Source organism: Xenopus tropicalis, chromosome 5 (assembly GCF_000004195.4).
Source record: "Xenopus tropicalis strain Nigerian chromosome 5, UCB_Xtro_10.0, whole genome shotgun sequence".
Taxonomy (NCBI): domain Eukaryota; kingdom Metazoa; phylum Chordata; class Amphibia; order Anura; family Pipidae; genus Xenopus; species Xenopus tropicalis.
This window is the reverse complement of record NC_030681.2, coordinates 42,082,110-42,226,288: the sequence shown is the minus strand read 5'-3', so window position 1 is coordinate 42,226,288 and position 144,179 is coordinate 42,082,110. Positions and strand designations below refer to the sequence as shown.

The following is a 144,179-nucleotide window of genomic DNA, read 5'->3' as shown; positions in this document are numbered from 1 at the left end:
GTTCTTACCCAGCGTGTAACATTTAAATGAGAAATATTACAACATGTCATTTTCCTGTATTATTATATTAATACTATGCCTTGAAGAGAGAATGAGGTTTCATCCTGTGTGGAGTGAAGCTGGTTTGTGCACACAAAGGGAGCTCACCTGTAGTTATCCGCCCACAGTGCTACTACTTTGGGAGTGCCCAACAACATAAGCATACACCCATTTTTATTATTTTATGTCTTCATATTCTCTATAGATGTTACTCTGTCAAAATAGATTTAATTAAAGCTTAGCAATCACTCCATGCGCTAATATAAACAAATGCCTTTTTTCACTTTGTTGTTGCAAGGAGTGGCCTAATTGTGAAATTCTGTCACGGGAGTGAGGTAAGTCACCTGATGATCTCATGAAAAGCTTTTTTTTAATACAGGCTGAGATGCAGTGTTGTCTTGGATTGAATCTAAAATGTCTGGAACATATATGTTTCCTACATCTGTTGTAGATTTAACTGGGGAGAAAAAAAATGAACTGCAGCGCTAGGAAATCTTTCCAAATCCTGTTGTTGTAAGGGGTTGCTTTATCAAATGCAGGGGGGTTTCAGTTGAAGAATTGGGGGTAGAACCAGCAAAATGTTGGTTTTATCAACTGCCTCTACCCTAAATATTTGTTGCATTTATGTTTCATCTGAAAAGTGTTATTAAAAGCAGTAAAATACAATTTCAATATAAAATGTATTGTTTTATTTTATTATGTGGGTCTGTTATACATTGTTTGCTTCATTATGGACACTCTGGACTTTTGCATGCATTTTTGCATTTAGTGAAAGTAAATCATGTTAACTGCCAAAATAAACACCAATATAGTATCCCTCCCACTAACATTGTTTAAAAAATTGTTAATGCAGCAATTGCCTGCCCAAACCCCTAAAATTGATATCTGCAGATATCATATACCTTATGATTGAGAATGTAACAGTAACCCCATAGCTGAGACTTCCATTACTTAATGTGCCTCAGTAATTACCTGCACTGCCTCTACTGTGGGGGCAATGGGTGCGACCACCAGGATGGCTGACAATGCAGTTGATGTGTTACCTGGAGGAGATGTATAAAGAAAGCAGAATTGGGGTGGTGCATAGGGGGGACCTGGTGCAAATTTTACACTCGGGGCAATACAGGCCTAGGTACATTACTTATCACCTTCCCTCTTTAAGTCACTGGGATCTATTCCTCTAGCCATGGATACTAAAATATTGTGGTTCTGGGCCTATAAAAGCATTGGACACAATGCTACTGTGGTGCTTAAGGATTACATAAGTAGGCTACATAGGGGTTCTTGCCTGTTTCAGCCTGCCTTTTCAAATATGTGCAAAATGGCCACCTATGGCGATTTAACAAACCATCATGAAGTCTCAGTAAATCAAAATTTGTTCCCAGTTTCAGTCTTAGCGCTACTTACCCCATTATAGTTTTTATAAAACGGCATATGCCAAATAGCATAAAAGATCAATTATTTAAAGTTCCAAGTAAATGAAAACAAATATATGGCTGTAGATTTTTACCATTTGCTGCAACATAAAACCAAAATACATGATTGGGTGACTTCTTGACTTGAGGGGGTCTTTAGATGTTTCAACAGTAAGTACAAAGCTGAAACTCACTCATTTTGCATGATGTTTAATAAGCAATCGCTCACATATGAGTTGCCGAGTTTGGCCATTGTCTGTATGCTGTATTTAGCAAATGAATGCCAAAAGACATTTTAAAAAACACTCCATGAGTAATAATTGGAATGGGCATGTGGTCGGCAATAAATGAAAGAAATGATGATTTAAAGACGGCTTCTGTTCAGCGTCTGTCCTTGTAGTACAATCAGTGAATTTTTAGTAAGGGGAAGCAAGGAGAATCTTTTCATGTGTGCTAGCAAATGGTCTCCACGGGAAGTGACTATGTGTCCATGAGCAGCATATTGCATGCAGATGAACAGATGAGTCAGTTCATTTGGATCCCAGAAGCTTAGCCAAAGGAAGAAAACTCCCAGCCATTATCCAAGACCGAGCTCGGTGACTTTATTTATAGAGACGAATTGTGACTCTTCCAAACTGCATCTATCCTGTACATGTGTTGGCTCAACTGTGAAACCCTGTATTTCCCTATCCATGGTGCATAGATATAAATTATGTTCTTCGTTAAACCATTTTCTGAATTATGAACAGTAAGCTGGATCACTTCCCTATTAAATTCATTGTCTCTGATTTATTTTTATTATAGGCTAGATATATTTCATCTGAGTACACTGTAGCCAGCTTTTATAAACCTTTATAGTTTTGAAGATTAAAATCTGTGCTTTTTCTTATGGTATTTTTTATTTTTATTAACTCGTATGTATAATGTGCCAACATATTCCACAGCATTATACAATAAATGGGTTTATACATTAAATAACCAATACAAGATGTAAAGGGGGCCTTGCCCAAAAGATCTTATACGCTTATACTATATGCTTATACTATACACACTATAGACATGGGGTGTTTTAACAACCAATGGCTGCCATAATGTAAAGACCAGGGTACCCAACCTGAACCCAATTAACCACATTCTTTTCCCTATTCTGGTCTACTCATATACCCGATACACTCGCCAATGTATGCGTCATGTAACCTAGTAGTGACATCACATGATGGTCCATATTTAGCAGGATAAAGTCAAATTTCCATTTCCCTTTACAAAAATTGCCACCTTCATCTACACACCTGCAGCTAAAGGGTGCCCATGGACCCCTTGTATGGTCACGACATGAAGGATATTCTGACCCACTGCAGGACTTAATGCCCTGTCTGACTGTCCCCACTGATGTAAGTAAAAAGCACTCTAACTGAAGCCCATGGTGCACACTGATGTTTTCTCCTGGGTGACAATGGTGGGCAAAATTCCCTCAGTGCCACTGGCCCTAAAAGATATGCGTGAGTGGGACATTGTGGGAACTGTACCCTGAAAGGTTTCTTGACACCCAAAGTGTCTTTCTTAAATAGCCTGGCCATCAGATAGTAATGATATATTCTTAGTTCTGTGCTATTGACATGGGAGGAAGATAATATAACAGTAAGGCGTATAATTAACTAATGAGTGATTGAGATGGATGACTTTTCAGCAAGTCAGAAATTCAGGGCTACAGATATTATAACTCTTAGTACAATTCCGACTAAGTGTCTGATGGCTCTTTTAGAGTCAGAAAAGAACTTTGTACAGCTTCAATTGGAGATAACTTCAGATGGACTTTTTCTTGTTCATCTGGGTCAGCTAGAAGTAAGGTAGGATTTATATAAGCAGGGTTTCATTTTGTGGAAGATTTTTTCCAGTCTTAATTATGTGACCATGAATGTGACTTGATTGCACAGGGAACAAGGGAATGAATTTATATATTCTGTATATATTATCACTCAGCAAAAGCTATTAGTGATTTATCAGTACGTCTCTAATAAGGCTGGAATTTATTTTTATACAAGGTTAGTAGCCTTGGTCATACATGGTGATTAGTGACTGCTACTTGTAGCTTGGTAGAAATTAGTGTCAATGTTTTCCCTGGGGCATAAAGAGCTGCAATGAACACATACAGAGAAGTATTATGAGTTGTTGAGCTTGTGCAAGGTTTTGTAGCAATTATACTAAAGGATAAACTAAAGGACAGGGTATAGAGCATATAAATCAGTTAGGGCTAAGGCTTCTCCAGAACACAGCTGCAGTCAAAAAGCCCAAAACAGTTTGTATTTACTTCCAATAGTTAAATATAAGACTGTTGAACTAGCCCACCAGGATACCAGGAAAACTCCTGGTGGGCCCATTTATCAGTGGGTCTTCCTGCTCCTGACCATTTGGCCTGCTTCATGGTCATTCCCTATTTTTGAATGGGAACAAAGAGGAGAAATAGATGGAAGGATAGATTTAAGTATGTAAAGAAAAAAAGACTGGGAGAATCAGGTTGAGTGAGGAAGGAAGAAAATTAGTTTGGAGAGTTGGCCTATGGTCTAAGGTTTTCTGGCGGGCCCCTGGCATTCCAGACCAACACTGGCATGAGAGATGCTCTGTTTAGGTGTTTCGCCTGCTGCTGCAGTTCTTTGCTCAGAAGACTATTGCTGCCAAAATGTCCAGTTTGCCATGGGCTGCACAGCTAAAGCCCAACCTCTGAATCAGGTATCGAAAAAGTGAGATACAACAACTCCACAAGCAAAGGCAAGACACATTAATATGCTTTTGTATTTATTTGCAAACAACATAGCTTTCACGAAATATTGATTATTTTAATAATATACCATATGTTCTTCTATTTGTTGGACAAGATAGTGAAAACATATTTTTGCGCCCTTTTTGGCGTGTCCCTTAATTGCAGTGTTTAACACAAGAACGCTGATTAACTTACAGTGGGAAATACAACTTGCGCTGTGTCACAAGGAGAGATGGAAAGGCAGTCGCCCACTTCAAAGGCAACCACTAACTTACTCTGGTTTCTGTCCCTGAGAAACGTTTAGTTCTCCTATTTTTAATTAAAGATGAATGAGGTTTTATAGAAGAAAGATCACGCTTTAATGTGTCAGAAGTGAGCTTATAAAAAATGGATTTGTTTTCAAATGTGGCTAAAACGTTTTTAAAAGTCAAATAAAATATAAGCCGAGAAACCTCTGTAAAACATAATATATAACCTCTCATATGCGCATGGGGCCATAGTTTTTATAATAATACCACACAAAAATAACAGGCAATAAGAATCCGTCAGAATTCAACTTTACTGAATTATTAATGGTCAGCTTCCATTCCTTAGCCAAATGGCAGCAATAGTATTGAGGGAAGAGGCAAACCGTTGTGGTGCTGTACAGTAAAGGGGTTGTTCACCTTTAAGTTAACTTTTAGTATGTAGAGAGTTATATTCTGAGACAATTTGCAATTGGTCTTAATTTTTTTTATTATTTGTAGTGTTTTAGTTATTTCATTTTCAGCTCAGGAGCTCTTCAGTTTGGAATTTCAGCAGCTATTTGGTTGCTATGGCCCAAGTTATCTTAGCAGCCAGGGAGTGGTTTGGATGAGAGACTGGTATATGAATAGGAGAGGGATTGAATAGAAAAGAAAGTTACAAAAAGTAACAATAACAAATAACAGCCTCACAGAGCAACAGTTTTTTTGCTGCTTGGGTCAGTGACCCCCATTTAAGAACTGCAAAGAGTTTGAAGAAGAAGGCAAAAACTATAACAAACTAATCTCCCCAAAATGCCATACCACTGGCAATAAAGTGAATCGCTGGTGGGAAGGCATACGTGCCACTTTGTTTTCTAAAGTCGCACAAAGTTTGCTGAAAAATTTCTCCCGACTTTGGGAAATAAAGCAAAGCGTATGCCTTCCCACCGAGCACTCCATTAACAACAGACATGCCAGTAAGATCCCTGGAAAATGGCCAATAAGTACTTCCTTATCTCCATATGGCAATAATATTGAAAATCATTACCTACACTTACACAAGCAGATTACCAATACAAGGTTTTCTTCTATCGTTCTGCTCATTCTGGTCCCACTGCTTGGTGTGCTCTCTCTCTCTCTCTCTACCTGTGAAAAAATCTAAAATGGCCATCTTGGATTTTCTTTCCAAAAAGCGGGGAGCAGCGACAAACAGAAGAGTCAAAGCAGGAAGAGGAGGGCAGCAAGACGGCATCGGGGTAGGGCTAAGGTTGTTACCCATGTTACATGGATCAGTATGGCTGCTGTACCTGGGTGATTTTTGATTATATTGTACAACATGCAAAGATCAAAACTGAATACTGGAAACCTAGGAGTTAAGTAAACTAAGCAAGACATGTCCCAGGAAACTCAAAGTGAATCATCAGTCCGTTTGTGCTAAACTCCAATGAGGGGAACTCAATCAGAGCTGAATTCTAAGGAACAGAACTCAATTTGAGCTGAATTCTAATGAAGGGAATGAGATAAATGCTGTAAGTAGCAGTTATCATAATACTCTCCACTTGACACGACAATGTTCAAGACTGGTCTCTTCATTATTAATCGCAGGCAGCAGACTCCAGGAAAGGACAGGCTACAAGAGGAAGCAATGAGCTATATTGTGCTGCTTTCATGTTTATGTTTGTGCTGACAAGATAGTGCGTCACTCAAGAAATTTCCTTCCACTGGACATTTATAACATCATCTACGTGCAGTAGAGAAAGGTGGCCAAGCCGATCTCCTGCCATGGAATTGTTATTTTATCTGATTAATTGTATATATATATATAATCTATCCTATTCAAATGTCCTGCAAAGACATTTAGATTGTAAGTTCTATGAGGCAGGTACCTCATACTTGTCTGTCTTTTAACACAACATGTTGGTAATTATTTATGGCCCTGTTGACACTGATGTGTGCAGCTTTAGGGCTCTGGCACACGGGGAGATTAGTCGCCCGCAACAAAACTCCCTTGTCACGGGCGACTAATCTCCCCAAACTACCATCCCACCGGCAAAAATGTAAGTCGCCGGTGGGGTGGCACATACTGCGCAGGCGATTTCGGCAAATCGCCGAAAGTGCCTCGCGAGTGAATTTTTCACTAATCTTTTGGTGAAGCAAACAGGACTGACTCCCTTATCACTACTCTCCAGCTGTTTGCCTCTGTGCAAGTTTCTCTGGACCACGACTTTTATGACGTGGAAGTGGCTTATTTTGACCTGATCACAACTCTTTTCTCGCTCAGCAAATTTTTGCCTCTGCAAAATATGGAATTTCGCAGCAAATCTATGCCGATATTTGCTCATCACTATTTAATCTATTAAGAAAACACAGTTGTGGTTTTTCTCTTGAAAAAATTTGCAATTGAATATGTTTTTCTCCTCTAATTGAATCTAGAAATTAAAGTATTCATTTGTGCTGTGTTATATTAAATCTAAACAGTGTTTCCATTCTAGTTCTTGTTCCCTGGTGGGAAAGTAGAGTTGAAGTGCATCACTTTATGAAATCTCAAAGGAATATGCAATGAGAAGGGAAAAGGTATAGGAAACCAAGGGCTGTTTATATTGTAGACCTTGGTCATTCATTTCCTTCCATCAGCTACTCCCAATGAACCTTCCTGTTTTTTAGATCAGTGATAGTAACACAAACCTGTAACCTCATGCAGTACACAGCTGCATCCTTAATTGAGTGACATCAGGAGTGTGATGAATGTATGTATGTGTATATATATATATGTATATATACACACTTGTAAATAAGGGCACATGCTGATAAAAAAGTGCACTTTCTGGGCCTGTGAATATACGTCTAAGCAATCTCTCTTTCCATATAAAATAGAAATGTTGATGGCAATATATATTATCTGCAGGTGTTGGAAACCAGTATTACCCTTCAAATATACAGTAAATAAAATAGTTTCATTTCATTGCATTACTGGCCCTGAAACACATTCAGCTCAGAGGAAGGAGGTATTTATTATCTTGCCTTGTGTTAGGAGGGAAAGTGGTACTAAACAGGAACACATTTATGAACAATTTAACATAAGACTCAGTCAGTATTAACATCTGAAGCAGAATGAACCTTTCTAGCAAACTATAGGCTAAAACTGTACACACTCTTTCAGAGAGAAGTGCATCATACACTTCAATACACTTCATAACCACAATTATGAGCCCTAGTGTACCACAATATTCAGTGATGCCTTTCCAAGGGAATGTATTCTACCTTGAGTCCCTACCATGGCAAGTGTCGCCTGTGGAACCCCACATTGTCTCGGTGGAGCAGAGGACTGCTCATTCTTGCTGTCTAGCTTTTGCTTCTAGAGCTTACTATAGCAGTTCCTATCCTATCACTCACTACAAGCCCTCATTCACAAGTAGCTTTCACTGACTTCGACTGAGGTGTCCTCCATAACTTAGGGAAGGGTATTTTTCCCACCTACTAAGACATCCATAGAGTGGATTCCAAAAAAGAAGAATATATACTGCTCCCTTTTTATGCCAAGATCAAAAACACCACCGGGCCAATAGGAACACACCACATAACAGTAACCCATTCACAGAGCAAAGGTTACACTACCCAGGGGATTATGCATAGCAATAAAGGTTAACTATTTACATCTTCTATATTTTCTATTTTACATGGTGCAACAGGGCACTAGGCTGCCTTTTAAAAAAATGTTGAATTCTATGTGAAATTCTCATGGGACTATCCACAATTATTGTTAATGTTGATAAATGGAAGGTTATGCACTTTGGTAGAAATAAAATAAATGCTAGTTATATACTAAATGGTAGCATCTTTGGGTCCTCTTTAATAAAAAAAATTAAACTACACTAGTAGAAGGAATGGAAAAATGAAAGTATGAGGAAAGATTACTTTACAAACACATTAGAGGACATTATAGACAGGGATCTTTATTCTTATAGAATTCAACAAATGGTCCTTTACAGTGAGGGCAATGAGCTAGTGAAATGCCCTGCCAGATGATGTTGTGATTCTTTTAATGCCTTGTAATCCCTTTTTGGCTAGAATAGACTTTATCCAAGCAGAATATCCAAGGCTATTGTGATACTAATATCTACAGTTAGTATTACTGGTTGTATATATAGTTTATGTATGTGAGTGTATAGATTGGTTAGTATAGGTTGTGTGCTGGGTTTACTCGGATGGGTTGAACTTGATGGACAATGGTCTTTTTTCAACCCTATGTAACTATGTAACTATGTAACTATCCAGCTAGATTGGTTAGAGCACGGGGTACATTGGACTCTCTTTCAAAGGATGGGCCTTCACTATGTGGAAGAGTATATGCATGGATGGTGTTATTGAACTACACCATTGTACTGCCAGATGTAAAGAAATAAGTAGAAGGATGCCAGGAGTTCTTTGCAATGAAACTGATTGTCCAAGACAAGATCAATGCAGGGTTGATTTTCACAAATGCTTGGTGTTCAGGTACATAAGAACGGAGCACCACTGTGAAGGATCATCTTGGGCAAAGTAGAATAACATACTTATGTCTATGAAGATTTTCTTTCATCCAGGTCATGGTATATCTAGTATAATTAAATCTAAAGCAACTGGACCTAGAAATTAAATCTAGAGCAACTGGATTACCTAACAAGTCCAGTTGCTTTAGATTTAATTATACTAGAAATAACATACTTAGGGTTTCCACCTTAAATGGCCTGGATCCCAAACAACAGGGAGAATAAATCTAAACCTCTAAGCCTTAGAACACGTCTTCTATCCGCTGAGCGCAGGCCACGCCCTCCTCTGCATCGCATCCGCATCCGGCATCCTTGGGACCCACCCTACCTCGGCCCACAGCATCCGCGGCCAAACATATTGTATGGCTCTCACGGAATTACATTTTAAAATATGTGGTGTTTATGGCTCTCTCAGCCAAAAAGGTTCCCGACCCCTGCTCTAAGTTCAACAGATGCAATCTGTTTCAAATCTAGTTCACTCCAAAGTTGGCCACAAATGGGCAAAGGGGCAGAATATCTGCAGGACAATAGGCCAAGCGCATGTTTCAGATTTGGTGACAGGCCCGTCTGTTTTGGATGGCAACCTCTAGTTAGATTGTTATATAATTTAATCAACCAATTGTTTTGGTGCCACACGCACTTATAAGCAGTCATACAGTTTAGTTGGAATATTGCCACACATTAAGAGAAATCTTTGTGTGAGAGCGACTGAAGTAATTCATTGCCTGTCTGCTGCTTCATTTTCTTTCCTTGCAGCTCCTTGTTACTAAATTAGAGTAACTTCCTGTGGATATACATTTCCACAAATATTACAAATAGCACATACATCATGCAAAACATTATCAGTAGGTGAGCGGTATTAACAATAGCCTACAAATATCCCCTAACACAGACATGCAATATAATGGATAATGAGTCCAATACATAGGAAAAGCTGGACTGCACTGCTGCAGGGCAATGATGAATACGTCATTCTTAAATTACAGTATACAAATGACTATTTTTAAAGCTCACTTTTTTTAGTTTCCTTTGTATGGCTGAAAATGGTACAAACCCTGCCAATCTGTTAAAAGGTGCTCTCTGCTATTGTGGGGCCCATAGTTTCATCAACATGGGCCAAAGATACAAAAAAAATTGTATAAATTGCTCGTAATAACAGTCCAACATATCCATAGAGCTTAAATAATCAAAATGCTTTGGTAAGTCTGGTCCATTTTTTTAGCAATTTGCGTAAAGCATACATTTAGCGATCTGTTTCAAAAGGGAAAAATAATCATTTAATTCACTTGGGAACTCAAAAATCCAAAGTTTCCCCTTAATATACCCCTGGTTTGTTTGGGAGGGTGAGGCAAATTACTGCTACCCACAACCATTTTGAAAGTTAGTTTTTTGCATAGCAGACAGACATTCGATATGAGCCAAATGACAGAATGAGTTATTCCTCCCTTATGTCAAACAGCCCACATTTCTAAGCAATATATCATGGGGCGTCTGGCAGCAGAGAGATCGAGTACAGCTCTAAATGTTCTTGTTTTTAACTTTTACTATAGGGTATTATTCTGCCTCCTCTAACTATGGGAAAAGGCTAATGATCCAGATCATACTTGGCAGTTTTTGGGTTTGGGGGCAAGTTAATAATAGTAATGTTCCACCATAACCATGTCTAGAAGCTGTTAGCACAAATGATCCTAAATCAACACTGAGGTATGTGAGCTTAGATGACTGGCAGTATTTCATGTCTGTCAAGACAAAAAAATATATTGCCATTCTGATTTAATATGTAAGTACGGTATTGGCTGTGTAGTCATCTTAGGCGCAGATGCCTAATAAGCAAATGGAGAATAATATGTATAACTGACTATCCTCTTGTGTAACGGCTCTTAGGGTTTTCCGTATAGGTACCGGCATAAAAATGCATTTATGTTTTATATTTTATATACATATACATATAATGATTGTGACTTTATATCATATGCACAAAACAATTTTTGGTGCACATAGCTAAGAAGGAATTAGAGGGATTAGACTGATTACAGCATAGCATTTCATACCATCCACCGTTTCTGCAAATTAAAAAAAATAAAATAACCTTACATCCGTATTAAATGCATATGCAGCAAACATGGGGCTAGATTCTTTTTCATGAGAAAAGCTTAGCTCTTAATTAAATTCTAGATTTTTTCTATAGAACCAGATGCAATTCAATTAGAAAAAAAAACTTATCACCTGAAAACTCTGTTGAGTGTTGAAGAAAAACTGGAACTGAATTAGAAGAAAAGTTTTTTCTCTTCAAATTTAATCTTGCCCATAAATTTTCACATGATAAACCATAAAAGAATGTTTTTTCATTGAATCAAGCCCAGTATATACAGGGAAGCTAACAACAAAAGAGTACATAGAAAACAGATTAATGGATAACAGGAAAAATGAGAAACCCACAAGGAGGTGTCCAGGCTTTAAGGTTTTATCCTACATCACTACAGTTAGTCATATATTTGGAGGGCATAAATAGAATTTGGCCTTGTATGACTTCAAATGACAGATCCTGCATGCTGTTACCTTTCAATATACTGCTTAGTTACATAGAGATAGGGGGACAGCTTTTTTGGTATGGTAAGATATGACTATGATTCATTAAGCCCTTTCTGCAATTCCATCAAGTGTCAGACAATAGTAATGACATATTGGCACATTTATTAAAGTATGACAGGTACAAAATACCAAAAAATCGTATTTGGTTGTACTGTGTGTATTTTCTGCGACATTTTCATACCTTTGCGCAACTTTTTCAACTTTTCGTTGCGTTTCGTTTGCGTTTCGTTTTGTTGCGCCGAGTACGAAAGTTTTGTATTCATTCAAGCTTCAGTATCCTGGGCCAGGTTGGAGCTGCAGAGTGCCATTGAGCCCTATGGGAGACTTTCCTTGGGCCGGGTTGGAGCTGCAGAGTGCCATTGAGCCCTATGGGAGACTTTCCTTGGGCCAGGTTGGAGCTGCAGAGTGCCATTGAGCCCTATGGGAGACTTTCCTTGGGCCAGGTTGGAGCTGCAGAGTGCCATTGAGTCCTATGGCAGACTTTCCTTGGGCCAGGTTGGAGCTGCAGAGTGCCATTGAGTCCTATGGGAGACTTTCCTTGGGCCAGGTTGGAGCTGCAGAGTGCCATTGAGCCCTATGGGAGACTTTCCTTGGGCCAGGTTGGAGCTGCAGAGTGCCATTGAGCCCTATGGGAGACTTTTCTTGGGCCAGGTTGGAGCTGCAGAGTGCCATTGAGCCCTATGGGAGACTTTCCTTGGGCCAGGTTGGAGCTGCAGAGTGCCATTGAGCCCTATGGGAGACTTTCCTTGGGCCAGGTTGGAGCTGCAGAGTGCCATTGAGCCCTATGGGAGACTTTCCTTGGGCCAGGTTGGAGCTGCAGAGTGCCATTGAGCCCTATGGGAGACTTTCCTTGGGCCAGGCTGGAGCTGCAGAGTGCCATTGAGTCCTATGGGAGACTTTCCTTGGGCCAGGTTGGAGCTGCAGAGTGCCATTGAGCCCTATGGGAGACTTTCCTTGGGCCAGGTTGGAGCTGCAGAGTGCCATTGAGCCCTATGGGAGACTTTTCTTGGGCCAGGTTGGAGCTGCAGAGTGCCATTGAGCCCTATGGGAGACTTTCCTTGGGCCAGGTTGGAGCTGCAGAGTGCCATTGAGTCCTATGGGAGACTTTCCTTGGGCCAGGTTGGAGCTGCAGAGTGCCATTGAGTCCTATGGCAGACTTTCCTTGGGCCAGGTTGGAGCTGCAGAGTGCCATTGAGTCCTATGGCAGACTTTCCTTGGGCCAGGTTGGAGCTGCAGAGTGCCATTGAGTCCTATGGGAGACTTTCCTTGGGCCAGGTTGGAGCTGCAGAGTGCCATTGAGCCCTATGGGAGACTTTCCTTGGGCCAGGTTGGAGCTGCAGAGTGCCATTGAGCCCTATGGGAGACTTTTCTTGGGCCAGGTTGGAGCTGCAGAGTGCCATTGAGCCCTATGGGAGACTTTCCTTGGGCCAGGTTGGAGCTGCAGAGTGCCATTGAGCCCTATGGGAGACTTTCCTTGGGCCAGGTTGGAGCTGCAGAGTGCCATTGAGCCCTATGGGAGACTTTCCTTGGGCCAGGCTGGAGCTGCAGAGTGCCATTGAGCCCTATGGGAGGCTTCCAAAATCATGCACAGAATGATCAAAGTTGGAAAGGTTTTCCTGCCATTTACGACTGTTCAATACGAAAATTTCTTGACTTTCGGATTGCCAATACGATATTATTGTAACTATTCCATTTTTTCCGTAAGCATTTTCATGATATTTGCGATCATCACAAATTATTGTATCTAATCCGAATTTTTCCCATTTCGGGATTCAAACTCGTACTTTCATGAATGTGCCCTATAGACTTTAGAAGTCCAATCGCCCACTCAAGCCTACTTTTCCAATGCGAGCGAGCTCTTAAAACACACTGGTATAATTGCTTATCACCATGTGGAACTGCAGAAGTATGTTATCATTATATTATTTACATACTGAGTAACTTGCAGTCATTCATTTAGTTGCTGCACTGTGTCTGACCAAGCAGGGCAAGTGGTTTAAACATTTTTTGTTTGCCCTAACTCAGAGTAACATGACAGTTATTAGAGATTATTTGATAAGAGTCTTGCTGACAAGAAAGTAAATGCAGTGCCCTTCACAAAATTGTCCTCTGCAGTTCTCTGTTTACAAACTTTTCTCAGTAATACACTGCACCTTGTACATGATGATTACACAGCCAGCAGAAATCCAAAGTGATGACAACACAATCCTGTTGGTTTGTTTAAATATTAAGATGTTTCTGTATGCCAAATGTAAACACCATCACCTTCTTCATAAGCATGCAAAGACTTGTGCAACCAGTGAATTTGATTGATTTAAAGTAGGGATGCAGCGAACCCACTTTTTTGGGTTCGGCTGAACCCCGAACCGAATCTGAATTCCGTGACCATTTAACCCTCTTTCGAATGCTAATTAGAATATGCTAATTTATGCTAATCAGGATTCAGATTCGGTTCAGCCGGGACCATGGATTCAGCCAATACCGAATCAAAAAAAGCCTGGTTTCGGCACGAATTCTGAACCGAATCTGGGATTCGGTGCATCCCTAATTTAAAGTGCAAACAACTTTGCTCTTTGTGGCATTTTCTATGTATTTTTTTTGCCCACAATGCACATTTTTCCCAGAATGCAGATATCACTTTTGTAGTCTTCCTGGCATTGTTTCTGGTGAGCAAGTGTGCTGCACCTATTAATGCAAGGCACTGAGCCATGGAGTTACCGCCTGGTGAGGAGGTGCTGCTAGCCCCAAGGTTCCCTTGCGTCAATAGATGCAGCATTGGCTGATTCGGAATGGAAGGCAGGAAGGACTGATTAGCACCAAGGGCAACTATATGGAATTACCTTTAAAGGAACAGTAACACCAAAAAATGAAAGTGTTTTGTAATGTAATGTACTTTAGCCTTGCACTGGTAAAACTGGTGTGTTTGCTTCAGCAATACTACTGAATGGCTGCCCCCATGGCTACACAGCAGCTTATTTACCTAAAATTTATAGAAATATTACTGAAACAAACACACCAGTTTTACAAGGACTAGGCTTAAGTACATTATATTTTCATTGCTTTAAAATACTTTTATTTGTTGGTGTTACTGTTCCTTTAATGCAAGTGATTTTCGGCTCAACTCAATGTTGGGAAACGTGCAAGATGAGCTCTAAAATCTGCCTACTCTCCTGTGCAAAAAGCCCTTGCTACATTTGGATTGTTACGCTGGATAATAGTTCAACCAAGTAAATGGTGATGGTGGTTTTTAAATATTTTGATAAAATACATTGCAGCCCAAACTATTGGCTTATATGCTGCATGCAAGAGATATCACTTGCCTGTACATTATACTTGTGAAGCTTTCATATTGCCCTACTGTAGGCACATTAAGTACTGTTCTTTCATGATATCATGGTGTTTCTGTTTAATAGACATATTATATTATTTACCTTTACTTTACTGTTTAATGCTTCCCATTATGACATTATTGAAGAAGACAGTTTAAACTTTTTATGATTTGTTAACATTTTGTTGAGGGCAATTTGCAGAAACAACCTTGGGCACTCATCCAACGATTCATGCAATAAAAACAGATGGAAAAAAATTTAAAAACCACAGTTAAACAAGCAGAAAAAATAATACTATTTTCATTTGCTTCCAAATAGCAGATTTATGTAAGGCCTTTGAAGAGTTGCTGACTGGCAAAAAGTCAGATCACCACAATATGAAGTTGGCACAAACTGTAAATGGGTTCATTAAAGCTCCTTAATATAAAATAAAGTATAAAAATAAAAGGGGGCAAATATTTTCCCATAAATGGGCAGTTTCAGTTAAAAAAACATTTTATGGTTCATAATGTAAAAATCACTGAAATCAATTATAGAATTGTTTCAGGAGATAAGATTTATTTCTAGACTTCATTGGAGTATTTACACAATAAACTCCATTCAAGCCTATGGGATGGGGAAAATCTGGTACTGAATTAGAAGAAACTATTTTTTTCTTAAAAAATTAACCTGGCTGAAACATTTAGATTCAGTTTAATAAGAAAAACAACAAAATTCAATTCCAGAATTTCCCTATATAATTTATTGTAGTGTTCAGATGATATACCATGAGATATGACCCCTGGGGGAACCCAGGGGGAACGCAAGTGCAAGAGCACTGAAGGGTGCAAGCGTGTACCCCTTAGCACTCATACTTGCACATTCCCTTGGATGCTGCACTCTGCAGTGCCTTAGGGCAGGCAGTAGGACAGGGCTCAGATGTAGGCTGTGCATCCTGCAACTCCTACCTTGCGCATTAGAATGGGGCAGCTAAGGGAGGCAATGCTGGCAGTGTTTCAGTCAAAATCCAGTCTGCAGGTCCCTACACTCCAAAATGACCTGTGGCTATTTACAGAATACCCCACTGAGTGGGGAAAGTGCAAAAACAATGGCCAACTATGGCTGTTTTTTCACTTTGCACAGGGTGCTGTGAATGAGGCCTAAGGTTTTACATCAAATTAGCCAACAGTATGATGTTAGTTGGTCCTAGAGACAAGGGTCTCTAGGGTAAGATCCCACATTAAAGCCTGATCACTAATTTCTAGGCCAACTATTAAATTATAGATCAATCAACTATCAAATTTACTTCATTAAACTGACCAATAAACAGTATTCAGTTTGATGAAACAAAATGTATCAACGTTTATCATGTGAATTGTCCTAGATTTTAAGTGTTAAGTCTTTGATAAGTCTCCTGATGTCTCATAAGGGCAAGGGCACACAGGGTGGATTGTCAGCCTGTGGATAAGTGCAGGCTGATAATACACCCCTATGCTTAAAAAAAATGTTCTAGTTGTTCCTGCACCCGGAACCACTGAATCTGCCTGAGTGCAGGCACACACAGCCGATATCCACCAACAGACACCAAGGGGCTGATTTACTAAGACACGATTTCGAATCTGAATTGGAAAAATTCCAATTGGAAACGAGCATTTTGCGACTTTTTCGTATTTTTTGCGATTTTTTCGGCGTCTTTACGATTTTTGCGAAAAAACGCGAGTTTTTCGTAGCCATTACGAAAGTTGCGCAAAGTCGCGATTTTTTCGTAGCGTTAACACTTGCGCGCAAAGTCGCGCCTTTTTCGTAGCGTTAAAACTTAAAAGGCGCGACGTTTCACGCAAGTTTTAACGCTACGAAAAAATCGCGACTTTGCGCAATTTTCGTAATGGCTACGAAAAACTCGCGTTTTTTCGCAAAAATCGTAAAGACGCCGAAAAAATCACAAAAAATACGAAAAAATCGCAAAATACCGATCATTACGAAAAAAACGCAATCGGACGCATTCGGCCCGTTCGTGGGTTAGTAAATGTGCCCCCAAGGGGCTGATTTACTAACCCACGAACGAGTCGAAATGAGTCCGATTCCGTTTTTTTCGTAAAGATCGGTATTTTGCGATTTTTTCGTATTTTTGCGATTTTTTCGGCGTCTTTACGAATTTTTCGTTACCAATACGATTTTTGCGTAAAAACGCAAGTTTTTCGTAGCCATTACGAAAGTTGCGTAAAATCTTGCGCTTTTTTCGTAGCGTTAAAACTTACGCAAAACTTCGCACCTTTTAAGTTTTAACGCTACGAAAAAGGCGCAACTTTTCGCGTAAGTTTTAACGCTACGGAAAAATCGCAAGATTTTACGCAACTTTCGCAAAAATCGTATTGGTAACGAAAAATTCGTAAAGACGCCGAAAAAATCGCAAAACATACGAAAAAGTCGCAAAATGTTCGTTTTCAAGTCGGAACTTTTCCAATTCGGGTCGGATTCGTGGGTTAGTAAATCAGCCCCCAAGTGTTGCATTTGTTGGCAGATATTGGCTGTGTGTGCCTGCACTCAGGGGGATTTAATGCCTCCGGGTGCAGACACAACTAGAAGATGTTTAAGCGTATGCAGGCGGGCAATCCACCCAGGGGTGTATTTGGGTCAGTTTGAGTGGACATGTGAAGTCACACGCATCTATCTTGTGGGCATGTTGTCATGCGCAGCATTCATGTGATGTCACACACACCAACATCACGGAAGTGAAATCAAGCGCACTTCCACAGAGCGCCACAACCACCTACCGCCTCACCCTTCCAGCTCCATCACCGTATTTCCCCAGCGAAGGCTGGGGGCATTTTTTTTTTTAAAAAGAAAATATAGGCACCTGAGGGCCACTTCCCAAAACCTGATGTCCTTATTATAAATATGTCCCTGAATCCACCCTGCATGCACTTGCTCTAAAATTTAGATGCATTTTACATGAAAATAATATACAGAACGAAAATGACAAGAACATGAAAACCTCACATTTTTCAAGGTTTTTATGTTTTCAGAATTTTCATGGACAAATTAAACAAAATCCTGAAAAACTCCAAAACAAGGAATTAAATAAAAACTGTTATAATTTACCTAGGATTGCTCCCATTGACTTCTACATGACCTCTACAGCTTTTAGATGGTGTATTTTTACATTTGCGTTTTCATGGTTTTGATGCATAATAAATGGCAAATTGTGTTTTTTCTACACAAAAAATTGAGTTTTAGGACAAAAAATGAAAAATAAAAAAATTATATGAACATCGTTGCAGCCTTGATAGCTGTAAATAAACATGTAAAGCACTGTAAGGCTTTTATAAAAAAAAATATTTCTTTTCCCTACCTCATGGAAAGTCAATAGAAATCTATAGCAAAATCTAAAATCTCATGTCTTTGTCATCAGTTTAAATGTGACCCAATATATATGTAAAACTTACCTTTTGGATGCCAGTGCAGGAACTCAAAATTGCCGCAACCTGTGCCTGCTAGGGAAGTTTTTTGGGGTTTTTTTTTGTACTAGAAATTTAACTGTATAGATTTTGCCGCATTGAATCACCTAAGAGGAAGTTTTCTTTCACAAATTTGGGATTGCCCAGTATCATTTTATTCATTGGTTTTAAAAAAAAAAAAATGTATTATACTAGTTTGAGACTAGTTTATAGTTCTTTGAGATATGTTGCCATTTTATAACAATGAATATTGAAGGAATGTTCAGTCCACACTGAACAACAGGATGAAACAGCTAAAGATTTGTAGACATCTCAGCTCTCAGCATGAATATTTCCCATTTCTACAGGAGATGGAGAATGCTGCAAGCAAGAACCCAACCACAGAGCTTTAGACCACATAGATTTAGTTATACCGTGCATTCTTTAATACAGCTAGGTGCCAAGCTTTGTTATCGTTATAGACTAAAGAATTATAGAAGACAAAGCAGCATTGCTCACACTTCACTGGAATGTGAATACTTTGCCTTAACCCTTCTTGCCAGTGATCTTTACATATCTATTTTATGCTAATGGTTTTCTTCCGTAAGTGAATAAAAAAAGAAGGGTTAACATGACAATCTCGCAATTAAAGCTAAAACTTTCCACAGTTCCCACATTGCTGTTTCTTGATAAAGGGTGATGGCACACAGGAAGATTTGTCACCTGCAGTTAAAGGCGGGCTAATGTGGGCAAAAAATCTCCCAGAATGCTTTTCCACGAAAAGTGAATCGCCGGTGGCAAAACATACAAGGCGGTTTCTTTTCCAATGTTGCACAAAGTTTCCTCAGCTATTGATTCCAGTTCATTGTGTGCTGAAAATGTTATTTAGAGAGATAATCATGATATTTCCATGAATTGCATAGGTAATAGGTGTACCCCTTCTTATAAGAAATTACCAACTACCTCCATATAAAGGCGCAAGGTGACAGCTGAGTGCTTATATGAATGAAGTGATATTACCATTATTTCTTATTATCAAAGAGAAATATGGCACTTTTAGTTTGTACTGCACTGCTAGTCATACATGAAACCAAGCACTCCTGGTAAATGGTGTTTAGCTGGATTGTAGTCACTCAACCAGACCTCCAATTCCTGTTGGCCACCATTGAATCATGTGGAGATCCTATTCTGATAGGAGGTTGCCAGTGCATGGTATGGCCTTTATGCAGCTAATTTATGCACCCATTAACATGAAAATGAAGAACTTCAATTCAAAATGGATTAATAATGTGCACAAAATCCAATATGTACTGTAACTGCAATTCTTTATTTATTATATGCAGCAAGTGCCAATCTCTTTTGGGCAGGACTTCTCTTGAATTGGTTATTGGTTGTTTGCTATATGTAATCATTTATTGTACAGAGCTGTAAAACGCTGGCATTTTTAAATATGTGATAATATTATTAATACTGTTTTTCTCAAATGCCTATTGTATGGCAAGCTTGAGATGCAAACCTCACACCACATTTTCTCATATCACAGCATGGCTGATTTCTTTCTTCATTGCTAGAATAGGTGCTAATACGTGATTTTCTAATTAGAGTTATTTAACAGAATACCCTTGTGATTCGTAAATAACATTACAATTGCAGTATATATTTCATGTTAAGCAGCTTTAGTATTGTAGCTTTACTACTTTTTATAGTTTATATTTGCTATACAGGGTATTTTGCAGTGTGTATTCATACAGAGGTGACTAGGAACAACATTGCTATTATTCACAAAACATTTATATAAATGTATGGGATCCGTTATCCAGAAACTCTTTTTCCAGACAGTTCAAAAATATTGGAAAGCCATCTCCCATAGGTTCTATTATAAGGAAATAATTCTAATTTTTAAAAATGATTTCCTTTTTCTCTGTAGTAATAAAACAAAAGTGCCTTGTACTTGATCCCAGCTATGATATAATTCATTCTTATTGGAAGCAAAACAATTCTATTGGGTTTAATTCATGTTTGAATGATTTTTCATTAGACTTACGTTATGGAGATCGAAATGACGGAAAGCCCCATTATCCCGAAAGCCCCGGATCCCAAGCATTCTGGATAACAGGTCCCATACGTGTACTGCCTACTGAGTTTAGGTTTCTCCTGTGAAATCTTATTACACTGTACACTGTAATAAGCACCTGTTTCCCAATACTGACCTTGAAGCAGCTGTAGAATTAAAGGTTAATATGTGTGAAACATATGCTCGGAGGATGTATTTGCACTTCCTATGGACCATTTTACTGGGATTTCACAACTTCAGCTGGGTCAGAGTGGAAGGATTTTAGCTACAAGGTACTTTGCCAGCCTGGAAAGGAAAAAGAAGAGTTTGTATCCTGTACCACATGCTGGTGCTTTACGAGCAATGATCTATGAGTCGTTTTCACCCCTTCAGGTGAGAATAGCAATTTACTCCAGATGTAGGAAACAATGCAAATAAAATTCCATAAGTAAATACGCTGGAAAACAAGCCTACACATTGTATATCAACACCGTACATCACACATGTCAGCCATGTTTAAAGAGTCGTTCCATGCTGTTGTGGTTACCGTCGCTGCCTCACATGTGCAAACTCCCTGGTTCTCAGACTGGACAGAAACATTCCCCTCTTTTGTTTGATCATATTGTTTGGCTATGATTCCTGCCTTTCCCTGCCAGCAGAGGTGTGATCTGAGCCAGTGAATTGTGTTGGGGGAGGGAATGTGCATTTGTCCTCAAAGTGTGAAGACAAGCTGCTTGTCAGACGGGAACCTGGTGTAACTACAAAGATCAGCACTGAATGCTGAAAAATGATCTCACAGAAAGATACAACGTAATGATGACACAACTGGGCTTCTGTCTGCAATAGTGATGAGTGAATCTGTCGCAAGTCCAAAAATTGTCGCGGGCGTCAAAAGAATAGCGGTGCGACAAAAGAATAGCCGCGGCTATTCTTTTGTCGCCCACAGCTGTTCTTTTGTCGCGGGGCTATTCTTTCAGCGCCCACGGCTATACTTTCATCGCCCGCGGCTATTCTTTCGGCGCACAGCTATTCTTTTGTCGCCCACGGCTATTCTTTCGTCGCGTGGCTATACTTTCGTCGCCCACGGCTATTCTTTTGACGCCCGCGACTATTCTTTTGACGCAGGCGACAATTTTTGGACATGCAGCAAATTTTTCCATGGCAAATTTTTTCATCCATTTCATGAAACAATTCGCCAATTGCGAAATGCAGAAATTCACCGCAAATCCATGTCTGGCGAAACATTTTGCCCATCACTAGTCTGCAATGAAGAGGTCACTTTTGCCTCACTTGTGCAGTGTTCCTTGTTTGAAACAGGGCCTTTTCCTGACAACAACAGAACAAAGCTTCTTGTCTGAGTCAGCTGAGCCCCATCTGAACAGAATGCAGGAAACATTAATTCTAATCTGCCTTTTCTATGATGAGTATGATCAGTGTACAGCCTACATGATCAGAGTATTTTCTGTATTGGTCCCCAACTGGAAACTAGGCAGAAGATCACTCCTTTTCATGCTATCAGCATTGGCCTGGGGGGTCCAGGGCCCACCATGACTGCCACCTCGCCTGAGGTCATCCATACGCTGATGCCGCAACCCCCTCCCCCCCCCCTCAGCTTGTAGCTTGTACTTTTCCCTTGCGTCCACGACCCAGGGGAACACCTATAGTGTCAGGCAGGGAGCAGGTCTGGGTTAGTGGGGCCCATCCCATACACTACTGAAAGCAAAAGTACTCATCCCTTTATTATTTACTTAATATCATCAAACTGGACAGAACAGAAAGAGCACAGGCAATGCAGATAAAAGTGAGAGCTGGCCCAATTTAGATTTGAAAAAAAATGGATCCCTCTGTGTATAGGAGTCTAAATGTGTTGATGGTCACACACAGATGCCACAGGACGGTGAGTTGGCCCTTCTACCCCAGCTACATTTAAAGAACTTTTTCTAAGGGCTTACACCAATGCTTTTGTCATAGCTGCTGTTATAATTATATGAGCTGTAACTAAATATTCCAGTGCACATTCCTATTGACATATTTATTATGACATAGAAAGTTCTTAAGTTTTGGGTCAGCAATGTGTTTTCCTTCGAAGAGACCTGGCAGAGACACATTCCTTTCCAGACAATAGTTTGCACATTGTTGTGTCCCTTCTTTCTGCGTAATAATAAATATCAGCGGGAAAGCCTTTCTCACCTTGATTTTTTGGATACATTTTGGATATTTTTAATTTAGCACCTTTTAATTTAGCACCTGGTAGTAGTAATGTTATGCTGAGTAGTTATAGTTGTCTGGCCATCACAAATAAAAAGACATTGGAAGTAACAATAAGGGGGTTATTTATCAACATTTGTATTTTATTCTTTTTGCACTTTGAGTTTTTTTGTATTGATAATCATGAATTTGAATTATGGGAGTTGTTCTAGGTAAAATGTAAACTATTTATTCAATTCAAGTTTTCTGACTTTTTTATGAGCTTTTTGACACATTTTAAATGAAGTTAAACAAATTCAGTGTTTTTCCCACTGTTTTATTCAATCATTTTCATTCAGATTTGTACTAAATAAGGTAAAATTAATGTTTTAAAACTCTGAGATTAGTCAAAGTAGAAAAAAATACAAAAGTTACACAAATACAATTGTGGATAAATAAGCCTCCCCCATGTTCTTGGTACATTTTGTGAATTGAGCCTATAAGACTGCCTTAGTAGGATACCTACCTGTATAAGCATTCACAGTAGTGATGAGCGAATTTTTTCGCCAGGCATGGATTTGCAGCGAATTTCTGCATTTCACCACTGGCGAATTGTTTCGCAAAACTTCTGTGAAAATTCGTAATGGAAAAATTTGGCGCATGTAAAAAAATTTTGTCGCGCGTCAAATAGGGCGGGCGCTTAAAAAAAGGGCACTGTTGCATAAAAAAAGGGCACTGTGGTGTCAAATTTGGCACGGTCACATCCAGCAAACCTGCGGGCGACAATTGCGTTTCACAAATTTTTTGCCTTTTCGCTCATCACTAATTAGCAGCCCCTGCAATGAGCACAGGATGAAGGTGGCAATAACATGTAGTGGTCATCATGTTCATACTCCAAAGGCCCCTTGGTAAAAACTACCCCCTCAGTGAATACTTTGCTGGGATCCTCAAATAGAAAATAAATAAAACCTATCATTTATTTTAGGCTATGGGAGTGCCCCCTCCTTTTTATGCTTATTTCTGGAATTGTTCAAGTATAACCAGCTTTTGAGGAGGCTGCACTCATCTATCGCTGCTACCTTATATTGAACATTGAGTACTGACCAAGAAACATTTGCTTTACCAGTTGACTGATTTGATATTGGATTTAATTTTTCTTACTCTTCCTGGTGGGGTCTGATACTTTGATAAATATATAAAACTTGATTGCCCTTTCTTTCTGTATTAAAATATTTAATATATTCATAGTTATATTCACCCATAACAGCACTGTTATGAAGAAGCAGAATTACAGTGTTGAGATGATCTAATAACACCTTCTGTCTCTTAATCAGGAAGATATAATAAATAAAAAAAACATATAAAAAAAGTATTGTAGAAATGATACCTATATTGGCTAACAATAAAAATACATTGCAAACTTCACATATGTAAACATAAATACAAACAGAATATTAGGCAGGCCAAAGTGTCCTTAGTTAACCTGGGAATATAGCTGGTCTGACAGTCATGTACCATCTTGGGAACCTTTGTTTCTGGCTATTGATATTATGTATATAGCCACATGTAAGAAAAAGAAAACACATTTTAAATGTATTTTTGTGTTGTATTAAAAGACTATTTTTTGCATATTTATTACATTTTTGAATCCCAGTTACAGGTTAGATTATCTGCGAGGCATTTTTACTGGCTATCATCACTATATATTTAAGATATTTTAGTTCTCCAATGTTATAATGCAGAAACATTCTTCTATAATAAAATCACATTACATTTCCAAACTGTCTGGTGCTCATTTTAAATGATCAATGTTTATAGATGGTTTTCAAAGAATGTTAGTCTCTCGTCGAAGAGAATTCTGGAGATTTTCTTGGACTTGATGCATCTCCTGGTTAATTGCCAGAGGACTGAAGTTACTAAAAATGTTTGGCTGAAAAATGCTGCCATATTGCACACATATGTTCTGGCCGCTTGGACAAAGATGTATCCAATATTTCATAAAGTTATAGGGTTACAGATCTGAATTCCTGCGGCGAGGACTTGCACTGAATGAACTAAATGTCATGGGGTCGCTTTACATTTTACATTACTAATACAGGATAGTTTGCCAAATCTTGAGTTTACCTTGAGTTTGTTTTGTTAGTTTAAAGGTGGCTCTGTGCAATGGAAAATCGTTGTGGCCGCAATTCTTTTTCTCTTTCTCTGTAGTAATAAAATAGAAGCTTGTACTTCATGGTAACTAAGTGGCAATCCATATAAGTGGAAAAACTATCCTTCTCAGTTTATATGATGCTTAATTATTATTTTTAATATCACATTCATTAGCACACCTCAGTATCATTGGTTGCTTTTGATACCACCTTTTTCCAGAATTCTGACACACCCCTCTGATTTTTCACATGTATATGAATGTTCTAATTCTTACCAGGGTCTGACATATGTAAGGATATCACAAGGAATGTTTTAATGCACAGCATGAGCAATGGTGTCAATATTTGTATCTTTCATTGATATTTTTGCACATGGGATTTTTTCATTGTTCCCATTTGTTCCCCACCTCCATTGGTGCCAGTTGTCCCTTTATTTTCTGTTCTTTTAAAGTCATCTTTGTTTTGCCCAAGCTTGCTTTAATTACATCAGATCCTGCTCAAGTCCTAGAATCTATGCCCCATATGTTATAAAAGGCACTAGGTTTGCCCAGGTGCAGTACCTATAACAACCAATTGAATGTTTGCTTTAAACAGGGGACCTGTAAAGTTCTTGAAGAATTATATTAAAAGGCTTGAATGCTTAACCTGACTTTAGCTTTATTATTCCACACCTTATTCACTTGACATGTGCTTCACCTTCTTGTTAGCACTCATAACCTGGCAGATTGAGTCTAGATCCTGCAGACCTAGCTCTCCCTACAGATAGCATCTTTCCCCTATCACTTGCACTGCCTGAATAGCCACTGGCCCCTTACTTCCTTTAAGGGTTATTCTCTTTAGCAACAAACTTTATTACAACCTGGACATTTCAAACAAAACAAATTGCACAACCTTACATGCTGATTGGTTGCTATAGGTCAGTGGTCCCCAACCAGTGGCTCGTGAGCAACATGTTGCTCTCCAACCCTTTGGATGTTGCTCCCAGTGGCCTCAAAGCAAGTGCTTATTTTTGAATTCTTGGCTTGGGGGCAAGTTTTGGAGGCATAAAACCAGGTGTACTGCCAAACAGAGTCTCCTATAGGCTGGCAGTCCACATAGGGGCTGCCAAATAGCCAATAACAGTCCTTATTTGGCACCCCCAGGTACATGTTTCATGCTCGTGATTGGGGATCCCTGCTATAGGTATTTACACCAGTAGCAAACTGACTATTGCAACAATTTTTGCCTCACTCATGTCTGTACCTTGCTTTCTCTTGTTAACCTTTATAGTGTGTAGCTTCCCTGTTAGTACCAGCACTCAAAGTTCTGGAACTCCAAAACGGTGTCGGTGGTGCTGGGGCTTCCTCTGCTTCTTGTAACAGAAGCCTATAGTCAGCTGTCTCCTCACGGTTCCTATGCAGTGTAGTTCTATGTAGTGATTCCTTATGGACATGCTATTTCAGTTCAAACATTTATAGCTTACAGTTCTCCTTACCTTTACAATGTCATCTACAAAGCTCAAGGGCATTAACCTCTAGAACCATTACTTTAGCTAGTCAACAATACAAAGCATTAGTTGTTCCTTTTTGACTGTGTGCAGAAAAATCATCTTTGTGTTTGCACTTTTTGAAAACCCTGGGCGCACTTTTAAAAATTGTGTGCATGGGTTCAAAACTTTATACAAAATTCTTTGTGTGTACCACATTTTGTTGTGTGTGCAGGCCTGAAATTTTGTGGACGAGCACAATTACACAGCTTAGAGGAAACACTGTGCTGCATGTTTAAGAGTCTGTAAATATTCTGTATACCTTTGGTTTCGATTTAAAAAGTACAAAATATAGTTTATCAGTCTGCTTTACCTTAAAAATTCTTTGCAATGTGAATCCAATTTCCTGTGCAACACCAGATTTTTGTGGTGTCTGTATTATATGTTCCTGCTTACAATGTGCATATGAATAATCAGTGAAACCTTTCTTTCACTTACGTGACTATAGACTAGCATTGCTTCCCATATACTGTTCTTTTTGTTACTTCTGTTTGTTTTTTCCAGCTGCTAAAATTGGAATCTGTCTACCATGTTGGTCTTCATCACAGTTTACAGACAGATGTCTATACTCTGAGCAAATAAATAACCATCAGCAACACACTTCTATGTACAATACTTTCAAACATAATCCATGCAAAAATGGTTCCTTCCTGGCTTCTATATCAGCATGTGTGGGCTCTGTATTGTCAGATACTTTGTGGTATTAATGCCTCATTTACGTTAAACATTAATACATTGAAGAAATAACATATGCGGCATGGGAGATTTAAACAGGCAAGCTTGGAGACGCCATGGAAGAAGCACCAGATAAAATGGGAAAACCTGTTTTTTTGAATGAAACTTAACCACATCCAGATTACATGTTCCACTTGACAGACTTTGTTATACGTTGTTTGTTTCTGTCTGTCTGATCACCTATACTCACAAGGGTGCTGCTCCAGGCCCTATGGTATCCCAGTGCCCAGAACCTACAAGGAACCTTAGCTGAGCTTTGGGATTGGGCTTTCACTGATTTATACCAGGAATATACACAAATTGACATTGTTTTTAAAGTACAAGAAGAATGGCATAACCTTGCTTTCCTGTTGTTACTCCCTTATATTTTTAGTTTGGACATGGTTCAGTATGTTAATAAGGAATGAGGTGTTGCTAATACTGACCTTAAACCTTTATGATTACTATATGAATAACAGCCACAAAATGAAAAGGTTGTTTAACAGATATGCATGAAACATAAACCCCACTTAAGCAGAAGTGACTTAGTGATTAAACCTTCAGGTATAATATTATACTCTGACCCAAGGAGGAAGAAGGTTCCCTTATTGCAAGAGTTTCAGGCATTGGCAACAAGGCAGTTTAGAATTTCAAGAACTCACACATGGAATTCTTATTAAATAGGTGATTCACCTTTATGTTAACTTTTAGTATGGGATAGAATGTCCTAGTCCTAGCAACTTTGTAATTGGTCTTCATTATTTATTTTTTATAGTTAGGTTTTTTTTTAATTATTTGCCTTGCTTTACTATATTTTTCCAGCTTTCAAATGGGGCCATAGTCTTTTGCTCTTTCACCTATGATTTTATTATTGTTACATTCTATTACTTATCTTTCTATTCCTGTTTTTTTCCATAGGCCTCAATAGAGTTTTATGTGATAAACAGTGAGAGAAGTTTCAGTGAGAGAAGTTTCAGTGAGAGAAGCATGATATCATTCAGCATGCCACTAGAATGTAAATCTCTAGACAAGCATGGGTATAAGTCCAATGGGTTCAACTTTTGGGTGCCCTGTGTGCCATTACACTTAAGGAGAGCAGAAACAATCCCCTTTGTGTAAACAGAAGGTAACATTTTGCTTGAAAATGTAAAGGTTGTAATTTACATTTTTTTTGAAGGGGGGCATAAACCTGCCATAGATGTATTGCTCCCATGCCCAGATTTTTAGCAAGGCCACAAAGGCTCAGGCCTAGGGCAGGAAGATTGTAAGGGCAGCCAACAGTCTGCACCTGAACTAGGGACTGCGGGAGGTGGGTTTCAAACATTGATTTAATCTCCTGCCCAATGTGAGCGGGTTGAGAATGGTTGGTAATTAGCAGTTTGCCAAGGAAGTGGTGAACAGTAGTGATGTCTGAGACCTCGGCTACCTAACACAGCCGGTTTCTGAATTTATAGACGCGCGACAGCCACGGGCAGGTTAGGCTCGGGTGCGGGTCGAGTTTTTCTCAACCCGCACATCACTAGTGAACAGGTGCTCCAGCCTAGTGGTGGTTGCTCCACCCATATGTTGTTGAACCCCTAGTATACTGGAACACATTATTAAGGGTTAAAACATGCTGGAAGCTTTGGCTCTGCAGAACATTCTGCTTGTGGGACTCACTGCTCACATACTAGGAAAAGCCAACTATGCTGTTGTCTTGGCTCGCTAAATCGAGTAAATTTCTCCTCCAAATTAAATAAATGCATAAATTAAATTAATAACATGGCCCCAAAGTGAATCATTTGGGGTCCTGTTGTTAATGTTATTTATGTATTTATTTTATTTGGAGAAGTTTAGTTTTAATCTTGTCTTATTTTAAATCTTTGAGAGCTATTCCCAGTATTGCCTAATATTTTTGACACTCCACCACCACATTACTACTGCTATGTGGAGGCAGTGGGGTAACTAGATGTCACTGGGCCCCACAGCAAATTCAATTCAATTTAGGGCCCCAAAACTTTGGTAAGTTGACCTATTCTACCAAGATATTTTTAAATAGCTCATTAATTAGGGCCCCCCTGCAACCACAGGGTCTGCTTCCTCTGTAGTTTATACTACTCTGTAGTAGTCTCTGGAAACCTCTCTTGCTTTGTCTCATTCCCATCCATTTTGCACACTATATAGTTAACTGCGTTTGATGAAACCCATTGAAAGCCTGTGTAGGGAAGCTGGGTATATATATATAGAACAGAATATATATATATATATATATATATATATATATATATATATATATATATATATATAGAGTAGCTGTAGAGAGAGTCCGCACTCACAGGTCTTACAGAAAATGTAGAGGTGTTTATTCAAATCAACATCTAACGTTTCGGCTGCATCCGCAGCCTTTCTCAACTCTCTCTACAGCTACTCCATCTATTATTTTGGGACTGCACTCAGGCTCCCTTGGACCTACTTATACGTGAGTGCCTGTCTTCTTGCAACATATATATATAGATATATAGATATAGATATCGAGACAGAGCTTCAGCTCCACAGCCTATTTTATAAATAGGTCCATCATTAGACCTGGAAGTACCAGGTACAGACAAGGGAGTTGATATTTTCATTTAAATTATTTCATTTTATGATTATATTTTGATTTTAGAGTTACAGGACAGACAGAAAGAGCAGCTCTATTTGTTGTCCTTTTATAAATATGCCCCAATGAGAGAAACTGGATTTGCTGGTGTTGACAAGATTGGCAAAACTTTGTTTTTGTATTTGTTCAAAATGATTGCCTCCCCAATCAGAAAGGGATAAACTAATACTGTTTTCTATTGCAATTACATTTACAAATAACTTAGACAGCAAAGAAAATGTTTTAAAAAGTTGAGTGTGTATGGTAAAGCTAAAAATTACATGATTCATTATGACAGGGGTAGATATACTGAGTGGCACATGTGGCTGGAAACCCAATATGATCCAATTTGTAAGCCAAGGGCCAGATGATTAAATAAGTCCAATCAGTCCACTTGGGTGAGCAGATCAAGCAAATATCTGTAAGGCAAGATTTTCTTTATGAACAGCCAGTTTCCAAATTACTAAAAGGGCAGTATATACTTTTGGGAACCATAAATGCAATAAATAGAGCTTATGACAAAAATACTTTTTGGCTATTATTTTAATCATGAAAAATATCTTTTTTTATTTGTTAAGCTTAACAGAGCAAATGAGGAAATAAAGGCTACTCCATGTTTGATCCTTGTGGGGCAGATAATTAGACAATTCCCCCAGCATAACAGACTTCTAGTAAAAAATGATCACACAAAGTGTGAAAGGAAGGGAGTTGTTTACAGGGAATATAATTACGTACCTCGATGGAGTAGCCTCAGTTTCCCATAGATTGCTTATGATTAAAACAATAGGCAAAGAGTATATTAAGTACACATTGAACTCATGTTGGAAAAGGAGGTATACTGTCTCTTTAAGTCTGCACCCACGGTAGGTGCCGGATTGGTAGCTTAAGTGCCCAAAAATACAGAAGCCATGGCTGTACAGTATATTGCAACCTAGGGCCCCATAGTAAAGGAGCACAGTATATACAAATAGTGTTATTTCACCTTGTATCTTGAAATGCTACAAAAGTGCAAAGATAAAATATATTTACATCATTAGCTATGGGTTATATTCCTGCCAACACTGAAATGAACTGGAGATAAGAGCTGCCAGCAGCCTTTTACTCCTACAGCTGGATAAGTACTAAATCATGAAAATACTGTGAAAATGAAATATCAGCATAGGGGCACAACCCGTCATTCTGCTCAGGATTCTGGGAGCTTCTGAGGTCAAGCAGGCCTGTGTGAAGTATTAAAGTTTTGGAAGGTTTAGATAAACATAATTCTTCTCTTAACCCAACTATTGGCCATAAATTTCCTTCAAAGCATCACTATCATCTGCTCGTTCAGCTTAAGCCTGCATTAATTCATTTTGTGTACCTCCATATTTCTTTCTCTTTTTTCTTGTTTGGCATCCTTCTATGATTTTCTTGTTCTTTTCAGCATTTCTCCAAGCTTTTGAATAGCAGACACAGATGATGAACTGGACCCTGGAGAGCGAGCAGCTCACTAAGTTTGATGAGCAATGCCTTCTGCTTTCTTTGATCATTTAGCTTCTCTTGACCTTCTGTCCACATGGCTTGGAAGTTATAAATGTATCACTGGCTACAGAGCAGTACTGTAATAATAGATTTAGCTTAACTGGGAGCCATATTGAAAAGGCAATCAGTAAGTATAATAAACACTAGTAAACTGGTTAATATAATATCCCAAGTACAGTTTGCGGTTATCCATGTTTTCCCATAATAATAAACATAGAAGTCCAGCTTTAGTATTATTACAGTGAGGCAGTTTAAATAAGAATTTTATACCATGTACTAATAAAATTATACTGAGGCTCTGGAAGAAATGGTTGCATTAGTCATTCCTATGTGTAAAAGGATGCTGGGACTGATTTACAAAGATAGGTGTAAGATGTACCAGTTGCTCATGGCACTGTAATATGTTTGGGCTTTTATTTACAGTGATCAGTATGTGACTGAGCATCCTCTTTAGTGTTTTAACAAGCTACAGACTGACTCTGTCCACAGCAAGAATTATTACTAGACAAGCAATCCATTTAAGAAGAAGTACTAATGGGACATGGCAAATGCCAGAGAAGCACGGTAAGGGGAAGAAAAATAAGATGTCAGCATGCTTTCATCTTTCATTTTTTGTATTGACTGCAACAGAGAACATCAGTGATGCACTGGCCTAGGCCATAGCATGCAGGCAACAAGTTAATTGGAAATGCATGTATCTACTACGTTCTGGGGCAGTGCTTGAAACTATATTTTGTTAATGAATATGGACAATGTGGCTGGACTGGGAACTCTCCAAAGTCAAGCTGTGGCCAATGGAAATTACACTCTGGGTCAGCCCTGAAGAAATCATCAACCCAAGATTTTGTGTAGAACTGCTTTGTAACTGTAAATACAATTAGGCAAATGTAATTGTGAACAAACATCAGTATCTTTTCATAAAGCCTGTTTGTGTGTACTATATGTAGAACAAGAGATCCTCTGCACTCAATCCATTATCAATACATATAGGGGATTTAGACATTCTGTGCACTAGCAAATGCCCTCCCCTTTAACCAAATCAGGGATTATTTGTCCATATATTGCAGTATATTCAAACTGGCCAACTACGGCAAAGTCATGCCTTTGGAATCTTGGATTGGGAGTATTGGGCTGCACAATTATGGTTGCAGCAGTTATGTAGTTATGAGTGATGTTTGCCAGATAATCAGGGAAGGCTACAGTTTAGTTGGAGTTGGCCACTATAACTATAGAAAAAAGCACTTTGCACTTTGTGTTGGATAACTGCAACATGCATGAGAGGTTTTTGCACTAACAAATGCAGTAGAGCAGGGTGAATCCTTTTGTGTTATAACCGTGCAGTGAAATTATTTACCCTCAGTTTTTCACAACATGAATAATCTCCAAACTATGGGGTTGGTTCCCTATTACCTACTATATTATTTGCAATCACAGTTGACTTGGATTTAGAGTAAGGTTACTACTAGTCCCTTTTTCAGGTGAGGGGGTGACCCTGTTTCGTGTTTCCTGTCCCTGTGAAAAACTGACCCCAGCTAATATCCCTGCCTCTGAAAGCTGTTCTTGTGGCAACAGAACCATTTGTTACTATTTCAGGACAGGAGGAATAATAATTATTATTATTTATATAGAGCCATCGATTCATGCAATGCTTTACAGAGTAAAGGGTTACAGATACAAGACCAAATATATTATAGACAAACATTTTCCTGAAATGATTCACAGTTACATATGCATATTGTTAGGAGACAGTAGAGGAAGGGCCCTGCTCGCAAAAGCTTACATTCTAAAAGGGAGAACGACTGAGACATAAGGTGAGGATAACCAGTGTGACAGTCGAGTTCCTGTTGGTTTGTAAAGTGATGGTAAGTGCAGAGTAGGAGGTGAATACCAGTGGTTAGTGAGTAATAGAGTAGTTTCTTGAATCCCCAGTGAGGATAGAATATGGAGCAAGAGACAATGAAAAACAGTGTCAAAAGTTGCAGAAAGGTCAAGCAGGATTAATAGAGAATAGTGGACCTTTGATTTAGCAGTGAGTAAGTCATTCAGTACTTTAGTGAGGGCTGTTTCTGTAGCATGGTGGGGAGGAAGCCAAGTGAGTCAAGTAGGAAGTTAGATGTTAGATAGCGTGAGAGTTCAACGTGTGCGTGCTGTTGAAGTAGTTTTGGGGAGAGTAAAGAGGGAGTAGTGAGTTTGGCCGACAGTTAGAAGGGAGTGATCATCTTAACCCCAACATCCTCCACACAGGAAGGAATATGTATAAAATTATTTGGGCATTTCTAAGGTAATATATTAAGATTAAAATGTGTGGTTGTGATTTTGAGAGTGTGTATGGCAAAAAGTGGGCATGGCATAAAACTACCGTGTAGTCACTACACGCCGTGCATGCAGTACACTACAGGCCCCTTGTTCACTATAACTTTAAAAATCTGGTAACCTTAATTTAAAGCTTTGGATTATATGTTGTGGAAATAAATGATATTCCCAGTTCATTGCCTTGGACATGCCATTTATTTTGAATGCCAGTTGTGAATGCAATGTTATAATTTAGAAGATGACAGGTGCTGATTCTTACAGTATTGCTTTACTTTGTTACATTAATAACATGGGCTGAAGCTGGAAGCTTAACATTTTCTCACGCCCTTTAATCATCCAATGAGGGCCAGTTACTTATGTGACATGAAAGACGTAAAGCAGAAACGAAATAATCTTGGCAAGAAACAGGTATTCTCTTTATGAATTTTGGTGCTAGAATTTTTTAAGCAGAGCTAAAGTGAATCTGAATTAAGGCGATAAAGACATGCAGCATATTTGAGTGAGCTAATAGTAATGTGACTAGCGGTCTTTACAACATCTGACAATGAAAGGAAATATCTCTTTGATGTATGGCTAATCAGTGTTCATTTAATACAGATGGTATTTAAAGCTTCCCAGTCCTGCAAAGAACTTTACCCATAAAGACAGTGTTTGCCTTCCACAGCTACAGTATCCCGTGCATCTGCTAATTTAGTGACACGCAAAGAGTTATGGAAAAGCCTATAAAATGTGACTGTTACGAAGAGATCAGGAAAGTCAATGATGCAGCAGAAAGAAATATTCCCTCTAGTTCTTAAAGAATACTGTAGCCTCTGCGCTCATAGGAGTAATATTATAGCATAACAGGTGAGGTTATTATAATAAAAAGCTGCTCAAATGATTATAAAGCTAAAAGAGATATTCCATTATAGTTAGGGCTGCTTTCATATTTTTTTGCATTTGTTCTTAAAAATAATTACTAAAGCAAGTGCCAAGCCAAGAAGTTACTGCTTCTGTTTTGCAATATATTGGATAAATTGTGCTCATTTACAAACTGTGGTCACACTAAAAATGTTGTGTATAATAACACAATTCATTATATGAACAAACAAACAAGTTCTGGGCAACCCATTGGTAGATCCAAGAGCTTTAGGTGGGCTGCTGGTTTTCAGGGGCTGGGGAAAATATTATCAAGAAATGTTTCTTTAATAATCTCTGATGTTGCTTGACAACAGGCTTTAAAAGACAATGGAATTCCCATTTACTGGGGGTGGGAGGGGTACTGATATGTTAGGCAACCATTCAGTGAATAAAATTACCAAGTTTTTTCTCCATGCTGGTGCTCTTTTTAAGAAACAAAAATTCCCAGGGAAATAACTAATGCAGTGCTATTACATTTCCCAGATGCCCTTAGTGCAGACTTAAAGACTCATTTATGAGCCCAATTGCAGCATGCAAAGTGCAAAAAAGCCCATAATCAGCCATTTTTTTGCATGTCGCTCGCTGCAAAAAGCTGCAGGACTCTGTGCTCCAACCTTTGGCTTCCTTCACTAATACAGCACTGAATGCATCAGGACCCTTTGCAGTCAGGGCTGTATTCCCTCGGCTGCAGTCATGTGTGATGTCACTTCCACTGGTGCTTACGGTGCCACTGGACCTAAATATAGTTCTGGTCCTGCCCTAAAACCTGCCAACAAGTGTTTATAGAATGGGCACTAAGGAACGCTCTTGCCCCTGGGGTCAAGAATGACCCCTTATGAATACACATTATTGCTAAAAGCTGTACTGGCCCCAAGAAAAATGTTCACTGGTGATTTCGATCATTTTATCCCCCCCCCACCCAAGGAGCTACAACGCACTCAAGATCACCCTGAGCACCATTACCCTTTATATACCAGTTAAATACAGGAAGAACACGTCAGTGTTTGATGTCCATCTCTATAATCTGCCTTTCTACCTTATTTGCTAAAAAGAAACTTTCCTAATTAAAAATGATTCTTCTAATAATTGTCTGAACAATATCACTGTTCTATTAATTTCACTTTGTACGGAACTAATGGAAATGTATTCATTCCTGTTGTTTGATGGTAACTGTATTAAATAAAGCACTGAGCAAGAAACACATGCAAACCAGGCTAAAATTAGAAAAGCACTTCAGGCCTCTCTGGAGAAAATTACTTTTAACAAACGTCATCAAAGTCATAACTGCACGCACAGAAATGATTAAGGAACAGCAATCCCACTCACTTTAACCTAATAATCTACCCAGTGGCCATCTGTGTTGTGTCATTTATTTTTGTTTATTTTCTCTCATTTATTTCTCTATTTCTGTTTTACTTTCTAGAATGAAATCCTGTTACACAGCTGATTTTTGTTCATCTTGTATTGTGTGTGGATGCACAAGCACAGTCTTGGAATACTATATACACAATAATGTACAGGTATGGGACCACCCTGTTATCCAGAATGCTTGGGACCTGGGATTTTCCGGATAAGGGGTCTTTTCGTAATTTGGATCTCCTACCTTAAGTCTACTTAAAAATTATTTAAATAGTAATTAAACCCAATAGGATTGTTTTGCCTCCAGTAAGGGTTAATTATATCTTCACTGGGATGAAGTACAATGTACAGTTTTATTATTACAGAGAAACAGGAAATCATTTTTAAAAATGTGAATTATTTGATTACAATGGAAATGGCCTTTCCGTAATTCGGAACTTTCTGGATAATGGATTTCCGGCTAAGGGGTCCGATACCTGTACTATCATTGAAAATCAAGTGAAGTGTGAGGATATATGAAAATTCTTCATCAAAGCCAGGCTCCATTATAATGGAGGAGCAGGGGTGTGAGTAATGGAGCTCTGATGGGCACAAAGTGGCAAACCTTAGAGCCCATGACATCCAGGGAATGCCCATGTACACGGAGGGCCTGATATAGGCCTGTAGATAACATGGAACTGCAGAGAAGAAAAGAGTTAAAATATTCCAGGAAGGTAGAAACAGCAGCTAAGCAGAATTAAGAAAAAGGTAGAAATGTCACCTAGGTGACATTATGGTATAAATTGTTGGCTGAATGGTACTCAATTGATGAGACCCAGACTATACCAAAAAAAATGGGATTGTTGCAGCTTGAAAGTTTTGGTTATCTTGGAAATGGGCAGATAGAAACTTAGACACTCTTTACCAGGTTTTAAGGGGGAGCCAAGGAAGTTGACAGGTGGCTGGGGATTTTTACTCTTCTTGGCTAGGTTCACAGTTATAGTACAATTAAAGTTATTATGTGTGTTGTTTATTAACTATAAACAAGCTCTTTCTCTATGAGAAACATTTCTTTAGCCTTATGTACTGTTAAAACAAAATTTCAACTGATTCTGTTATAATAAATACCTAAAATACAGAGGTCAGTCACATTATAACAAACACCATATGCTGCCCAAGAACGCAAAGCATCTCATAGGAACCAGTCAGCCTTTCCCAGTTTAGTGCAGATAGAATAATGGAAGCACACATCTTATTGATTACTATGAGTTACTCTGAGTATGTCACTACTTAACCCCCCATAAAAGCAACTTTCTACATTCCTCCTTATATCCAATAGCCATGTTATTAACACTGTCAGATCTGTAATTCAACTCTCAAACCACAGTTTGAAGAGAAATGCCAAACAGCTAAAGCCAGTCTGCAGTGACCTTGGTGGCACACCCTGTAGTCTGTTGCTTCAATAAATACCACAAAAACCAGAGCAAGTTGAGCACTATGGGCTCATCCATACACCCCTTCTGACCTTTTGTTCCTCAACTATTGTTTTTCTTATTAAAACGTCCTTGTACAGGTCTGTTGAAAATGTAAAATTTAAGCATAATGATACTATTTAGTGGTGTACTAAGGAAATCTTACAATGTCAGTTCGGTAACTTCCCTGTGACGGACAGTAATGTGACTGGCATGTTGCACAGTACCTAAGACATGTGCTCTCAGGGTTTGAACAAGGAGTCACTTTGAGACTGTTAGGATGTGGCTACTGACAATGTAGGGGCTTGATCTGTTGTCGTGCACTCTACTTTCTAATTTTAGCCACACCAGCCCATTTCTGGCAGTGAACTTCCACTTACACCATCAGATTATTAAAAGTGCTGCTGGGGATTTTGGGGACCTAGAGCTAAAGTACCCTGAGCTAAAACAAGCTCATTGTGTGCCACAAGTATGATTTTGATATCAGTCAGGCAGGCCTGTTGCTGGAACCATACATGGACCAATAAGCTGCCCGTGTATGGTAGTTTGGAAGAACCTAGTCGGCAGCTTTTATAGGCGTATGTAAGACCACCTTAAGGATAATGGCACAGATAGAAAATGTGAGAAACTGACCCCTACTTGTTAATGTGAATTCCAGGTAAGATCAAATAGCTGCTTGTGACAGGAGCACATACTAAGGCCTGGGCAATATACCTCTCACAGGCAGGACCTGTTGCACACCTGTGATTTGTGTTGACATAGAATGCAGTGAAATTTTCTAGAGTTTTGTCCCCCTAAATGTTTGTTTTAAACTAGCAAAATCAGATTGATTTGACTGCTCAAAATGTCAACTGTTGTTGGCTAGTCACCAGTGCATGGGAGATTACTGAGTGACTGAGAGTGGGCTAGACATGCACTCCTCTCAGTGATCTTGTTCTGTGGCCCTTCAGCCTGAATTGAAGAAAATCAGCCTATGTGTGGGTAGCAAATGTATATAAACCTCTATATTTCATTTTATGGTTATTTGTGCCCCAGATTTACAATCCAATGGATGAATAATTCTGATCTCTGTTATGCAAGTTCTTGAATACCCTCTTTCCTGTAAGCAAACTGTACCACAACATCTATTAGGAGATACTGCTCCCATCTATTCATCCTGGCAGCTTCCCCCTGATTTGTAGGCGCTGAATGCTTATGTATGCAAACAGGCTCATTCTCAAACAGTGCTGTCATGTTGCTGACAATGCGTAGAAACAGGGAGCAGCTGGTGTCTGTCTTGGTACATCTCCATAATTACAGGGTGCTCGCAAAACGTCTGCCTTGTGGTAGAGATCCTTATTAAATGATGTCTTTTTTGACTTTGAAAATTGTAAATTTGCTTTTATATAGAAAGAAAAAGCATTTATACAGCACATTTCTCCAGAGACTAAAAGCTCTTCATTAAAGTGTAATGAGTGCAAAGCTGGGGTAACTGTGAGGGGCTTGTCATATCTGCTTTAATAAAACACTGTCGCTTACAGTTTAATCTATTTATACAACAGCTTGGGAATATAGGAAATCCCAGAGAGCAAAGGGACTGCTTTACCAATGGGTTTGGTTCGCAATATATTAGCAAAATAGCAGCATGAGGAAACAGCATAAAAACCAAAAGGAAGGTTGCCAAAGTCCTATTTGTTTCAGCTGCAGCCAATCCTAGTTTGTTATTTTTCATCCTTTTGTTCTTCATATGATTGGATTTTTAAATGAAAAAGGAAGACTCCAATTTAAATAAGTAGAAATTAGCTGAGCCCAATTTACTCTATGAGGACTGAACCAACAAGAAGGGCAGATAAATGCTGCATGTCCAATTTTATGAGAGTTTGGCATTTCAGGGCACTGTTGTAGGTATAAATCCATAGAGAAAACTGGGGTCAGCTAACTCCAGCTTTCCAGTGTGGTGGAATGCACAAAAAAAAAACACAGCACAGAAACACAATTAGAAATGCCTGTGTATAAGAGCCCTTAGAAAGTATGTAAAGATCTATTGACATGCATGTAGAAACATCATAATGTGTAAACTGCATTTTTTGAGTTAAAGATCTAAATATATTGAGAACATACTGAGAGCATACAAATGCAGCATATAAAATTACACAGTGGAATGCAACTGTGTAAAAAAAGCAGATCTGAATGCTGGTGGGTACAACCAGGCACAATATAATGGAATCAATTACCTTATGCACTTGGGTGTCCTCAAACTTGCATCTTAAACCTGAGTACGGGCTCTTACACACACAGGTGTTTGGAAGGGAGCTCAGTTTTGAGAGTTTACATTCCCTTTAACAAAATGCCCATTTGTGGGACTAAATATATTTAGCAAAATCTTGAAATTCAAAGGTATTTTAGCTAGAAGAGAAGCACCCTAAACTGCAGCTGCTTACTCTATTACATTTAAATGAGATATGAGTGACAGTGCCGGTAGTACTGGCTCTTTCCTGCCTTACATCTCCACAGCTGTATATAGACCAGCCAAGAATTCACCCTGTGTTCCATAGCCCTATGATAGAGTCCTGTGCAGAACCAATTTTTAAGACCCAAACTGGACCCATAGCCAACAACCCCCATTTTAAGCTGCTTGGACCCACTGCTCAAACTGATCCGCTACTGTCTTACCCACAACCCAATCCGTGACCCGCTGGCCAGCATTAACAGGAAGTGTTACTCGCAGACCCAGCTACTGTATGTGTATACTCCCATATGAAAATCCTACCTGCAACCCTCATGGTACCAACATTTTTTGCAGGTAACCAGTGGGTGCCTGACCCGCTGCAGGACTCTACCCTACAAGTTGCTGTACACAGAGGGCACACAGAGTGCTGAATAAATGGGTCAGGTAATTATTCTCCAAGATCCTATATTTAGAGACTGGATTAAATTAAAATGATGATTTTTTTATAGTGAAATCTATGGAGTCCTAAACAGTCTGGGCCCTTGGGCCTCCAATTGGACAGCCCTAATTTGGACTATTCCTTTGAAGTCTAGTTTGCTCTTTTATCATTTATTTTTTATTGTCCTAACCAATATATTCTAATAGATACACTTGTTTACCAGCAGCATTTTCACCAATTACCCAATCAGCAATTACGGTAGCTTTGTTTAGCCTGCTAGATGTAAAAGAGTAGAAGCAAGCATTTGATTGGTTATCATTGCTTACTGGTCAGGAGTAAGTTTGCCCAGTAAATGAGCTAAATCAAAATAACAGGTTTCCAAATAATTACACTTTTAATAACTTCTCTAAATAGAGATTATAATAATTAAACCTATAATACCTACAATTAGAAACACATTTTGGACTTTCATTCACTGTATTGCTGCTCATATGATAGAAAGTCATCATTCCTTTTATTAATGAGACTTTAATAAACTCCCATTTTTATTTGTTTCTGGGTGTTGTTTGTTTCTCATGGAATTAGCTGAGACACTTAGGGGTGTATTTTTTTTCTTTGAGAGAATGTCTGTTTTGTCTCTTGAAAGCTGAGCTTATAGATCACTTAGGATGAGATAGGAGTTGAACATTTATTTGCTCTGCTATATATTATTGGATCTCTGGCTGATTGGCCCATACAGTAACATTTCCCTATATTTTATATCCATCCGGCGATTTACATTTTCGCCGGTGGGATGGCAATCCGGGGAGATTAGTCGCCCGAGACACAGGAGATTTGTTGCGGGCGACTAATCTCCCCGTGTGCTAGAGCCCTTAAAAGGATAACATCACCTACCAGTGGGCATTAACCAAACATGCATAACATATATTTTAATACAGTTTAAAACAGTAATAAAAACAATAATCAATTGCAACACAGTATGGTGTCACTTTACTGTTGCTGGCAGTCCTGGCTTCTCTTTAGAGGAATTTAGTATCTACACATTGTAGGTCCCTGTACGATTGTTTATCCATCAGATTTTTGATCTCACTATACCTCCTTGATGGAGATTAGAGCTGTTCATGTATTAACCATATCTATCTATCTATCTATCTATCTATCTATCTATCGTCTGTCTGTCTGTCTGTCTATCAATCATGGCCACTTCCAGTTACATCAAGATACCCCAATCTGCTTAATCCCCACCCACTCTCCATTAAACCACGTCACTTTTGGAATTAGGGATTCTGGACTGGGCCATTGGAAGGTATGGGATTGGGTTGGTTGGTAACAAAGCTTGACTGGACTAGCTCAGAAGCCTCACCGTGGGCTTCTTGCACTTCATATTGCTTCACTATAGCATAGCTTAATGCAGTTTATAGGCTAAGTAGGACCTGTTTCTTGATAAATGCTGTGATGGGAAGAGGAGCTTTAAGTAATCTTATCTATCAAAGGAAGGAAGAGGGACAGTGTCCCTTTGCACTGATAGGCCTTAGCCATCCCACCTGCATTTCAGCATCTTGGCTGGAGGCCAATGCACACTCAGACTGGCTATATTTGGATAGGAATGAACAGTCAGACAGCAGACAGCTTCTGCTAGAGACCCAGGCATACTCAAGACAGGCAGTAGTTGGAGATCCAAGCAAAGTCAGATTTGTAATTGGATGCATATATACACTGTGACCTCAGTCACCAACCTCTGTTTGAGGCAGACTAATGGTGACTAGCAATAACTAAAGGTACAGACCCAACTGCTGAAAGCTGCAAGCTTATACAGTCACAAGTCAATGCTCGGTGGGGCATCACTAGTCTTGCTGTAGTTGGAGGCTGATGAACTTTCAGACTGATAAATGCTATAGACCCAGTCAGACACAGTTAGACAGGTGTAAATCAAAAGCTCATACAACCAATCAGCAATAATTGGTAGAACATGGTAAGGAAGACTAGTGATGGCTAGAGAACCATGTAAAGTCAGACTAAACTGGCTATAGCTCAGTGGCCCATGTCAAAATGGCAATGGCTGGAGGTCCAGATACATCTTTTTTGAGGCTTAATGAAATTCATAATGGAAATAATTGAAAATCATGCACAGCCAAAATGGCCATTCTTTGTCTTTGAGTCAAATAAGCACTGATTGAGTTTCCAATAGTTTCCAAACAGTTTTGATTTGCTGGAGGCATACACATTAAAAGTGAGCATAAGTTACAAGTGGGAAACTATGTAAGGAAAGCAATGGTAATAATATAGACCCATGGTGGAGGCCAATATACAGCAACAGTCACTCGGGCACAGTGAAGTTAAAATACAGTCAGACTGGAATAGCTGAAGAAGATTTGCAGTACCTGGAGGCCCATGCACAGCAAGACTGATGAAAGCAGAAGAAATCAATAGCCACTGGTGCCATGCATAGTCTGAACAAGCACTGTCCAGACACTCCTTCAGCATTAGACTAGCAATAGCCAATGGGCATACTAGCTAGACATACTAGCCATAAACAGAAGTCTATGTTTATTCAAAATGGCCCTGCAGTTATTGGCTGTGCTTGGCTATGAAAAATGTGACTTGGACTGTGTCTTGTATTACCAGTCTGTGCTTGATTTATGCACATTAAAATGGCACCAATTACCAGTCTACGCTTGATCTATGCACATTAAAATGGCACCAATTAACAGTCTATGCTTGATCTATGCACATTAAAATGGCACCAATTAACAGTTAAGCTAGTTGGGCTAGGTCTGGCTTTGTCTGACTAAAGGTCCAAAGACCATAATAATGGTGATAGACTGTAGTCAAATTGGCTATAGCTGTGCATATGTGCATGATCCCTTGGCTATTGCCGGTGTATAGACTGATTGCTTCGTCCATTCTGACTTTGTATGGGTCATTTCTATCCATCTATCTGAGGTGTGACATTTCATGAGCCCTAGCCAGTCTGACTCTGCATGGACAATTTCACTGTGCATGATCTGGCGCCACTCTGACCATTTTAGAGAGTAATAAATAGTAGTTTAATTAACTGATTAGGTAGAGACATCTGATTTAGGGCTGACACTTTGCCTAGGGCAATTTTAAATTAAATTGGACCTAAAAATTCTGTATAAAACTGTGTAAATTAGTAGTACTGTGTGCCAATAAACGCAGTTCAGTGTATATTTGTGTAAGAGCTGTTGATGGAACTGAAGAGACTCTGATTTAATACTCAAACACTGCTGCATGTGGATATTAAAAATGTCAGAATTCATACAGATGGCAAAGAAAGAAAGAAAGTCTATCATGTTTTTCCTCATGTATAACCCACCCAATGCTACATTTTAAAGTGAAAAACTCTCATAGTTCCCCAGTAACAGTGCTCTAAAATTGATGCTTTGGCACTGTCTTCACAGTCAATACTTTTTTCTGTAACTGTCCCAGACATATCATAAAAATCAAGCGTAAGAAATGCTGCATGTCCCATATTTTACAGTACTGCATACACACGTAACACTGTATAAATATATACATATATACATGTTTGCAGTTTCCTGCAGTACAAGTGAATACAGTGGGATTGGCATTTTGATACTTTGCTGACACCTAGTGGCCATATTCTGTATTAGACATGAAAGAAAACCTGAAAGTTATATCAGTTAGGCCAGTGGTTTAAATTCTATACTGAACTTGATTCTGCATTAAAATTAATGAGATGTTGTGTTCACTTCTCAGGCGCAAATCAATTTTCCCTGTAATACAGTTTTTTTGTCAAATTTTCAGTGTCACACTGCAGCCTTGCAAAAATGACCCTTCTCAGTCCTGACCATCTCAATTTCTCCATCTAACCTCCTCCTTTGATCTCCAGCAGTGAACAAATACAGCAGCCCATAAGGATGGCCTTTTCCAAGATCTGGTCTTTACCAAAAACCTAAACCTTTTGGCATTTAACACTAATCCTTTTCCACTTTCAGATCATCATCTTATCTGTTTTTTCCATCTTGCACACTTCCCCTTTAACCAACCCTCAGCCAAAAACCCTGATTTGTAACACTCGGACTGTTGATATAACTCCTCTCGCTAACTCTCTCAGACACAATTTTTGCATTACTGTGTATGATCTGGCAAGCGCATTTAAAGAAAATCCCATACAAAGCAGACTTTCTCCATTATTAATTTCTTATGGCCTGCCTTAATGCTGCCCTATCCCAAGCCAAGCAAGCATCCTATAATACACCTATAAATAATAATAAATCCAACACACATCGCTTATTTTCAATATTCAACTCACTTCTTTATCCTTTACCTAATGAATCACTTACATCTGAACATACCCCCCCCCCCCCCAGGACTTTGCTAATTTTTTTAAAAGCAAAGTCGATTCTGTCCACAAACAATTTTCCCAACACGCAGATACCAATAGTATCTAGTAGAATTAAGTCTAAAACAACTGGACTTTTCTGAGTTTTTCTTGAAAACTTTTAACCACTCATCGGAGTGGCTTCTTCAGTTCAAATGACTGGTAGAGAATTTCCCAGTATTTAAACCGTTGAGGGTAGTATAGTCACAGACATCCAATCACAATGGTTCCATTGAACTTGTTCAGTTAGGTGTTAGCTGAAACCGACAGGTGTAAGAAGGCATGAGCCAATCACAATGGTACCATGATTCTCATTGATAAAGATGTTAATCCTTCAAAGTACATGACTGGAAGTGTGAACTGTTGTGAAACCGCCGGGGTAAGGATGTCAAAGCGGCATTGTATGTTGATGAGAAGCGGTGTCGCAGGCCCCCTCCTCTGCTCAGGGATGGTTTTTCCAGGCTGACATAAACAGCCTCTTTCACACCTCTTTCAAACCATCTGTCCTCTCAGTCCAAAAACTGAAGAAGCCACTGGGATGAGTGATGAAACGTTTTCAAGAAAAACACAGAAAAATCCAGTTGTTTTAGACTTAATTCTACTAGATACTGTAAATCAGTGCTGTCCAACTTCTGTGGTATCGAGGGCCGGAATTTTTCTGGCCTACATGGTGGAGGGCCAATAATGGAAGCCAGTTTTGACCACTCCTCTTTTTTAAACCGCACCCACTTCAAACTACACCCATGTTATCACAAGAGCTTTTAAGACCATCCCCACATTAATGGTGGCAACACAGCAAAAACCCAATGGTTGGTGCTCACTGTAGGGATATCACCCATCATTCATATGTGAAAGAATTATACGATGTCATATGAAGACATACACTTAAATCCATGTGCCTCCTCCTCTTCTGTGGATAGCACAGCAACCCCCAGCATATAATTACACACCTTAAGGACCATATAATTAGAGATGTAGCGATCTGTTCGCCGGCAAACTAATTCGCGCGAACATTGGGTGTTCACAAGTTTGCAAACTTTTCGCGTATGTTCGCAATTTGGGTTCGCGTGGTGTTTTTCCGCTGCGTTTTTTCTCGGCCTAAAAACGCCGCACAAGCAACACATGGCGTTTTTTCAGCAAATCCCGTTTCCATGGTGCTAATAGTGCGAAATAGCAAAAAACGCCGTGTATTTCGGCTAGGTCTGCCAGCTGCCTTTGCGGTTTTATGCAACGCTGTGTCAACAAAGTATTTTTCAGATAAATTTTTGCCCTTGATCCCCCTCCTGCATGCCACTGTCCAGGTCGTGGCACCCTTTAAACAACTTTAAAATCAGTTTTCTGGCCAGAAATGGCTTTTCTAGGTTTTAAAGTTCGCTTTCCCATTGAAGTCTATGGGGTTCGCAAAGTTTGCGAATATTCACACTTTTTTTTTGAGGTTTGCTACATCCCTACATATAATGACTATTTCCAAATGCTAACAAACTCCCAGAACAACCCCTGCCAAGTTCACCTCCCACAGGCAGCATAGGGCAGGCAGAGTATGGCACACACAGGCAACATAAGGCAGGCAGAGTATGGCACACACAGGCAGCATAAGAAAAGGCAGAGTATGGCACACACAGGCACTATTCCTGCCCTCCCCTGCCTATGTGTGCCATACTATTCCTGCCCTCCCCTGCCTATGTGTGCCATACTCTTTCTGCCCTCCCCTGCCTATGTGTGCCATACTGTTCCTGCCCTCCCCTGCCTATGTGTGCTATACTCTGCCTGCCCTCCCCTGCCTATGTGTACCATACTATTCTCTTCCTATCTTTCTAACCGCTCATTCTCTGTTACTTTTTCTAACAAATCCTCTTCCAACAGTTCAGCTCAGTGTGGGGGTGCCTCGGGGCTCTGTACTTGGCCCTTTGTTGTTCTCCCTGTAGCCCTGCTCTCTTTAGGAGACCTTATCTCTTTGTTTGGTCTTAAATACCATTTATATGCACTTGAAATCCAGGTATATTTAGACACCCCTTCATTAACTAATGATGTTCAAACCCAGATTGCTAACTGCCTCCTGGCTATCTCCTCCTGGATGAACCAACACCACCCCAAACTTAACCTAGCTAAACAGAGCTTATGGTCTTCCTGCCCCAACCTAGTCCTTCTTCTCCTTTCACCCTTACTATTGATGGCATGACCATTAACCCTGTTAACTCAGGACGCTGTTTGGGAGTTATCTTTGACCAATCCCTCTCCTTCTCTAACCATATTAATAACACTGCCAAAACCTGATGCTTTTCCCTCCACAATATTGCCAAGATTCGCCCTTTCTTTTAGAATTAATAGCTAAATCACTAATTCATGCCCTTATCCTTTCCTGCTTAGATTACTGCAATCTCTAACCCACCTCCCACCTCTCTCCCCTGCAATCAATATTAAACTCTGCTGCCTCAGTCCTCCTGCTCTCTCCTAAGAGGGAACCTGTTCAGCCACAAGTAATATCTTTAGCATGGCTGACTGTTACACAAAGGATAGAGTACAAAATACTTTTGCTGACTTTCAAAGCCCTCCACTCCTCTGCTCCTCACTACATTTCTTCACTGGTCTCCCTGTACCATTCCTGGTCATCTACTCTGCTCCTCTCAGAGACTCCGTCTTTTAAACCATCCACACCCACTGCTCTCTCTCGTCTTAAACCTTTCTTTTGTATAGTCCTGTGCTTAAGCGCACTTGTATGCTTTTGCCTTCCAATTTGTGCCTTAATGTTACCTAACCACTGTAAGCTCTACGGGGCAGGGACCTCCTTCTTACTGTGTCTCATACCACATGGCACTTAATCTTTGTGCAGATGCACATCGGGCCCTTCCAGAGATTTTTTGCAGGGGGGCCCAGTGGCCCACTGTTTTCCCCTGGGAGTGACTACAATGTTATTGCACAAACAGTAACACAAGTTATTGCTCCTACAACATTAATTTTATTAAGTTATACAAAAGGCAGTTTTATGGGAATGTGCAAGTAGATGCCCTAAAGTTATTGTTTAACTACAATTCCCAGCATCCCCTGCCAGCCCACATGGCATGTATGTTTCAAATTTCTGGGCCTTTGTGCCAGATAACGGGATTGCTGCTGTTTAGCAAAGAAAAGGCAAGTGATATTTGGCTTTTTTCATGTTTTTCTCATAAATAACCAATAAATAATGCTCTATGTGTTTGTTAGTGACTCACTTGAGTGAGAGCAAAAGTCTCAGACAATGTAAGGGGAATTGGGTTGAATTTTAAGATCTTCTTCAAAGTCTTTTCCAGGTTTTCTATCAGATAGGAAAGATAGGCAGGTGGGGGTTGAGCTTTAGATGTCAGTCAAGAATAGTTGTACCACTCCCATTCCTCTCTGCTCAGAACACAAACTGCCTGTAAATACTGAGCCAAGTTAAGCAGATTCCTATTCATGATTCAGTGAATAGAGCTTGTGCAGAACATACTTTCTTTTATTTTAATTACTATGTATTGCCCTGTTTAGTGCAAGAAGTGACAAATATGAATTCGAAACTAAAGTCACATTCTACTTTCTAGTGATTTTCTTTGACTTACTCATAAAAACAGTAAGGGGTATATTTATCATGCTATGTATAAAGTGGAGTAAAACATTACTGGTGATGTTGCTCATAGCAGCCAATCAGATGCTTTGCTTTAGTTTTCTAACAGTTGAAATCTAAATGATGATTGGTTGCCCTGGGCAACATCACCGGTAATGCTTCACTCCACTTTTTACATAGCATGATAAATATACCCCTTTGTCTTCTGTATAAACAAATACCTCTCTCCTCCCAGCTGCAGCCTTTTGTTTGGCTTTTAGACAAGGATCAACAATATTAATTATTTTACACTGCATTTAATGTATTTGGGGTGTCAGCACCCACGGCCCCTCGGCAAAAAAAATGCATTTAGGATGTGGGGATATTGTCCTTGGAAATCACTGTATCCTTATTTACAAATATATAAATGGTCTGTACTGTACAAGCTGATATAGACAGTCTCAAGCTAGTGGCATACAGGGCAGTTTTTTAACAGTGTATTTTAGCTGGCGGAGAAACTGTGACACTACCCATGCCACTTATTATTAATGTAAATTAAAACAACCTGGCACAGCAAGTATGGGTGGCTCAGCTTTTTTTTTATAAGCACCAGTACTAGCAGTGTTAGGTACTTACCATTAGGGCAGTGTCCATCAGGACTATGGCTCACCTGAAGGGTCATTTTGCTCTAAAGTAGGCTGAAGGCACGGAGTGCAGCCATTAGTGTGGGTATGTATAAAATGGATGGAAATGTTGCTTTTATTTATTACATTAAAGATACTTGAATCCAAACATGCTCCTTGCCCTGTTGATGCTGGATCTACTACCGCCCTAAACCATACCCCCCAACTGTCCCGCTTTTCATGGCGCATCCCGCTGTTCCGGATAGTTTCATGAATGTCCCACATTGCGGGACATTCATTGAACTATCCAGCACAGCGGGATGCGCTGGCTGGAGCCGGACGTTCAGACTTCCCCGGCGGCTTTACTCGTTATGCGGCTCCTTATACAGCGTGACAGGCCCTTTTATAAGGTTGCACCTGTGACGTCATAACACACGGGCGCAACCTTATAAAAGGGCCTGTCGCCGCCGCACAAGGAGCCGCATAAGGGGAGGAGCCGCAGACGAAGGAGGAGCTCCTGTGGGGGGTAATGTGTATGGGGGGGCTACTGTGTATAGGGGGCACTGTGTATGGGGGGCTACTGTGTATAGGGGAACTGTGTATGGGGGCTACTGTGTATAGGGGCACTGTGTATGGGGGGCTACTGTGTATAGGGGCACTGTGTATAGGGGCACTGTGTATGGGGGGCTACTGTGTATGGGGGGCTACTGTGTATAGGGGCACTGTGTATAGGGGCACTGTGTATGGGGGGCTACTGTGTATGGGGGGCTACTGTGTATGGGGGGCTAAACTGGTACATAGTTATAACTCACTTATAACTGACTGCCTTCTCTCTATATTTGTATTTTAATGTAGGAGTTGCTATATTGTTTTCCTTAGGTAGTACAGTATGAGGGTATAGCACATTTGCGTCTGATCCCGCCATTTCATCTACTGTATATAAAAGGAGTATTTTTTAAAAAAATGGGGTGTGGTAATTGGTGCGTGGCCACAAAAGTGGGCGTGGTCAAAATTTTTTATAAAAACAGCATGTTTCCCCAGTACAGCTTTTGGGCACATTTGCAGTTTATATTAATTTTTTTTTTAATAAGCAGGTATTCATTGCTACTATCATGAATGGTTAACAGAAGCAACATGGGGTCTGGAGAGAATGGCAAAAGCTTAACTGAATGATAGATAAAGCAGCTCCTGGCAGAAATAATGGTATTGACTGAAAATGCATCAGGAGTAGTGATGGGTGAAAAAATTCGGCAGGCATGGAATCGTGACGAATTTCCGTGTTTCGCCATTGACAGAATTTGGCCCACGTTAAAAAAATTGACACTCAACTTTTTCGCTGTTTCACAAATCTTTTTTAAAGGAGATGTCAATCTTAATTTTAATTTCACTTCTAATGGATGGGGCGCCTTACCCCCACTTAAACTGCATAAGTGCCGCTCCCTCAATCTCCTCCTACAGTGTGCACCACCGCATTCTTTTCTGCTCTGTTTTGCGGCCATTTTGCCAGGTGGCGTCATTGAGAGCAAGCAACTGACCTATTCAAGGATTTTTTTTTTCAAGCTTCTGCTTTTTTAAACAAAGCTGTACAGACAGCTTTTTCCTTAAAATGAAACTGTTAGGGCATTAAACAACAATAAAATTAAACAGAAATGAAGTGTATATTGCTTAAGTATTTCAGCAAACACTGTTTAAGCTTGCAAGACTCACTTATAAAATACCTGCAGATCAGATTCAGCAGTGAAAAGGTTAAACTTTCCTGCCTGCTGTCAGAAGAACGGGTTCCAAGAGAGGGAGCAGAGAGCTCTTGTTTACAAAGGCAGAGTTAGTATAGCAACTGCCTATGCGATCGGCTCATTGGAGTATTGACTGTGGGCGTGGCTAAAGAGTTCAATCGTCTGCTGTGTAGAGAAGAGATTCATCTCAAGTGAGCATGCTCATTAAAATGGCTTGGAACTGGGCATGTGCACCATGCCAGGCAGACAAGCAGATTCTGAATGGAGGGGGGAGAGGGAGTTATCCAGCTCTGCAGTAAGAGAAACTCCAAGGGATCGCTGCAGCTTCAGTGTTTGCTTCTGAGGGACAGGAGTGACAGGTATTTAAACAGTGCTGTGAGGCTTTTCTCTGCTCAAATTTTTGGTTGGGGGGTTGACATGTCCTTTAAGATTCGCGGGACAGTTTCGCTCATCACTAATCAGGAGGTATTTCTTGCATCAGTAAATGAAGCCTTTGCTATTTACCTGACCCCTTATTGGACATTACAGCACAGACATTGATGTTACAATCAGAGTAGCAGAGTAATGATCAAAGTATATAAGGTTTGTATTGAAAATATATTAGGCCTATTGGTTTAATTTAAAAATCCATATTTCCTGATTTATTGCCTTTATAAAGATAATGCACTAACTGGGGTTTTTTTTCACTCTCTTCCCCTCTACGTTTGTAATCAGTTCAGAGCTCCTTACCTCCCTTTGAAAAAACAAAGCCCTCCCTTTTTTAAGCAGCAGCCTTTGACCAACTCATTATCAGAGGGTTTCTCAGTGCACAGGTAAAAATGTTTTATCGGCTTCTTCTCTACTTGGCCAAGCCAGAAAGTGCCAAAGTGAGACTGGTTTTATTTTGTTGTTCAGCCCCAACAAAAACCACAGACATTTCTTAATTAAAAACATAGACAAAAAGTATGTTGTAATGGGGCTATACTGTCCCTTTACACTGTTCTGGGCAGCCCCTGAGCAAACTACTCATTCATGATGGTAGCAGCAAATAACTGCTAGTATCATGAAATCTAAAAGAAAATAGGAATTACAGGTATGGGATTGATTATCTGGAAACCCGTTATCCAGAAAGCTCCAAATTACGGAACTGCCATCTCTGAAAGACTCCATTATAAGCAAATACTTTTTAACTAATTTTTTTAATGATTTTCTTTTTCACTGTAATAGTAAAACATGTATCATGTAGAGCAGTGTTCCCCAACCAGTGGCTCGTGAGAAACATGTTGCTCCCCAGTCCCTTGGATGTTGCTCTGTGGCCTCAAAGCAGGTAGTTATTTTTGAATTTCTGGTAAGGAGGCAAGCTTTTGGTTGCATAAAAACCAAGTATAATACCAAACAGAGCCTTCTGTAGGCTGCCAGTCTACATAGGGGCTATTAAGTAGCCAATTATAGCTTTTATTGCTACTCCTAGAAACCTTTTTCATGATTGTGTTGCTCCCCAACACTTTTTCCATTTAAATGTTGCTCACGGGTGAAAAAGGTTGGGGATCCCTGATGTAGAGAATGCAATTCGTCATGGATTATCATTTTTGATTACTTGTAATTTTTTAATTATTTTTTTTCTCGGTTAGCTAGTTGCTAGGGCCTAAATTACCCTAGCAACCAGGCAGTGGTTAAATGAGACTGGAATCTGATTAGGAGAGGGCCTGTGCAGAAAGATACGTAAAAAAAAAGTAACAATAATAATTTTTTGGCTGCTGGGGTCAGTGACCCCCATTTGAAAGCTGGAAATAGAAAAAGATAAATAATTCAAAAACTATACAAAATAAAAAATGAAGACCAATTGAAAAGTTGCTAAGAACTAGCCATTGTATATCAAAGGTTAATTACTTATTGCCTTTCTGCTAGAGACATTTATATCCCACTTTTCCGATCCTGCTCACAACCCTTTATGTTTATGCTATCATTTTCTACACTGCCAGTTCCTTTTTATGGAGTATCTCATTCTCTCGCATCTGTTTTGTCGCCCCCACATGGGCTGATTTCCTACTACAGCTGCTTATTCCCAGCAAAACCAGAACGCTAACTGGTTGCTATGGTTGCACTTGGGAAAGTTAACACCTGCATTTAGTGTGTTTTCAGGAAGCCTTTATTATTGAGAACTCCTCAGGTAAACCAATACTGTACATCACTTTGCAAAGAATACTCCCCTTAATTTAGCCTCCTGCTTCCCTTCCCCATAGCAACCCTCGCATTCCGCAAGGTAAAACCACCTTTGCGTAGTGCAGTACCCTTTTGTGTTTTTTTAAATCGTCTTTATTTCAATGTTTCCTTCCCCTAAGCCTAGCCAAGTTTTGATAGAAGCGCATCAAAAGAGAAACTGTACAGGAATGCAATTCCTACACCCACAGCGCCTACACAAAATCCTCACAGGAGCACTTCCTCTTCCTGGAGTGTCACGTGGTTTGTGAAGCTGTCAGATTCTCAGCAGGGACAGGCGATAGGCGCACTACTATGATGACATCACACCTCCCGCCCATTTGCGGGTCACATGACTTTGACAATTACACCTCCTCAGTGCTATTGAGTTCTAGCAGCAACACCGGGCTTGCGGGACTGAGGGAGAGAGAGGGTGAGTGAGGGGCGAGGATGTGCAGTGTGTTACGTAGATTTGCACTGTAAAGGATGCGTTTTGCTGACAGGCAGGTGTTTGTTTTGGACATTAAGAAACTGTGACAGACAGATATGAATTAGGAGGTTATACGGTTGGTTAAAACAGAAGCGACAGTTCTGTAGTTTACACGGTAGGAAAATTACGCCTTTTTTGCGCACGCCTTTGGGACGTAAAAAGTTTGTGTTTGTTGTCATTCATGCCTGACCTGTCACACACAATATATCAGTAAACTGGGATCGTATTATAGCTGCTGTGTGCCTTCTAATAATGATAGGGCAGAGCTGTATATACCACGGATAGAGGGGAGCTGCCTAATTGTACAAAACGAGCTCCCTACCAATACATTACATAGAACAGAAATAACTACATCAGATATGGTAATGGGGTTTTCCATATAAGGGATCATACTGTAATTCGGGGCACCTTTGCTTAAGGCTACTAAAAGCCAACATGATGGTTTTGCCACTAATATAGGTGTTTGCAGCTTAGGTACTATCAGGTGCAAGGTGCTGATATATTATTAAAGAGAAAGGGGGAACCAATAATTTTAATACATATCTATGAGAGCTGTGGGAACCTCATTACTAATAAAGACAATATAATCTTTTTGGAGAAATAAGCCCCCCCAAGCCGCACCCAACCCAATGGTACTTCCCTGAGATCAGAGAGATGTTTGCATCAGTCACGCTGTGTGTTGGGTTGGTAAAGTTTTTATTTGTACTTCAGCATATAAAAAGGGTTGCGCCAGCTTGGGAGCAGTATGTAGTACCACTTTATGGGCTATTACACACTGGTGTTTCTTCACCCGTTTACCTGTGGTGAATCCACCCTTGTGTTCCGCTGCAGGAAGAATGCAACTTGATGCGTTCCACCTGCGTTTTGGCACTTGCCTGCGCCTCAGTGAGTACAAAGCCATTAAAAAGAATGGTTTGTGTTTCTTCCTGCATTCCCTTGCAATGGAACACATGAAAGATCCACCACAGGGAAATGCAGGCAGAATCACTCGTGTTTAAGAGTAGAGCTCATCTATGACTGCAAGTGCAGTGTGCAAAGTGCAATTTCAGACTCAGTTCTCCATCTTTGTTTCCCACAATTTAATTTCTATTGCAGCCACACGCAAACTGCCTTTTTGCTGTGTTAAATCAAATTGTATCTTAAATGGCATTTTATTGAGGTTGAGCTGAATCAGGTGATCTGTGTTTAAATGACATCTGCATGATATTCTTTAGGTGCAAATGTGCCAGTGAGTGTAAACAGGCTGAAAAATATAAAGCAGAATTGTGTAAGAAAGTTGCATTTTGCTGTGCTGTGTATTCTCTGCACCTTGCAGCTTCCTAAATTTAGTACCCCCTTTAAAGAAAAAGGAAAGTTACAATCCAAAATGTTAGGCAGAGAGCCGCACCAGCCTGGGGTAGCAGCGAGGCAGCGACCCTCTTCCTTCCTCTGTCTTAGCGCAACTTGCACAAGCGCAGTACAGTGAAAAACCGAATTTTAACACAAAAAGTTTGCACTTCATTCTACTGCACATGCACTGGCCCTGGGATTCGGAAGAATCAAGACGGCCCAATAGCACTATTTTGCCATAAATATGGATTCATGCAGCTCAGTTACCATCAAGTACAAGGTACTTAAATTTGCTTATATTTGAGTCTATGGGAGATGTCCTTCCCATAATTTGAAATATATATAATATAGAGAGAGAGAGAGAGAGAGAGAGAGAGAAAGAAAGAGTACCGCACGGTCAGGGAGTCTTTCTCTTTATGTATATTTTTTTGACCTGCACCCAGGACTGTTATTTTGGTGACGGGTGTGCTCCACTCTGTTCTCTATATATGACATCACTATAGCCTTGGATACCATGCTTGTCCAAAAAGTTATTAATAAAAGACATTAATAGGCTCTGCCATCACATCCCCCATCAGGGTATTCCACAACCTTATTGCCAAATGCAGGTAGTGGGGCATTCAGCATGTCTAATGGGGCAAAAAGCAATAAAACCATATTGATATTGATAAGTAACAAAACTGCATCATTGGTGTACAAAAAATTGGCACCTTCAGTTATCCAGTCCCATGATCCTAAGGCAGAGCCAAACTTTTTGAGTGGGTTAAGTTCCCAGCGAGAGTCAGCAGTTGGTCATGGCCCCTTAGCACCTAACAAAGATCTTACAGATCTATAAAAAACAAGATTGTGTCATCCATTCAGTTACATAATATCAAGGATAACAAATACGTTTTTCTACAAACTCCCTACCTGCCCTTCATGTTGATGTTCTTCAATATTCTACAGGAGTGAAAAGGCTTAATTTCATCAAATTTCACCCTAACTGTAACTATGCAAGCCACACCGTTTTGGAAACCACTGGCTTAAAAGGTGTTTAGATTTCAGTGATTAAGCATACTGGCAGATCCAAAAATGCAAGAATTTATCCAAATCCCAAAACTGAACTCAGGATTCAGTCCATCCTACTTACATAAGAACAAACAAGTACATATGAAATGTTACAGAACAGTAATTTAGAATTCAGTCTTTTACAACAAGCATTTTGCTCATGTTTACCTAGTCTTTGGTCATGTAATAAAAGGTGCAAAGTTTGCTACAGGTCCAGTTTCCTATAGCAACCAATCAGCAGTAGCATTTACTGTTGACCTATTTAAAAGCAGGCATCTTATTGCTTGCTATAGGCTACTGTACCTGGGCAAACTTTGTGCCTTTATCATAATGAATATAAAATCTGTAATCCCTGCAGTGCATAACTATAAATAGTCCAGCTGTAATCATGGCAATGAATATGCCATAGTTATCGTATAGTGGATCTTTTCTATGTTCTTGTTTGTTTTCTTATTTTGTTTTGTTTTATTTTACTTAAACCTAATATGAAAATATTCAAGGGGTTATGTAATAAAATGCATTAAGTTTGCCCAGGAGCAGTTTCCAGTAGCAACCAATCAATCAAAATATACTGGTCATCTGTTTAAATGCAAGCATCTTATTGGTTGCAATGGATTACTACTACTGGGCAAATTTAGTGCCTTTTATCACATGTTAGAATCTTCTTTTATGCAAAAAAAATGAAATGTGCTCCACAAAGCTCAGCCACATTGCAACACATTTTAACTACTTTTGCAATCAAATCAGTTGTGGCATTTCTACCAAGAAGGATATCCACATATGTGAGACACATTGAATCCTACCTGTCTGTCTGTACCCCTTCAGCCAATTGTCTTGTGGGATGGAGAAGTACAGACTTTGTATGTTTAGAGATTTATCTACACAGTGGCCGTTTGGAGTGATTGTTTTTCAATGGGCAGTTTTAAAGTGGTGGTTCACCCTTAAGTTAACATTTAGTATGATATAGAATGCCCAGTTCTTAGCAAATGGTTAAGAACTGGCTTAATATTGTTTTTGAATTATTTCCTCTTCTGACTCTTTTTAGATTTCAAAAGGGGATCATTGACCCTGGCAGCCAAAAACCTTTTGAGGCTATAATTTCATTGTTATTGTTTCTTGTTATTAGGGATGCAACAAACCCACTTTTTATTCAGACCCACTCCTATTTATATTCCAGTTTCTCATTCAAACCAGTTCCTGGTTGCTAGGATAATTTTGACCCTAGCAACCATATAGGTGATAACATTCCTAACTAGAGAGTTGGTAAATAAAAAATGAAATCATTAAAAAAACCACAAAGCACTCTCTATGACAATCCTTAAAGTTAATTTAAAAGTGAACAACCCCTTTAAATAGGTAAAGGATTATTTCCCCCTGTTTAATTTACTTAAGGGTTAATACATGTCAAAACACTGAACCACAGTCCATGTACTTGTTTAAGTTAAAAATTAAATTAACCTCATTTTTCAAGAACTCCCTCTCCTGTATGCATAAAGTGCAGAATTCCTACCCTAATCTCCTTTTGGACTTGCAGAAAGTACTTTAATGATCTCATATCAGCTATTATGGCTGGGAATTATATAGTAGTACACTGTGGCCTTCACTTCTTCTAAATAATCACTTTTCCTATTTGTAGGATTGGTTTAAGTGATTTGATTTATTTGTGGCATTGTGCCAAGGTTTTGTAAGGCAACAGTCAATATCTTATTATTTTCACCTTGGAATATCAATATTTTGATCTTTCTGCAGGGTGCTAAAGGGTTTGGTTTAGAGCAATTAGCTGTAATGCATCTGGCTGTGGTGTCTGGATATATCTTTCTCAGAGAGACAGATTAGGTTTTGAGAGCTCATTTACAGGCAACATGCCAGGGATCAAAGTGTAAATAAAAAAGGTGCACCCACCTCTTGTTGGGCATTATTCAAACATACAATTTAGGGAGCACAGGTTGCTAAGGAGGTAGGTTCAGGGCCATCTTGCATCTGCCAGCAATACGCTATGCACAAAATTCTGCTCAGAGGTGCACATCGCTGATATGCCATGGACACACATTCTTGTTGAAGGGTGCAATTTTGCATCCCTTAGTGCTTCTGTGATTGCTTCTGGGGCATTTGACCCAAGAATTGTTTTGGAATTGATTATTTTCCTTATTTAAATAAACATTTACCATGACTTTATAGAAAGGGGTAAAAAAGACCATAAACAATTTACGATTCTGACCCATAGGTTATGGACCACTATTCTAAATTTAGTCTGGCGATGGGCTTCATTAAAATAAACTGCTTTTGTTTTAGTGTTCAAATGTACATTTGTTCTGCAACTCTCAGGCTTGGAATTTCAACTGCTATCTTGTTGCTAGGGCTTAATTAAGCCTTCAAACTACACAATTCGGAAGTTAGAATGTAGCAAGAAGGAGAGGAACTGAAATATAATTCTATTATAAAACCGATCTGTGTTTTTTGATGCTGGTGTTACTGACACTAAAAACCAGATATTTTCAGTTATAGGGGTGGTTCACCTTTATGTTAGAGCTGGGCGGTATGACCAAAAATTTATATCACGGTATTTTACAAAATTATATCGGTATCACGGTATTTGACGGTATATAAATAAAAAATAAATAATAAATATTGGTGGCCAGGGCCCCCCCCCAACCACAACCCCAACCAACCCCCCAAACACAACCCCCCAACCACAACCCCCCAACCACAACCCCAACCAACCTCCCCCAACCCCCCCAACCACAACCCCAACCCCCCCAACCACAACCCCCCAACCACAACCCCAACCACAACCCCCCAACCAGAACTTCAGCAGAACTTACCCAACTTGTGGTTCCTCCAGCTCCAGCGATGCGTCGTAGCGACGTCGCGTGCGCGCTGACGTCACGTACGCACGGGCACAACCCGTGGATATAATTGGAAAAAAATAGCAGGAGGCGCGCATACCGGTATAGCGGTATGTTTAAAATTCATATCGTTTTTTTAAAAAAAAAACGGTATACCGGTTAAATCGGTATACCGCCCAGCACTACTTTATGTTAACTTTTACTATGATACAGAATTGCCTATTCTAAGCAACTTTTCTATTGGTATTTATTTATTTTTATAGTTCTGCCTATAAATGTATTGTTACTTTTAAAACTTGTTTTTTCTATTCAGGTCCTCTTCTATTCATCTATTCATATACTAGCCTCTTATTTAAACTGCTGCCTGATTGCTAAGGTTATTTGGACCCTAGCAACCAGACAGCTGCTGAAAAAAGTGAATTAACTAAAAATAATAAAAAAGAAGGCAAATTGTCTCAAAATATTACTCTCTACTTCATACTAAAAGTTAACTTAAAGGTGAACAGCCCCTTTAGAATATGTCAGTTGATAACAAGAAAAACTCTAATTTAAAGGGGAATGATGTTGGCTTGTCATCAAGCATAGCAAACATATAATTTAAAATACTTTATTACTTAAAGTGTGAACTTTTTATTACTGATCTATAAATAAATGAATCCATAATTTGTATTTCTTTAAAAAAAAATGCAGGAAAATTTTGAGTTATATTTTTGTGTTTTGTGTTAATGAACAAAAACTTGTGCATAGAATGCAAACAAAAAGTTATTAAACAACTTGCCGTTTGATGTTTTTTGGCTTGGCAGGCTTCCAAAGCAGTTTAAAGCTACTCTTTGACTTTGAACCTCTCAGAACCGACATGATACATCACAAAGGACTGGGAATCCAGGCCATTTCAAGGCAATTGCATGCTTGACACCAGCCTTTATGAACTAAACCTTGTCACTCAGTGCCTAATAAATCCAGCATTGGAAGAATGTGGCCTTCTATTCTGCATGAATGTTCTAATTCCATGCTGTCAGCTTACTGATAAAGCACAACAACAAAAAATGGTAGTTTAGTATGATGTATTTCATCATTCAGCAATAGTTTGATCATTCAAGGCATTTAAGCAAAGTGACATTAAAGAAACATGTCTCACTCGGAGAACAAAACCTTGTTTTTGGGGGTGCTAGCTGGTGCAGCTGGCCTCAGCTTGACATTGTTGTTGCTGAAACGCAACAGACCTCGTTACCTCCTGGGGTTTTCTGAGATATGGTCCTCTGCCAAAGAGACTTCTGCTGTACAGGACAACCAAGGAGCAGTTTTGATTCTTCAAGGTAGACAGCTTCAAATGCTGGACAAGTTGGGAAGCTTGTTAAAAAGTGTGGAAGAACTGAAGGAAGAAGTTAAGTTTCTAAAGGACACCCTTCCAAAGCTTGAAGAGCAGATACGAGATGAGCTCAGAGGGAAAAATGATGCACGGAAGATTAGCCCCCAGCATAAAGGCATTAAAAGAAAGAAAAGTGAGACTACTAAAGGAGCAGTGGAGTATCCTAGCTCTGAGGAGGCTGAGAGTGAAGGAGGGTAAGTCTGCAAGGGTGCAAATATCTTGTAAATGGGCTAAAAGTATTGTTTATCTAAATCCCCAAATGATTTCACAATCAATTAAGTATTTATTTCTGTCACACCATTTTCTTAAGGATTCATTAATAAGAAATATTTACCAGTATGTAACAGGGACTTTACATTCCTAGAACTGCTTGTTTTATTTTTGTTGAAATAAATTGTGTGCTTAATTACCTACAGAAAGTATGGGGCTATTGTGAATGTGTAAGCAACTCAACCTGTCTAATCTACTTAGCCTTGAACAGAGGTTATTAGTAAAGAGTTTATGTAGAATGTTAGCATTGCCATGTCAAGTACATAATCCTTTCAAATCTCTAACTACTTTGGACAGGATAAAAAATGACCTTTGAATACATGATAAAAGTATGTTGGGGGTGGGGACATATGAATTGATATGCAGTGTTATGTAGCAGCAATATTTAGATACATTTAAGAAAAAAAAGTAAGTAATTTCTACACACACATGGGGACAATGCATACACTTATATATTTTAACATTTTTATCAAGTGGTAACAATTTAAACATTTCTTTTCCACTCTGGAATGATTCCAGTGATTAGCGATTCAGAACAGTATTAAAGCTTATTGCTGCTGCTGAGCACTACCAATCCATGGAACATGATGGTGTGTATTCTGCTAAAGTGACAGATATAACTGCATCGATAAATTTGTCAATGCTATAAAACGATTCTGGATTGCCATAAATGTGGCCATATACGGGCTATATACGGCCCCTTTAGGCCAGTTAGGATGCTTATCTGCACATGTATGGTTCCCTCCGACATGCCTACCTGACCGTTATGGGGCATGTTTGATTTTCCCATCGGATCAAGGACAGCATCTGCACATTGATCCAACTGCCTGAATAGCAGCAGTTATGATTCAGTCTTTTGCCCAAGGGCTAAGCGATTTATTCAGCCTGATATTGCCCACCTCAAAGTGGATATATCATTGAAAGATCCGCTTTGGAGACCTTGCCAAATGAATCTTAAAGACAATGTAAACCTAAAAATAAAATTTGCGTAATGTAAGAAAATATTGATATAATTAATATCAAATTAAAAAAAGAACTGTGAAGATGCAAGCAAGACTTTGTGGGAATTAGAGTGACTGAAAATAATTGAAAGGGTAAGACCGATACTGCTGTCAAAAGGAAATACATTTACAAATATCTTTAAACTTATACAAAATGTGTATGACACCAAGAATTATATATTCATTTATTTAGAAACACTTGGGTTTACATTCCCTTTAACTGTAAAGAAAAAAAATTAGTGCACATCATGTATTGGGCTGATTCTTTATTCATGCTGCCATCTTGGGGACTATTGATTGCTATTTCTGTTATATTCATATTTACCTGTTTCTTCTCTTATATCCTTTTGATTCATGGTGTTGTTATGCAACATATTTGGACACCTGGTTCACACTAGTTATTGGCCTCCCTGTAGCTAATATATCATCTGTTTAACCTGTCTACCCTACTGTTGTCTTTTTTAAAATATCCTTATGTTGCTTAAAGGGTCTTTACACTCAAATATACATAGAGAGTATTGGTCATTTTAGAGTCCTAACATTTGTTTTATGACTGCTATGAAATTTTTTTTTAGAATTTCCTCTGCTAATGCAGGAGAATTCTATTGCCGTATTTTCAAGAGTAGGGTCCAGGTGATTATTATAAAAGTCTATGGAGAAAGAGTTGAACGTGTTTATCCCCACCTCATGTGCTGGAATTCACATGGGTGGCAATACACTTGAATGCCACTTGTGTGCCATAATCCAAAGCCTTTGTTAAATACATGCTTGGATACATCCATCACCCTGAACAAACATTGCTCACTGTCTCCAAAAAGCTTACACAAAAGAAAATATTTGTGCACAGGGTATTTAACACTGTTGTGTAGTACCTTTTTGTTCTAACCATAAAGTGCTGCCTATATTGTTTCAGCTAAATATATTAAACATACAGTGAATAGCATCCTCATGGTGCAGCCCTTCATTAAGCTATTAGATTTAGCCTTGCTTTTAACGTTGCTTATTCTCAGCTCTGTTGTCACCTTTGTATGGACTGTATATACAAAGCACACAGCAACGGCTAAGCAATAAGTCAGACCTGACTAACCACTCTTTATGTGACAGGTTTTTCAAGAAAAATACAAGTAATTTGTTTTACAAGCAGTACAGTACATTGATTACTTGAGCAGCTATGTCTTTTTATTTATATTTTTCTTCAAGGAGAGGAAGGTGGAAATAGAGAAGGGGATCAACCAAAGGCCTATTGTCAGATTACAGAATCTATCCATTCTGTCTGAATAAAGAAGTCATATGGCAGACGAGTAACATTACAAAAATTTGCATGCAAAAAATTCCTGTTTTCCAGCAATAATCAATGTGACAAACACTTATCTTGTACTTATCTAGTGTTGCTACACAAATCAGTTGATATGTCTGATTGGCTGCTATGAGTTGCAGGACTGGCACAGATTCTGCCCTTGTTTATAAATAAAGTCAAATCTAGCCTAGTTAGTGGCAAAACTAACTTACTGATTTTCGCCCCCTACTCTGCCCGTTCTTTTTCTTAAATTTTAAGAAATTTTAGGATCAGCATTATGCATTCAGGCAGGTTGGGTTCTCTTGCCATCTGCCAAACCCACACTGTTATATATTAGCCTATGTGTGGAGAAAAGATATAATTTCAGAGGATGTGTCTTCACTCCCTCTTTTTTTTTTTTTTTGTTTTTCTAAACTGAACAACTAGGGCATGGACTGAATGATGTTCAAAGAGCTGCATAAATGTGTTTGTGCTATATAAATAAAGAACAATACACGATAGTCCTCTGTGTTCATACTTTTTGGGTTTGTGTAAAGTTATTCAAAGTGGGTCACAGTCTCACTCAGGTTTCCACTGTAGGTTTCCATTCGGCGTGACTAATGAAGGCGGTTGTTATGTGATCCTCTTTATCTGATGCCATGTGGATACAACAGGGTCGAGGAAGAGATAAGGGGAAAAAGATCTAGAACATGAAAAGAGTGAATATTATTTTTTTCATGCAAACCTTTAAAGTGCAAGAAAATAACATTAAGCGCTTCATTTATTTTAGCAGATTGGCTGTGATGCCTGTATTGTTGTCAGGGTATTAGCAGCTTTGTAGCAGTTAGGGTGTTTTTCGGGTGTTAAAAAGAATATGAATTGTTTTAGTAACATCATTTCAGTGTGATGGGGAACTGATAAATAAAAGATGCTCGGAGTTCTGTATTGTATTCTGTATATTATTTTGAATTTATTGAAAGGGGAACACCTTTCAAAGGGTAACAAAATAAGTAATGTTTTGTTTCAGCATTATTTAGGAGGATCTCTCCTGTTTGGGATTTCAGCATTTTAGAAGCTATGGGTCTTACCCTAGCAAAAAAAATGTCTCTCTTTTTTTATCTTCTTTTCTGTAGTGGCTGGAACCTGGAACAAGCGTAATCTTAACTCATTGTAGTATATGTCATAAAAAAAAATTTAGGGGTAAAACAAGCATACTGTTAATATTTGTTCTGTTACTGTAGATTCATGTCAGACACTTAATAATTGTTAGCAATACTTCATGTTCATGTTTGTAACATAGCTAGTTTATGGTTAGACATGGAAGGCAGCACCATCTTGTGGAGGATTTGCTTCTATGCTGAGAGTGCCATAATCCACAAAAATAACCAACCCAGGACAAATCTTGAGCGCTATTGTCTATTTAACGCATAGTTTTGTCCATCACATTGCGATAATTATCTAATAGAATAATTCACATAATTCGCATAATTCACAGACATATTTTAAGCGTTAAAATTATGAAATATTGCGATAATTTGTGCTAATATTAACACCTACTAGAAGTGGGCGTTTCCATAAAAATATTGTGGTCCGTGATCGTTTGTGAAGACAAGATGGAGTTTGCAGTCTAATTTTTGTTAGATTGTGAAGAAGAGAATCAAGTATGTGGTTGCCCTAGAGTGATGCATCTTTGAGTTTTCAGAGAACCTGTCCTTTTCAGAATGGTAGTGTAGCATGCGCTAATATCACGTGCTATGAAATAACGCATAAATATATTGTGTGCTTTAAAATATCGCTTAAAAATATGTAATTGCAAGATAAATAACGACAATAAAATCGATTCTTAATTCAGTCAAGTGTCCTTTTTGTGAATCGATTGTTAATTCTCCAAATATAAGTGATAATATTTTTAAAGCATGCTAAAAATAACACTTGTTTTTTTCGACCTTTTGTGAATCAGCCCCTATGTTGTGTATATGATAAGCCACATCAGAATTTGTTGAAAAAATATGAGGATGATGGAAAAAACTAGGCAATTGCGCTCCAAATTGTACTTATCTCACTGAACTTGCGCATGTACATGTGTGTTTATGTGTTAAAGCCAGTGAAGGTAAGATTGAAGGGAAAAAAATGGTGATTATTTTAAAGGAAAAGAATGTCACAATTAATAGTAAACACGAATAGTCCTTCATAAACAGCCATATACAATTTGTAAGAATACCTATGCATCTTCAATTCGTTTAAATTCTGTTTTGATTCTTCTACAATATATTAGTATTTCCTGAGCAATTATTGTGGCAAGTTAAAGACAGTTAACTGGTACAGGTTTCTTTATTGTATATTTTGTTATAACTTGTTAGTATAATTGCAATGGGGGTTAAAAAAATCTCATATGTTGTATATGACAAATTGGCACCATATCAGAAGCTTTTGAGATAATTAGCATGTACACATGTAATATTGCACCTTTTCATATTGCAGTAGAGACACAATAGACTAGAGCTGTGCAAACAGGGGTCAACCGTTACTGGCTGGCACATTCCCATATTTGGAAAATTTGTTGGGTGTTGGTCATGTAGTCTGAAAACTTGCAGAAGTTATGTATTTATATGAATATCTCTACACACTGGAGTTTGCTGCCAAATTGGCTAGGAAACACTATTAATTGAGCTACTGGAAGGAAGTAATCAAATTCCAGTGGTTTTATGTTCCTTGCCTAGAGGATAACAAGCAGAAATGCTAAGACTTGCCTGTTCTGGGAAAAGTTTAAGAATAATCAATCTTATTACACCTGTCCAATGCAAGTAAAACATTGGTTTTAAAGACAGACTAGACTTTTGTGTTCTGCGGTGTATCATTTGATAGGGGGAGTCATAAACTACTGAGGCAGTTTAGATGTGAACCTGCAGAGTGTGATAGAAAGTGGCAGAGTGGGGTTAAAAGACAAAAGACAGAACAGAAAAGTGTACATGAAAGGCATGATTGGTAATGCACAACGTAGGACTGAAGTCAAAGCAGTGCAAAAGTAGTTAGCCGAATATACACCAAAGAGGCACATTTGAACAGACCGAAAAATTTTATCTTCTAAAACTGCACTTTTTCTAGGCACCCTCCCCCCCCCCCCCAGTGATTATATGCAGAAAAGTGCACCAACCTGGGGTGCTTCTAATTGGACACTGTGTAGAGATCATCTTCTTTCTCTTCACAATTTGTCAATGGCTCTTGACTGGTGCATGTGCAGTAGAGTGAATTTTTTTTTTAGCTTTTAGGGGGTGGGCGTGACGGTGGGGGGCGTGACGGTGGGGGGGTTGATGGGATGGGTGGGAGGGTGTGACGGTGACGGGGTGGGTGGATGGGTGGGTTTGACGGTGAGGGGGGGGTGGGTGGATGGGAGGGTGTGACGGGATGGGGGGAGGGCGTGACGGTGAAGGGGTGGGGGTGACGGTGAAGGGATGGGGGTGACGGTGATGGGGTGGGTGGGTGTGACGGTGTGGGTTGGAGGGTGGGCGTGACGGTGATGGGGTGGGTGGGTGGGCGTGACGGTGATGGGGTGGGTGGGTGGGCGTGACGGTGATGGGGTGGGTGGGTGGGCGTGACGGTGTTGGGGTGGGCGGGAGGGTGGGCGGGAGGGTGTGACGGTGACGGGGTGGGTGGGCGGGAGGGTGTGACGGGGTGGGTGGGCGGGAGGGTGTGACGGTGACGGGGTGGGTGGATGGGAGGGTGTGACGGTGACGGGGTGGGTGGATAGGAGGGTGTGACGAGGTGGGGGGGTGGGCGTGACGGTGAAGGGGTGGGGGTGATGGGGTGGGTGGGGGTGACGGTGATGGGGTGGGGGGGAGGGCGTGACGGTGATGGGGTGGGGGGGAGGGCGTGACGGTGATGGGGTGGGGGGGAGGGCGTGACGGTGATGGGGTGGGAGGGAGGGCGTGACGGTGATGGGGTGGGAGGGAGGGCGTGACGGTTAAGGGGTGATTGTGATGGTGTGGGTGCGATGGTGTGGGTGCGTGTCAGTAGATGGGTGCGTGTGTCTATGTGGGCTTGGGTGCGTGTGTCAGTGTGAGTTGGTATGTCGGTAAGTGGGCAGGTAAATCTTCTGTGCTCTTGCTGCAATTTACATTTTGGTCACTTACCTTAATGGGTTAATCCTCTTGCTGCACTTTACATTTTGGTCACTTACCTTAATGGGTTAATCCTCTTGCTGCACTTTACATTTTGGTCACTTACCTTAATGGGTTAATCCTCTTGCTGCACTTTACATTTTGGTCACTTACCTTAGTGTTAATAATAATGGTACGTACTGGACACAGAGTCGATTCGCTGCACAGGGAATTATAAATCCTCTCCAGCTCTTCCAGTTGTTCCTGTAACATTAAACCGTTAGAACCATACTGTAAGTTTGCTCACAGTTGCCAATCAGAATTGAGCATTGGTACAATTAAAATGAGGACAGGGCTATATCTATAGTGCATTGGTGCTATTCTCTCAGGAAGAAACCATTCTCACATTGCCAGACAATAAAGCTTGGTTTCATGTTGCCAGGGCTAATGACTATAGCAACCAGTTAATATTTTATATTTATGAACCACAGACAAAAGTGCTAGTAGCAACAAATCAACATTTAGCTTTGATCATTCCTCTAAGGGGCATCACCATTATTTCTTATCTACTGATTGAGATTCAGCCTCTTCAGTAGTAAGAAATAGTAAATTAGACCCTGTGCCTATAATAAGTATAAGTGCCTGTTGGAGGCAGAAAGGGAAATTTACAGTGGGGCTCATTTATCAACACTGGGCATGATTGCCCCTAGGTAGAAGGTAGAACTATACAAGCAATTCTGCCCAGTGTTGGTAATTGCCCCTCTGCCATAGGAAGCAATTAATGCAGGGCAAGGATATAAAAGACAGAGGCCAAAGTCCTGGTATTTATTCCATTACAGTCAGTGACATGATAAGGTTGGTATATAAGGGCAGGTACCTGGGGACAGAGGGGCACAATTCTGTGGAGCCTGTTAATTCTGGGAACAAAAAGAAAGTATTTTATGATGCAGCAAATGTTATCTTTTTATGGGGATTTCCAGTGGAAAAAAGGGCCCTGCATACAGTCGCTGCCCAACCCTGGCTCTGTGTCTCCCAACCAGACTTACATCCAGCCCTGCCAACCAGCGCTAAGATTAAAGGCATCTCCAAAGCCCATTTTAGGGGAAAATTCTCCAGATTCACTAAAATCAGTAAAAGAGACAACATCCCCTAGTCTGGGGGGGCGGCATCCAACTATTTATCCCCCTTTTTTAATCTAAAATTAGGGTTATTTGGCCAAAAATCTCTCAGAAGGGGTGTGCTCTTACCTCTCATCACAGTGGCAACCAACGGACTGAACCAACTGTCACACCCCTAAGTATGAAGTCAGCTCTCATCACAGAGCCAACCCATTATTATCACTCTAATTGTGTTGGGTTGAAAACCCCACATACTGTTCTTCCACTTTGGGTTATTCTTCCGCTTCTTCTTCTTATTCTTAGCGTCCCCCATTTTCTAAACGCTACTCTTCCTACAGTTTTAGGGGTGCAACACCCAAACTCCCCACACTTCTTCGCCCTATAGCGGAGCAGGTTTCTTGTGCTTTTCTAAGCGATCCGGCCTCCCGTCTTTTTGTGGTGCCGCTCTGAACACCCCAATTTTTCCATTGACTTTGACAGGGAAGATTTTCAAACTGCTGCCACAATTACAGCTTTGAAGCTACACCCCCCCAAACTTGAATAACATAATCATGGGGTCACCCCGAATGAAACAGCGACATTTGTTGGATGACCCCAAAGTGGGAGGGGCCGACAACATTGCAAATTGCACCTATTGAATTTAATGGGGAAATTGAAACTGCTGCCAATCTTACAGCTATGAGGCTACACCCAAACTTGAATCACATAGTCATGGGCTCAGCCGGAATGAAAATATGAGGATTGCTGGATGCCCAAAAGTGGGCGGAGCCGTGAACAGCCAATCAGATTTTACCTATTGATTTGGTGGACATTTAACCTGCTGCCATTCTCACAGTATTAACACCAGGGTCCCCAAACTTTTTACACTTGGTCACTAGGGGACTGCAGTTTTAGATTTGAAAACAGCCAATCAAATTTCACCTATTGATTTTTATTGGTTTGATGCCAGGGTTCCCAAACTTTGCACAGTCAGTCACTGGGTGACTACGCATTCAAGTTTTTTTTTTTTTTTGTTTTTTTTTGTTTTTTTTTAAAACATAAAGTGGGAGGGGCCAACAATAGCCAATCAAATTTTACCCATTGACTTTTACCCATTGACTTTTATGAGGAAATTGAAACTGATGCCAATCTTACAGCTTTGAGGCTACACTCCCCAAACTTGAATCACACAGTCATGGGCTCAGCCTGAATGAAAATATGATGATTGTTGAATGCCCAAAAGTGGGCGAAGCTGTGAACAGCCAATCAGATTTTACCTATTACTTGCCATTCTCACAGTAAAACATAATCAGATTTTACCTATTGACTTTCAATGGGGAAATTCAACCTGCTGCTATTCTCACAGTAATAACACCAGGGGTAAAAAAAAATGGGCAGAGCCACCAACAGCCAATCAGATTTCACCTATTGAATTTTATTGGTTAGGTGCCATGGTTCGCAAACTTTGCACAGTTTGCACAGTCAGTCACTGCGTGACTTCTTACTCAAGGTTAGAAAAAGTGGGCGGGGCTGCCAAAAGCCAATCCCATTTCTTTCATTGTTTTCAGTGGGGAAATTTTAACTGCTGCCATTCTCACATGTTTAATGTCAGGGTCCCCAAACTTTGCACAGTTTGTCACTGGGTGACTACGCATTCAAGTTTTGAAATTTTTTTTTTTTTTTAAAGAAAAGCGGGCGGAGTCACCAACAGCCAATCAGACTTTACTTATTGACTTTCAATGGGGAAATCCAACCTGCTGCCATTCTCACAGTATTAACGCCAGGGTCCCCAAACTTTTCACAGTTGGTCTCTAGGGGACTGCAGTTTTACTTTTGAACAGTGGGCGGAGCCACCAACAGCCAATCAAATTTTACCTATTGAATTTTATTGGTTTGATGCCAGAGTTCCCAAACTTTGCACAGTCAGTCACTGGGTGATTACGTATTCAAGTTTTGTTTTTTTTTTACAGTGGGCAGAGCAACCAACAGCCAATCAGATTTTACCTATTGACTTTTAATGGGGAAATTTAACCTGCTGCCATTCTCACAGTACTAACACCAGGGTCCCCAAACTTTTCACAGTTGGTCACTAGGGGGCTGCAGTGTTAGTTGGGCGGAGCCACCAACAGCCAATAAGATTTCACCTATTAAATTGTATTGGTTTGATGCCAGGGTTCCCAAACTTTGCACAACGAGTCAGGGGGTGACTACGCACTCAAGGTTAGAAAAAGTAGGCAGGGCCTCCATAAGCCAATCACATTTCTTTCGTTGTTTTCAGTGTTGAACATTTTAACTGCTGCCATTCTCACATGTTTAATGTCAGGGTCCCCAATCAGATGTCACTCGTTGACTTTCAGTGGGGAAATTTAAATTGCTGCTATTCAGACACTATTAAAACCAGGGGCCCCAAACTTTGCACAGTGGTTTTTACTATATAATTGTGGTCCAAGGTTAGAAAAAGTGGGCGGAGCTAACAACAGATCAGATTTCATTCAGTGACTTCACGTTGTTCAACCCAACACGAAGTTTGTTCTCAAACTTCCCTTTCTAGTCTATAGTTGTAATCTTTCCAGGCCTCTAGAAATGTTCATTATAAATTATATTTATATTTCATGTATGTGTGTATAGTGAGTATAAGTAGTTAAATTTAACCTGCAGTCTGAGTGAACCCAAATATAAGTAATTTAACCTTGCTGCTGACCATTAAGGTAAGCAATTTGGAAATTAAAGTGAATTATTAAGAGTAAGATTTATCAAATTGTTAAACAGTTTTTACAAATATTAACAATGCATCCTTTTTGCTCATAAGAGTCCATTATACTTTTGAGTTTAACAGTTTATTTTGCATTTTAGGTACATAACAGCTCACACTGACACTGAGCTAGAATCAGATGAGGAACGAGGGCTGAAACATCTGAATGCAGAAAATGCTAAGGTTACAGAAGAGAAAGCAGAGCTACTTTCTGTTCTTTACCAGGCAGATACTGGGCACTGTGGTTCCGAACCAGATAAACAAGACACATTTCGAATGATGCTTGATAATAAAGAAAAGGTTGTTTTTTGTTTTTTTTTCATAACAGTTACTTTTTAATAAATGTCTAAAGTTTTGCCCATAATGAAATGATACCTATATGATTCGCTTCGGTATTCGCCCAAAGCTTTCACAAAGGATTTGGGTTTTGGCCGAATCCCAAAATAGTGGATTCAGTGAATCCCTAACATGAACCTTTCCATGATTCTCCTGTGGGAGCCCTGCATCCTAAATGTTCCTTTAACACTACACTTCCTTATTATGACTATAACAAAAACCTTTTCAAAAATCTTTATTTTTCTGTTGCTTTGCAAAAGTTGAGTGAACATTATTAACAATTGAAAAATAAAATGTGAACTAAAGGTACAGATAGGATAAAGTTGTGACTATTATATAACTTACATTTTTTACATGGGACTCATTTTGTAACACTGGAAAATTCATCTCAATGCAGATACCCATAATAACCAATCATCAATTAGCTTTAATCAGTCTGCTATGGGTAGAATAATGAAAAAAATTTGGTTTCTATTGGTAACTGTACTGAGGTAGATTTCACCCAGCATAAATAAATGAACCAGATTAATGCAGCTGTGTAAATAAAATGTAATGAATTCTTTTTCTTTTTAGTATGGAAACAAAGTGGAATTTCTGTGGAGACTGGCACGGGCATATGGAGATATGTTTGATATGACATCCGATGTTGAAGAAAAAAAAAACTATGCAGCTAATGGTAAGAGTTGTATTAGAAACAATCAAGACCAGAGTATGAACAAGCTACACATAAAGCACAAATTAAAGCACTGAATCTTACAAACAGTAAAACTTTGCCCAACAATATATGGATTTATTTTACACGTGTACTCCATTACAGAATATAATTGAGCCCAGTATACAGACAGTATATGATATTTTTATTGGATTTGGACTAATGAAGGATTAACAAATAATATAGGTAAAAGATAGCACCAAGCTAATGCTTCTGCAATACATGCAATGATTTTTTTTTTTTTTTTTTAAAGAAAAATTTATTAGGCAAATTGGCAAAAATACAATCTGTTTATCATTGCTTCATTATACATTATAAGATACAGTATAGCACTGAGTACATAAGTAGCACTATATAAATAAAAACATACATACATCTGCTGTACATTCCTTCTCAATGGTTTCTTGGGAAGAGTGGGCGTGTCGCATGCTGCACAAAAAAAAATGTATAGCTCATGCACTTTTTTACCACTCCCTATTTAAACCACGCCCACTAAAGGTTACAGCCTCTCTTATATTACAACATTAAGTTTGCTGTGTGCATATTTCCCCAGTATAGGTAAATTTCTCTCAATTTCCCACCTGGCCCTTATATGGTAACATCCTCATCCTCATATTGTACCTGGGCTGAAAATGTTAGAAATGATATATCATATCTTCCCTAATTCCTACAAAATGCAGCAAGTGGAGACTTCTTACCCCAAAGTCATTGGGGGAAGGGGGTGTCTGTTTACCCGGATAGGGCACCAGGGTTTTAAAGCAGGCCTGTTCCTGGAAACAGGACTAATGGTAGGGCTGGATTTCAATGGTATGTGCACCTAGGCTAGCAATCACATACCCAGCCTGCCACCCCCTCCCTAGGTGTATACGTGCGTGAGAGAAAGTACTGATAGGGGCTGTGCCCACCCCATAAGTCATTCTACAGAAGAAAACAGGAGCTGCACTGGGACAGGAGATTGAAATCTTGAACAATCCCCCTGTTGCAGTTCCCTATTATTGCAGAAAGCAGGCAGCACTTTGTGGCCTTCCCACAAACCCAGACCTGGCTAAGGTGAACCTTCTTCTATTTATACTTGGATAATTGCAATAAAATTAGGCAAATGCTATGGTGCTGCTCACTATATCCAAGAATATGTATATAGAAATCCATGAAGTAATGTGCTGTGGAGTCCATGGAGTGTGTTCATGGCTGTTTCCTGAAGGTGAGAACCTTGCCAGTGAGCTGACAGTTAAAAAATTTGTCTCGAAAAGTACGGCCCCTATTTGACCCGCTCCAATGCCAAAGTGGTATGGAGTGGTTGTGTGTGGGGGGGGGGGGGGTGGCAGCAGCCCCAGAAATGCCCCTGAGTGTATTCTGTATTTACATGGTATGCATGCATGCATCTGTTTTCTGTCAGTTTTTAGTCTGTATTTCTTTCTCAACAATTACATTATTATTTTTTTATGTTGTAGGTAAAAGTATTGCTGGTAAAGCCATTCAGTTAGAAGACTGTAGTGCAGAGAGCCATAGGTGGTAAGTGTACCAGTGAAATACATCAGTGTATTCATTGTTTTTGTTCAGAATACACTGCAATAATACAGTTGGCTCTATGAACACCAATGGGTAAATTTTGTCAAAAATCAAGTGTGTGGTTTTTCTACCTTAAATAGCTGGTGCTCAAGGGGAAAAAAAAACATTTGTGCAGAAGTTGGCTTGAGAGGAAACTTTCACTGAAATCGCCATACCACCGGCGATTTACATTTTCGCCAGTGGGATGGCATTTCGGGTAGATTATTCGCCCGTAAACAGGGTGATTTGTCGCGGGCGACTAATCTCCCCGTGTGCCAGAGTCCTAAAATTACGTGGGGTGATTTTTTTCAGCCTAAAGTGCAACCTGAAGCAAGGTTCTTACTTTGACTCATAGCAGAAACAGGCCTGTATGGCGGTGGGCGCTTGGGTTGAGTTTTACAGGAATATAAAGAAATTGCAATAATCGATCTTGTTTATTCCCTCTTACTGTGGAATGTCAGGATATACATGAGTGGTAGGTTGGAAGTCAGTAATGCAAAAATAAATCTCCTGAGTTTCTATACATGTCTTTTAAACATGCTGGTACAAAAGCCTCCAGTAAACTGTATGTTTGTTTTAATCTGTTTCTTTATGACATATTTATGCATTGCTGCATTGTTAAACAAAGTGTGTGGGAAAACATATAATTATTAGCAAATAAATGCTAAGCATGATCAAAGGGACCTTTTAAGGTTTAGGTAAATAAGCTTTTTATATATAAGCTTTTTTATCATTCTTTTTCTTCTTAATATAGAAAAATATTCTACATATTATTAGTCAGGTTTTTAATGTAAAGGTAGGAAATACATACTTGTTGTAACCATGCAAAAAGTGCATAATCACAGAGCAATTTTTGGTGACCCAGTGCTGCGGAGATGGACTTGAGATGGTAAATGAGACACTTGAGACACATAAGACATTGCACTATACAGAATAAAAGTTTCCCGTTTTGTATTTTTATCCACCTTTCATTTCCAGGGTGCTTGCAGTATTGTTTCATTGAATTGTCATACCTAGTCTGTCAATACAATACAAGATTGAATTATACAGAGCAAAAGTTTCACTTTCTGTATTTTTATTAAGTTTACTTTTCCATGGTATTTATAGTGTTAGTTCATTGAAATGTCAGCTCTTTGGAGCGGGCCCGCTTTACTGCTTATATTGGTCATTGGTTGTTTTGTATGTTTAATGTATACCATGTACCCATTTGTTATACAACATTGCGGAATATGTTGGCATTTTATAAATACATGTTGATAATACAGGTATGGGACCTGTTATCCAGAATACTTAGGACCTGGGGTTTTCCAAATAAGGGATCTTTCTGTAATTTGGATCTCCATGACATAGGTCTACTAAAAATCATTTAAACAAGCATTTAACCCAATAGGACTATTTTGCCTCCAACAAGGTTTAATTATATCTTAGTTGGGAACAAGCACAAAGTACTGTTTTTTTGTATTATTACAGAGAAAAAGTAAATCATTTTTAAAAATTAGAATTATTTCCTTGAATGGAGTTTATAGGAGACAACCTTCCTGTAATTCTGAACTTTCTGGATAAAGGGTTTCCAGAAGACAAATTAATTACTGCCTTCAAACCTTCTATTAAGGTTGTATACCATAATATCCATGTTGTGGGGAGGGGAAAAGCTTTTGATATATAAATTATTGTCAAAACAAAGTGGTGAGAGACATTCAGCCAGTAGAGGGCAGTGTTACACTTGTACAGTTAAAAAAATTATATTTTGTTTGGAATCTGAAAATCAATAATTCAGTGCTTACCACCAGAAAACAAGCACAAAATCGGTATATTTATTATGTTGCAAAGGAGTCTTTATATTAGTAGATATAATACTAATATAATTACATATAATATAGAAAAAAAAGAAATCATATTTTAATGTACATAACACAAACTACCCTCAGTGTGGAAAAGTGGACACATGGTGCAAATGAGAAACCCTGACTTTCTAGATTTACGTTTTTTTGTCCCAATGACCAGACTTCATGTGTTTCTGCATATTATGCTGTAAACTATTTATTCTATAAAATGAAAGAAAGAAGTGTATGTGTGTGTTAGGGGGGTTGTTTTAGCAAAAATACTTGATTTTTCATAGTTAGAGGGATGCATGATAACCTGGTTCTCTCACTGACCATTTTCCACCCCACCTTTAGGCTGCCAAAGTAATTTAAACACTTCCTCACATTGTACCATGTTGAAGCAATGGATTCTGGGATGTGAAAGTCTGCTTTGCCGAGAATTTGACACCACACATCATGGAAAACAGAGTCCCAGAATCCATGGCTTGAATATAAAGCAGGGTGATTAAAAAGCCAGTTATAGCTCTTATTGGCACCTCCAGGAACTTTTTTTATGTTTGTGCTGCTCTCCAAAACTTTTTTACATTTGAATATGGCTCACAGGTATAAAAGGTTGGGGATCCCTGGTCTAGAGGACCCCAATCAGAAGCTAAAACCTGCCGGTGTATGGCCACCTTAAGGCTTGGGTGGTCCGTGGCAGACTTTCATGGTTTCCTCTCAATTCTAGCAATAGTATGTTTGTATGTATGTAACAAAGGTGTATACAAATTATCTGAATTATTTAAAAAAAAAAATATATACACACCCGTATGTGTGTGTATTTATTTTTGGCAGATGAGATAATGTTTATGCACCTTTGTTACATAAGTGAGTAAGCTTATGTCAAAAGGGGATATTTTTTCCTTTCAATTTCCACAGTTGTCTTCAGTGAAATAGAAAGTTTTGTCCATTGTTGTATTATATATAACTACTTTCAAGCATGACAGGGTATAGAAATTCACTCAGTTTGACTGCTGTGCCAGGCAAATGGCCTAGAATAATGTTGTATGGGTCAACAAGGAAGTAAAGGTAAATTGAAACATGCACAAATAGCTCTTCCAAGTGAATGGTAAAACATAATATCGCATTGTATGTATCAATGTGCTAAATGACAAGCTGCGCAACAAAAAGCTGTAAGCTCTTGTCCCCTTAGTCTGATGAAAAGATAACTTTCTGTAAGTTAATTTAGATAGATACTTGTTCCATTGCGTGCTTTGGTCAGCTTTTGCAAGGTCACATGTCAGTTTTCTGTTAGAGGGTGTAGCACTTACGTTTATTTCTTCTCATGCATGGTTTTACCCGTTAAACAAGTAAAGGCCCAGAACTGTAAGTTCACTCCCTGCAAACCCTAATAGATCTTGAAGTAGGTACAGGAGAGGATTAAAGCAGTTTAGTTTAGTTTAGTTTAGTATAGGACATATGTACCTAGGAAGCAATACAGCAGCCCTATGCCAAAACAAACCTAGTTAGTGTTGGGTTATTAACCTACTCTTTAATTCCTTAATATACTTACACACCATTGTTTGTCTGGTGCTACCAAACTTTAGCATACTTAACCACAAACCTCTCAGAACTCTGTAACTAAGAGTACTTTGCTTATGCCATCCTGCAAGTCTACCAGTCTTATACTATTCACCTTAGGCATGCCAACATTTTGTCAGGCCTTTCAGATTTCTCCCATAAAAAAAATTAGGCCTGTCTCAAAAAACACGGGGTAGTTGGATTGTCTACACCACCTGCTGTTACTGGGCTGCCTTTTCCTGATATAAAGCTGGCCATGCACACACCAATGTAATTGTATGAAACCTAGTTCCGTACTGTTTTCATACCTTGAGTGTGCTCCAAATTATCTTCCCGATAATTTTTGTACCATGGCAATTGGTTGTTTAGTCTGACAGGTAAGAAAATTTTGGTTGGGTAATGATAAAACCGGCGCACGTATTGTGTATCTGTTGATAACCTTGCCGGACCTACAATGCATTTCCAGGAAGTCACTTTCATTGTTGGCTTTATCCTACAATTTCAGTCTGAATTTTAGTTTCAGATTGTTGCATTTAAACATAAGATTGTTATACGAACGTTCCTGAGAAGAAGACTAAAATCTGGACATGTATGGCAACATGGGCAGGAAGGACTGAGTGGCACTGAGCACAACTATTCAGAAGAGTGAAGAGAGCATTTAGCTTATTATTAGCACAACATGTTGATATTTAAGGATGTTTAAAATTGTATATATCAATGGAAACAGCGTATTGCTTAGATTGTTACAAATGTCCTTTATAATTTTAAATCCAGTAGAAACAGGAATAGAGATGCTCATATAGGGGTTAAACAGCTGTGTATGTAGAATGCTTCCTCCAATATACATAATATGGCAACTGTCACCCATATCTATACCTTCATATAGTGCTCCTTGTATAGGCAGGCATGCAGATATCTTCAGAAAGGGAGGGAACCAAGTGCAATCAATAACAAGTCTGAACAGTTACAAAGGTTAAGTGCCACATACTATGGGGGGCATTTACTAACATTTGTAGTATTATTATTTTTTTTTTTTCATGATTCATGTTTTTTTTGTGCTGAAACTTTTTTGTGATTTATTATGCTTAAAAAAATGACAAAAAACACTAATTTGTAAGTTTGTTTTCATTTGTAAGTCCATGAAGATTTGTGAAAAAACATAGAAACCTTGAAAAACGTGTAGTTTCTGTGTTCTTTTCCTTCTGCATTTTAATTTGTCTGTGCTTTATTAACTTGGATCTATTAATAAATGACTAGAAATTTGTGGTTTTAGTGAAAGGAATTATTTGTGGTTTCAAAAAAACCATGAAAATTAGAAAGTTGATATATGGGCCTCCCCGAGACACTAGAGGAAGGAGGTCCCTGACCCATAAAGCTTACAATTTAAATGTAAATTCAGATTTGCAGAGAAGGAATGCTCTGTGCACACAGTAAACTATACTCTTATGCTTCACTGCAGATTTAACGAAAAATACATGAAAGATAAACTTTACAAAGAAACACTTTGTTTTCTTGGAAAACCACTGCTGTGCTGTGTTTGCATTAATGGGATGCATGCCTAGTATTTCAGCAGAGGCTGCAGTGCATTTGACAAGCGCTTATTGGTGACGGGTTTCTAAGTGTGGCTCTTGCTACACACATCTCTCTAACACTGTATTGGAAACCTCTTGTTATTGCCACTGCCTCGCTGCCGTGTATTAGAACAGGGATCAGTGGCGTAGCGTGGGCTTTCGTCGCCTGGGGCCGACCGGAAATTTGCCGCCCCTCTATTTAGTTATACTTAAAAAAAATAGACAAAATAAAAAAAGCAGCATTAAATTTTTTTTTTTTTTTTGATTGAATTTGAAATGCGGTGCGCATGTCATAATTGTCAAAAGTGGATTCAGCTGTGCGTCCATGGCTGCCCATGGTGGCAGGGCCGCCATCAGAAATCACGGGGCCCCTCCCATCAGTACAGGACACACAGACATAAAAAGTATTAGGGTCACCCTACCACAGTGCCCCCTAACGCTATTCTGGCCACGGTCCCCCCATACAACTGCCCCATAGACAGTACCCCCATACACAGTGCCCCCCACACACATTGCCTCCAATTGCCCATAGAAAGTGCCCCAATTTCCCCATAGACAGTGCCTCCAATTGCCCCATACACAGTGTCCCCATAGACAGCCCCCTCCACACAGTGCCCCCAATTGCCCTTAGATAGTGCCCCCAATAGGAAGTGCCCCCATACACAGTGCCCCAATTTCCCCATACACAGTTCCCCCATAGACAGTACCCCCCAAAGACCTTGCCCCCCACAGAAAGTGCCCCCATACACAGTGCCCCAATTGCCCCATACACAGTTCCCCCAATAGAAAGTGCCCCCATATACAGTGCCCCCATAAACAGTGCCCCCAATTGCCACATACAAAGTGCCCCCAATAGGAAGTGCCCCATACACAGTGCCCCAATTGCCCCATACACAGTGTCCCCATAGACAATACCCCCCAAAGACCTTGCCCCCCAATAGAAAGTGCCCTCATACACAGAGCCCCAATTGCCCCATACACAGTGCCCCCAATAGGAAGTGCCCCCATACACAATACCCCACAAAGACCTGGCCCCCCCCATGGAAAGTGCCCCAATTTCCCCATAGACAGTAGCCCCCACACAGTGCCCCCAATTTCCCCCATAGTACATACCCCCAACAGACCATCGGCGGCGGCTCCTTCTCTCTTACAGGCAACAGGCGCTTCTATAAGGTTGCGCCTCGTCGCTGACGTGTGACGTCATACGCACGGGCGCAACCTTATAAAAGCGCCTGTCGCCTGTAAGAGAGAAGGAGCCGCTGCCGCTCCTTCTGATACGCCGCCCGGGGCCATGGCCCCCTCGCTACGCCACTGACCGGGATCCCCAACCATCTTTACCTGTGAGCCACATTCAAATGTAAAAAAAAGTTGGGAAGCAACACAAGCATAAAAAAATTCCTGGGGGTGCAAAAAATCATCTATTAGGTAACCCCTATATAGACTGGCAGCCTACAGGAGGTTTTGCTTGTCATTACACTGGATTTTTACGCATCCCAAACTTGCTTCCAAGCCAGAAATTCAAAAATAAGCAGCTGCTTTGAGGCCACTGGGAGCAACATCCAAGGGGCTGGTGAGCAACATATTGCTCCTGAGCCATTGGTTAGGGATAACTGTATTAGAAGCATCTTTAATCAATAACAAAAGAAAGTCTGATTAGCACTGAATACAGTGGTTGGTGGGAAGTTTCATAAACTTATAGGGTAGTGATCCCCAACCACGAGCATCATGTAGCTTGCCACCCCCCTCTGATGTTGCTCCCAGTGGCCTCATAGTAGGTGCCCATTTTTAAATTTCTGGCTTGGAGACAAGTTTTGGAAGCACAGAGACAGTTTTGCTCCAAGCAGAGCCTCTTGCAGCCGTCCACATGGGGCTACCAAATAGCCAATCACAGTCTTTAATTGGCATCCTCAAAGAACTTTTTTAATGTTTCTGTGGCTCAACAATGCTTTTTTACATCTGAGTGTGGGTCACAAGTAAAAAAAAGTTGGGGATCCCTGTTTTAAAGGCCTACTTAGAATATAATGGGCAGAGAGGAAATTTGGGATTAAAAACTTTTTAAGATTACTTAGGACTCTTTATCAAGCACATCATTGTAAAGGACAAACAATAAAATAAAAAATTACACTTATCCAACTTTTTGAATAAAAATTTAATCCTGATTTTTTAGGAAGGGTTTTCACAATTTATTTAATAAATGTATGTATGTAAATGTGGGATAATGCAATAACATTCATATGTTTTTTCTTGCAGTATTCCAGCTAGAATTGCAGGGTGTAGAGTTTTCTTTTCAGTGCTCTTTGTTTGATTTTGCCCAAGTTTGACTTGATTTGGTCAGTTTCCTAAGCAAACCTGCATTGTACAGAACGAGTACAAAAACTTAGCAAACAATAAGGTTGGAAAAGCCACACATTATCTTTTGAACTTTTTTCCTAAACCAAGGTACCCACAGCCATTTAGCATACAAAATATAGACAATAGCAATTGAAATGAGATGCTCATATAGGGGTAAACAGCTGTGTATGTAGAATGCTTCCTCCAATGTACATAATTTGGCAATTGTCACCCATATTTAGACCTTCATAAGGTGCTACTATATGTTTTTTTGTGCTAAAACTCTATTTTTGTGTAAAAAAAAAAAAAAAAAAAAAACATTTTTTTGGGATAAAAGGGCAATATTTACTGATATATATATTCCAGTTTGGTGAGATTCTTTAATCGGCCTCTTAACAAGTATTCATTCTGGGGGTATAGTTTTCCTTTAACTTGTGTCCCTAAGGTTCATAAGGATAGTCTGTTTTGGTTAAAATGACCATTGCATTTATGTAGCAAGAATACATGACAATCCCTTCAGACCACACATTGTAATTATCTTAAACCCCATGGACTTATCCAGTTTTAACTAGTCCTATTTTATCTCCTTGTCACGCAAAGAGAAACAAACCCTACAAGATGCCGGATAATCCTGTGCGCTTTTCATTGTTTTCTTTTCTAGTAGCAATCCGTTTAGTTATGGTATGTTGAGTTTATATGATTAGCTCTTGCAGAATAAAAAAAATCAAAAGGAAACTACTTCATCTTCAAGACAAGTTTGACAGTGAAATATCCACCACACTTTTGTCCCAGCTTAAATCTTTACAAGAACACTGCACATTAATACATCTTGATGTGATATAGACTAATAACTTTCTTTGGATACAGAAATCGCAGATTGCTCAGAAAAAAAAAAGTTTCTTTACATTTTTAGGAAAAAACTTCATTTGGACATATTTTTCTTAACTTTTTCCGCCCTAAGAAAATTGCTTTACATGGAATGTTCTCTAAGTTTTATTCCGTTTCAAAGATACATAAATCTGATGAGTTACTTAAGTGTCCTATAAGTACACATTGGTTTTATTATTGCAAATGTTCTTTACAACCAGAAAGCACATAAAGATGGAAAGTTTCATTTAAAAATCAGACTTGGAGGAAATTTAGAAAAAGGTAAAAAATTGAGCTTGCCAGATGGACATTTTGACACTTTCTGTTGACTTGTATGGGATTGTTATGGGCATATTTATCAGGCTGACAATGGAATTATAAAGTATGTGAATTGGTTTGAGGGGATAGTACTTCTATAGTATAATAATATGATTTATTTATTATTTTACACTTTAAATGTAAAAGTAAATTGAAATTATTTGTTTATACTCTATGATCTAAGCCACAGGTGTCAAACACAAGGCCCGCGGGCCAAATCCGGCCCGCCAGGCCTTGCAATGTGGCCCGCACCGATCTCGCCGGCCGTACTTGCTATCTATTACGCATGCGCATAGAATCTATGCGCATGCGTATTAGATAGCAAGTACGGCCGGCTATGGCATAGTAGAATCATCTATGGCATAGCCGGCCGTACTTGCTATCTATTACGCATGCGCATAGAATCTATGCGCATGCGTATTAGATAGCAAGTACGGCCGGCCATAGTAGAATCATTCTATTGCATAGCCGGCCGTACTTTCTATCTATTACGCATGCGCATAGATTCTATGCGCATGCGTAATAGATAGCAAGTACGGCCGGCGAGATCACAAGCCACAAGTCACGCGAGATTCAGGAGGCGAGTGCTAAAGAGCGTGTGCTAAAAAATACACAGGAGAGCGTATGGTCGTATGCTAAAAAATACACAGGAGAGCGTATGGCCGTATGCTAAAAAATACACAGGAGAGCGTGTGCTAAAAAGTACACAGGAGAGGGTGTGCTAAAAAGTACACAGGAGAGGGTGTGCTAAAAAATACACAGGAGAGCGTGTGCTAAAAAATACACAGGAGAGAGTGTGCTAAAAAATACACAGGAGAGCGTGTGCTAAAAAGTACACAGGAGAGCGTGTGCTAAAAAGTACACAGGAGAGCGTGTGCTAAAAAATACAAAGGAGAGCGTGTGCTAAAAAATACAAAGGAGAGCGTGTGCTAAAAAATACAAAGGAGAGCGTGTGCTAAAAAATACAAAGGAGAGCGTGTGCTAAAAAATACACAGCAGAAGCTGCCAGTTCCTGGCATAAAGTGCAGGCATAAAAATCAGAATCTGCTATCTGTACCCAGCCAGGCATTTATTGACTCCATCTGCCAAATCAAGCTATCCCTGTGCAGTTTTCAACTTTTTCCTTCTAACGCAGATTTCCAATAAACTACATCTTTTACTGCCAATATTGATCCCAAAATGTCCAGGAAAAGAAAAGTTGACGGTGAAGGCAGACAATTTAAGTGAGTTGGTTAACAGCACTGTTAAGGAAAAGATTGTTCCACTCATTTTAAATTCACATTTCTGGTTAACGTTGTCAGTTTATGACTGTTCAGTAAACCATTCGGCCCACGATTTAGGCTGGATTTTAGATTTTGGCCCCTTCTCTGATTGAGTTCGACACCCCTGATCTAAGCACTGATATTGGGTAGTATTGCTTCTCATTTGCCATGTTTATCTATCAAAACTTGCCTTGCTTTAAGGAACACCAGGGGTCATTTATAAGTCACAAATACAGTTGTGGTTGTGCAGTTTTAGGCACAGTAGATAAGCAAATTGATGCCATTCTTTAAAAGTGCTCGTGTCTAAAGCTGTTTTTTTTTTTTTTTTACACTTGGCACTGATATTTCCATCCTGCCTCTGTGAAATGCAGGCTGGTAATGACAGCACCAAACACAAAAATATTCAATTGCATCAGGCAAATCAAAGAAAAGAAAGAAAAAAATATTATGATCTGCACCCAAAATTGCACCTTGCACACTGCAGTTGCACTCATAACTGAGCCATATCATATTCAACCCATAGTTTTATATTCCTTCTCTAAGCTAAGTAAGCATACCTTTATGTTTTATCTGTAATATGTCTGTCCCTTTCCCTTAATGGTTTTTACATTTTTCAATATACCCCCAATGATTCCCTCTATGTAAAGCAAGTGTAATTTTATATGCAATTTGGACTGGTTTTACCCAGAAAGCAGCATGTTTCCCCACAATTTAAGCATAATAGTGGATGTGGCAGGAACTGACACAGGTGCAGCTGATGCATCAAAACATATCTAATTGCGCTTGCATTTTGATAAGGATTGGATGCAGTTGTGCAGCAAATTGTTTAAGTAAGAATTAAGTCATTTACAGCATATGATTGATACATGATTGCTTAGTGTTTCCAAATATTATTGTCATCATCAAATAACCAAGGAAAGTTTGAGAATAATTGACTAGTGTGCTTAATATAAAATGTCAAACAAGCATATACCTTTACAGTAAGAATCCACAGGGCATCTTTTAATGATTACATTTGTAAGGGCAGAGAGAATTCCAACGTTTACATTTGAACGTTTACGTTCAATTACAGCACTATCTGCAAGGACTTGACCTTACTGTGTGTGAGTGTGATAGGGACCTTAGATTGTAAACTCCAATGGGGCACGGACTGATGTGAATGATGTATAATCTCTATAAGGTGCTGTGGGAAAGTGTTGGTGCTATATAAATAACAGATAATTGCATTAACCCTTTAAGTGCCATGGGACGTAGATTCTACGTCCAAGGCACTAAAGGACCAAAGTGCCATGGGACGTAGAATCTACGTCCAATGGCACTGTCGGGTTTACAAGCGCTGCGCTCGCTTTTAAAGCAGCGCAGCGCTTGTAAACCCCTCAGATCCCCCTAGGCAACGAGCAAACATAGACATACTCACCGATCCGGGTCCCCGAGCCGCACCGATCGCGTCGCCAGCCAATGACAGCAGTGGACACGCGTTGATGACGTGTCCACTGCTGTCCCTTTAAATAGCGCCGCCTACTGTCGGCTCCCTCACTCCTGCTGCGCACGTTGGACAAGATGGAGCTCCCCTGCTGCCTTCCTGCTGGATTGATCGCCCCTGATCGCCCCTGATCGTCTGCCTGCCTTGGGTAAGCTGAACTACAACTCTCTACCACTGTTTATTTTGCTTATTTCTATCTCAACTGTCTAAAAAAATTTTTTATTTTTTTTTTTGCATTTTTTCTTCTATCTTTGTCATTATTACACTTTTGTACACATACACACTTATTTACAACTTTCCCAAGCACACACAGACACTTACACACACACTTACACTTTTTTTTTTTTTTTTTTTTTTTTCTTTCTTTCTTTCCTTTTCTTTCTTTCTTTGCTTTCTTTGGCAGTCTTTTTTTTTTACTAAAACTTTATTTCTGATCTTGCTCTATAATTATCTGATTTATTTGGTTGCATTTTAGTGTTTTTTTGGCATTTTCATAATTGATTTCTGTTTTTGAATTATTCTATTGCACTGTAACTTTTTTATTGCTATTTGGTGCTGAATTTGCAGTGACGTTGGTGGATCCAGGGCTCTGACCACCGATTTCATTGCAATTATTGTTCTTCTGTTGGTTTAGGTGGTTTTATTGGATTTTACAGATTTTATGGTGTTTTATCTTTGCATTGTTCTTTATTGTGTGTTTAGTGCCCCCAAAAAGGTTGCTTTTGCAGTGACATTGGTGGATCCAGGGCTCTTACCGATTTCATTGCAACTATTGTTCTTTGATTGCTTTTAGTGGTTTTATTCCATTTGATTTCAGTTGTTCTAGAAAGGTCCAGAGGTGCTAAGATTGTTCTGGTAGTTTCTATTGCCAAGGGTTAGGCTGATGCCACACGAGGCGTAGGGCTGATTTTTTCAGCAAGTGGAAAAACGCTTGCCGAAAATTCAGCCCTACGCCTGCTACTTGTTCCTGCACCCGAATGAATGGGATACGCTCGGGTGCAGGCACGTGTAGCCGATATACACATGAAAATGCGAGACTTTGCATTCTCACGCGTTTTCATGCGTATATCGGCTACATGTGCCTGCACCCGAGCGTATCCCATTCATTCGGGTGCAGGCAAAAAAAAAGGGGTGCATAGAGTGCAGCCCCAATATTATGCATTTTCAGGTTTGGCGGCCATGTACTTATGTGCAACCAGACATAGGTATCGTTTTATTCAGGGGAACTTGCAGATTGATGGTTAGTAAGTTTTTGGTAGTTGCCATGGAGATTTTGGGGAGAAATCTAGGTTTTTTATCTGGTTTTTCCTTGATTTCTGACCAAAATCTAGGTTTGTATCTGGTTTTTCCTTGATTTCTGACCAAAGCGCTGACTTCTGCAAGGGACTACAGCCACAATTTTCCATGTAGAAAGAGAAGAGTGGCGTCTCTGAATAGCTGAAGGTGTGCACTTTTCGTAAATATATAGATTGTGGGGGTTATCTCACAGGTAGGGGGGGTTAACACTGAAAAACTGCAGGTAGTGCACATAGAGCGCAGCCCCCAAAATTTCAACTGAAATTGCCCTTATGCATTGCCCCTGTTTTGGGGCATTTGGTGGCCACGTCTTTATGTGCACCCATACATATGGGGTATCGTTTTATTCAGGGGAACTTGCAAATTGAGGTTTAGTAAGCTTTTGGTAGTTGCCATGGAGATTTTGGGGAGAAATCTAGGTTTTTATCTGGTTTTTCCTTGATTTCTGACCAAAGCGCTAACTTCTGCAAGGGACTGGGGCCACAATTTTTCATGTAGAAAGAGAAGAGTGGTGTCTCTGAATAGCTGAAGGTGTGCACTTTTTGGAAATATATAGTTTGCGGGGTTATTTCACAGGTATGGGGGTGTTTAGACTAAATAACTGCAGGTAGAGCACATAGAGCACAGCCCCCCCTTATGCATTGCCCCTGTTTGGGGGCATTTGGTGGCCACGTCTTTATGTGCACCCATACATATGGGGTATCGTTTTATTCAGGGGAACTTGCAAATTGAGGTTTAGTAAGTTTTTGGTAGTTGCCATGGAGATTTTGGGGAGAAATCTAGGTTTTTTATCTGGTTTTTCCTTGATTTCTGACCAAAATCTAGGGTTGTATCTGGTTTTTCCTTGATTTCTGACCAAAGCGCTGACTTCTGCAAGGGACTGCAGCCACAATTTTCCATGTAGAAAGAGAAGAGTGGTGTCTCTGAATAGCTGAAGGTGTGCACTTTTCGTAAATATATAGATTGTGGGGGTTATTCCACAGGTAGGGGGGGTTAACACTGAAAAACTGCAGGTAGTGCACAAAATTTCAACTGAAATTGCCCTTATGCATTGCCCCTGTTTTGGGGCATTTGGTGGCCACGTCTTTATGTGCACCCATACATATGGGGTATCGTTTTATTCAGGGGAACTTGCAGATTGATGGTTAGTAAGTTTTTGGTAGTTGCCATGGAGATTTTGGGGAGAAATCTAGGTTTGTATCTGGTTTTTCCTTGATTTCTCACCAAAGCGCTAACTTCTGCAAGGGACTGCGGCCACAATTTTCCATGTAGAAAGAGGAGAGTGGCGTCTCTGAATAGCTGAAGGTGTGCACTTTTCAGAAATATATAGTTTGCGGGGGTTATTTCACAGGTTATGGGTGTGTTTAGACTAAATAACTGCAGATAGAGCACAGCCCCCCCTTATGCATTGCCCCTGTTTGGGGGCATTTGGTGGCCACGTCTTTATGTGCACCCATACTTATGGGGTATCGTTTTATTCAGGGGAACTTGCAAATTGAGGTTTAGTAAGTTTTTGGTAGTTGCCATGGAGATTTTGGGGAGAAATCTAGGTTTTTATCTGGTCTTTCCTTGATTTCTGACCAAAATCTAGGGTTGTGTCTGGTTTTTCCTTGATTTCTGACCAAAGCGCTGACTTCTGCAAGGGACTGCGGCCACAATTTTCCATGTAGAAAGAGAAGAGTGGTGTCTCTGAATAGCTGAAGGTGTGCACTTTTCGTAAATATATAGATTGTGGGGGTATCTCACAGGTAGGGGGGGTTATCACTGAACAACTGCAGGTAGTGCACATAGAGCGCAGCCCCCAAAATTTCAACTGAAATTCCCCTTATGCATTGCCCCTGTTTTGGGGCATTTGGTGGCCACGTCTTTATGTGCACCCATACATATGGGGTATCATTTTATTCAGGGGAACTTGCAGATTGATGGTTAGTAAGTTTTTGGTAGTTGCCATGGAGATTTTGGGGAGAAATCTAGGTTTGTATCTAGTTTTTCCTTGATTTCTGACCAAAGCGCTAACTTCTGCAAGGGACTGCGGCCACAATTTTCCATGTAGAAAGAGAAGAGTGGTGTCTCTGAATAGCTGAAGGTGTGCACTTTTCGTAAATATATAGATTGTGGGGGTTATCTCACAGGTAGGGGGGGTTAACACTGAAAAACTGCAGGTAGTGCACATAGAGCGCAGCCCCCAAAATTTCAACTGAAATTGCCCTTATGCATTGCCCCTGTTTTGGGGCATTTGGTGGCCACGTCTTTATGTGCACCCATACATATGGGGTATCGTTTTATTCAGGGGAACTTGCAGATTGATGGTTAGTAAGTTTTTGGTAGTTGCCATGGAGATTTTGGGGAGAAATCTAGGTTTGTATCTAGTTTTTCCTTGATTTCTGACCAAAGCGCTAACTTCTGCAAGGGACTGCGGCCACAATTTTCCATGTAGAAAGAGAAGAGTGGTGTCTCTGAATAGCTGAAGGTGTGCACTTTTCGTAAATATATAGATTGTGGGGGTTATCTCACAGGTAGGGGGGGTTAACACTGAAAAACTGCAGGTAGTGCACATAGAGCGCAGCCCCCAAAATTTCAACTGAAATTGCCCTTATGCATTGCCCCTGTTTTGGGGCATTTGGTGGCCACGTCTTTATGTGCACCCATACATATGGGGTATCGTTTTATTCAGGGGAACTTGCAGATTGATGGTTAGTAAGTTTTTGGTAGTTGCCATGGAGATTTTGGGGAGAAATCTAGGTTTTTTATCTGGTTTTTCCTTGATTTCTGACCAAAGCGCTTACTTCTGCAAGGCACTGCGGCCACAATTTTCCATGTAGAAAGAGAAGAGTGGTGTCTCTGAATAGCTGAAGGTGTGCACTTTTCAGAAATATATAGTTTGTGGGGGTTATTTCACAGGTAGGGGGGGTTAACACTGAAAAACTGCAGGAAGTGCACATAGAGCGCAGCCCCCACATTTTTAGCTGTAATTGCCCTTGTGCATTGCCCCTGCTTTGGAGTGTTTGGTGCCCATGTCTTTATGTGCACCCATACATATGGGGCATCATTTTATTCAGGAGAAGTTTGTCTTTCAAATATGCCTTTGTTAGAAAATTTTTATGAGATTTTTTTTTGTCAAATCCACATTTGATCATGCGTCCAAGTTTACGTTTTAGAAAAAAAAAAAAATGTCATAAAAAGTTCCAAATTTCACAATGCACTGACAAAAGGTATTTGGCTTTTGAGTGAAAACTACATTGCACCTAGAAACCTGAAGGTCTGTAGTTTCTAAAGATACCAAACATGAGGGGATATTTTAGATTTACATATAAGTTATGCTGCATTAACTGTTACAAGCGCTTTTCTGCTTTGTTCTGGTGTGATATTGTACTAAGTATTGCCTTAGTTTGGGGGTTACTTCTGGACAGGAACTGTGGGGTACCACCACATATTTGGTATCGTTGGAATTGGGAGTATCAGGGCTTTTACAAACAATAAAAAAAAGTGAGTAAAATTAACTTTTCTATGGAAAAAAACCTCAAAATATACAGAAATTTTTCATAATTTTATTTTTTTTTTACATATTTCACCCAATATACACATCATATCTCCAGAAAAGTTATAAAATTTGGTATGTATGTCGAAGCCCAATTAGTGACGAAAAAAACGATATATAATTTCCCTAGTTTCGTGGAGGTTTTCCTACCAAAAAACATTGTTAAAGTGAATGAGTACAAAATGCTTAAAAAACGTCTGGCACTGGGGGGAACCGAAATGACGAATTCGGCTGGCACTTAAAGGGTTAATGCGTATGGGTAGAACCACACGTTTGCTTGATAGAAGCAACAGCAGTATTAATTCCTGCCTGAGAAAAGCTATATGGATATATGCAGAGACTTGTTTATTCTGTGAACTAGTTTTCGTATATATACTGCATACATGATGCAAAAATGTGACCAGTTCCACTGTCTGGCCCTTTAAAGTCATAGTTATATTGAGTAGCAAGGATTTTTTTAGTCTTGAAAACATGTTTTCACAGACAAAATCCTAATTGCAGTGCAACCCTGGTACCTAACAAATGGAAGAAAACCTCAAATATTACTAGAAATATATTTCCTTTAAATGGCACTATACTAGTAATGTGCGGGTCGCTGAGGAGAGACCATTTATATACCCATGTCTGACCCGCCTCGCCTCGACGTCATGGGAGCGGGGCAGGCATGCACTCATCAACAGACGCCGCCGCGGCTGGAAAAGTTGCACAGTAATGTCGCAATTGGGGAGGGCGGCATAAATAGCTTAGCCCTTACATGCCGTAACCCACGCATAAACCCTTGGGTCCCGTGGGTTTTGGCCCGGACTGCATATCACTACCCTGTACAAATATAGAGAAATATGTAAACAATATAATTTGTTTCTTTGTATTTTTTTTGTATTTTTAAGATAATTCCTATTCATGTCCATGAATATTTTTTCATACCTCAATGCCCATACATACGTTTATTGAATTTCATATTGTACAGAACCTAATTTATTATTTAGAACATTTAGGGGCAGATAATACTAAAATTCTTACCCTGGGAAGGATTCCCAGTAAATTTTTGTACATTTGTTAATCACTTTTCTTTTATCAATGCAGAAACATGGTTCCATTTGTCAGAATTCTTTTGACTGCTTTGAGCTGTGGAATACCAATTAGTTGTTAAATGTGGAAGCAAATTTTGCCTGATGAAAGAAGATGTAATTCTAAGCGAGTTATCAATATACATTCATTAAATGTGTTCAGTGGTTTTGACATTATTTGCCAATATATTGCAATTGAAGACCGTATTTTCCTGTCTCTGCACTGCTGGTTCAGTGTCTTGAAACTATTACAGAAGTCAGCTTTGGATGCATTGTTATAGGTCTGGTAATCACTTGGTTTCTGCTACATTGTTTTAAAAGTAAGAACCACCAGGGCATAGAAGAATAGAAAGCGATACACCAGTACTTCTCTCATTAAGCAATTATAATTAAAAATGACTTTGGTACAATTTAATATTTGTAATTAATGTACAATGGAAAGTTGTTTAGAATAACAATTTCTTTTTATTAGGCAAAGTATTACTTTTGGGTTTACCTCCCCTTTAATGCTTGCTAGAACTTGTAAACAGGCCCCTTAATGTATTTTTACAGCAAGATTCATATATTAACGAAAGAGCTAGGCATACAGTTACTTCGGAAACAGCCTGTGTGTATATTGAAACCCTGTGAAAAGGAAATGCATGCTTTTTTTCTGTATTGTTTTTTGAGACGAGTTGGAAGAACTGGTTCTTTGATGAAGGCACTGTATTGACCCTACAAGCTGCTACACCTCCTCCTCCTCCTGAGCAGCCCTCGCACGCCACTGTTACAGCTGACAGAAGCACCAGCAGGATTAGCCAGATTCTTTTCACCGCTCTTTGATCACTGTCTGCATCCTTCCCCACTATGTTTGACAATGTAGCCAAGGCTCACGCAAGTCCAGCCACCAAGTTTACATAATAAAGGACTGTTAGATTGCCCTTCACTGCCCAAGCAACTGTGGGTTTCTTATGCCAAACCTCCCAGTTCCCGTTCCCAAGTTATAAAATGGATTTTACAAGGAGAGGGGAGAGCACTTCTTTATGCAGTTGTGTTTGCAACAGGCTTTTTGTTGAAGTGATTTATTTTGAAGCAGTGGGAAAGTTCAGACTGAAAAAATGTTTGGGGGGTTTTGTGATACAAAAGAATTGCTTAGCCTAGTTCACAATAAGTAAAGTCCCTGTCTGAAGGCTTTCATTGAGAGCATTGTGTGAGACATAAGCTAAACTGGCATGGGAACACAATCTACATGTAGAGGCAGACTGCACATATTTTAACACCAGTGGCTACTTATTACAGCACAAATGGCCAACATTAGGCAATGGAGCAGTGATGTCTAAATTACTCCTGCGTTGGCTGTGCAGATTATAGCTCAGCACTGTGCAAGTTGCATTATTAGCTTTAGACAGCACCATCACATTAATGGGCTTATTTATCAATTTTCGAGTTTGTGAATTTGAATTTTTTTTACTAAATATAATGAACTAGATATTGAATGCCCACTTACTTAATTATAAGGAAAACTTGTTTGAATTATTTATATATACAGGTCCTTTTCAAAAAATTAGCATATTGTGATAAAGTTCATTATTTTCTGTAATGTACTGATAAACATTAGACTTTCATATATTTTAGATTCATTACACACAACTGAAGTAGTTCAAGCCTTTTCTTGTTTTAATATTGATGATTGTGGCATACAGCTCATGAAAACCCAAAATTCCTATCTCAAAAAATTAGCATATTTCATCCGCCCAATAAAAGAAAAGTGTTTTTAATACAAAAAAAGTCAACCTTCAAATAATTATGTTCAGTTATGCACTCAATACTTGGTCGGGAATCCTTTTGCAGAAATGACTGCTTCAATGTGGCGTGGCATGGAGGCAATCAGCCTGTGGCACTGCTGAGCTGTTATGGAGGCCCAGGATGCTTCAATAGCGGCCTTAAGCTCATCCAGAGTGTTGGGTCTTGTGTCTCTCAACTTTCTCTTCACAATATCCCACAGATTCTCTATGGGGTTCAGGTCAGGAGAGTTGGCAGGCCAATTGAGCACAGTAATACCATGGTCAGTAAACCATTTACCAGTGGTTTTGGCACTGTGAGCAGGTGCCAGGTCATGCTGAAAAATGAAATCTTCATCTCCATAAAGCTTTTCAGCAGATGGAAGCATGAAGTGCTCCAAAATCTCCTGATAGCTAGCTGCATTGACCCTGCCCTTGATAAAACACAGTGGACCAACACCAGCAGCTGACATGGCACCCCAGACCATCACTGACTGTGGGTACTTGACACTGGACTTCAGGCATTTTGGCATTTCCCTCTCCCCAGTCTTCCTCCAGACTCTGGCACCTTGATTTCCGAATGACATACTTTGGACCACTGAGCAACAGTCCAGTGCTGCTTCTCTGTAGCCCAGGTCAGGCGCTTCTGCCGCTGTTTCTGGTTCAAAAGTGGCTTGACCTGGGGAATGCAGCACCTGTAGCCCATTTCCTGCACACGCCTGTACACGGTGGCTCTGGATGTTTCTACTCCAGACTCAGTCCACTGCTTCCGCAGGTCCCCCAAGGTCAGGAATCGGTCCTTCTCCACAATCTTCCTCAGGGCCCAGTCACCTCTTCTCGTTGTGCAGCGTTTTCTGCCACACTTTTTCCTTCCCACAGACTTCCCACTGAGGTGCCTTGATACAGCACTCTGGGAACAGCCTATTTGTTCAGAAATTTCTTTTTGTGTCTTACCCTCTTGCTTGAGGGTGTCAATGATGGCCTTCTGGACAGCAGTCAGGTCGGCAGTCTTACCCATGATTGCGGTTTTGAGTAATGAACCAGGCTGGGAGTTTTTAAAAGCCTCAGGAATCTTTTGCAGGTTTTTAGAGTTAATTTGTTGATTCAGATGATTAGGTTAATAGCTCGTTTAGAGAACCTTTTCATGATATGCTAATTTTTTGAGATAGGAATTTTGGGTTTTCATGAGCTGTATGCCACAATCATCAATATTAAAACAAGAAAAGGCTTGAACTACTTCAGTTGTGTGTAATGAATCTAAAATATATGAAAGTCTAATGTTTATCAGTACATTACAGAAAATAATGAACTTTATCACAATATGCTAATTTTTTGAAAAGGACCTGTATATATCTCAAACTCAACAGTAGAAAGCACTCACAGCTACAGCATCAATCAGGTCAGGGATTTATTTCAGCATACCATCTACGCGTTTCGATCACCACAGGATCGTCATGACGATCCTGTGGTGATCGAAACGCGTAGATGGTATGCTGAAATAAATCCCTGACCTGATTGATGCTGTAGCTGTGAGTGCTTTCTACTGTTGAGTTTGATGTAGTATTTTTGTCAGCACCCAGCCTGTGCCCGATACTGGTGAGTGCCGATTCTTTGCAAGACTATATATATATATATATATATAAAAACAATCTCATAGAAAGCACTCACGGAAAAAGTGTAAAAATAGAACAATTTATTACATCCAAAGGTCTACGCGTTTCGATCCGTATAGGATCGTCATCAGGACGAGAAAATAATCATCTGTGGCCAGCACACCCTTCAATGTTTCATCAAAAATTTTTTATTTTAAATATATTGTTAAAACCAACGTTTCGGTCCTTATTAGGACCTTTCTCAAGGATAAAAAACAATAGTGACTATTAATTAATTGTGTCCACGTTGGGAACTTACCTTGAGAAAGGTCCCAACGGGGACCGAAACGTAACGTTGGCTGTTCATGCATTTTTTAATACACAATTTTTTGCAATATGTTTTGCTCTCCCTCGGCCAGGGGGATTTGTATAAAATTACAGAAATGCTCTGGCCTAACCCTACTGCTGTTGTAACAAAGGCAGCATCAAGTGATTGCTCAGTCTTGAACAGTCACTGAACATCTGAACTGACCTTGGCTGCATGGGGACTTTAAGATAATCTGTTTAAATGTATTGTTCAGCTTAATAAAGTCCCCATGCAGCCAAGGTCCTGTTGTATGTTAGATTTCTTTAACAGCACATACGGTGAAAAGGAGCATTGGGGTGAAGCAGTTGAGAAGTGGTATATTAAGAACAGTTTTACCCAAAATACACTACATAAAACTACTAATATCAGTCATTGAAATAAGACCTTGTGGAAGTCGCTGGCTGAATTTTATATAAACCCATTATTTTAATAAGTATTTGACTGAATTGGATCTTCTAGGGTGTTGTGTCTAATGGTTTCTTGCGTTTTTCCAGTAGCATATATGAGCCAGTGGAGATAATCCTAGATAATCCTGAAAATTGAGTCTGGTCAGCTAGGGTGAGCTTTGTAAAACTTTCTTCAGGCCCAGACTGGCAGTCTGGCAGATGCAAGAGGGAATGCTATAAGCTGTCATAGACCTGTGCTTTATAGGGACCTACTGTGTGTGTGGGGCTATTTGGGTCTTTGTGAAATGACAAGGGTCTATTTTGAATGTCAGTACAGTCAGTAACTTTTTAAATATCTAAAACTTTATGAGCTTATTGAGGTCCATGCTGAGGGGCAGATTTATCAAAACTGAAGTTCGTGGACCTGAAAAAAATAACCATGACCAAACTCTCGCAACTTTTCTTCTTGAGTGCTGGCTTATTAAAGCAAACATTGCGACAGAATATTCCCACTTTTCTCAGAAAAAAGTTGCATGTTGGTGAGAATCATATTGTTCCATTCATTTTCAATCAAATGTTTTAATAACTGGAATAATAAATAAATAAATAAAGTTGCTAGAGACCATTCTCATTGACTTTTATGGAACCTCGCCAGCTTTTTTTGCCAAGTTTTTTCTGGCAACCTTTTGAGGACAGTGCACATATTGAATAACACGTCCCAAGCAGTTTTTAGGAGCTTTTTATTTTAGGATACTAGTTCTGGGATGGAAAAAGTGAGTTACCTATGTTCTAGGTCTTCCAATATTTGGTTGTTTTTGGTATTAGTATTGTAAAATACAAAAAAAGAGAACCTTTCACTTTTTATGTTTTTGTCTCTGTGCAGAAGAACTTTTTAACTATAGCCCAAAATATCATTCTGTTTATTCTTTTCTGTTTAGTGTGTATGTATATATGTATATATAAAAAAAAATAAAATTGGATACTTTGGCACCAAGAGGTCTAAATGAATATTGTTCCTTCAATTGTTTCTTACCAACGAGGTAAAATGATATTATATGTCAGTAATGGTGTTTATTATGTGCATTGATAGTTTTCCCTTTAACCCTGAATCTCTGTATGGATCATGCAGGGTAGGGGTTAATGAGTAGGGTTGTGGCTATGCTGTGGGGGGAGGGGTTACTTTGGTATTGTATAAAGCTTCATTATGTGTTTGTTTTTTCATGGTTTAACATCTTGATAAAGGTCCTAGACCTGGACCAGTAATTTTCCCTGTCTGGATTCCATGGCTGATCTTATGGTTTGAAAGCCTTGTTTTAGGATTAAGGATCCTAAATTTGCCAGGGGCTGTTGCTTAACTTATAAAGTCTACTGTATTTTTTAACTATTCTTTGAAGGGGGAAGGCAGCGGATCCACCTTGTGTGATATATCCCATTGTCCCCACTTGTTATTCAGACATCAGTGTTTCATATGGGTGTTAGTGGTAAGTGCTGCTGAGCGCTGACACTGATAGGAATACTCGTGTTCAGCTATTTAAAAGAGTCAAATACACAATTTCTGATGAACTGACAAATCTAAATTCTTTTAACCTTTAATTAAATATGCTGTCTGCTTTTTTTTTTTTTTTTTTTCCAGGTTTGCAATAATGTGTGGTTACTTGTCTGAGTACGAAAGTGTACAGGATAAAATAAAAAATGGCTACCTCTTTAAGGTATGTTCCTTAAGGGTAAATATATTTAGACAATATATGGGACTCACTGACCATTGGGAAATTATCCGGTGTCATTCGACCAAAAGAGTAATTCTGAGCACCAACTGGCACAAATTGAAGTCCATCTGGGTCATTTCTAATGTTCAGTGTGCGAGTAACCTCTTCTTTAGCCGCTTTTAGCCAGTAGCTCCAGGGTTGCGCTGAATCACTAGGAACAGCAGCACTTGATTTATAAAGACAAGAAGGACTAAGCAGTGCTGTGTGCAACTAAACTGAACTGCAAACAGCACGTTTTGACGCAAGTACCTTTAAGAATGGGGTTTAACTTGCAGCTCACTGCAGAGAAAATTGCAGGAGCACAACTGTGCCTGTAGGCATAAAGTATTAATTATAAATATAAGGTAGTATTTGTATTTTTGTGTGTAGAAGGAGTTTATTTAGTCAACAGATAATTGATGGCCAAACACAACGGAGCTTGATAGAAAACACTCTGCAACAAATGTAGACTCTTTACATATACAAAATAGGTCTAGTCAGAATAATAATTTTTAACATTTTGTTAACTGATATCCAAAATAATATGAACTTTGACCATATCTCTTAAAGGGGCACTTCACCTTTCCATTAACTTTTAGCATGTTATAGAATGGCCAGTTCTTAGCAACTTTTTAATTGGTCTTCATTTGCCTTTTTTTTTGCTGACTCTTTCCAACTTTTAAAAGGGGGGCATTGACCACAGTAGCCAAAAAATATTTGTTATTGCTACTTTTTATTGCCTGTCTTTTATATTCAGGCCCTGTTCTATTCATATTCCAGTTTCACATTCCAAACTGAAGAGCTGCTGAACAAAAAGTTAAATAATTCAAAAACCATAGAAAACAAAAAGTGAAGACCAAATGCAAATGGTCTCAGAATATCAACCCCTTTTTTTTTTTATATTCTTTTTTCAAGACCTTAAACTGTCATCCAACTTTCATCCAAGCTTAAGATTTTTTTGTTGACTTAAACAGGTTCCCTTCTAATTTTTCTGTATTTTGCACCATCTTTTTTTCCTTCTATTTTAACATAATGTCCAGTCCCTGTAGATACAAAGTAGCCAAACAGGGTAATGCTACCACCACCATTGATGGTATGGGTCAGCTATATCATCAGTCGTGTATGGAATGGTGGCCTGTAACACTGGCCTGTATGGAATGGTGGCACCAATCTAACATTTCATCCAGATACCGCTTCAGAAGCACGCCGAACAGCCATGATGTGTAATAAAACTCAGTCTTTATTCATATCCTTTAAAACCTGGACGAATCTAACATCTAACACCAATCTAACATTGCCTACACCTGGAAAAGCACCATAACTATAGTTGTGTTGGGTTGAAAACCCCAACATACTGTTCTTCGACTTCAGCTTATTCTTCCGCTTCTTCTTTATTATTATTATTATTATTCTTAGCGCCTCCCATTTTCTAAACACTACTCCTCCTACAGTTTTAGGGGTACAACACCCAAACTCTCCATACTTTTTTGCCCTATAGCGGAGCAGGTTCCTTGTGCTTTTCTAAGGGATCCAGCCCCCTGTCTTTTTGTGGCGCCCCTCTGAACACCTCAATTTTTCCATTGACTTTGACAGGGAAGATTTTCAAACTGCTGCCACAATTAGAGCTTTGAAGCTACACTCCCCAAACTCGAATAACATAATCATGGGATCACCACAAATGAAACAGCAACATTTGTTGGATGACCTAAAAGTGGAAGGGGCCAACAACAGCCAATCAAATTTCACCCATTGACTTTTATGGGGAAATTTAAACTGCTGCCAATCTTACAGCTTTGAGGCTACACTCCCCAGACTTGAATCACATAGTCATGGGCTCCGCCTGAATGAAAATATGATGACTGTTGGATGTCCAAAAGTGGGCGGAGCTGTGAACAACCAATCAGATTTTACCTATTGACTTGGCGGAAATTCAACCTGCTGCCATTCTCACAGTATTAACCCCAGGGTCCCCAAACTTTTCACAGTTGGTCAATAGGGGACTGCAGTTTTAGTTTTGAAAAGTGGGGGGAGCCACCAACAGCCAATCAGACTTCACCTATTGATTTTTTTTTTTGTTTAAATTTAAAATGCTGCCTTTCTCACACATTTATGTCAAGGTTCCCAAACTTTGCACAGTCAGTCACTGACTGACTACATATTCAGGGTTAGAACAAGTGGGTGGAGCCACCAACAACCAATCCATTTCCACCCATTAAATTTCATTGGTTTATATTTTATTATTTAAATATTGATTCCAGGGTTGTTAAACTTTCCAGAGTTAGTCACTGGGTATTTGCTGTTTAAAGTTTTAAAAAAAGTGGGCAGAGCCACCAACAGCCAATCACATTTCACTTATTTTCTTTCAATGGTGAAGGGTAAAATGCTGTCAGTCTCACAATTTTGATGCCTGAGTCCCCAAACTTTGCAAAGTTGGTCACTTGGAGACTGCAGTTCAAACATCGGAAAAGTGGGTTGGGCCACTAACCAATTTCATCCATTGAATTTTATTGGTTCAAATTTAAAATGCTGTCATTCTTACACTATTTATGCCAGGGTGCCCACTGTTTGTCACTGGGTGACTTCGACTCACGGTTAGAACAAGTGGGTACACCAATCACAATTTACATATTGACTTTTATTGGTTTAAATTTAAACTGCTGCCATTCTTTAACTATTAATCCTATGGTCCCTAAACTTTGCAGAGTTAGTCACTGGGTAACTGCAGTTCCAGGTGGCGGAGCCACCAACCACCAATCAAATGTCACTTTCATTGACTTTCAGTGGGGAAATTTAAATTACTGCCATTCAGACACTATTAAAACCAGGGTCCCCAAACTTTGCACATTGGTTTTTACTATATAACTGTGGTCCAAGGTTAGAAAAAGTGGGCGGAGCCAACAACAGATCACATTTCATTCAGTGACTTCACATTTTTCAACCCAACATGAACAGTGTTCAAGTTAAGTAAAGTGGTATTCGAATTGTGCTCTGCAGCTGCTTTTCCTCATCAGGGTCTGTACAAATTAAAGGAAGCTGGATGGCTTAAAAGTTTTGGGAAAGATTTAAAGATATTTTCCTTACCTTGTTTAATTGTAAAGCAGTTGATTTTTGAGATTGAAGTCTCTAAGCTTCCCAGAAATTCAGTGCACAACCCACTATGGAAAGCACAGGGACTCCAAGTCTTATAATTCATCAACTTCACAATAGAACAAGGTGAGGGAGAATTACTGTACTCTGTGAGCTAAGGGGTGGGGGAACTGGTCTAAAAGAACACAACAGACTATCATGGTTTCCTTTCAGTTTGCCTATTAAGCTATAGTTGATTTTCATTATTCTCATTTCCCCATACATAACCCCATCCCCCCATCTGTGGTTTAGGACCTTAGTAGAATGTGTCTAAGTGGCAAAGCTTTGTAAAAGTTAAGCTTTTGTGAAGATCTAGCTTCATTGTTCTTATCTGAGATTTGTCTTTCAGGAGCATCTGGATAAAGCAATAGAACTAGATCCAAAGGACCCTCTACAGTATTACTTATTGGGCAGATGGTGCTATGCAGTAAGTTCATAATATCTTTGAATATTTTGCTTAAAGGCATATTTAGACATTCTTATATCACCAGTCTCTCATTGAAACTACTACCTGGTTACTACAGGATTTACAAAAATATATCTTTAATCTGCAAAACAGATCACAATGGGTCTGCTATTTCTTTGTGAAATAATACCCCATAGAACTGAAGTGCACATCCAAATAAGAGGCTGACCTCCATTTAGAAGTACTTAAGCAAGCATTTTTAATAGCAGATCGTCTATCTACGTCGAGTTTCCTATTAAAAAAATAGTTCAGTGTAAAATAGGTAAATAGGCTGCGCAAAATAAAAAATGTTTTGGGTGTGGTTGCAAAAATGGGCATGGTCAAAAAACTCGCTACACACAGCATTTCTTTTTGTCCCTCTTAACACTTTTCAAATGTTGGGAGGTATGAAGTCGCTGACTAACTTAGAGATTAGAGAGTTGAAAGGAGGAAGTAGTGTTCTGGCTATCATGTTAGACATCAACTCACTATGTCATTTATGGATTACATTTTTGGCTAACTAACTATATTAGAAATATTTTTGATTTTGTACAGCCTGTCTATTTAGCCAGTTTCATTTTTACACTCAACTTGTTCCTTTAATATGGGAGTCGGCAACAGATAAAGAGGGCATTTTTATAACCCTACTTAACATTAGCTGTAATCTGCCTTTGTTTTACTCTAACAAATATTTTATAAATATAAGGAGTCATTTACTAATACATTAGGTGGCATAAAATTGCATCTCTCAGTACTTATTTACTAACTACTCTATCCAGTGCAGAGCACAGCTCTGGTAGGCACAAAACAGCTCCCTAACTTGCAAGTCTGAATAATGTTAGGGGGCAGGTAGAAAGCTAGATAGAGGACGCCTTAATTCCTCCCCAAGCCCGTCCCCAATGAATACAGCACTACCAAATCCAGGAAACACTGCATTAATCTGAAAAGTGCAGTTTCAAGCGCTCTTATGCCTACAGCTGGGTAGGGTGCAAAGCATGAAAACATGGCACCTGCTCGGTTGTTAATTGACCCCTACAATTTGAGTCAATAAAATCAAAACAATGCAGGTTTATAAGCCATTATTAAAGGAGAAGGAAATTTTCAATCACTGGGGGTGCCAAATGTTAGGCACCCCCCAGTGATTGTAATCAATTACCTGATACCCCAGGCCGGTACCCCTGCCATTGCACACGCAGTAGAGTGAAAATGCCAGCTTTGTTAAAATCCTGCCTTCACTCTATTATGCTTGCACACCCGGTGCAAAGGAGGAAGCAGGAAGAGGATCGTTCCGTGGTGCTCACTGAAGAGTACCCCAGCTTGGTGCAGTTTTCTGCTAACAGGAGCATTGCCCTGTGGTAAGTGATTACAGTCAGAGGGAGGTGCCTAAGTTCATATTCTTATGCATGTAATATGTACCTGTTAAATGGGTTCTGCTTTCAATATCAAAAGTTTTATTAAATAATTGTAAATTTTATTCAATAATCTTTTTCCACTGCTTAAAAGACCATTAGTGTTTTGCCCTGTAACCCACAAATATCATCATATTACTATTGTAATTTTAAAGCCTCTAATCTTATATGTGTCAGTGCTTTCACACAATACAAATTGTAAATAGAAAGCAGCAAGCTAAGCTATGTTAAGTGACCTATCAAAGAATCTTGCCAAACTGGAATATATTTATATCAGTCTGTCCATTAATTGGCTGATGTGGCCTAGCATGTATGTGTGCCTTGGCTTGTTTGTGTGCACTGTGAATCCTATGATCCCAGGGGGCAGCCCTTAATTCTTAAAATGGTAATTTTCTATTTAGGATTACCCAGTAACACATACTATTAAAAAAAGAAAGTATATGTTTATGAAAATTGTTTATTTAGATGAAGCAGGGATTTACATATGAGCTTGCTTGTAAGCTCTACGGGGCAGGGACCTCCATGTGTCTTTGACTCTTAACTTGTTGCAAATGTATCTTGTATTTATTGTTATACTTTGTATTTATCTATTATTATCTTAGTAACTCCCTGTTTGTATTAATGTATTCTACTGTACAGCAGTACTGTACTGTACATGATGGACATGGTGCATCGGTAGATGATATTTTCAGACCTGTTGAGTCCTTAGCTTTTTTTCCCATTTCCAAACATCTTTCTCTCACCTACTTTCCCATCTGTCTAATTTTTATGTAAGGTTTTCCTTCCTTATAGAAAAATAGAAAACAGCATCTTCTTGTCTCCATTAAAAAAGCCTTAATTTGATATACATGGCTTTTGAATATAGCAACGTTTCAGGCCTACATCTGGCCATATCTCAAGCTTTTTTAATGGAGACAATAAGGTGCTGTTTGCTATTTTTCTATAAGGTATTTGAGATGGATTGTGGCCATTGAACAGACGTGCACCTGTTTCTGATTGGGAGAGAGACGTGGGAGCTGAACATTCGGATAGGTTTTCCTTCCTTATTTGAACCCTATCTAATTCTAAGGTACTTTCTAAATGTGCTTAAACCATAGCAATATTTCAAAACAAGGAGACAGCTTGGGATATTGTACATAGTTATCTGCTCATAAAAAGAGGTTGTTTCTGTCTCTGACTAATGAAATTTCCAACTACAAAATATACTTAAGGTTAGGTACTAAAAACAGATGTCTATATTTAATACCAAAAGGAAAATGATCAGCCTGGATAACACCCTGACACCTTGACTTGACTCACACGGCTCTTCAATTGGATGATTTTCCTACTGAAAAGTGAATCATCAGAGTAATAAAAAGTAATTTATACACACTGCCCTTCTGTTCTGCAGTCTAAAGTTTTTTTTGTATTGCAGACTCTTCTTTCTATTTACTAAAATAACCTCTAATGTCCATCTCCCAGTTATTAGAATTTTTAAGTCATTGCTTATTGTTTAATTCATTTTACATTAAGCCAGTTTAAAGCACTTTCAACACTACAGTAATAACAAATGTAATTAAAATTGCCTTTACTTCCCAAAGGGCTGGTTGGTGTGGAAGAATCTTGATAATGCATGTTTTACAGTACTGCAGAATATATTGGTGCTTTTAAATATATGTTATTAGTAATGCCAATTCAGAACAATATACAATAATTTCTGACAGTGGCTTCCTAACATGAATACTGTAAGCAAAATAAAGTTGTTAGTATGTTACAAGTAAATGATACAATAACATTTTAATTTTACAGAAATTACAAAAAATATTTAATAGTTAAAGTTATATTTATTATATATATTATTTACCCTGCAGGTTTCTCAGTTGTCTTGGATTGAGAGGAAAGTTGCTGCTGCACTTTTTGGGAATCCTCCAACTGCAACAATACAAGAGGCTTTGCAGAATTTCCTCAAGGCAAATATACATTTTACTAGGTTTTCTTAAACATTTAACTTCTACAGTGATATTTGTTTAACATACATACCTATATAACAGCGAAAATTTAGATTATAAGATTTAGGCCAAAGTGTCAAATTACTGCCAAATTGGCATTTGTACGATTATTTGTGCTGCCTGAATGGCTTTGAAGTAGCTGTGCATTCTTTTGAATAAAGTGCTTCCTGCATTTGCCAGTGCTGTATTGCTGGATGGCACATGGCTGTCATTCAGACGTGCAAACAAGGGAACACCAGCAGATGCAAGAAAGTCTTCTATGTACTGTCTACCTAATATGGAACTGCCTTGTTCCCACAGCAATACGCTTTGCAGTCTGTTCCATATTAATCTGAAATACCATACTTGCAAGTGCTCTGTTAGTAAGGTTGCCACCTGGCTGGTATTTTACTGGCCCGGGCAGTAAAAATTATGTTTGATGCCAATGTTATCGGTAGTGAAAAAAACATAAAAGTACAGATAGGCAACCCTATCTGTGAATCCCAGAATTGTTCTTAAGGGATTCAAAATAATTATATAAATAGTTATTACTGTACCAAGAGTTAAAGGAATTGATAGACGTAATCTGCACAGTGATAGTGTAGGGATTACGGTAGCTCTGTTTCAGCATGAGAAACAGCATTTAGCAAACAGTTCTCAAGACAGGGGCGCCATTTTTATGCAGCTCAAACAGGTCTCGCCACATTGTCAGTCAGGGTGCCAGTGATCAAAAACAGTACAAACAAAAGAAAAAGAATTAAGCTCCTGCTTGTCTGAGCAATACGTAATACAGTGTCATGCCCAGATATACAAATCCTTTCTAAAAGCACCACAAATGCACCCACATAAACACAAATTTTGGTACCTATTCTTAAGTCAGAGCTTTACCTTCTAGCTCTCACCCACAGAGCTTCAACTGTACTGTCATACAGTAGTTAAAGGGGACCTGCCACCCAGACATAGAAAGCTGTATAATAATAGTCCTTTGCAAATAAGCATGAAACCCACATTCTCTTTTTTTTTAGTTAAACATTCACATCTCTTATAACGGTATTAGAATCTCAGCTGTCAATCATATATCATTACTTCCCATTCTGCACTTCCTAAATGTCACTGCACTTTCTCATATTCTCCCTTCCTCCTCACCCTCTATAATTGTGCAGCCTGGGCATGGACATGGGCATCAGGTCCCCCATTTGCATACACTAGATTTTAGGGTCCCCTTTGGAAAAAAAAAGAGCTGGCAGTTGCCATCCTCATATTTTTTGGCTAAATTTTAGGAACAAGTATAGTTAAATCTTTTTATTCGGTTTTTTAAAATTAACATGGTAATTTGGTAATCTTTGGCACCTATATATATATAATTATGTTGCATACAGAAGTGCATGCAATGTTGCTTGGAAGTTTGTCAACCATTTTGGATGTTAAGTATCCAAAATGTTAGGCACCACCCAGTGATTGTAATCACTTACCTTTTACCCCAGGTTGGTGCTTCTGTTAGGAGAAAACTTCACCAGCCCCGGGTAGCTGAGAGCCAGCAATCCCTTATCTTTTCTCTTTTGTCTGTCTGCACGTGCACAGTAGAGTGAAAAGGCCGGCCTTTTTGATAAAGTTTGTCTTTTCACTCTGCTGCACATTTGCAAGCAGCATGAAGAAGGAAGAGGATTGCTGGCTTGCAGCTACCCCAGTCTGGTGTGGTTTTGTCCTAATAGGAGCACCAGCTGGGGTATAAGGTAAGCGATTACAATCAACAGGTGGGAAAAAAGTCTTGCAGTAAAAGAAATTGACACACAGTTAAAAAAAAAAGTTGCACGAAGACGCCCATTGACTTTGATGTATTTCGCAAATTGTTTTATGAACTTTTCAGCAAAACAGAACAAGAATCAGCTATGTCTTTGTAAATATATATATATATATATATATATACTAGAAAACAGGAGCACACCGTTCAGAAAGGCAACTGCCCTGGGTGCTGGTCAAAAAACAACAAAAATAAAGGAAAAGTGTCGCACACACTGGGACACAGGTACAAACAGACAAAATTTTTATTGAAAAAGATCCAAAGTTTCAAGCACTAACAGTACTCTTCTTCTGGGACAAACTTTGAAGAATATATATACACACACAGGTATGCAGGAATGGGATCTATTATCTGAAAACCCATTATGCAGAAAGTTCTGAATTATGGGAAAGCCATCTCCCATAGACTCCATTATAAGCAAATAATTCTAAGTTTTAAAAGGGATTTCCTTTCTCTCTGTAATAATAAAACAGTACTTGATCCAGCTATCCTACAATTAAACCTTATTGCAGGAACAACAATCCTGTTGTTTTTTTTATCGTATAAATGATTTTTTAGTAGTCTTAAGGTATGGAGATCTAAATAACAGAATGATTCTGGAAAACCCCAGATCCTGACCATTCTGGATAACAGGTCCTATATCTGTATAATATAGGACCTTATATCTGTCAAAAAATGAACTTATAAATTCCTTATAAACTTATTAAATAAATTATTGCTGATTCTTCATTCAGAGCAGATTTTATATACTCTTATGGTCAGCTTGTTAATATATTTGGGGGATGAGAGTGATGAAATGTGTGAAACATTTAGAACAAAGCAATATTTTAAACCAGAATAGTAACGTTCAGCTAATTATAATCATAATTTGTTCATAATTGTGAAAGGATTAAGGATAAACAGTGTGGGGTTTTCCCCAAGTTAAAATGACATTGAGAAAGAAGCATTGTCATCGTTGCCAAACACTTTGAGCACATGAACGCCTTCTCTCTATCAACATCATGCTGAGCATGTGTTATGACGTCATGACCATTAACTCACATCTGTATGTTTTCTTTAAATATTACAAAATGAAATTAGCTAGAATTAAGATGGGAACTCCATTTCTTAGAAATGTTCAATATAAGTTTTAAATATAATGTATTGTATTGACCCATAGAGTTAATTGCCCCTATAGGGCTTTAAATCCCTACAGGTTCAGTTCCCTTAGTGGAAGGGAAAGTAAGTTCATTTACATATGTATGCTATTGGCTAGCAGGTAGGGTGACCACTTCCTGCCTCACTTTGATGTAGTGCTGGAAAAGTAGTGGCACTTCCTCTTTGGTTTTCACCTGGGGAACAGAATGGGGAACTAAAGGAATAATCTGCCAGTCACAAAACACAATAATACCAAAAACTAGCAATAAAAGTATATGAGCAAAACCAATGTAAGGTGCTGTACAGTCTACCACTTCTTTTTAATTGTAATAATGGCTTTCATTTTGCTTAATTAAAAGTGCAATGACTAATGTTTTTTTTTCTGTTATGTTGCTTGTGTCAATAATTTATTGTAGTTTATTATTTGCTAACTTAATAATATTCCTTTATTTTAAAGGTTGAAGAAATGCATCCTGGTTACTCCAAATACAACTATGTCTTCCTGGCAAAGGTAAGCAGAACACATTAGGGCTCATTACATCCGCAAGTGCAGTGAACAAAGTGCAGTTTTGAGCACAAACATTTTTTTTCCCACAATGCAGAGTTTTTTCCCCAGAATTCCAGTGTCATTGTAGTCTCAAGGTGGTGATACGCTTGATGCAGTTGCTCCCAATTCTCCAAAATTAACAAACACTACTGTGTTCACATTTTGTCGCAAATAGGGTACAATTATGCAAGAGTCAGACTGACATTGTTTCCGTTGTTCCGCATGTGAGCGATGTCTGCGTCTGATTATTTAGGTGCATGTGTGCTGTGCTTATTGATGCACGGCGTGAAGGGAAACCTGGAGCTAATGCCAACCCCTGACCAGGCATTAGCTCCAGGGTTTCCCTGTGTCAGTGGGCGGAGCTGTTTGTTTCAGAACAGAAGGAAGAAACGAGCAACCACAAGTGCATCTATACAAGTGCATGGAAATACAAGGAGCGCGTTTTGATGCAAATGTCTCAATTGGGTGGATCACCTTGAAGTTATTTTTTAGTATTTATAGAATGGGCAATTCTAAGCAACTTTCAATGGGTCATTATTATTTATTTTAAATAGTTCTTTTAAATTATTTTCCCTCTTCTTTTTGCAGCTTTTAAATGGGGGTCACTGATCCCGGTGCCGAAAAACTATTGCTGTGTGAGCCTACAATTGTATTGTTCCTATTACTTTTTATTATTTTTATTTTTTTTTATTCAGGTCCTATTCTATTTATATAACAGTTTCTCATTTAAAAACCACTTGTGACACACCAAACTCAAGAGCTTCTAAACAAAAATGTAAATAATTAAAAAATGAAGACCAATTGCTAATTGTCTTTAAATGAAAATGATATAATTTGCAACTTACTATGGAGCAAAATGCAGAAGTGTAACTGCACTTGTGAATGGAAATGAGCCCTAATATTTCCAGATGTGCGATGGTGTGTAATTAGTTTTCTTTATCACTGATGTGTAGGCTTTTTTGAACTAATAGATTTTACCATTATTACTTTTTTCTAGTGCTACAAAGATCTTGGGCAGAAATCTGTTGCTTTAAAGTACTGTGATGAAGCATCAGCAATGACTGCTGCTAATAAAGAGGTTTGTATGATGAGGGATCTGCATTATGCATCTTTACTGTTGGCACTTTCCTTGCTTTTGCTCTGACTATACCTTTACTCACAGTCCTCACTCACTCTGAGCTGTGTGCTGCGCTCTCCAGCATGAGGCTGTTTACTAATACTGGAAGAGAAATTTTTCAAGACCGAGCTGATTATCAGTTAGAGGCGGGGAACATTACATGGTATTATGAATAAATACCACCTTTCTTTGTGATTAGAAAAAACAATGAATATATAAAAGTGTTGCTGACAAATTGTTCGTTGTCTTTAAAATTCCTTTAAAATTTAGAAGCTAAATAAAACAAAACCAGAGGAAAATAAATGTACGCCAATGTTTTACTATTTCCATTAGGGTCCTAAACAATTAATAAAAACAGTGGGCATAGGTGCAATCGGACCAAGGACTGTATCAACAAGCCAATGCAGTCCCAGATCTTACGGTAATTCAAACCTGCTTAATCAAGATCTGGCCAATTTTAGGCCAGATTTTGATTGGGTAGGCCCATTGGGGGTGCCCATGCATGTGCAAACAAGCTGCCGAATTGCCTTGAAGGATCTGCCTGTGTATGATCCCCTTTAGTTATATTGCTATTCTTATTTACTCTTGCTTATCTTTCTATTCTGGCCCTTTACTATTCATTTTACAACCACAAGAAAATAAAAAGAAGATCAATTGCAAATTGTCTTTAAAAAACACTGTATATAACATGGTAAAATGTACTTGTATGGCACTAGTAACATCAAAAAGTTATTAACGAAAAAAAAGTAATCAAGTGACCCCCTTTGCCATAGAATACAGGTTTAGTTGACACTCAATAAATAAAGATTAATAAATAATGTAATAATTCTACTCTTTGCTCAGTAACATTTTTCTCCTGTCCTAAAGGCCTCTCAGGTTCAGTGCATTTGACTGGAAAATGGACCAGGCAGTCTGCTTTTAGTTTAGTTTTCTTTTGTATGTAGAAAGGTACACTACAATACTCGAGACTGTTTTAAGATAAACTACGTTATGAAAAATAGAAGACTAATGATAGGTTCCCTTTAACACAAGAGGTAAAATACAAAGAAGCAGAATCTTTTGTCCCTTCTTGCATGATATGTTGAGAAATAGCCGGTAATATTACACCACAGAGCATTGTCTTTCTAATCACTGGCTTAGGCTACGTCTGCTTGTGGAACTGTTAACTTCTTTGTACTGCTAGATATAAAAGGGTGACTATTGATGTTGAACTTAAACCTCACACTACTTTATCCCCTTGTGATTTGAGTAATAGATCTTATAGACCTTTTGGAACTTCTTATAAAGTACGTGAAATAATATTTAGCTTGGCAGCTCTTATGCATTGTCTGAGTAGGGCTTCCTTCTTTACTATATGCTAATGCAGTACACCGTAGCTTATTTGACCTTCAGCTTGTCTTTGACTTCTTTTATTTTTACAGTTAATGTGGTGTAGCAACTTTTCGCATGTAAAATAAATGGACTGAAAATACGCAACCTCAAAAGGCACTTTAGTGTGGTTTGTACACTTTCGTGCAGGAAGGCAGAATATAAGAGAATAATGTCTAAACCCTTAAATGTTGCATATTCCAGGTTCCAATTTTTTCTCTGGCTGCATATATCATTGTATTTGGGGGTCCTTTAAATGTTGGTGAAATTGCTGCAAAATCATCATTTCACAAATCATTGTCTAAGCGATTCCAGTTTTAATGTCTTTGTAACATAAAAGGGGTAGCTTTTTGTTAAATTTTAGTAAGTTATAGAATGTCCTAGTCTTAGCAACTATCTTTTATAGTTTAATTATCTGCCCTCTTCTGCCTCTTTCCAGTTTTAAATGGGGGGTCCCAACAGCCAAACAACTATTGCTCTGTGAGACTACAACTTTCTTGTTAATTTGTATTACTTATCTTCCCATTTTGACCCTCTCCTATTCATATTCCAGCCTCTCATTAAAAACAATGCATCGTTGCTAGGCTAATTAAGACCCTAACAACCAGACAGCTGCTAAAATACCAAACTGGAGAGCTGATGAACAAAATTCTAAATAACTAAAAAAAGCACAAAAAACTAAAATAAAATGAAAATCAACTGCACGTTATATCAGAATATCAATATTTACCATTTTTAAATATTTATAAAAATTTATAATTTAAAGACAAACTACCTCATTAATCCTTATAATAAAAATAGTAATACATACAAGTGGTTTTGGCTTCCCTGTGAGTATTTGTGACATAGTTATAAATGTGAATTTGTAGTTTTTTAATTATATATGTATCATATAGGCAGTTGTTAGGGGGCTTCTTGGAAGCATTTTTTCACCTGATACTATAGGTCCATTGGGATTTTGTGAAGGTCCTGTACGTTTCTGTATTTTGGGGGGGTCACAATAAAGAGTTTGAGAAGAGTCTTCTAAGTGGTACTATCCTAATAGGAGCTGGCAATGACAGATGCTGTTTATGTCAGCATTTCAGAACATAAGTGCTATTCCAGGAAGATCTTTGTTCAAGTCATTCTGAATTGAGAAAGCCAGTTGGATGACTGGCAAAATATCTTCAAGGAAAAAAAACACAGCAAGTCCAGTTGATTTGATTTATTACTACAGATATAAGTGCTACATTTAGGCACAGATTTATCAAAATGTAAGCTTAGAGCTTAAAGCATAAAAACATGCTCATCTTTTATTCATTCCTATGGGATTTTTAGAAGTGTATTTATATAGGCAATTGTTAGGGGGCTAATAATATCAACTGCAACCACCATGTGTTAGTTATTGCCTTTCTCATGATTCCATTTGCCATTTTCATTTCTTAACCCCACCCTCTCTCCTATCCCCATATACTGTACACAAGTCACAGCTCCTTCTGTTTCTGCCCATATGCCAGTGTCTGTCTCCTTCCTTCATGTGATGCCGGTCATAAAAGGCTTTGTACTCATGTGCCATTCCCATTCCCCATGTGTCACTCACTGCCCAGTGCCATCCTTGTGTTCGTGGGGGGGGTCCCATATAAATAACTTGTATGAGGCCCCAAAGTTTCCGATGGTGGCCCCGTATATATGCGTACAACAGGAGAAGCAGGAATTAGGTAAATACTAAATAATATTTATGTATATAGATATTATAGGTGCTTATTTCTTGTTATACCTTAGTAACTTGTGCTTAAATACTGTGCCTGCTTTTCTTACAGCCATTGAAAAGACTGGTATCAAACAGTTCATGTAAAGTTAGTCTTAAGGTGCCCTCAGGGCACAGGAACTATTAGAGGGCCTTGAACTCATGGTATACTTTTCCCTTGAGGAATAAATGTTGATAAAAATGCTATGAATAGATTATATGGCCTACCTAATATTAATTCAGTATATACATTGTGAATGCCAGCCTTTATTTAATTAGCTTGTAGCTTGTAGTTCAGCAGCAATTGCCTTGGTTCATGGCTAAACCCTATAATCTACAAATATTAGTAACAATTTCTATTGTACGTGGCAATCATTTAAAGGTGTATGCTGAAATATAGCCTGTGGTATTTATCGTTTTTTGTTTTGGTTTTTTTTAGCATTTTCGTGGCTATCCAGAGGATTTAGGGTAATACTACTATAGCAGGATGACTATTAAGCCAATAGTTTATACATTTTTAACCTTGTTATGAATTTAGGGGCATTTTACAAAGGTGATACTGCAGTGGGGGCTTATCGTGTGGCTGCTTTTACAGAGCTTGCTACAAAGTAAGAGTAGGAGAGACAATGGAAAGAAGTTAGTCGAGCAGAGGTAAAAAAAGAAAAAAAGTTATTTCCTCCACAGATATTTCAGAAAATAATATTTCAATATCACAGGGCTTTAACCCAAATAGTATGAAAAGCTCTCCAGCCGAAGCTCCATTAGCTTGTTTAGGCTTTCTCAGTTTTTTAAGGCAAGAAAAGAAAGTTGTTTTGCACTAGGTTTATGGCCATTTATAGGACTCCAGGTTACAGTTTGCCTGAAAAAATGTAATTCTAACCTAAGAAATGCTTCAGGCACAACCCATGTAAGTGCAGGAAACATGTTTGGCACTAGGTCTTGTAGGCTACAATAGGAATTATTTGTCTGCTGCATTTAGGCTTGTGTTGATAGTAATTTATTGCTCCATTCCTTTTTAATTCCTGGTTTTATTGTTTAACTGAGAGATGACAGTGTGCAACTTAGACTGCAGGCCAACTCACCCTGGGTGGTGGGAGATTTTATTGCATATATGATATGATAGAAGTTAGTAAAGAACTTTTTCTAAGTTTACAGGTATAAAGATATAATTCATTGTTTCAAATGATTGCATAACGGCACACAAAGGCTGGATTCAGAAGTTGTAATTAGTACCTTGCTTGAGAAATATTAGCTTGTGATTTACACAAATAAAACAGGAAGTCTTTAAAAATAATACGTAATGCCCACAGGCACACAGGCCAGGGATTCAGTGCATGTTTCTGAGGCATAAAAGAAGAACTTAGAACATCTTGGCCCATCATTTGGAAAAGCAGCATCTTTATCCTCGCAAAGTATAAATATACTGGTATTAATAGACTTAAGTCTTTACATTTCAGAACTGCTGGGCAAGTGAGAAGAGTATTCAATTTAATAAATATAGAATTTGCATAATTTGCTATGAACTATTATATCTTGGTGGCAGATTTATCAAAGTGTGAAATTAGCACTTACCACAGGAAAATTTACCTGCGCATTATTCATTCCTATGGGATTTTTTTCATTTTATTTATCTATATAACTCTAACTTTCACCCATTGATAAATACCTTTTTGAAAATCCTATAGGAATAAATAGAAAGTGGGTGAGTTTTTCTTTGGTGAGCTATACCTATAATACCTATTACCTATAATACTCTGAAGGTGCTTTTAGCCATCATAAGACATTTCTGTATGAGCTGTAATTAACATGACCACAGACTCTAATTATCATTTAATTATATAGTGCCAGCAAGTTACACAGCAATTCATGTTAATTTATAACATACAGGGGCCCTACAATAATTTAACAAACAAGGATTATAGAGGGAAAAAAATAGGACCAGGCAGCTTTGCTCGCGAGAGCTTACAATCTAAAGGCTTTATAAAGAAGTCCAATATTCAAATAGACATGGGCGTATATTTATCCAGGTTTGTATTTTTTGTATATTTCTTTTTTTCTGATTTGAATAACCTTGAAATTTTAAACGCAAATAGAGAAGAATCGGTCTAGATTGGTTATAGTGTATTTTTTTCTGTTTTAATTCAGGCACTTGTGTTTTACACTTATTTTCCCTCTGCCTTATATAGGTATGACATCTTTTATACGGAAAGGCCATCTTCCATAGAGTTTTAAAAATAATTTTTTCCTCTGTTATAATAAAACAGTACCTTGTACTTGATCCAAACTAACATATAATGAATCCTTATTGGAGGCAAAACAATACTATTGGGTTTAAGGTCTAAATGTTTTTTTTATAGTTGACTTAAGGTATGGCGATCCCAATTATAAAAAGACCCTCTATCTGGAAAACCCAGGTATTCTGAATAGCAGGACTTATACCTGTATTTTCTTAACACAGTATCACTAGATATACTAGTAGAACTTACAAGTGTGTTGGTACAATGTAGGGTAAAACGTGCCCATATTACACACAATCCCTATTGGCTATCCTTGGCTGCTCAACATATAATGCACAGCTATGGTTTGCAAGCCAAGCTATCAAATACCATTACAATATGTAAAAGCAAATGTGTACTCAATGAGCATATATATGTTTTTCATTTTTTAGTGGAAAAATAGGTATTCCTCTCAGAAAGAAATGTTCTTTTCTTTGGAAGGTTGTGATAACTACACAGCTTGAATTGAAGAGACAGCTCCCATTCATTACCTCCCTCACTACCAATTTTCATACCAAAGGTCTTTTAAAACCAACGCCAACCTGGCCTACATGCCCACATGAAATCAGCCAAACCTGTGCAGCTTTAGTGTCACTGTATCTGTTGCATAAAGCTTGCATGCAGAAAAGGGCAATTATGGGCTAACATTCAGGAACTAGCACCACTTATTCTCAACAAGGGAACGTTCTTGGGTTTATCTTATCAATATAGGCAGCATGATTACTTAAATTGATTTAGACCGTATATTTGTTAAGCTGACATTTGCTTACATTTTAGTAGGGTATATAGTATAATATGTATTATCTACAGGTTTTAACATATTACTTTTGAGGTAAAGAAATCTGTCCACTTTTCCACCCCCTGACCAGCTTCTGTACCAGCTTCTTCTTTCTTCAGGTCCACCATCAGGCCTTCCTATAGCCTTCTTCTTCATACATTTTTCTGCCCTGCCCCTCACCCGCTCTCTGTTAAATGTGACCAGTTCACTCATCTTCTTCTTCGATGCTTAAATCATCCGGCACGTCCCCTTTTCTACTTTTTCAGTCACCTGCAAAAATCCCAACTCCAGCCACCTCCCTTCTGGTTTCCAGGCAGGATTGCTTCTAGCTTTGTAGCCCTTCCTCACATCACCAGACCTTCCCAGGCCTCTCCCATGTTGCATCTTTTGCTGCCCCGGAAACTCTCTTTCCTGTTATGTAACACATTTTAACTGCTTTTTTACATTTTACCCACACCAGGCTCCGCCACTACAACTTCCTTAGAAAAAAAAAATCAATGGGTATTTATTTAAAGCCTTGCATGTCTCTTTAATTCATAAATGTTTGGTTCTCATTTCAAAATGTACCATTTCTAAAGATATAAATCACATTTTCATCCAAAAGTATGTGACTCGTAGTTTATAAAGACATAATTCATAAAGTTTCCTGGAGGGCAGTGGTTGCAGGGGGAGCAGGAATGTAAAGGATGGGGTCCTTGTTAATGTTGTTAAGTACATTAGTGTATGAAAAATATAAGGATAATAATGAGCTTTAAAATGTGTGTTTGGTACGTTACATAATCATGTGCCATGTTGTTTTGTGTCTATGTAAAATAAATACACTGTGTTTTTGTTGTTTAGGACAAAGATGCTCAGAAAGAAATGGACACCCTGATGGTATCCCTGAAGCAGTAATACAAGCACATTTCAAGACACAAAGCAAACATATCAGATACTGGAGTCACAATACACTGTTGTAGTATCCCCCACTGAGTAATAATTAACTGTAACAAAACTTCAATTTATACAAAATGTAATTCTGCATTGCTTTTGTTTAGTACAAATAATTGATTTATATACTGACAATTGAATGGCCTCACTTGGGATGAACCCTGCATGTTTCTAATATTACTTCTGAAACCTGTTTTTAATTAATGTAGAGGCATAGAAAAATATTATTTTAAAAATCTGTTTGAGCAATAATGGAAGACCATAAAAGTAGCACAATAAAATATTTTTTGTTTAATGATATTTTTCTTAACTTTAGGTAGGTACGGTTATATTCTTCCTTCTAACTTACTAAATGCGCACCTGCAATATTTTTAAGTCTCTAAACTGAAATTAATTTGTGTGGAAGAGTTTTCATTGATGTCCCAAGAAAAGCATTGACCCCACTATCACAATATTGCAAGCCTGACTTTGTATTTTTAAAAAGGAAAAACCTATTGTAACATCACTCATTCTGTGATGCTCTAAAATAGCTGCTAGAGTAATAGGGGTTCTTACATTTAAAAACTTGTGTTTATGTCTGTAATATATTTTAGTAAAATCTATATTAGTTTTGCATAAATGATGAAATAAACATGATGTACATGTGGTAAGGACAAGCTGTTTATACTTGGTTTAGGTTACAGGTGGAGCCCTATAGGGGGCTTTAAGCAGAGCATCTGGTGTGAAGGGGTAATTATGGAGATGTTTTTGTTTGTTTTTTTATATAATTACTTTATATATTTGTTCACCAGATTACTCATTTTATATTCTTCTCATTGCAATACAGATTTGTATTTATATAAGCAAGGAAGTACCAGCAGGAGAGAAAATAGATGTATCTGCTAGGATATTGAAATACAGTCTTCCCTTCTGATCATATTGGGACAACCAATTAGAAGAACTGGCCTTTGCTCCTGATACAAGAGTTTAAAGGGAAACAATGGTCATGTACAAGATGATCCCATCCCTTCCATCTCTAGATTTAAATATCTAAGTGAAAGGGTACAAATGAACACACTTGACAAGAGGCTGCTTTCAAAGTATACTCCCCATTTTTTGTTTTAGAGATACCATGTGAACAGGCTCAGACTAAGGTGTGCCCCAGGGGCCCACACAGCAGTCCCATCCCCCGAGTGCTTGGACATTATACTTATCTTCAGCTCGATCAGGGGAGGAAATGGTCTGGGTCGTCCAACCCTACATGTGAAGCTATGAATGACTGTCCAGGGTGAATGACTAGAACCTCCCCGACTGTTACTGCACTGGCTTTTAATGGATTTGTCCTATTGCTTTACTTTTAGCTGTCTTAAAATGACAGGGATAACAGTGAAATTAATTGGCATATTTATAAAAGAAAACATCCATGCAAAAAACTGGGCTGTGTACCAGCACATTTACACAGTATTTTACACTATTTTAAAGAAATTCTTTGTCTCGTTAATTCCAAATCATTACTCTAGGCCAGACGTGGTGTAAAATTCTGGTATTCTTGGCATTAGTCTTAATTAGTACTAATAGTCCCCATTGGGCAAGGCTTTAATTATTTAAATTTATAAAAAAAATCCAAATACTAAAATAACAATTAAATACAAATTCTCCCAAAAGGTAGCATATTGTGAACAGGCGGTTGCAGAGGGGACAATGGGGTCTGTTTCCTCTATAGTATAAAAATTTGACTGGGCGTTGGGTGGGGGACTGGGTCACGCTGGGTTGGCTGTGGGCACCAGATTTTTTTGCAGGACCCAGTTTTTAAAGCATTTTGAAATGATTACATTAGTTGAATTTGATCCCTTTTAAGAATGATATGCTGGAGGCAGCGTTGCAATGGTTAGTACTCCTGCCTTGCAGAGGTGGGGTTCCTGGGTCTGTTCCACTATATGCAAGGTTAATTGGCTCCTAAAAAAATTGTGAATGCAAAACAGTGATTTAGACCGTAAACTCCACTGGGGCAGTAAATGATGTATAATCTGCAGAAAGCAATACAGAATATGTTGACCTTATATAAACAAGAATAGTAAACTATTCTTAAGCAACAGTTGTACCTACATACAGACAAATATAAGCTTACATAGAGTCCGGTTATGTCAGAGAAGCCTTCATCTGTCAGGTTCACTTTAATATTTATGATGTGAAGCAACAAATTTGTAATGATTTCCTGTCTGTCTCGCACAATTGCTTTTGGAATGCGTTCAGTAATGTAAAACAAATATTTATCTGTTAGGATGATCAAGGTCTGCCAGGTTGAAATGTTACTTGCATCACGGTGCAATTTATTACCCTAAGTTATTGTTCAATGAAATGTTTATGCCTTTATGGGCAGCTCAAGGGAGCCTGTTCCCAAGTGAGCTCATATCTTGCCATCTTTATTAGAATGTGTCTTTCTATTTCCATATGGTGCAAACAATTTTAAGATTGATTAAATCTTATACTTAAAGGGGGTTGTCCACCTTTAAATTAACTTTTACTATTATGTACACTGTGATTTTCAACTAATTACTAACTAAGGTAATTTGCAATTGGTCTTTATGTTTTATTTTTTGTGGTTTATATGCCTTTTGATGAGCTTCTCTCCAGTTTGGAATTTCAGCAGCTATCTGGTTGCCAGGGTTTTGTTTACCTTAGCAACCAGACAGTGGTTGAAATGAGATACTGGAATATAAATAGGTGAGGCACTCAATAGAAAGATACATTATAAAAATTAATAATAATAAAATTGTGAGCTCACAAGGCAGTAGTTTTTGGCTGCCGGGGGTTTGGGACCCTGATTGGGCTAATGTTACCTTCTCAGCAGTGCTCTGTGTTCCAACTCCTTCCATTAAATACAGTATATTACTTGTACTTACATAGTTGTTGGCATGGGAAGGGAGAGAAAGTTATTGATAAGGACCCACACTCTCAGGGGCACAAGTGTTCCAGGAATTAGCAATAAAAGGCACATTCTTGTACTGTTTAGTGTTCTCGCAATTGCACCCCCAGTGTCAAGATGTTTCAGAAACAGAATCGGTTTTGAGTAAAGATGTCCATACACGTACCGATAAAATCATCCAAAACCTACTTTCGTATGATTTTTGGATCACATGTGGGCTCTAAATTATCGCCCCGATAATTTTCGTACCATGGTTATCAGCCCTTTAGTCAATCAGACAGGTTAGAAAATTTTGGTCGGCTAACGAAAAAATGTGCATATGTATTGTGTATTGGACGATTTACCTGGGGGACGTAAAAGGCATTTCCGGGAAGTCACTTTCGTACTATTTGTGTCTGACAACTATTTCATATTCACAACATCCTCTGATTTGTATTTTAAGGGTTTTATCCTACAATATCAGTCTGAATATTGGTTTCAGATTGTTGCATTTAAACGTACAACCGATATCCAAACGTTCGGCAGAAGAAGACTAATATCTGAATATGTTCGGCCACCTTAAGATGCTGTACATCCTTTTTGGATGGAACATGTTTCAGTCCTCCAGACAATTTCTCTGAGCACCCTTTATGCAATTCTGTTCCATAATTTGTGTCATTATTTCTATGTATTACTTGAATAATACAGGTATGGGACCTGTTATCCAGAATCCTTGGGACCTGGGGTTTTCCAGGGGTCTTTCAGTAATTTGGCTACAAAAACCATTTAAACATAAATCCAATAGGGTTGTTTTACCTCCATCTCAGTTGGGATCAAGTACATGTCACTGTTTTATTATTACAGAGGAAAAGGAAATCATTTTTAAAAATTTTAATATTTGATTAAAATGGAGTCTAAAGGAGATGGCCTTACTATAATTCAGAACTTTCTGGATAATGGGTTTCCTGATAATGGATCCCATATATATTTATATTAACCTCACATATATAAATATTTAAGGCAAAACGGCACCCATAGCCTGTAAAAAGCTAACAAAAGTGAACCAAATGGTCCAGGTGCTCTAACCCAAAAACCCCCAGCTCCAGGGAACGAACAAACCGCTAAATACCAAACTAAAATGGACAGGGGAAGGGCACCCTGGTAAGCCAAAACATATAGTAAAAAGAAAAAGTCTTCATTATATACTTATATCAAAAAAACCTAGGCTTTTTGAGATGAGTATATAATAAAGACTTTTTCTTTTTTAACTATTGGAATGGCCTGTCTTTGATATATACAGTATATATTACCCTGCAAAAGGGGTAAAAAAAAAAATTAGTTTTAGGTATTTTTGAGTATGTACACTTGTTCTGCCGGTTTCAAGTTTGTATTTAAATTCCTTGGTGGCTAAGGTTACTTGCCACAGCAAGCAGGTAACAAGTTAGATATCAAGATGAACAAAAGAAGGCCTGAATAGAATTAGAATAAATAAAAAAAAAATACAGATATGCCATTTTAAGTTGGCACGGAATGGGAATCTTGGAAACAATTATACACAGTTGGCTATAAAGCCAATGGAGAAGTTAGGAGCCATAAAACCCTGGGGAGACAGGGAGGTTCTCAGTCTGCACGCCACATATGGGGTTGCTTTGAAAATCCTGTTTGGTGAGCATTGCATTGGCATTTTGATGAGATCCTTTAATACTAATATCAAAAGGTCAGTAGGGACCTTGCTATCTAACTTCTACCAAAGGAATTTTATAGTTGTATTCTCAGCCTATATCACTTGCAAGGAAAAGAAAAGAAAAAAAATGCCCATGCCATGAATACATTTTCTGGCCATAGGAAAAGTCAGTGCTGAGGTCAAAGAACTACAAAGAGCGAAAGAATGCTTTACATAATATTAATCATTACAGAGTAAATGCACGCTTTGCAAGAGAAACTTCTGATAAGCTCTGTTGAAACTTGAAATGAATATTGTCTTTATGCTGCTAGAATGTTTGAACACGGAATGCAGAGAGGGCATCCGGAAACATTTGTCCCGACAAGAAGTCTCCAAATACAACAGCGCAGGTTTTTCACTGTTCGGCTTGCTTAGTCCTCATTTGTTTTAGATATAGAACTATGCAGACATGTGTCATAAAAAATAACAGTTTTATGGTTAAACAGCATCAAGATATTTTAATGCTGCTGGTAGCTGGCATCAAAGAAACTAAAGCTGCAGATAAATATAAGGTGTTCAGGACTGGATATAAGAATAATTTATACAGGACTCATACTAAGTATGAGGGACAGACTTACAGTCTCTAAAGCACGGGGCTCAAATTCAATTTACCTGGGGGCCGCAGGAGGCAAAGTCAGGATGAGGCTGGGCCGCATAAGGGATTTCACAAAAAATTGGCTTTCAAGGGATAATGCAAGGCACAGCGGGCGGGAGCTGCTGATTGCGGAAATGACGTTATGCCATCATAACAATTTGATGACGTTATGATGGCATAACGTCATTTCCGCAATCAGCAGCTCCAGCCCGCCGTGCCTTGCATTATCCCTTGAATCGCAATAAAAATCACGATCCATTCATTGCTTTTGAGAAGGCGTTGGTGTGGGCCACAAAATACTGTACTGAGGGCCGCAAGTTTGAGACCCCTGCTCTAAAGGTTACATTATTTGAATAGAATTTGCAATACCATCATTTATCCTGCATTTGTAGTAACAAATAAGTTAGGTTGAAAAAAGACACCATCAAGCTCAACCTTTTATGTCTACATCAAACCTGCCTAACTTAGTGGCTGCAAAAAAGTCACCCTTACAAAATGCCCATAGACTCCCAATGTATTCTGCACAGAGAAGTTGCTGGTAAAAAAGCACCCACGTAAAAAAAGTTTCTGTGAGAAAGTTGGAGGCAAAAACGCCCATTGGCTTCAATGCATTTTGCAAATTGTCACCGTTCTGCTAATTTTCCCATGGTTTCACAAAATGGGACAGATTTGCTTATCACTAATGTTTGGCAAATGCCCTTTATGATACATAATTTATTATATTACTTTAGAACACCATCCTGTAGCAGGCTATGGCAATTTTGCACAATTACTATGGACTATAAAGACCTAGGGGCAGATTTACTAAGACATGAACGCTTGGAGCAAGTGTATTTTCGCCAAATTTTTTGTAACTTGCGCAACTTTTTCGTACGCTTGCGCAAAAAAAATCGGAAAGGTTTTCCCACTGTTTACAATCGTTTGATATGAAAATTTCATGACTTTCGGATCACCAATACGTTATTATCATGACTAATATGATTTTTTCGTAAGCATTTTCGTGATATTTGCGATCTTCAGAAATTTTCGTATCCAATCTGAATTTATCCCATTCGGGATTCAAACTCGTGATTTCATGAATCTGCCCCCTAGTGTGTCCATTTAAACTTTGCAGGCTCTCTTTCTACCATCATCATTTTAGCTTCAAACATGAGCCCTATAAAAAAAGGTAAACAACTCTTATGGATGCTAATAACTTATGTGGATTGTGTTAGTTCCACTTGAACTCATTGTTTGCTTTTCTTATAACTTTACTTCAAAATATACATTACTTTAAGCAGTGATAAAAGAAGTGATTTGAAAGAACAAAATATGTAAGTGAATAGGTGAAGTTGCGTTCCACAGGATTTGTTAGGTAGTGGGATGGAAACCTGTCCACCGTAGTATGGGTACTTTTAGTGGTAAACTTTGTCCTTGCTGTTCTTGGAGAATGAATGCATCCTAAGTGGATTAATAATAACTTATGGATACTGAATATGTCAAGCTTTAGTTTACATTTAACCCTTTGGGCGCCAAGCACGTAGCTCCTACGTGCTGCTATAAAAAGGCGTTGAATGCCCAGCACGTAGGAGCTACGTTTTATTTACCTTTCGCTTGTTCTCTGCGCTCGCTGCTTAGTCCGAGCGCAGAGAACAAGCGGAAGGTAAGGAACCCCCTAGACAACGCGCAGAGGGGGGTTACTAGTGGCCCCTGGGGCGCGATCGCCCAGGGGCCCCATAGAAAAAGTCGGGCACGTATATTCTACGTGCCCGACTTTTTCTCCTCTCTCCCTTCCTTCCTGCGCGCCCCCCTCCGCCCCCCTGCTTCCTGTTACTCACCATTTCTGCTGCTGTGGCTGCATCTTCTGCCTGCGTCTGATCTTCAGCGATTCCAGCGATCTGCAGCTCCATGGATCCCAGGTATGTGCTACTTACACACACAAACACACATACACACACATATTACACTAATACACACTTATACTCACACTTACACACACACACATACATTTTCACACATTCATAGCACTTATTACACTCAGTTACTTGCACACACACATGCACACATGCCATGTGTACACACTCACTTACTCACTCACTCACTTTTGTAATTTTTTTTTTTTTTTATCGCATCGTTTTTATTCCTGCCTAAAAAAAATGTTTTATTGCCATTGCGTATAGCGTATTCGCTAACCTCACTGCGCAATACATTTTGTGTATTATTTTGGTGTTTTTTATTACATTTTAGGTTGGTACGTTATGAAATGTGGGGTACATAATGGGGCAAAATGCAAGCTTTGTGACGATTTTCAGAAATGTTATAAAAACCGTTCTGTTTAGCATAGCTTTGTAGTTTGGTAGTTTGCAGTAGAAAGATGTATTTACCCATTTTTGTTTTGTCAGAATGTGTACTTTCAGAAAATGTATGGTTTTCTAGGGTTTCTGTACTGTTAGGGGTTCTTATGGCACATAATACACATACCGGGTGCAAAAACTGCACGAGCCGGAGCGTCATTCGTGAAAACTCATATGCACTATTTTCATTTGGGTGCCCCTGTACTCCGCATAGTTTAGTAAATCTATGCATATAGGGCATCAAACTGTTCAGTAGACCCCTGGCATTCATATTTAGAGTGTTTTATGTTTATACGTTACAAATTGTGGGGGTACATAATGAGGTAAAATGCAAGCTTTGTGACGATTTTCAGAAATGTCATAAAAACCGTTCTGTTTAGTGTAGCTTTGTAGTTTGGTAGTTTGCAGTAGAAAGATGTATTTACCCATTTTTGTTTTGTCAGAATGTCTACTTTCAGAAAATGTATGGTTTTCTAGGGTTTCTGTACTGTTAGGGGTTCTTATGGCACATAATACACATACCGGGTGCAAAAACTGCACGAGCCGGAGCGTCATTCGTGAAAACTCATATGTACTATTTTCATTTGGGTGCCCCTGTACTCCGCATAGTTTAGTAAATCTATGCATATAGGGCATCAAACTGTTCAGTAGACCCCTGGCATTCATATTTAGAGTGTTTTATGTTTATACGTTACAAATTGTGGGGGTACATAATGAGGTAAAATGCAAGCTTTGTGACGATTTTCAGAAATGTCATAAAAACCGTTCTGTTTAGCATAGCTTTGTAGTTTGGTAGTTTGCAGTAGAAAGATGTATTTACCCATTTTTGTTTTGTCAGAATGTGTACTTTCAGAAAATGTATGGTTTTCTAGGGTTTCTGTACTGTTAGGGGTTCTTATGGCACATAATACACATACCGGGTGCAAAAACTGCACGAGCCGGAGCGTCATTCGTGAAAACTCATATGCACTATTTTCATTTGGGGGCCCCTGTACTCCGCATAGTTTAGTAAATCTATGCATATAGGGCATCAAACTGTTCAGTAGACCCCTGGCATTCATATTTAGAGTGTTTTATGTTTATACGTTACAAATTGTGGGGGTACATAATGAGGTAAAATGCAAGCTTTGTGACGATTTTCAGAAATGTCATAAAAACCGTTCTGTTTAGCATAGCTTTGTAGTTTGGTAGTTTGCAGTAGAAAGATGTATTTACCCATTTTTGTTTTGTCAGAATGTGTACTTTCAGAAAATGTATGGTTTTCTAGGGTTTCTGTACTGTTAGGGGTTCTTATGGCACATAATACACATACCGGGTGCAAAAACTGCACGAGCCGGAGCGTCATTCGTGAAAATGAATATGCACTATTTTTATTTGGGGGCCCCTGTACTCCGCATAGTTTAGTAAATCTATGCATATAGGGCATCAAACTGTTCAGTAGACCTTAGGTGTTCCTAGTTGGGGTGATTTTCCTTTTGTAGGCAAGAAATTGTGTGAGATAAATGCGGCAAATTGCAACATTTTTAGGCGATTTTCTGAAATGTCATAGAAACCACTAGCTTTAGGAAAGCTTTGCAGATTGATACTTTTGTGTAGAAAGGACTCTTTACCTATGTTGGATTTGTCTGAACGTGTACTTTCCAAAAATATATGGTTTTCAGGGGTTACCCTACATTTCTGCAGTTTCTATCCCACATAAAAACTGCCATGTGTTTATGAATTAGGTAAAGGTAAGCCATGAAATTAGTGTGCACTAGGTATATTTTGGGGTCTCTAAGTGCCATGTGCTTTGATAGACCTATGTACAATGGGCATCAAACTGTTCAGTAGACCTCTGGGGTTCATATTTAGGGTGATTTATCTTGGTACCTGATCACCTATAGAAAATAAGATGCTGCATATTGGAAGTTTTGAGGTGATTTTTGGAAATGTCATAAAATTGGCAAACTTAGGAAACTTTTGCGGCTCTGTACTTTGGAGTAGAAATACATGGGTACCCATTTTAGAGTTCGGGGAATGTGTACTTTCCAAAAATATATGACTTTCTGGGGTGAGCGTACTTTTTTGTAGCATTATCCCACATATAATGATGTAAATGTGTTGATTTTGCAGAAGCTGAAATGACAGAAATGACGGATCATATGGGGGTAGGTTCATATTGGGGCCCCTACATGCCACATACTTAGGTAAACCTAAACATATTGGGCATCATACTGTTCAGTGGACCCCTGTCGTTCAAGTTCAGGGTGTTTTATCTTGGTACCTAATGATACATGGGAGATTAGATGCTGCAAACTGGAAGCTTTGAGAGGATTTTTGGAAATATTATCAAAATTGGCAACTTTAGGAAAGCTTTGCAACTTGGTACTTTGGAGTAGAAAGACATGGGTAACCATTTTAGATTCGGGGGAATGTGTACTTTCCAAAAATATATGGCTTTCTGGGGTGAGCGTACTTTTTTTGTAGCGTTGTCCCACACAAAATGATGTAAATGTATTGATTTTGCAGGAGCGGAAATGACAGAAATGGCAGATCATATGGGGTATGTTCACATTGGAGCCCCTACATGCCACATAATTAGGTAAACCTATACATATTGGGCATCAAACTGTTCAGTGGATCCCTGGCGTTCAAATTTAGGTTGTTTTACCTTGGTACCTAATACTATGTGGGAGATAAGATGCTGCAAAATGGAAGCTTTGAGGGGATTTTTGGAATTGTCATCAAAATTGCTAACTTTAGAAATGCTTTGCGGCTTGGTACTTTGGAGTAGAAAGACACAGGTACCCATTATAGATTCGGGGGGATGTGTACTTTCCAAAAATATATGGCTTTCTGGGGTGAGCGTACTTTTTTGTAGCGTTATCCCACACAAAATGATGTAAATGTGTTGATTTTGCAGAAGCTGAAATGACAGAAATGACGGATCATATGGGGGTATGTTCATATTGGGGCCTCTACATGCCACATACTTAGGTAAACCTAAACATATTGGGCATCAAACTATTCAGTGGATCCCTGGCGTTCAAATTTAGGGTGTTTTACCTTGGTACCTAACACTATGTGGGAGATAAGATGCTGCAAAATGGAAGCTTTGAGGGGATTTTTGGAATTGTCATCAAAATTGCTAACTTTAGAAATGCTTTGCAGCTTGGTACTTTGGAGTAGAAAGACACGGGTACCCATTATAGATTCGGGGGGATGTGTACTTTCCAAAAATATATGGCTTTCTGGGGTGAGCATACTTTTTTGTAGCGTTATCCCACACAAAATGATGTAAATGTGTTGATTTTGCAGAAGCTGAAATGACAGAAATGATGGATCATATGGGGTATGTTCATATTGGGGCCCCTACATGCCACATACTTAGGTAAACCTAAACATATTGGGCATCATACTGTTCAGTGGACCCCTGGCGTTCAAGTTCAGGGTGTTTTATCTTGGTACCTAATGATACATGGGAGATTAGATGCTGCAAACTGGAAGCTTTGAGAGGATTTTTGGAAATATTATCAAAATTGCCAACTTTAGGAAAGCTTTGCGACTTGGTACTTTGGAGTAGAAAGACATGGGTACCCATTTTAGATTCGGGGGAATGTGTACTTTCCAAAAATATATGGCTTTCTGGGGTGAGCATACTTTTTTGTAGCATTATCCCACATATAATGATGTAAATGTGTTGATTTTGCAGAAGCTGAAATGACAGAAATGATAGATCATATGGGGGTATGTTCACATTGGGGCCCCTACATGCCACATACTTAAGTAAACCTATACATATTGGGCATCAAACTGTTCAGTGGACCCCTGGCGTTCATATTTAGGGTGTTTTATTTGGTTACTTTATGACCTGTAGGGGATAAGATACTATAGACTGGAAGCTTTGAAGCGATTTTTAAAAAAAATCACAAGTTTTGATAAAAACCAATAACTTTAGGAAAGCATTGCGACTTGATAGTTTGGAGTAGACAGACAGTTGTGCCTATTCTGGATTCCCCAGAATCTGTTCTTTCCAAAAATGTACAATTTTATGGGATAAACCTTCTGTTAGTGGAATTTTTGTCCTTGAAATCTAAAGTATGCAGCTTTCTGGAGCAGTGCTTTGGAAATTTGGTAGTGTACTGCTGGGAGTTTTTGACCTACACAAGTGAGAAATCTCCATAAAACTATATATATTTGGTATTGGCACGTTCAGGAGACATGGGACTTTCCAAATCAGGTGTATTTTAGTGCATAAAATAATTTTTGTTTCTGGTGTATGTGTTTATATTATGGAAAATATTTTTTTTACACATTTTTTAGACATTTAGAAGCCTATATCTTGTTACAAAATTGGAATTACACAAAAATTCCACCATATTTTGAAAGCTTAGGATGTCCCGAAAAAAACGATATATAGTGTTCCTGGGTAAACTAAAAGTCCCCCCGAGGAAAAGCCCCTAAAGTCAAACAGTGCAAAATGTTCAAAAACTCTCTGGCAGTAGAAGTTCCACTTTGTTCAAAACGGCTGGCAGTGAAAGGGTTAAACAATAGTGTATTAAGTGCAGGTCTGGACTGGCAGTCTGAGGGTTCTGGCAAATGAGAGGCCAGATAAGATGCCACAGACAGTCACTATTAAGTGGGCTTGTGGGGGCTGTTTGGGCCTCTGTGTACTTAATGCAAGGGCCTATTTCAAATCCCAGTCCAGAACTAATTCAGAGAGTAGGTTCTGCTCAGATAAATGAATTATAATGATTGTGCAGAAATCTAGCGATAAAAGCTTGCAGCCATCCCTTGGATAGTGTATAACTGTACCAGGACATTTATATTTGTATGTATGTTTTTAAATTCACAGCTCCCTCTGTTGTTAACATGCTCAATATATCCACTTCTGGAATGCACTTGATTAATAAGGAGTATGTTAGCACAAAGGATAAGCCCTGCGGATTTCAGGTACTTATATATATTTATAACTTTAATAGTCGATTGCATTCTCTACATAAGCCTTGCTGAAGTTTGCCCTTGTTTAACGTAAAGTGCAAGCTCTGTGGTGCAGCTTTTATGTAAATACCAAGTTAAACCATTTAACTATAAATAAAAAGATCCAGGGTATGGGTGAAATTTTCTCCTCTTATGTGCAATATTTCTAAATACATGAAATGGCCTTCCCAAAGTTGCTTCCATGTAAAATAATTTAGCTGATACAGGCACTGTAGAGAAAGTTTCCATGAACTGTGTAGAATTATTTATATAGTTTTATTTCCTTTATGGCTGCCAGTCCTATGGGATCTTTCCCTGAGAATTTCAAGCTTGTGTCAGTTTTGAGGTTTGAGACTTATAACGTGTGGGGTAAAATGCAGAGTGTGCAGGATCGAAATCAATATAGGAAATTAAGCTAATAGGAAAGAGACCCAGGCGATCCACAGCTTGCACCATTCACTTCTGTCAGGTTGGATTTATGACTATAATAAATAAAAAATCTTTAAATTTCAAGGGTAAAAGCAAGATGAGAGGTGGTCAAACTCCTATAATAACAATCTGACAATAAAAATAATTATCTGAAAAATCCAGCACACAGCCACCCATATCATCAACAACCACCCCCATCCCTCACATCAACAACGACAGAGTTTACGACGCCTAACATCCTGTGTATCAGTGGCTGAAGGTAACCTGTGATTGAAGGTCCTGAAGATGTTCTGGGGTACTGTTTTATTTGTTAAAGAAAAACAAATAAATTAATGAACCATCCATATTGTTGACCAGACTCCTGCATCCCTACCGCTGATCTCAAACTTTTATGACTTGTTAGTGTCTTCATCTAAAGTATTGCTCCTGGCATGCTCCCACTACTTCACCTCTACTCTCTTCAATCACTTATATACTGCTTGTCCTCGATATTTGATCCTATGCTCTCTCTGTTCTGCAAGAGGAAACTTTGTGCGACTTTGGAGAACAAAGTTTTCACTGCGGGCAACTAATCTCCCCGTGGGCCATCACCCAATATCACATATGTCCGTCTCCAACAATAGAGTCTGCTGTTGTAGTGTTCCTGGAAAGTTTTTTTCTGAATTTTTATAACCCTAGTTTTACTGATATGAGGAAACTCCCTAAAGAATATTACTTATTAATGAAATATTTTTTCTAGCACATCAGTACTATAAAGATGTTATCATATCAGGGATCCAGTCAATAATTATGCTTAATATGAGTTACAGCTTACTTGATTATCACAGTCAATGGTTAATATTGAACCAAAAAAGTGCAGGTATTGGGAGTAAAATGTATACAAGTAGTACTGTATCAATAGATATACACAAATGTTTTACAATACCAGGCTAGAGTGCATGTGTTCTACTGAGAGATAGGAAGAGAGCAATCGAACACTAGTGTGTAACCCTTCTAGCTCCAGCCATCAGTTATATGAAGAAGTAATGTGATCTTGTATTCTCAGAGTTAGACAAAATATTTCAATGCAGATGTATTAGGGCAATTTTAGGGAAATAAATGATATTTACATGTACATTGCAAGGATTACCGGGCAATCCAACCACATGTGGAAGCGCTTAGTGATCTACAATTGTGATATTTATTGTGATACTGAAATCTACAGTTAGTATAGATGTTGGTATATATGGTTTATGTATAAGTAAGTGTAAGTGTATAGATAGGTCAGTATAGGATTGTGTGAGTTTTGGAAGGGGTGAACTTGACGGACTTTGTTCTTTTTTCAAGCCTATGTAACTATGTATTTATTATAATGTGTAAACTAACATCACTGGTTGCCCATAGCAACCAATCAGCAATTACATTTGAACAGTCATCTACAAGTTAGAAAACAATAGGGATACCAGGAAAACTCCTGGTGGGCCCAGGTGTCAGTGAGCCCTCCTGCTTCTAGCCATTTGGTCTAATTCATGGTCATTTTCTATTTCTCTATGGGAATCAACTAAATATAAAGAATGAATGAAAAATAGTTTGAAAAGTGGGCCCATAGTCTAAGGTTTTCTTGTGGGCCCCTGGCATTCTAGTCTGACACTGCTTACACACTATGATAAATATACCCCATGAGTATGCTAGGCCAAGTCTATGTAAATGGTTTTCATTTGACCACTTAATAGGAATCTGTACCAGAGGCCTGTCCTGCCTATGAGGCTTGTGCTTTTAAGAAGTATTGAGTAAAATGTTCAGAGACAGCTATATGGGTACTACTAATTTCAGTCTGTTCTAGGTTCTAGGTTGCATGACAATCAAAGAAGATTCCCTTTTGTCTTGTAATAATACAGCTTTGCAGTAATCTCCCATGGGGGATCATCTGCTTTGGGTTTAGGACATAAGGCTCTCCGTGCTGTGTCAATTAAAAGACATAACTGGATTTCAGGGAGCAAGTTTGCAATATTTCTTACTCTGATGTTATTCTAGTGGAATTTGTTATCTCTTCTACCTGGAAAACAAGCATTTTCCTTTCTCTGCAGAGGAGTTACTTGCTGCAAATTGTTATGAGCTGTAATTAAACGGTTAGGTTATTCCCATATTGTCTATGTGGGATCATAGGGTAGAGAGACCTCTACTTTTGATTCTAGTTCAGCTTGAACTGCAGAAGTAATAAGCAGAAGCAGGCTATCTATCTATCTATCTATCTATCTATCTAAACATTCTCAATATGCAAGTGCATCCAAGAGATATTAATATCCACATGAAAAAATGGAGCACTCATGGCACTTATGAGTCAAAAAATGTATTTGTCAACATGCCAGGATCCCCAAACCTAAAAAAATACTTGATTATGAATGTATAGGGAATATTGTACCCCTCTATATATTGTAAAATATTAGTATTCAAGAAATTACCAAGGGGCAGCCTTATGCTTTTATACAGGTCATGGGACTCCTTGGTGATTTCTAATTTTCTCAAATTTTTAAATTTTCAACAGAAAGTACATTATTTATAGTACACAAGTTTCAGAGTCAAGTGCACATTTTTGAGCTATAACCACATTACCCATAAATGCCATGTCCAGGGGATTACTATTTAGATAAATGGAAGGGCAATTACATTTGGACGCACTTTAAGCTGGAAATCATGTTGGCAGATAAATGCTGGGAATCAGCACCTGTGCCATTGCCCTAAAGCTTTATGAACATCAAAGAACATTCAAAGCAAATCAGAGGAAAGATTATTGAATCAGAGGGTACAGTTTAAGAAGATTTCAAATATTGTTAATATTTCTTGGATCACTGTAAAATCCATGATGTATAAATGATGGAATTTGCTAATATTAAGGATTTTATAGATCAGAACATCTGAACAAAACTACATTTTGAAGGGAGTAAATTGTATTAAATCTGGCCTAGAATTTACCAGCACGAGGGAGATCCTCATTCCAAATATCAGACCAACTGTATAGTTGGTAAGATAGTAAGCATGTAGGGTCACTAAGGGTTCTCTATTCCACTTACTGGGGCTCATTTATCAACACTGGGCCAACTTGCCCGTGGGCACTAATAGCAACCAATGAGTGATTGGCTTTTTTCAGCCAGCTGCAAGTAGAACAATGCATGCAACAATTTGATTGGTTGCCATGGGTTATAGTGTTGATAAAAGACCCCCACTGTGCTGTTTCTCAGGAAATTTCATGAAGCAAATTATTTAAGCAGGGCCACCAGGAGAAACATTGGGGCCCCATACAAGTTATTTGTATGAAGCCTCCATGAACACAAGGATGGCACTGGGCAGTGAGTGACACATGGGGAATGCGAATGGCACATGAGTGAAAAACAGGTTATGACTGGCATTACATGAGGAAAGGAGACAGACACTGGCATATGGGCAGAGGGAGCAGTGACAGTATATGGGGATAGGAGAGAGGGTGGGGGTTAAGAAATGAAAATGGCAAATGGAATAATGAGAAAGGCAGTAACTGGCACATGGTGGTTGGATGACACATTGGATAGGGAGATAATGGCTTAACATCAGTGACCAATAAGCATAGGAAAACTGTGTAGGGGAAAGAACCTGAGCTCTCGCCCTCCCTTCCCAAGTCTCTATCTCTCTGACAGCAGGGGGGCCTGGCTAATACAAGTAAAGCTGGCCATACATGCACCGATGATATCGCACAAAACCTTCAAACTTTTTACTGTGAGTTTGTAATCCTAATACTTTTATACTAATTGAAGTGCTTGCATGTTTTACACTATGGGAGCATGCCCCTCCTTTTATGTTTGATCATACCATACATTATGAACAGTAAATGAATTGCTATCCTGCTAAAAAATATTTGCTTTGTACACCACTTTAGATATTATATACCAGTGCCCATCAGCGCACAATACACATAGCACTTATGCCTGACACTGGTGCACAGTAGCTAAGAACCACACTCTTGTATTGGGTGAGGCCATTAGCATGCATGTTTCTTGTGCATGGCATCAGTAAATAAACCTTTGAGATTTCGGCATTTCATGCTTTACCTGCCTAGGCCCATATTTAGGGCAAGGACCTATGGAGTAGTAGAGTCGGGCATGATAGATCTCTGCTATCGCGGGTGACAAACCGTTTCAAAAAGCGCTTAGCATAACTTCTCTTTCAGAAGTCACCCAAAGTTGCCTGCAGGGGGGAACTTTGTGCAGCTTCGGATTACATAAGCGACGCAAAGGGCTTTCCACTGGCGACTCCCATTGTTGGCAGTGGAAAGCCTTTTCGGAGCAGAGATCGCAGGCCACTCAAGCAGTCTGTGGGTTCTTACCCTTAGGCTTTTCCTGTTGGTGAATGGGTTACAAGGATATATTAGGTTTTGTGGCTGTGTATTACCATTCAGTACGTAGTATGTTGTTATATACAAGCGCCTTATTATTAACATACTTGCCTTTTAATGCCTTCATGTATGCAATTTAAGTTTCACCTATCAGTGCAGTGACTGCTTCCCAGCAATTAGTTGATTACCATATCTGCAATCAGCAAACTGTATAAGAGTTAGTCACGCACTAGTACAGCACCGGTTGCCAACAAAGCCTCCCACTGATAATAATTTATACAGGATGTTGTGGGAGAGAAATTGATCGTGTAGTAAAAACCTTACCTACAGTTTTTTTGGTAACCTTTAATGGTAGTTTCTGGGTAATAAATCTGTTCAAAGTGCCTACCTAATGGCCAGCTCTTTCATAGCAAGCTGCAGTAAAAGAGAAATAAGGAATCAGATGATAACCACAATTCCTCAAAATGTGTTGCCCATGTGATAAAGATGCATCCCTGTAACTGCTGATCTGGGCGCTTGCTGCAGTCCTAAATTTCCATTAATGTAACACTAAAAAATAAGTTATTAAAATGTAATGTACCATTACCCTGCACTGCTAAAAGTAATCTGTTTGCTTCAGAAAGTTTCTATAAACAAGCTGCTGTGTAGCAATGGAGGCAATTTAAATAGGGCTAAGGTTAAATAGTGGATAACCGATAAGCTCTGAAGAACACCAGTATACGGTATTACACATAGCTTACACATCTGCTATATAACTTGGGCCTTCTCTCCATTGATGGCTGCCCCATGGCTACACAGCAGCTTATTTATATAAACCAGTGCTGTCCAACTGGCGGCCCACGACCCCCCTCTGTGTGGCCCCCCACCTGTCTGGCTGCTTTGATGGCTTACCTTTGAGTAAGCTTTAAATGGTATCAGTACTGAGATTAACTGGCCCCCTGCATGGGCCCCTGCATATTGTTTAAAAATGTAATCCCCTGTGTTTTTCACACCTTTTAATACCTGCATTGTTCAACCCCTGCAGTGTTCACACCTTAGGCTCAGACTGTAATCACTCCCATTGTTCACTTCTTCACACCTCAGACATAGGTACTGTAGGTACCTATGTAGGTACTGCCTGGACTATGCTGCCTGTGTGTATGGCACACACAAGAAGCATAGGGTAGGGAGGGTATGGTACACACAGGCAGGGTAGAGCAGGCAGAGTATGGCTAACACAGGGAGCATAGGGTAGGCAGAGTATGGCACACACAGGCAGCATAAGGCAGGGAGGGTATGGTACACACAGGCAGGGTAGGGCAGGCAGAGCATGGCACATACAGCCAGCATAGGGCAGGCAGAGTATGGCACATACAGCCAGCATAGGGCAGGTAGAGTATGGCACACACAGGCAGCATAGGGCAGGGAGGGTATGGCACACACAGGAAGGGTAGGGCAGGCAGAGTATGGCACACACAGCATAGGGCAGGTAGAGTATGGCACACACAGTCAGGGTAGGGCAGGAAGAGTATGGCACACACAGGCAGGGTAGGGCAGGCAGAGTATGGCACACACAGGCAGGGTAGGGAAGGCAGAGTGCTGCCTGTGTGTGCCATACTCTGCTTGCCCTATGCTGCTTGTGGGAGGTGAACCTGGCAGGGGTTTGTGGGAGTTTGTTAGCAGTTGGAAATAGCCATTAAATGGTCCCTAAGGTGTGTAATTATGTACTGGGGGTTGCTCTGCTATCCACAGGGGAGGAGGAGGCATATGGAATTTAAAGGTATATCTTAATATGACATAATTCTTTCACATATGAATGATGGTTGATATCCCCACAGTAAGCACCAAGCATTTGGGATTTTGCTGTGCTACCACCATTGTGATAAAATAGGTGTGGTTTGAAGTGGGTGTGATTTCAAAAAGGGGAGTGGTCAAAACTGGCTTCCATTAGCGGCCCATGTATGCTAGAGAAATTCCGGCCCTCGGCACCGCAGAAGTTGGACAGCACTGATATAAACTATAGTAGTGTTCCTGATGCAAACACACCAGTGTTACCAGTGCAGGGCAACAGTACATTATATTTTAATTACTTTAAAACATTTTTGGTGTCACTGTTCCTTTAATGGTTGTGTGCTAAACACAGTGAGTCCAGAAAATGGTTTTATTCTGTGGAAAAAAAAAAAATTTAAAAGCAAATGCAAGTAGCCATAGATACTGTATATGCTCCCAACATTCTTATTTGAAAAAAATTGGAAATATCCATTATCTGCACAGTGATTGAAACAATTTACTTCAACTGTGGCATCTGTTATAAGGTATGTGGTTATGATAAAGGCAACAGGATGAAGGTCAATACTATAAAAAACGAATTATATTTGGGTACAAAAGAAGCCAATAGGATATCTGACAGCCCTATATGTACAGGATATGCAGGGTAAATTAGTTAAGAGACACCCCATTGTTAAATATGGGAACAGCATGATCCAACAGTGTGGAAAATCTCCTATAATTTAAAGCATTTGCAGTAAAGAAAAGCAGCAAGCAGAACCCAGAAAATAGTTCTGTGTGCTATGGACGTAATACCATAATGCCAATCTATCTACACTTTGCTATTTTCCTTCAATTCTGAAAGGTATCACTGATTAAATAAAAGATTATATTTATGAAAGTTGTTAGGAGTAGCACAAGCAATATTAGGGTGGAACATTGATGCAGTAGTTGCCTTCTTGCCCTGAGGGCCTAGGTTTGATTGCAGCCTGGACTTAGTCTGTTTTTTTATGTTCTCCCCATGCTTGTGCAGGTTTCCTGTCATGTTAATGCGGCACGGACCTGTAAGGCTATGGCCACACCAGGCTGTTCTCAGCTTGTGGATAAAGGCCCTGTGCCTGTACTTAGAGCCACTGCATTGGCCCAGGTGTAGGTGCCACAATGCATACTCTCACATTTGGCCCATTTTGCCACAATTAGAATGTACAAAATTGCACTTGTGTGCACATTCCCTTGTGGCCTTAAATGGCTTCAAGTACTGGGGAAGTGAGAAGTGTTCAAAACTTGTTCTGTCCACTGGGTTTTTAAACATTCAATGACAGTGGGGGTTATTATTTGTTGCAATACTGATTGGTCACCAAGCAATGTACAACAGGGATATATGCGGGAAATTGCTTTGAAATTAGAAATTGCTTTGTTTGCACTATGTTATTGTTACATAGGTGATTCTGAGAAAATCTATTTTGTTCCATGTTTATATGTCTTTTAAATGGGGGTAAAAGTGGAAAGAGACGGTCCTCACCTTTTTAGTGATTGTTTTTAGTATTTGTTCTAAGGGCAGTGTCACACTTGGCTTTTTCTCTGTGGCGTATCTATGCTCCTGTCAGCCCTGTCTCAAATATACACTGACAAGCAAGGAACAGCACAGAAACATACAGTAAAAATGCATTTTTACACTGAGATTCACCATGGAAATAATCATATTATTCAAATTGGTGTTCTAATATCTCTCCCTTTCTGATCTTCAGGCTGTACCTATATATACTAGAGCAGTGATCCCCAACCATTGGCTCAGGGGCAACATGTTGCTCCCCAACCCCTTGGATGTTGCTCTCAGTGCCCCCAAACCAGGGAGTTATTTTTGAATTCCTGACATGGGGGCAAGTTTTGGTTGAATAAAAACAAGATTTAGTACCAAATAAAGCCTCCTGTAAGCTGATAGTGTGCATAGAGGCTGCCTAATAGCCAATCTTAGCCCTTATTTGGCACCTCCATGAACTTTTATGGTGCTTGTGTTGCTCTCCAAGTCTTTTTACATTTGACTCTGGCTCACGAGTAAGAAAGGTTGGGGATCCCTGTACTAGAGAAAAAATTAAAAAGGCTAACAGATATAGAGGCCCATTTATCAAAAGATTTGTGTAATTTTAAAGGTTTTTCTACCATAACTAAACTCACTTTTTTTTAAAAATACTCATTTATTAAAAAACCTGAATACAACAAGCACAAAGGGAAAAAAAAACTTCAAAAAGAATCCAATACGAAAACCTCGAAATCCTCGTTTTTGTGCAAATTTTGCACGCTTACAAACAATCAAAAATCATGAAAACCTTTAAAACTATGAATTAAATAAATATTGTTTCAGTTTGCCTAGGGAAGCTTCCACTGGCTTCTACATGACCTTGCCTGCTTTTAGATAGTGTAGTTTTGTACACGGGTGGGCCACCTCGCCCCTACACTTCCCCTCCCCCCACAGCATGTGCTTCAGCACGCATGCGCAGTTCCGTCAAGCGCGCGGGGGATCATTTCCCCCACCATGTAATGACAAGCGGCGGGCGCAATGACAAGGGAACCGCAGACTAGGGGACACATTTACTAATCCACGAACATCCGAAAAGCTTCCAAATGCGTTTTTTTTCGTAATGATCGGTATTTTCTGGTTTTTTTCGTAAATTGTTGCAACTTTTTCGAAGCCGTTACGACTTTTTCGAAAATTGTCGAAACTTTTTCGTAGGTTTACGACTTGCGCGAATTGTCACGACTTTTTCGTAGCCATCGCGCCGAGTACGAAAGTTTCGGATTCATTCAAGCTTCAGTATCGTGACTTTCCTTGGGCCGGGTTGGAGCTGCAGAGTGCCATTGAGCCCTATGGGAGACTTTCCTCGGGCCAGGTTGGAGCTGCAGAGTGCCATTGAGCCCTATGGGAGACTTTCCTTGGGCCAGGTTGGAGCTGCAGAGTGCCATTGAGCCCTATGGGAGACTTTCCTTGGGCCGGGTTGGAGCTGCAGAGTGCCATTGAGCCCTATGGGAGACTTTCCTTGGGCCAGGTTGGAGCTGCAGAGTGCCATTGAGCCCTATGGGAGACTTTCCTTGGGCCAGGTTGGAGCTGCAGAGTGCCATTGAGCCCTATGGGAGACTTTCCTTGGGCCAGGTTGGAGCTGCAGAGTGCCATTGAGCCCTATGGGAGACTTTCCTTGGGCCAGGTTGGAGCTGCAGAGTGCCATTGAGCCCTATGGGAGACTTTCCTTGGGCCAGGTTGGAGCTGCAGAGTGCCATTGAGCCCTATGGGAGGCTTCCAAAATCATGCAAAGTCTGAAAGTTTTGCCCACCGTTTACGAGCGCTCAATACGAAAAAGTTGCGACAATATACGAGCAAATCGTAACGGCTACGAAAAAGTTGCGACAATTCCCTCAAGTCGTAACGGCTACGAAAAAGTCGTAAAAATTTACGAAAAAGTCGGAACGGCTACGAAAAAAACGCTGGTATCCTGGTGGGCCAGTCCGACACTGTGCCTGGCGCCCCCCAATCATTGCGCCCTAGGCAGGTGCCTACCCCTAGTTCCGGCCCTGGTTTTGTATTAGTGTTTCTTGTGGATTTTACACGATAAATTATGAAAAAATTGTGTTTTTGTGTAATTAAAATGCACAATTTTTAGCACTAAAAACTACGTTTCGTGAAAATAAAAAATACTAACGTTAGTAAATCTTGTCCATAATGTAATATTGACAAATATTTGTGGTCTTTATTTTTATGAATAATGAATACAAAGTATAACAACAAATACAAACTAGAAAGGGAAGTTTGAGAACAAACTTCATGTTGGGTTGAAAAACGTGAAGTCACTGAATGAAATCTGATCTGTTGTTGGCTCCGCCCACTTTTTCTAACCTTGGACCACAGTTATATAGTAAAACCACTCTGCAAAGTTTGGGGCCCCTGGTTTTAATAGTGTCTGAATGGCAGCAATTTAAATTTCCCCACTGAAAGTCAAGTGACATCTGACTGGTGGCCCCGCCCACTTTTTCTAACCTGGAACTGCAGTTACCCAGTGACTAACTCTGCAAAGTTTAGGGGCCCTAGGATTAATAGTTACGGAACGGCAGCAGTTTAAATTTAAACCAATAAAAGTCAATAGATACATTTTGATTGGTGGTTGGTGGGTGTGCCCACTTTTTCTAACCTTGAGTCAAAGTCACCCAGTGACAAACAGTGGGCACCCTGGCATAAATAGTGTGAGAATGACAGCATTCTAAATTTAAACCAATAAAATTCCATGGATGGAATCTGATTGGCTGTTAGTGGCCCAACCCACTTTTCCTATTTTTGAACTGCTGTCCCACGGTGACCAACTGTGCAAAGTTTGGGGATTTAGGCATAAAAATTGTGAGACTGACAGCATTTTACACTTCACCATTGAAAGTAAATAGGTGAAATGTGATTGGCTGTTGGTGCCTCCTCCCACTTTTTTCTAACTTTGAACGGCAAATACCCAGTGAGTAACTCTGTAAAGTATAACAACTCTGGAAAGTTTAAGTATCTGGAATTAATACTTAAATAATGGCATCAGTTAAATATAAACCAATGAAATTTAATGGGTGGAAATGGATTGGCTGTTGGTGGCTCCGCCCACTTGTTCTAACCCTGAATATGTAGTCAGCCAGTGACTGACTTTGCAAAGTTTGGGAACCCTGACATAAATAGTGTGAGAAAGGCAGCATTTTAAATTTAAACCAAAAAAATTAAATAGGTGAAGTCTGATTGGCTGTTGGTGGCTCCACCCACTTTTTAAAACAAAAAAATGCAGTCCCCTAGTGGCCCTGGTGTTAATACTGTGAGAATGGCATCAGGTTGAATTTCCCCGTTGAAAACCAATAGTTAAAATCTGATTGGCTGCTAGTGGCTCCACCCACATTTTCTAACTCTGAACTGCAGTTACCCAGTGACTATCTCTGCAAAGTTTGGAGACCTTAGTATTAATATTTAAAGAATGGCAGCAGTTTAAATTTAAACATATGAAGTCTATAAGTGAAATATGATTGGTTGTTGTTGGCCCCACTCCCTTTTCTAAACTTGGAACATAGTCACCCAGTGACAAACTGTGCAAAGTTTGGGGACCCTGACATTAAACGTGTGAGAATGGCAACAGTTAGAATTTCCCCACTGAAAACAATAAAAGATATGTGATTGGCTTTTGCGGCCCCGCCCACTTTTTCTAACCTTGAGTAAGAAGTCACCCAGTGACTGACTGTGCAAAGTTTGCGAACCATGGCACCTAACCAATAAAATTCAATAGGTGAAATCTGATTGGCTGTTGGTGGCTCCACCCACTTTTTCAAAACTAAAACTGTAGTCCCCTAGTGACCAACTGTGAAAAGTTTGGGGGCCCTGGTGTTAATTCTGTGAGAAAAGCAGCAGGTTGAATTTCCCCATTGAAAGTCAATAGGTAAAATATGATTGGCTGTTGGTGGCCCCACCCACTTAAAAAAATACAAAAAAACGTAAATGCGTAGTCACGCAGTGACTGACTGTGCAAAGTTTGGGAACCCTGGCATCAAACCAATAAAAATCAATAGGTGAAATCTGATTGGCTGTTGGTGGCTCCGCCCACTTTTCAAAATTAAAACTGCAGTCCCTTAGTGACCAACTGTGAAAAGTTTGGGGGCCCTGGTGTTAATACTGTGAGAATGGCAGCAGGTTGAATTTCCCCATTGAAACTCAATAGGTAAAATCTGATTGGCTGTTGGTGGCCCCGCCCACTTTTCAAAACTAAAACTGCAGTCCCCTAGGGACCAACTGTGAAAAGTTTGGGGGCCCTGGTGTTAATACTGTGAGAATAGCAGCAGGTTGAATTTCCCCATTAAAAGTCAATAGGTAAACCCTGACTGGTGGCCCCGCCCATTTTTCACAACTAAAACTGCAGTCCCACTGCAGTCCCCTAGTGACCAACTGTGAAAAGTTTGGGGGCCCTGGTGTTAATTCTGTGAGAATGGCAGCAGGTTGAATTTCCCCATTCAAAGTCAATAGGTAAAATCCAATTGGCTGTTGGTGGCCCCACCTACTTAAAAAAATACAAAAAACCTTAAATACGTAGTCACCCAGTGTCTGACTATGCAAAGTTTGGGAACCCTGGCATCAAACGAATAAAAATCAATAGGTGAAATCTGATTGGCTGTTGGTGGCTCCGCCCACTTTTCAAACCTAAAACTGCAGTCCCCTAGTGACCAACTATGAAAAGTTTGGGGACCCTGGGGTTAATACTGTGAGAATGGCAGCAGGTTGGATTTCCCTATTGAAAGTCAATAGGTAAAATCTGATTGGCTGTTGGTGGCCCCGCCCACTTTTTAAAACTAAAACTGCAGTCCCCTAGTGACCAACTGTGAAAAGTTTGGGGACCCTGGTGTTAATACTGTGAGAATGGCAGCAGGTTGGATTTCTGCCAAATCAATAGGTAAAATCTGATTGGCAGTTCACAGCTCCGCCCACTTTTGGGCATCCAACAATCATCATATTTTCATTCAGGCTGAGCCCATGACTGTGTGATTCAAGTTTGGGGAGTGTCGCCTCAAAGATTGGCAGCAGTTTCAATTTCCCTATTAAAGTCAATGGGTAAAATTTGATTGGCTGTTGTTGGCCCCTCCCACTTTGGGGTCATCCAACAAATGTCGCTGTTTCATTCGGGGTGGCCCCGTGATTATGTGATTCAAGTTTGGGGGGTGTAGCTTCAAAGCTGTAAGTGTGGCAGCAGTTTGAAAATCTTCCCTGTCAAAGTCAATGTAAAAATTGGGGGGTTCGGAGGGGCGCCACAAAAAGACGGGGGGCGCAATCGCTTAGAAAAGCACAAGGAACCTGCTCCGCTATAGGGCGAAGAAGTGTGGGGAGTTTGGGTGTTGCACCCCTAAAACTGTAGGAGGAGTAGAGTTTAGAAAATGGGGGGCGCTAAGAATAAGAAGAAGAAGAGGAAGAATAAGCCAAAGTCGAAGAACAGAATGTGGGGTTTTCAACCCAACACAATAAATACAAGGTACAGTTGCAATAAGTTAAGAATCAAAGACACAAGAGGATAGAGCTTATAATCTGTTTTCATTATTTGTTTTATGTGCATCTCTGGGAACTCTGAGCACTGTTCCTTTAAACACCTTGGTAACGAAAGAATATCTGCCCTTGAGATACATATTGTGTAACATCAGTCTGTCCTTACAAGAAGCCAGCAGGGGACATACGTGCAGGCATAGGCGAATTTAGAATAAGGCTGTGGGAGGCTAAGCCTACCCAAACCTGCTTGGCACCTTAATAAAACAAACTCACTCTGTTTCTGCACTGCTCTGGAACCTTTAACATCGGGAAATCTTGTTGCATTCCTCCTTCCTGCAAGCTCCGGTTCTGCTGTAATCAGCTGTGCTCTGATTGGATCTTTCTTCTTGTGTTTTCTCCAATCAGAACACAGCTCTCTTGACAGACAGTAAACCTGACCAACCAGGGCACATATGTAAGAACTTCACCAATGTTTGCTGCAGATTTCATCCCACAAGTACTATACTGTATATGTTCTAAAGGCTGAATCACTGTTTTGTTCATTTCTAGTTAGTTACAGTGGAGCCCTCATGAGACTGTATAGCTGGGAAACAAACCAATTTTGTGTGCCAGTGTTATAGTGCCAGGGCCTGAATATCTGTCATCAGTACCCACTGCTTCTCACTGTATATAATGTGCTGGTTTTGTAAATACAGACTGCATTTCACTGTATATAATGTGCCTGGGATGTCAGTACCCATTGCCTTTCTCTCTATAAAACTAAAACACATTTAAGCTAACTGATCACAAACACAAATGGATTGAGAACCCCTCACAGAAGTGCATGTATGAATACTTAACATTTTAGGGTGAAAAAGCACTCCCACTCGCGTTTTTGCACAATATCCCTGGAAGTCAGTGGGAACGAACCACAAGAGGTAGTTGGGGGGTTCATTTTTAAGCCAGCAGTGAATCTCACATTAGCTTTTGGTCAGTCTATTTTAGTATGGCTGATCTTTAGCCTCCCCAAACAAAAAAGCCACCCTCCGCCTATGCGTGCAGGTATTTATTACAGTGCTAATTTGAAGTGTCTGTTTTTAAACCTTTATTACTTGTAGCCTTCCTTTCTTGTTTTAATTGCCATCCTGCTCCGGACCTCTCTAGCCTAGGGTTTATAAGGTATTTTTAGACGTAAAAGCTAAATCGCCCTCATTTGCGTTTAAATCATACACACATCCAAAAAATTGTTATTTTTTATTAGGAACCCCACCCTGGTGTTAGACAGATGAAGGGGGCTTTACAGAGGAGTGCCATGCCATTCACTGCAACCCCAATTAGCATGGGGTTTGGGGGATGCAATACTGCTTGTACCGAGATGGGTCTGAGGATATATCATTGTGCTACTTTTAACATAAAACTATATTTTCATATCTACACCATTTATGTATAATAAATTAGATTTGTAAGAACTGGTTGGTGTGATACAGGTAAAGGATCCATTATCTGGGAAACCCCTTTTCCAGAAAGCTTTGAATTGCCAGAAGGCCATCTCCTATAATAATTAAAATGATCTTTCCTTGTAGCAAAGCTGCATGAATCCATGTTGGTACCAAAACAACCTTATTGGGTTTATTAAATGTTCATTTGAGTTTTTAGTAGAGATCACATTTATGGAAAATCCCCAGGTCCCGAGCATTCTGGATAACCAGTCCCAAGATTTCTTTCCCCATTTAGTACATTGTTTAAGTCAGTATTTTCAACCTCCTTGCAATCTAGAAAGGACCTCCTCTGGGGCTTGTAGCTTTTTCTAGTATTTGTTCTTGAGATCCTTTCAGATATGAATTATAAACTTTGTACTTTTTCTATCATGCATCATGTAATTCTGCCTAGGCCTGGTTATTACACACACACACACACACACACTACAGTATTATGTAATATAAAAGTTCTGCACTGTGTAAATAATATAGTAGTAATAGTACACACATTTTATTGCTTCAGAACATGCTTACATTCATATCAGAAATGAAAATAAACAGGCATAATATGTTAAACTATAAATGCTAACAAAACTATAATGCCTTTATTGTTGAATGCTAATCTTACATATCTGGCATTTTTAGTTGCAGAAAACCTACTGCACAACAGTTTGGATACATCTTTCATGAGAAACACAAAAACAGTTTATATAGGTTTATTCAAACACAAAATACACAATACATACACTCATATGTCATATAAAACATTGTGCAGATCTATGTATTAAGAAACCAGTTTCACAGACGTTAGCTAAGTTCAGAGAGAGTCAGCCTAGGGTTATGTTTCTCTTCAACCTGAGGTTTATTTGAATACAGTATCACACATTATATATAATAAATCCAGTTAGACCAGAGATGTCCAACTTGAGGTCTCCTTGTGACGCTGATAAACAAGTACAAGCATCTCTCCACAGTCAGACAGGAGCCAGTCCTCTGGCTTGACATGATTAGACCTTAATAATACAAATTATAAGGGTTTGTGGAATATACTGTGCTGTTTATCCTAGCACAATGGAAAATATAGGCTTAATACTTTATATACTCAGAACAAGGAGAACAGAACATATACCCACCGGCTGTCTCAGACCTTAAGTTACAGCTTTATATATTATATACTAATATTTGTAATTCTTTGATGTTATAAAATAAAAAATATATTCCATATAACATTCCCTCTTCCTGCACATAGATACCCCATGCTGAAAACACCTGAACTAAACACTTGTATGGACAGACCAGCCAATCTAAACACTGATTGATAAGCAAAAGGTGGGTGCTCTTTAAACCATGTTTATGAGACCTGTTATCCAGAATGCTAGGGACCTGGGGTTTTCCAGATAAGGGGTCTTTCTGTAAGTTGGATCTCAATACCTTGTCTGCTAAAATCATTTAAACATTGATTAAACTCAATAGGATTGTTTTGCCTCCAATAAGGGTCAATTAAAGCTTAGTTACCATCAAGTACAAGGTATTGTTTTATTATAACAGAGAAAAAGGAAATCATTTTTTAAAATGTAAATTATTTCATTAACATGGAGTTTATGGGAAATGGCCTTCTTGTAATTCAGAACTGGAAACTCGTTATCCAGATAAGGGATCCCATCCCTGTAAATTTTATAACTGATGGACCAAAGCTGCTAGCTTCTATTTACTTCCATTTAGCAGATAACAAACTACACAGAGCTGGTCTGGATGCTGACTAGGAGGTTAGTTCTGGTATTGTTCTCAGGCATGTAAATAGCATAAGTTCCTTATACTTGGTACTCCCTGATGCCCTCTAACAACCATATATGTATCAACAGAGTATGCATATCACATTTATAAACACTAAACAAAAAATAATACTACAGGCAAAATGTTAATTTGTTACATTCAATTATGTTGCACTTTTTTAGTGCATTTACTACTGTGACAGTGTCTATCTGCCAGCATAGAACAAAAGTAAAACAGAAGAGCACAGCAATGCAAAACACTAGCCATCACTGAATATTGCATAGATGTGATAGCGTACTACTTTGTAACCAGAATAAATGAATTCTAAACAAGATTTTGGAATCTTACCCCCTTATCTAAAAAAAAAAAACACTACGCTTGCCCAGGAGTAGTAACCCATAGCAACCAATAAGAGGGTTTCTTGCTGATTGATTGATATTGGTTACTGCTCCTGGGTAAACTTAGTGTCTTTTATTGCATACCCCCTATTAATGCTTAATGTGTGTGGGGTAAGAAAAATGGGTTACTAAAATATATTTGTCTCTGTCCATTTAGTAACTCCACCAGATATCAAACATTGGGCTAGATACAACTCAATTAAATGTTACAGTGCTCTTCTTTTGAGTTTGGAACAGCTTTTTGCTCCTTTTATATAGGCAGAATAGAACTGCACCCCAGGCTTGATTGTATGTACAGATAAAAGTATGCTTTTAAATACAGAAACCTAGCCACT

At 39.1% G+C, this 144,179-nt stretch overlaps 1 protein-coding gene across 1 annotated transcript; it reads left to right on the top strand.

The window, feature by feature from the left end:
* The first annotated feature begins 52,797 nt into the window (after positions 1 to 52,797).
* On the top strand, positions 52,798 to 114,467 carry rmdn2 (regulator of microtubule dynamics 2). The gene is made up of 11 exons (NM_001078999.1): positions 52,798 to 52,842; positions 58,925 to 59,684; positions 70,085 to 70,283; positions 70,893 to 70,995; positions 72,483 to 72,543; positions 95,434 to 95,509; positions 99,021 to 99,098; positions 102,376 to 102,474; positions 105,888 to 105,941; positions 106,975 to 107,055; positions 114,083 to 114,467. The coding sequence occupies exons 2-11, from the start codon at positions 59,251 to 59,253 to the stop codon at positions 114,134 to 114,136; spliced, it is 1,239 nt and encodes a 412-aa protein (NP_001072467.1). The 5' UTR covers positions 52,798 to 52,842; positions 58,925 to 59,250; the 3' UTR covers positions 114,137 to 114,467.
* Positions 114,468 to 144,179: the final 29,712 nt, after the last annotated feature.

What these genes read in the sequence shown, in the direction of transcription:
- rmdn2 (NM_001078999.1), top strand. Translation starts at nt 59,251, where the DNA reads ATGTCTCACTCGGAGAACAAAACCTTGTTTTTGGGGGTGCTAGCTGGT. An exon ending in GAGGCTGAGAGTGAAGGAGG is followed by an intron (nt 59,685 to 70,084) that starts GTAAGTCTGCAA and finishes TTTGCATTTTAG; the next exon opens with GTACATAACAGCTCACACTG. An exon ending in TGACTGCTGCTAATAAAGAG is followed by an intron (nt 107,056 to 114,082) that starts GTTTGTATGATG and finishes TTTGTTGTTTAG; the next exon opens with GACAAAGATGCTCAGAAAGA.